Below are 144,179 nucleotides of genomic sequence, written 5' to 3' on the forward strand. Positions count from 1 at the left end.
AGCTCTGGAGCATGCACAGCGGAGCTGAGCTGGGCGACAGGTCGCATGCCCGCAGAGAGGGCTTCATGTGCCACCTGTAGCACGCGTGCCATAGGTTCACCATCACGGCACTAGAATATAAGCAATGAATATTAATAAATATCTCAGAATTCTAGAATGCTCTTTGCTCCAGAAAAATAGTATGTAAAAGAACTGATCTATTGTCCAGCATATGAAACACGCCCCATTTTCAGTCTCCTCACATCCCATTTTCAGTCCCCTTGTGCCCCATTTTTGGCCTCCACGCATCCCGTTTTTGGCTCGTTCCAGGCAGCAGGGATTGCTGCCAATCACCACCGCCTGAAACGGGCCAAAAACGGGATGCACAGAGGCCAAAAATGGGGCATGTGGAGACCAAAAATGGGACACAAGGGGGCTGAAAATGGGAGTGTGGAGGCCGCGATAAGCGGTGGTGATCTCGGCAGCTTGGAACAGCTGATCGGCAATATTCCGGGAGGCCGATCCAACTACCAATCAGCTGCTTGTTCTAAATCAGGCTGTGCTGAAGCTGACCAGGCTGTTTGCTGCAAGGATAGAAATTGCTGGGAGGCAGAGGCCAAAGGGTGGGGGCTGGCAGGTGGGTGGGGCTTCAGCAACGTTTGCTCTATAAGACACAGACATTTCGACCCACTTTTGGGGGGAGAAGTGTGTCTTATAGACCGAAAAATACAGTATATATACACACACATACACACACGTATACATACATACACACATATACATACAGTATATATGCGTGTGTGTTTATTATATATTACACACACACACACACACACACACACACACACAGATACAAGATGATACTTTGCATGATGTAATACCATTGCTAAATGGAATACCTATATTTTATTTGTCTTTCACAACAAGTGTTCCGTTTCTTTCATTATTCAAAAACTTTAAAGTGTATTCTAATTACAACATATTACATAAATCAGAAGCTTGATTTAATTTGGTTTAGTTTTATATTTTTTTCCAGGAAATCATTACCTGTATAACCCTTTTAAAAATCCTAGCATTTTTCCTGCAAGCATAGGGTCTCATGGTATATCTTTGACATATTCATCTTCCAGGTTAATCTTAATTAACATTTTATATATCAGGTAAACAGGTGATCATCTCCGGAACATAAATTGATATCCAATTCAAATTTAGCTCCTGCGAAAATGAAACTTTTTTTTATCAAGTTTAAATCTTTCAAAAATTTTATAATAATTAAACCAATCACAAACAAATCTTTCATTTACTAGTTGGGCTTTTGTTTTTATCTTAAATCACTCTTCAAACATCTTCAGATATCAAATATCTCTTATTATGTGTTAAGTAATGAATATATCATACTTTTGATTCAACTGAGTGTTGATCTATTGGTTGCAACAGGAATTGACCGATGCATTTGTTACCTGAGCCTATCATCATGGGGCTGAGAGACAGTGATTGGCCTAACATCCAACAGGCTTTTTATGCCTGAGGCAGGAATAGAACTCACAGTTTCCTGGTTTCTAGTCTAGACCACTAAGACCAACTGGTTCTCAAATTATTGTAATAACGTTTGTTTATGGTTAGGATTCGCAAGTGAATGATTTTAGATTAGGGATTTATTGGATTCCCTAGGATTTGTTTCACCATTTCTAGATGCAGCGGTTTGTGTGTGAAATGTTTCTGTGACTACATTGATGAGAGTGTGTATAGAAGCTTCATGCAGATAGGCTGATTTGCTCTTTAAGTGTAGTGTAGTCATTATTATTTTCTGCCTTGGAAAGTATTTGTGAGCAGCCTCCACATGAAAGAAATATAACGCAAGAAGTCCTCAAGAAAGGCTGGCATAACTGAATAAGAGTGGGAAGAAACATGCTGGTGTGTCTTTAAAGATAAGTGTATTTGTGTATGTTGACTAAAATTCCTTAGTTAGGAACTTTGTTTGTTTATCAGGCTTTTTACAACATGTTTTCAAAACTGTTCTCTGAAGGCAATATACTAATTAAGACAATAAAACAAATGCAGAGAGTAGCGTAATTGGAAGGAAAGTTGTATACTCAGAAACAAATATGCCTTTCAAAACCCATACAGAAAATAATTGGGTGCTAACAAGCAGAATATTCTTAGTGTATGTCAATATGCTACATTTATCTCTTGGTGAGTTTGGGCAGCAGTTCTTTTTGACTTGCAACCCTCTATTAGAATTACCTGCTTGCATAGAATAGTGTGAATGCTTTTGATAAACTGCATTGTTTGTCCTTATGGCATGCAGGCCAAAATGTACTAAAGGTTGATGCCCTTATTTATATCTTTGCTATCTTATTAAATAAGATAATTTGATAATCAAAACTGTGATGAATGAGTAAGGTCAATATCTGTGATCCATCTGGTGACAGTCATGGCATATGGAAGATTGTGATTTGGAATTTAAGATGAATAAAAGGTACATAGCATGAATTAACATATGAAATGAAAACAAGTAAAATAAATACATAGTGTGTTTCTGAAATCAAGAAAAGAAAGGAAGAATATAATATCTGTAGGTCTGCTGAGTTTTTCCATGCATAATGAAGGGAAATGGAACGAAGGTATAATTATGAATGAAAAGGCTAAAATACTTGTTAGATAATAAGAATTGGAATCACATAGGTTATTATAAAAGTGTAGGAAAAGAGGAATCTATTGGTTGCTAATAAATGCATGTTATATTCTAAGGAAGGGTGATAGTGGAAAAAACAAAGATGCATTTTAGGAAAGTATGTTAAATGATCTGAATTAATATGATCTGTGGGAAAAAGTTGTTCTATTAGATGAGATGAGGAGTAAATAAACTAGAAATCAAGAATGTTGTCCACTTAGAAAGTTTCTGCCTAGAAAAAGAACTGAGTTTTAGACTCTCAATATTTTTACATAGCAAAGAAATATATATATTGTTTTAAAGTCATTACGTTAATAATTTTGTTAAAACATTGAGAGAATTGGTGAAGGATATAATTGTGAATTTAGAGTTAGGTTATGAATGTTGGACAGACCATTTTTAGTAGTATTTGAAATGGACCTGGGGAAAATTGATTTCAAAGAAACATAATCAAAAGAAATGAATTAGAATAAAACAGCTACAAGAAGAGGTTAATCCAGTATGAAAAAGTTATAAAAGATACATTAATCTCCCAATAAAATGCAAGGGAAATGTATATAGGGAAAGAGCAGGTGGAAGTAACTGCTTGGAACAGATTGAAAAGGCTTATGCTGCAGAATGCCACGAATATCTGCATAGCAACAAAATGGGGAACATGAAAAAGAATGCTTAATAAAACAGTGAACTAAATGAGGATGTGGATGGAAACTTTTGTTGATTTTCAGAAAGTGATTGATAAAGTAAGTAGCCCTGAATTGGAGAATGCTTTGCATGAATCTGGAGTGGAAGATTGATTAAAATTAAAGTATGTGGGATAATAAATGGATATTTAGGGAATAGTTCAACATTGAACAGGGAGTAAAACAAGTTTGTATGAAATCCCCTTAGATACTTAATGTTTTTACAGATAAGTGAATAATGAATTTTGTTAGAGTTGTTTTGGTTGGAAATGTGAATGTACTTTTCTGTGCATATGACACCGTGGAGTTAAATGAGAACCCAGTTTGCAGGAAATATAGCAATAACACTTAGATTTATATACTGCTTCACAGTGCTTTAAAGCCCTCTCTAAGCGCTTTACAGAGTCAACATATTGCCCCCAACAATCTGGGTCCTCATTTTACCCCCTTGAAAGGTTGGAAGGCTGAGTCAACCTTGGGATAGCTTAAATATAAGATAGACCATATAATGCAATGAGGAACACGGAGCAAAATTAATGTAGTTGTGTTTGTCAGACAAGATAGAGAAAACAGTTGCAAGTTCTACATTTATGATGGGAAAACCAGAGCAAGTACACAAATTTGCATGACTTTGTCATTATTTAAAAGATTATTCTGTGATATAATGAGGTCACATGGTATGAGGCAGCTTCTGGGGGGAGAAACTTGAAGCGTAGACCAAGGAAAGTTTTTTAAAATATGCTATGTTCAGACTATTTAGGACTACTGTTCTTGAGATATTTTAAATTATACTTCCTGTATCCTTAACCATATTTATATTCTGAATTAAATTGTAGAGAGTATGAAACGAAATTGCTTACCCATGGTATAGGGATTGAAAAACACATTGTTTCATATTTGGGAATGAATTGTAATTGTGTTTTCTGAGGAAAGAAAACAAGACTGGACTTTTGCAAAACATAGAATAAGAACAGATGGACATTCTAATCATATCTCCTAAATGGATAGCTAGTTCTCACTTAACAGAGAGTTAGAAAGAAGATCAAAGGCAACAAAGACCACCAGCCTGAGTTGATAAATACAGGTAGCCAGCCACAAGATTCTGTAACCTGATCCCTTTTTCTTTGCAGTAAACTTGATTAACAAAACCTTATGAGAATCAAGCTTTTTTTTACTGTTTATTAGAGGACTTGACATTATTGTAATTAATCACCAATGTTACACCAATGTACTCTAATTAAACACCAATTAAACATCAAAAACAGCCCTAATGGCATAGTGGCTAGAATGCATTATTGCAGGCTAACTCTGGCCACAGCCTGGAGTTTGATCGCGAGGGGCTCAACGTTGACTTAGCCTTCCGAGATTGATAAAATAAGGACCCAGATTGTTGGAGGCAATATGCTGCCATTGTAAACTGCCAGAGAGAGCTGTAGAGCAGGGGTCCCCAACTCCTGGTCCGTGGACCGGCACTAGTCTGCAGCATGCCAGAAACCAGTCTGCGCAAACAAGCGAACCCTCATCAGCAGGATGCAGGCAGCATACGAAACCATGCCCCCTTCAGTCCATGGAAAAACCTCTCCATGGAACCCTGGTGCCCAAAAGGTTGGGGGCCGCTGCTGTAGGCACCATGAAGTGAGTATATAAGTCTAAGTGCTTTTGCTAGTGCTAGTGCTATGTTCCATTTTGGTGTGCCAATTTGTAAGTCAAATATTTTATATTAACTGCTGCTTCTTTATCATATCAAGAGCAGCCCAATGTATAAAAATAATAATAAATCAGCATTGAACAAATAATACAAAGATTTTCATTCTCTAGGTACTGTATATCCAATACAAGTTGACCTAATAAAACACTAGATATTTTCCTGATAGGGGACTCAAGACTCCAGGCATGGGGATTCACTCTGTCTTCCAACTCTATAGACTGAGTTCAAACTGAAGAGATGCCCCTCTGCTGACGCTCCCAGTTTCAACTCAGTCTAGGCAAGAGGAGTTTGAGAGAAGAGGTAGTACATGAACCTGAGTTTTGTCTTGCCATACTAAAGTCTAGGAATAAAATAATACCCTGTTTCCCCAAAAATAAGACATCCCCTGATAATAAGCCCAATCGGGCTTTTGAGCACATACGCTAAAATAAGCCTCCCCCGAAAATAAGCCCTCCCTGAAAATATTTAAACGCAGAGCTGGAAATCAGGTAAGACAGCAAGAGGAGCCCCATCTTGCTCCATGCGCTCCAAAATAATAAGACTTCCACAAAAATAAGGCCAAGAGTTTATTTTGGGGTTCAAAAAAATATAAGACATGGTTTTATTTTTGGGAAAACATGGTAGTTAAAACTTGTTTGCTGTGCTGTACCTACAAATTATCAATATGTTTGGTATTATGTTGTACACTTTTAGCTGCTGTCAAAAAATGATACATAAGCTTTTAGTATTTCCACTTTGAGTGGAAGGGATCACGTTAACTGAGGGAGAGAAGGGGATAGGATAGGGGAGGCTTCTGTGGGGTAACCCTGAGGGAGAGAAGGGAATAGGATAGGTTTCTGTCGGGCAAGGCTGAGAGAGAGAAAGGGATAGGATAGGGGAGGCCTCTGTGGGGCAAGGCTGAGGGAGAGAAGGGGATAGGATAGGGGAGGCTTCTGTGGGGTAATCCTGAGGGAGAGAAGGGGATAGGATAGGTTTCTGTGGGGCAAGGCTGAGGGAGAGAAGGGCATAGGATAGGGGAGGCTTCTGTGGGGTAAGCCGGAGGGAGAGAAGGGGATAGGATAGGTTTCTGTGGGGCAAGGCTGAGAGAGAGAAGGGGGATAGGATAGGGTAGGGTTCTGTGGGGCAAGGCTGAGGGAGAGAAGGGGAGAGGAGAGGCCAATCGTAACTACTCATTAATTTCAAACTGTAAATGTCAATTTATCAAGCCCCATCACAGTTTCGTAGCGAAACTTTTTGCATGTCTATAGTGTATTATATTGTCCCATATAGAGTTGAGATATTTTTAATTAATAACCAAATCAAGTGGTGAGTTTTGCTATATTCAACGTAGGTTCAAGATAAAATGAATCTACACCCTAATTTTTTTTAATATAACCTTAACCTATAAAAATGCAGAATATAAACTAGATATATAGCTTTTGATGAGAAGACAAATGCATTCTTTTCCATTATGATACATATTTCCATTAAAACTTAAACATTAATATTTAATAAATAATCAATAGACTTGTAATAACAATGAATTTAGTCTAATATCTGCATCCTTTCTGTTATATTTTCTAAACTATGCAAATATAATATGGCGTATAATTTTCTTTGTAACCTTAAATAATTATTAAATGTGTTAAAACCTTTAAAAGAGATAAGTATACAAAAATGTTTTTATATTTTTCCACATTGTTCTCTGATTTCTCTCCTTTAATATCTTGTGACTTCTTGGGTAATAGAAAGGATTCAAGAGTATTTAATTGAAAATTAGATATTAGTTAAATTCAGAACTGAAATGTCCAAGTTTCAATTTAATAAAGAAAAATATAAAGAAAGGAAAGCATAGCATTTGCTTATTTTTGAAACATTATTTAGTTTTCTTAATCGTAATAATGAAAGTAATACTAGTAATGAAATATTTACAAAATAAATTATAATTTAGAATACTTTAAAAAATTGAACTCCTTTATACTGATTTGCTCTCACAATTTTCCAGCTTTTCTTTTCCCTTACTTTAACTATTTTAGAAATCATAAACCCTGTACAGTTTAAAGTAGTGATTGTTGTTTTCTATCTTGTAGCACACTTCTGCTGATGGATATTCTGAATCTCATATCCAACCCACAAAATCAAGTAGTCGACAGAATATACCACGTTGCAGAAACTCAATCACCTCTGTAAATGAAGACCATCCTCACATTGGGAACTATCGCTTATTAAAAACAATAGGAAAAGGAAATTTTGCTAAAGTGAAGCTGGCTAGACATGTCCTTACAGGTAGAGAGGTAAGTTTCTTTAGGCTAGGCTTGATAACTATTATTTTATTTGCAAAATGTGTGTCAAATATTTTTATTGTTGAAAATAAAATCCGGCATGTAAATGTGTTTTTTCTTTTTGGCTGTCTGCGGTGTATATACTTGAACTTTGTTCCTGAGGTGTGGCAGCTTTGTTAGTACCATAAGACACATAACGCCAGCAGGTCTGTGGGCAGATTTTGGTCTGTCACAATATTTTTGTAAAACACTGTATGGAAATTTTTAAAGTATAGTGTGGGTGGAAGAGAAACAGTTCCCTTCTTGGCTTACTTATCCTTCTTTTTCCTGATGAGATTTCTAAATTCTAAATTAGAAGTACCGGTAGTCCCACTCAGGAGAAAAAGAAGTTGAAAACATTCAAGACAAAAACTTGTCCATATAAATGTGATCATCTTTTGCAGACTTCTGACAAGTAGTCAGTGAGTAAGCCATATTCACTTAAGTTAGTGTTACAACTTAAAATTACAGTGATTCATTTAACAGCTGTGGCAAGAAAGATCATAAAATGGGGCAAAACTCATTTAACAACTGTCTTGCTTAACAACATTAGTTTTGGGCTCAATTGTGGTTGTAAATCCAGGATTACCTGTAAATACGTTCTAGAGGTGTGCTTTCTCTGTTATCTCTCTCTACTGTGTTTCCCCGAAAATAAGACCCTGTGTTATATTTTTTTGAACCCTGAAATAAGTGCTTGGCCTTATTTCCAGGCGCTCAAAAGCCCGATTGGGCTTATTATCAAGGGATGTCTTATTTTGGGGAAAACGGGGTAGTAGTAGTAGTAGTAGTACCCTGTTTCCCTGAAAATAAGACCGAACCGGAAAATAAGTCCTAGCGTGATTGTTAAGGTTGCTCGTAATATAAGCCCTACCTGCAAAATAAGCCCCAGTTAAGATTGTCAGCCAGATGGGTGCATTTAGTACCGTATTTCCCCAAAAATAAGACCTAATCAGAAAATAAGCCCTAATGCATCTTTTGGAGCAAAAATTAATATAAGACCCAGTCTTATTTTCTGGGAAACATGGTATGTGGCTCACTATTGAAAGAATATACACTTTGATAGTGAAGAATTATATCTGAATGGGGTCAATTTCTGCCTAAAATAAACAATTCTTACATAGTGTAAAAAGTTTGTTTAATTGTTTAACTTTTAAAAAAGATATTTTTTGCCTTTCCATCCTTAGGTTGCTGTCAAAATTATAGACAAAACCCAGTTAAATCCTACCAGTCTACAAAAGGTAATGTTTCTGTCATAATACATTAGCATTTTGGATTCAAGAGTCCAATCTCTTATTTTTCTTTCTTTTCTTTCTTTGCTCATACAAGATAATTGGAAAACACAGAATAATAGTCTGTTTGAGATTAGGTTGAAAATGACAGCTACAATACATCCTGATTTAATATGGGAATAGATGATAATAACTATTTGATTTACTATAGGAGAAGGAGAGGCAATGCTGGGGGAGCGAAGTCAAAAGAGGACTCAGCCTAGAATTATTATGTGTCCACAAACACTCCAGCCCCACTGGAGTTCCATTAACACTTATCTAGCCCCAGTTTACTACTGACTTTTAATTAATTAGAGTCTTGTGTATAGGTTTGAGCAATAAATTCTCTGACCTGGAACTTAAGTATGATTCTAATTTGCTGTACTTGTTACTCACCTTCTAAAACTGAACTATTTTGGAGAATTCTCTCTGCTTCTGTTGAGTAACTTAACAGGCTGAGCTGAGGGTCAAGGTATGGCTTCAATCTTGTGAGGTGGGCTGCTTTGTTGATGTAGGCTGTGAATAATGTCAGTCTCAAAATGTCGATCTGGTTTACAACTTCTCTTATAATGAAAATACTTACTTTAGAAATGCAGTTATTATCAGAAATATTGTCTTTTCATCCTAGCAGTTAGCTATGCCACTATTCGGTTGGAAGTGAACTATCAAATCCAAACATAACCATGACAGGATTTTTCAGAATGTGGCTTGAAATAGCTTCTGACTAGTGAGCTGCTATATAGTGCCTTGCAACCATTTGGGTACATTTGTTTGACAATTTTTGTGGGCATGTCTGCCATGTCTGGTGATCATATGAAGAGCAATCATATAATAAAATTTACATGTTAATTTAATTTTTTTTTTAGTCATCTCACAAATCCCCTTGTTTTATCTAAATTAACCTTTTATTAAACTAGCATAAATAAATGCTTTACCTGGTCCTTGAACTGGTTGAGATAATATCAGTTACCTTTTTTTTTAAATAAAACTTAAAAATTCAAAGTTTCAATTATTCATTGACACCAAACTGTTTCCATGTTACCATGTTTTCCCCAAAATAAGACAGGGTCTTATTTTCTTTTGGGCTTCAAAATAAGCACTTGGGCTTATTTTCAGGGAGATCTTACTTTTTTAAAGTGCTACCGCTGGCCCAACTCTCTCCGTCATGCTGTCTGCTCCCCAGAAGCAGCAATGGAAAGGAAGGAGTCGGGGGGAGGGAAAGCAGCAATCCAGAAACAGCAATGGAAGGGAAAGAGACGGGGGGGGGGGGAGAAGGGAAAGAAGCGATCCCAGAAGCAGCAATGGAAGGGAAAGAGATGGGGGTGGAATAGACATGCAGGCTGGCGCTCAGCAGCCCAAAGGCGGTGGCGGGCAAGGCAACACAGGCAGCCACTCCCAAAGGGGCCCTGGCAGGCTGGTGGCGCTCAGAACGTTTTTGGAGGTTTTCAATCTGGGATGATTCAAGCCGGCCAGGCAGGAGCAGTCCCGCAGCGCTGCCGAGCGCAACGCTGCCAGGAGGGCAAAGAGGCCAGCAGCAGCATGGGCAGCCGCTTGGCCATTTAAAGACTTGTGGATTTCAACTCCCAGAACTTCCCACAGCCCCCCTCCCCATTAGCTCCTTCTCCTTTCTGGATTGGGGTAGCTCACACCCACATAGTCAGTTGGGGTTGGAAGTTCAATCACACCCCATGAGGGAGCCTCCATCAGCTGAGCCAGCACGGGCCGGGAGCTGCCTCTCATTCTGTCTCCCTCCAGAGGCCTCCCAGTGCAATGCTCTGCCACAGCTTTGGAACAAACCTCTGCCTTCCCTGAGGAGGATTGCAAGGCTGAAGGCTTCACCTTGCTCTGATCAGCAGGAAAATTCCCTCCCCCCCCCCACCACCACAGAATAAGAGGCAGCTCCCGGCTCATGCTGGCTCAGCTGATCCACGGGCCGCAATTAAGAGAAGGGAAGGGCTGCCTCCTGTGCTACCCATGCCCATCCCTTCACTAAGGCTTATTTTCGGGGGAGGGCTGATATTTACACCCTCCCCCGAGATCAGGCTTGGCCTTATTTTCAGGACATGTCGTATTTTGGGGGGAACACAGTAATATTCACACAATATTGATCTTGCTTTGCTGATTTGAGATACTGCTGCTTTACTATTGTATTGAAATGCCTCTACAAGGAATGATAATTTTGTCTAGCCTAAAAAAAGCATTTCTTCAAATCTTTCTTTTGATTTTCTTATTATTGTGTTTTTCATATGAATGGTATAATCAATCTGAAAAATTGATAAGATCAGTTCCCTGTTAAACCTCAGATAGTAGCTGAGTGTGGAAGGAAATTTTAGAAAGTCATGTACATTTGTATTAATTATAACTCAGACCTGAAAGGATATTGGCAGTAAAGCTAAGAGTCCATTGAAATCAATGTGAAAAGTTAGAGATCATTAAAGATAAATCCAATTGATTGCACTGAGAATAATACAACTCATTTAAGATGTTATCCTTTACTTGTATAGGAACAACTTGCTATTGCAACAGTATACAAAGTTTTAAACCAAACTCCTAAATATATATTCTTTTAATATTTATATAATTGATTAAAGTTATATAAAAATTATTCAGATACATGGGTTTTTTTAACAGCTGTTTCGAGAAGTACGAATAATGAAAATACTGAATCATCCGAATATAGGTAGGAATCTTAGATTTTTTCTTCTACATTCAATTTATTTTTTATACATTATATTTGATCTTTGGAAAACCTCTAAAAAAATAATTAATACTTAGTTTTATGAACATCATTATACACAATTTCTAGATTTTTAATAAATATTGCTTTTGGCTTTTAAAGAATTCATGCTTTCCTAAATAAAGCAAGCATAATAATTCTTCTGGAAAATAGCTACTTAATTGTAAGAATACAGTAGTAAGGATGCAGATTGTTTCATTGATTTCTGCACAGGCAGTGAATTTTCTAATTGGCTTTCCAGGTTTGCCATAGCAGAATCATAGTCTAAAAATCCAGTTTTGGAATTCCCTTAAATAATCAACCTTTTATGTCATTACATAGTAAAGTCTAGATTATTTCCTTGAAAGAAGCCCTATTTAAAAGGCATTTTTGTTATATGTATTTGAGTCAAACGCTTGCTTGTCTGTCCCAGCTTTTTGCTTTCAAATATGTCTTCTTGCCAATATAATTGGCAAAGTCTTAATATCCAGCATACCAATTTAGAAACAGATGAACTGTAAAAGCTTGGCCCTAGTCTATGTTCTGCCCCTTTTGGCCTTGAAAGTTTCTCTCTGCTTAGCACTGAAAAGAAACTGATTACACTACTGTAATTCAAATTCTCATTGTGAAAACGTCTATAATCAGGATTGTAATTCTGATCTGATTAGCATAGTAGTTAAAATAATACAGTAAGCGGTGTATCAGGAATTCCTGGTTCAAATTTTGCTTCTGTGAATTCACTAGCAACTTTAGGAAGCCATTTTCTCAGATTCAGTCTTCCCCACCCAGCCGTAAATACATGGCAAAGATAATAGATTCCTATAGTTCACCTTCTGGGATTGCTACAAGGATTACGAAATAATGCATGCAATGCGCTATGAATCTTTATAAGCACTATATGCTATTATTTATTATTAATTTATGAAAATGTGATAATAGTTTTATCAAAATAGACTTTAAAGATTTATTTTAGTGAAAATCGGTACCACTTCATAATGAAAGTGTGTAACTTTCCCTTTCTGGTTTAGTTTCTCCCATCTTTAAAGACCTACTATGTGATGACAATTCTTCTGGCTGGTGAGGGGTAGAACAATATTGTTCGAGAGACAAGTTATTGTTTCTGAATTGACCAGAGGGCTTGTTTCATATAAGGTACACACATTGTTGCATAGAGAACAGGCACCATTCTAATCCAATTTAGTTCTAGCAGAATAAGTGAATGGTTTTGATTTCAAGAACCACATCTGTAAAACCAAACTGATTTCAGCATGCATTTCTTCATATATGTGATATAGATAAGATAGATCAATTTAGAAATGAAGTATTTAGCTTTGTTTTAAGATATTCTTGGTTGTTTATGGTTAGGCAATTTATTACTATTTTTATCTTACAGTTAAACTATTTGAAGTTATTGAAACAGAGAAAACATTATATTTAATAATGGAATATGCTAGTGGAGGTAAGTTAATATTCTTTTCTACTTCTAATGTGTGGAATAGGTAATGCAGATGTTAGAAAGTGAGGATGGAGAATTGTGAAATTTTTTTTGAACTTATTTCCACTTCATGGGAACCATAGTTGAGTTGGAAGTTAGGGTTAGCTGGAAGTTACTATTTTTGGGGGCTATTGTTGATGGAAGCTGTTTTATGCTTTGTGTCTCTTAGAAACACAAGCTGAGCTACAACCTAATTTTCAATAGATAATGTAATGAATCCCATTTCAGGCTTTAACTGAGGCCTCCTCTGATATCAGAATTTTCACAAAAAAAATTTATTCCTACAGATGTTTAGTTTATGAGGAGGAAGAATACTATCCCTACCTTTTCCCTTAAATATATTAAAATATAATCTGAATATAAATTTTATTTTGTTATAGAAGCAGACACATGGTTTTCTCTATGATTCAATATAAAATGAAAAAAGTATTACGTTTTAAAGATAATTTAATTATTTGTAAAAGTACAGAAGACATTTTTCAGTCATATTATACATGTGATAATGTTAAATGTATTTTAGGAGAAGTATTTGACTACTTGGTTGCACATGGAAGAATGAAAGAGAAAGAGGCCCGTGCAAAATTTAGGCAGGTATGAAATAAATAAATAAAAACATACATATTTTCAAATAAAAATAAGCTTGGTTCTTAGTTCTAAAATGGAATTTCAGGTGGTAAAACTATTTTTTTTTACGAAAAAGAACATTTGGATCAGCTTATCTTTAAATTAAATATTACTGTGTTGCAGGTTTCAAAAATATCTAATAAACAAGAAATCTCTTTAAAAAATTGTACCATTTTCTATTATACTGTGAATCTTGAAAACCTTTGAAAATGAATAATTATAATTTAGTAAATTATATTTATAAAAGAAGTAGAAACAAAAAATGGTCAAGCCATGTTTGTTTGCATGCTTACATGCTATGGTATCAACTCCTTTTTCTACCCTCCTGTCCCCAGCTAACATCTGAACTTTACTCCTAACCCTCTTGAGTGGTAGATCCACTGTATTATTGCCATTGACTCTTTCTCTATTTTGTACCCACTACTAAACTCCTGCTTCTTCCAACCTCAATCTTCAGAGAATGTGTCACTAAATGATTCATCCTCAAAAATGCAATAAAATCAAATGTTTTATAAAAGGGAGCCCCTGAGTAACATTACAGATGGCAACAGAATGAGGACTTTCTCAAGCAGCCAGTTTGGCACAGGAAAAATCAAGTCAGGAATGGCTTCTAGGGGTCAGTGAATCTTGGCAGCTTCCTGCAAGTTGGCTCTCAGTATGCCTTTCCTAATCAACATTTTAACATAGTTCATAGTGACTTGGTAATTGTACGTATGGCTATCACATAATGTGGATGACATTAAGTGCCAGACAAGAATGGATGTGGATGTGGATGTAGATGTATTTATGTGGATAACAATAAATAATATTAACACTTGAATGGGAGGAGTGTATTTTTGGCCTTGAGATTTTTTGGGAAATCTCTTCCATCTTTGTCCTGACTTTGAGGTTGGTTGAAATACTTGCTTAAAGTACTCTACAAATTATGTTTTTCTGGTATTCGGTGTATCATGTCGCCTCCTTTAGGGAAGCTACAGTTGTACAAAAAGATCATTTTCCTCCTTCAGTGGCAATTCATTGCATTCCTATGCTTGAGTCTAGAGCAAAGAAGAGGTTTCAGCCCCTCTGTTGTTTAACTGCATTAAAGTATTAGCATAATGATTGAAATATTAAAATTACAGTTTTAATATAGAAAATATATTAATTGACAGAATTTGAATTTCAAAAACTAATAAGGCATAATAATTCTGGTTGAAGTAATGCATTCCAAAACTTAGGAACTAGCAAGAGCTAAGATAATTGAATCTGAATCATTATGATATAAAAAGCCACTGACTAAAACCTCTTCTCTGCCTAGAATTCGTTAACCATGATGGGTATCTGGATGAGGAATCATTGTACTGACCTGCAGCTTCTGTGTTGCCCAAGCCAGCTCTAAGGTTAATGTTAATTGTGATTTGATAAAGCAATCCAATATTAGAAAGCCACAATCGCAAAAGTTGATCATGACTGTAGCCATTAATTGATTAATAAGCCATTTTTATTTTTCCTACCAGCCTCCTCTCATAGTTGACATTATATGACAATATGTATAGACATATTGTAAGCATTGTATGAAGTTACTGGTGCAGATTAATTTGAATGCCTTACAACTATATAGATACAATTATTATTAGGATTGTCCTTATGTGTTATTTTACTAATAAAGACAATGATATTTCAGATTGTGTCTGCTGTGCAGTACTGTCATCAAAAGTGCATTGTTCATCGTGATCTCAAGGTATGTTGATTTTTCTCTTTAAGAATTGAAACTTTTATAGAACAAAATAAATTTGTGAACAACATTTTAGAGCTAGATTTAGATTTTCGAAATGGTCTTCATCTTCATCTTGATCTTACATCTTTGAAAAAACAATACTTATTATTTGAATGTATGCTTCTGTAGAGAAAAGCATATGTTATATGTAACAGATTTAATGTTGACTTTAAGGAAATGCTTTTTTTCTGTATTTATTATGTAATGGTTTTATAATGTCCCTTCCTTGCTTATAGTAGGTGTTTCATGCACTTTTTAATTATGGGCCCCAGCCTGTGTCTAGTTTTTCCATGTGCACTTTTGTTATATTAATTTTAATGCCTCCCAAGTCCCTCTTTCACTGTCACTGAAATAGCTTCTTTTAGTTAAAAGTCTTTCTCATGCCTATTGCTTCTTTAGGTCATTATTTAGAATGTGTGTGGAAAGTAACATGGTTAAGTGAATCTGGTTTCCCCATTGACTTTGCTTGTAAGAAGGTCACAAAAAATGACCTTATGACCCCAGGACACCCCAACTGTCATAAATGTGAATTAGTTGCCAAGATTTGAAGTTTGATCATGAGATCATGGGAATGCTGCAATGAGTGTGAAAAACGGTCAAAAGTAACTTTTTTCAGTGCCATTGTAACTTTGAACAGTTACTGAACAAACTTTAGAAAGTCAAGGACAACCTATATTCTTAATTTTTAAGCAAAAAAGCAATCTAATAAGTATCATGCACTAATTGAATAATTGAAATAATTAATTTAGAAAATATCACAGAAGAGTGCATATTTTTAATAGTAAAAGAAGCAAACCTTTCGTACTAATAGTTCTTACATGGTATAAATCTTTAAAAGAAGATTCAGATACATCTGTTTTTGTTATGTGTGTACATGTGTCCTTCAATCAGAAATAGGGAGAACAAAAATACTGATCTTTATCTATTTTTGTTTCTAAATACCGCACTATTTTATGTTTTTATTCAACTATATGCTGACTCTTAGAGAGTGCTGTAAAGCACTATGAAGCTGTATGTAAGTCTAAGTGCTATTGCTATTTCTCTACAATGCACAATAATAATTTTGAAAAAGGAAAGGCTATTAACTTTTCACAAATCTCACAGATGTCAGTTTGATATAAGGTTGCAATCAAGTTGGCAGCTTAGAAATACCAGAAAAGAGGAAAAACAGCACATAATTGAATATATTATTTGAAGTACGGACATTTGACACTCTAAATAGTTGTTCTACTATTGATGGTATAAAAACATTTTAAATGTACTTTCCCCCCCCCCCCCCTTTATAGGCAGAAAACCTTCTTCTTGATGGAGATATGAACATTAAAATTGCAGATTTTGGTTTTAGCAATGAATTTACTGTAGGAAACAAACTGGACACTTTTTGTGGAAGCCCTCCGTACGCTGCCCCAGAACTCTTTCAGGGAAAGAAATATGATGGCCCAGAAGTAGATGTTTGGAGTCTTGGAGTCATTCTTTACACTCTTGTCAGTGGATCATTGCCTTTTGATGGTCAGAACTTAAAGGTAGAAATAATATCTGAAATTACTAAAGTTTGGTTTTTGAATGTTTGCCTTAGTATTTGATTTATTTTCTTTGGCTTTCAAAAGGAATTGAGAGAACGAGTATTGCGTGGAAAGTACCGCATACCATTCTATATGTCCACAGACTGTGAAAATCTACTGAAAAAACTACTTGTGTTGAATCCAATTAAGAGAGGGAGCTTAGAAGTAAGTTCTCTGAATATTTTTTTGTTTATTAACCCAAGTCAGTGGAATAAGTCAAACCCCAGGGGGATTTATAACCGGTCCTGTAATTCTTCCTGAGACCCTAACCTAAATGTATTAGTCTTTTTGCCCAAAAGCCATGCCTAGCCTTTAAGTAATATTGGGGAGATTGTACTCCAAAACATGGATGGAATCAGCATAGTAATTAAATTAGATTTAATTAAACATAATTACAGTTTGCATTAATTAAATACTTCTATTATAACTATTCTTCATATAGTTAATAATTTCTTTGACTCACAATAAAAATTACAGTGAGTGGCAACTTTTGGAGAAGTTCTGACTCTTGAACGTATATGATGGCAATTTAGAAAGGCCTGTTTTAAAACAATGTACTATATGTCATCAGACTTAAAATGTTTTGGATAATAATTTTCATCCTGGAGAAGAGTTGTCTCTGATAGAATTGTTTAAGTTGTGAAATAGATTTATCAAGAGAGGTCCACTGACTTCTAATGGTCTTGTAAATATGAGTAGGATTGCAATATGTTAGTGAATTTGTTAGGCAATTTTAAAAAAAATTACAGTAAAGAACTTAAAAATATTTTACAAACAATATTACTTTTATTAAGGAAAATAATGTCTAGTAGTCATAGGTTACCCTTGTATCAGAGACAGCATGGCTCTCATATTAGTTACTAGAATACAGGTGCAAGAGAGAATTATTAATTTCTAATTATCAAATGCAAAATACCATTGTAAAGTATCACAAGTCTCTACCAAAGTAGTACATATTGCTTCATCCTTTTATCGATCAAAATATTGCCTTTTCCAGGATAAATTGCCTATTTTCAAAACAAATTAAGCTATTGCTTAATATCTTGAAGTTTTCTAATTTTTCAATATAATTTTGGAATTTTAAGAAACTTTATTCTTGCTCTACCAATGCATTGTTAATATTTCTGTTACAATTAAAAACTATTTTCAATTCAGAATAGCCTAAACAAGCAGTGGGTTGCAATTATTTTTTTGCTAGTTAGGAAATTTAAAAGCTGACTAATTTTAAGGAAAACAATGGGCCTATTGATAAGCCCAATCAGGCTTTTGAGCGCATGGCAATAAGGCCAAGCGCTTATTTCAGGGTTCAAAAAAATATAAGACAAGGTCTTATTTTCGGGGAAACATGGTAGCTGACATCACTTTTGGACCTAAAGAGTGATTTTCTCTTTTGAACAAAGAGAACTTGTCGAAGATAATGCCTTTATGTTTTTAAGTTAGATTATAGAATTAATCATTTTAATGCTACTTTTAAATTATATATTTAAATAACATGAAATAATTCAATGTATGGTAATTCCATTTTTCAATTTTGTTTATTTTCAAGCAAATTATGAAGGACCGGTGGATGAATGTTGGTCATGAAGAAGAAGAATTAAAGCCATACACTGAACCTGAACCAGATTTTAATGACACTAAACGAATAGGTAATAGTTTTAATCTAACTATTCATTGCTTTTAGGTATTACCTACAGTATTTCTGTGCTATCTGATTATATATTATATATCAGATGTGATTGGAGCTAATTCATATGTCTTGCTCGAGTCTCCAGAATACCATTTTTATTCCAAATTCTTCATTCTCCACTCACTTTTCATAGAAAACATGATTTGCATTTTCCTTTCTTATTACAGTGGCAAAGACATATTTGAAATATGATCTTGAATGGTAATTCAGGGGAGAAATACTTCTGTGTTCAGCTATACTTTGTGCTAAAAAAGAAATGTAAATTGGCTTTTGTGGCTAGGATTCATCATACAGAGGACACTAAATAATCATTGAATATCCTTTCATTTTTTTTTCTATCTTTTATAGTTCTTATTTCTATGAAGATTTAGATTTGGCAATAACATTTCATAAAACATGGGAGAAATTATGAATTGGCTGACTGGTTAGATATTTTTTGAAAATATTTGTGATCTGTGAAGTTCTGAAACTTGTTGCTGGACAACTAAATGTAAAGTACAAATATTTTAAATAAAATAGAAAATTATATATAATTAGTTTTGAGATATTCCCAGAATTGTTACTGGTTTGGACGAAAACAATACATTAGAAAATGCCCTTATGTTAGCCTAAATATTTCAGATAGTCTTATCAAAAATAAATTCTGTTTTTTTCCCCTAGATATAATGGTCACTATGGGTTTTGCAAGAGATGAAATTCATGACTCCTTAGTAAACCAAAAATATGATGAAGTAATGGCTACATATTTGCTTCTAGGGAGAAAACCACCTGAGGTAATTTACCATTATTTATTTTTATTTTTACCTTTATTTTAAATAGTTTTGTATTTCTAATTCGAGGAGATAGAACATATTATCTAGGTTTATACAAACCTTTGAAAGGGACACTTTATAAAATGTTTTAATACGAATAAAGTACCTCTTCTTGACATATGAAGGGAATTGTCTCACACAGCTGCTTCAAAGGTTGTTCCTGGCCCTGTAGATGTCTGGGTATGTGCATACATAGATAAATATTCTGCGTCATTTTCAAGAAAATAAAAGGTTTGTACATATAAATGTGCAGACAGCCAGGGATAGCCTTGGAAGTAGCTGCACAGCCTTTCAAACGATGTGGTTGGTGGAGTGCTTTGCATTACCCTAATCTCTCCATAGCATTTACTAACAAGCAAAACAACTCTTTGAAACTCATAGGGTGAGAATTTATACACTAGCCATTTTTTAAAAACTTTTGCCTAATCTATGCATGCAATAGATTGGGGGTGAGGGTGGACTCAAGTTGATAAACAGTGAATGCTTTGGGGGTTTCAATAAAGCCTAGGGTCATTATCATTGCTGCAACAATCATTAGGACTTTAAATGTTTTTCTGACTTTAATAATTAGTGTAAACTTTTGGGCTCTGATCTTGATATCTGATTATCAGAAGCATAAACATGATTGTGATACCTCGAGTTCAGTCTATTGAACACCATTAATATGCTACCATGGTGGGAAAATACTAGAAAGCATTTGCAGAGCTTCGTCTTGTTTTCTTAATCTACCCATGGTTCTCTATGGAGTCTTCTCTAACACCAGAATCCAAAGCATCAATACACTCCCAATCCTGCTTCTTCAAATCCAACTTTCACTTCTATAGAGTGTCACAGGGAATACCATGGTTAGTATAATTCTGATCTCTTTGGGTATACTTATAGCATTTGAATATCTTTTCCAAAGCTTTCATGGGTATTTTACTAAGTGCTAGTCTGTGGTGTATTTCTTGACTCCTTGTTCCTGTATTGTTGATGGTTAATCCTAAACGGGAGAATAACAGAATAACAGAGTTGGAAGGAATCTTGAAGGTCTCCTAGATCAATCCCCTGCTCAAGCAGGAAACCCTATACCATTTCAGACAAATGGTTGTCTAATCTCTTCTTAAAAACCTCCAGTGTTGGAGCACCCACAACTTCTAGAAGAAAGCTGTTCCACTGATTAATTGTTCTGTCAGGAAATTTCTCCTTAGTTCTAGGTTGGGTCTCTCCTTGATTAGTTTCCATCCAAAGAAGATATCCAGCACTTCAATACCTTCATTGACAATTCTGAAGCTGGTTGTTCTAGCTGTTATCATTAGTTTTATATTCAATTTTACTTCCATTTTTTCACTTTCTTTTTCAACTTTGCAGTTTGCAGAGCCTTTGCATTTTCAACCATCAGGATAGTGTCATCAGCATAGAGCAGGTTATCAATGTTTCTCCCTCCAGTTTTTCATCTTCTTCCAGTCCAGCTTTCCTTAATATATATTCAGCATATAAAATGAATAAATAAGGGGAAAGTGCAGCCTTGTTGTGGTCCTTTGCCAACCTGGAGCCAGTCTGTTTCGCTTAATTCTGTCCATACTATGGCTTCTCATGAGGACAATGAGATGTTCTGGAATTCTAGCTTGAACATCTGGAGATTTCTTTTTTTTTTTTCCATGTAGAGCTCTAATTTGCATTGGATGATCCTAAGCATTATTTTCCTAGCATTTCCTAGCAATTAAAGTTATTGTATGATATATCAACAAAGATTCTCAGTCATCCAGGTAGAATTATCTGGAAGTTGAGTCATGGCAATTATATTTATGATGGTTGAAATGTCCCAGAGTCATGTGATCACCTTTTGTAACTTTGCGACAAGCAAAGTCAATTTCACTTAACTGTGGCAAGAAAGGTCGTAAAATAGGACAAAACTCATTTAATAACTGTCTTGCTTAGGAACGGAAATTTTGAGTTCAGTTGTGGTTATAAGTAGAGAACTACCTGAATATGTAAACCAATGATAGACACATCCTTATGACTTCAACTCTTTTTTAAATTTAATATTAGATTCACCTTGAATAAAAGTTATTACTTGACCTTAAGTCCACCAATCTGGCCTCACCATTGTTTCTTTTCTGAAAAAAGCTTCCTGAGAGGTCACTCAAGAGGTACCTTCATAGAGAATCTTGATTTATATTTATCTCAATACCTTAGGATATAAACGTCTTTGGTTTCTATGCCCGTTATCTTCTCATCCTCTCTGATATCTCTATTCAAATTTTCTAGCACTAATGTAAACAACTAGGAGATAAAAGACATCCTTGTCTTGTACCCTTTTGAATTTCACATAGTTTACTTAAATCTCCATTAATGATAATGTTTCCATGCTGTGATAAGTATATCACTTTGACCCCCTGGGATAAATTTCTCTCAAAAATCCATGTCTGACTGATGTCTTCCAAGCAGCTGGACACTGTTCTCCAGATTTCTTAGCATAGCTTGTGTACAACCATTACTGTGTCTTCTGTTGCTTGCATTATTTCAGTGAAATTCAGTCAGTTCCTGTAGGTTTCCAACTCAATAATGACCAGAGTGCTTGTCTTATTTCATTTTCTAGCACTAGAAGTTCTTGTAAGTAGGGAATATCTTTTAAGGTATGTTGGATGTTGAAATCTCTACTGCACAGTGTTTCAGTATACACCTTTCATCTGTCTTTGAATCAGTTACTAACTCTTGAGCATCCTTGAGTAAACTAATTCAAGGTTGAAATAATTTTGGGGTCATCATTATTGTATACGTAACATTAAAAAGACCAGCCAGTGGCATAGCAATTTTTCATAATCTAGAGCAGTGATGGTGTATTAAAGATGACAAGCCATGATGTTTCAGGTGACACGGCAGCATTCACTAACACCAAACAACAATTATTCTTAAAAGCATCCCTGTTCATTATGCAAGAATAATGCACAGCCTCGCACAGCCTCTGGAATTCTTGCAAGAGAGCCATGCTGTCACATGGTCTCTGTAGCCTCTAAAAACTGGTGCAAGAAAGGAGTGTGCTTTTGTGCAATTTTTGAAGGCTACAGAGATTGTGCAATAATGGGGCGTGCTTTCATGTGGCCTTCAGAACCTCCTCAAGGTTTTCAGTCTTTAAGCAGTTTCAGAGAATGCTCTTCCGCAGCCTCTGAAAACTGTGTGAAAGGACATCCCATCCTTGTGCAATTTTCAGAGGCTCTGGAGGCCATGTGAGAGCACAGCCTTGGATAAGCAGCTGGGGCTGTCTACAGAAACAGAACACAGCCTGAAGATAAGCAGTGCATGACAGATCCTGGGGATCACGAACATGATTGGGCTGTATTTTTTATTTTTAAAAATGAAAATGTACAGAATTATTTTTCTTTTGTTTGGGCAGGGGTGGTGGTGACGATGATATGCCAGCAGACTCAGATTGGGCATTTTCTGGATTTTTGATGTGTCAACCATCATTGTTCTAAAATCTTCCTGGTTGTGTTGAACTGCAGTTCACACAGTTATGGGAGTAGTCGTCCACTTCTTTTGGAGGCTATCATGTCGTGCTTAATCTGCTTAATATCTTAGTATTTCATGGATTTTATCTGCTTCAGATAAACACTAAGAGAGTTGTGAGCATTTCATTTAAACCCAAATAATAAACTTCTACTCTGTTTGGAAGTTTTCTTCTATAGTGCAAAATGATTAAAAATAAAGGTGTTGGTGCTATTTGATTTCTTAAGGTGTTTTCTAGCACCACCACCACCACCACCCTTATGTGAATTGAATTGAGAAATAAAAGCAACATTTGCTTTTCTTTGTCACAAGCCAGCAATCTTAGGAAACAAGCTGGCAGAGGCTAGTAGTCTATAAACTGGATCAATGGATGCAAGCTTCTGCTTCATAAATCAGGGGCTTGTTTATTAAAGAGTGATCATTCACTACAAGCAAACATCTGTCTTTCTGTGATTGATCTTCGTTTCTTTTTCTTTTTTGAGAGGGGTGGAAGACATCCTTCTTGGAGTATAATTAGGAATGGAAAAGCTTTAAAGAATTTTCTCATCCTTTCTGTAACTGATGTTTATTATATATTTACAGTCTTTGTAAACTGCCTCAATGGTGAGACTCTGGATAGTTTACAGCAAGGCAAGAAACAAGAAAATAATAAAAACAGTAACATTAAACAACCCATATATTGCATATATTAAGGTGACCACCCATAGTCACAGCTAATTAGAGGCATCATACCACTAAAACATTTTAATTGCTTTTTGAAAAACAATTTATACATTTCTTTTTTATTGCATTTCAGAAAAGGTATTAAAAAAAACAAAAAAGGGGAGGGGAAAATGCAAAATTGGGAGTGCAGTTGATAAGAGAAAGAGCTACAAAAAGAGTAAATTTCAACTTCCTTCAGTACAGATACAAACAGAAAACACAGTGACCTTTTGAACTAAATTAAATCATAACGTACGATACTTCTAGAATCAATAAACATATCTAGTCATCAAATCTGAAAGCTAAAGTTTCATTTCTTTTCATTTCACATAAAAAGTCCAAGAATTGTTTCCAGGTAGCAATGAAAATAAAGTTTTTTTTCTCTAATGGAAGCAATCAATTTTGCCATCTTCAACTCCATTAGTTTCACCATCCATTCATCCATTGTGGGTAACTGTAGGTCTTTCCATCGCTGTGCATAAAGAATTGCTGCTGTTATTGCATATAAAAACAAAATTCCATGTTTTCTTTTCAAACTGTTTATCCATCAAACCTAAAAGAAAAGCCTCAGGCTTCATTTTTACATTCAGTGTAAGAATTCTTTGAATTAAAATACATGTCTTATTCCAATAATTCTTAGCTTTCTACATTTCCACAAAAGATGATAAAAAGTACTTTCATATTGTTTACATTTCCAACATACATTTGACACTCCTATATACATCTTTGGCAATTTATCAAGTATTAAGTGCCAACAATCCATCATCTTGTAAAAAGTCTTTTTCTAATTATAATTCACTGTAAATTTTAATCCTTTACTTCACCTATTTTCCCATTGATCCAACATTGTATTATAACCAAAACTTTTTTCCCCATTTAATCATAGCAATTAACACAATCAAATTATTCCTTCCACAACAGAATTTTGAGGACGATTGAATCTTCTCTAGAAAAAAACAAAAGCCTTTTGCCCATTGCTTTCCTTTGAAGTAACAGGTTCTTCACACTGCATTTTACTTTAAAAAAGAAAGAAAGAAAGAAATCTTGTTATAGAAAAAAAAAATCTGCAATCTCCAGCCAAAATTAAGGTCATTTGGTAATAAATGTTGTTCTAATGTGACTCTAGAAGTACTCCCTAATTGTGCTACTTAATTTAACTAAATTTAAGAAAGAAATAGTGTATGTTTTGAGAAAAGAGAGATGATCTTGGTTTCCGAATATGTTTTTTATCCTTACAGTGTGATGGGAGTGAGTCTCTATCCGGTACTACCCTGAGTCAAAGATCTCGACCTGGAAGTGACCTCAACAACAGCTCTATGCAATCTCCTGCTCACCTGAAGGTCCAACGGAGTATATCAGCCAATCAGAAACAGCGTCGGTTCAGTGAACATGGTGGGGATGGCATTCAACCAAGTAAAGTAGCAGGATATAATTTTAAGTTGTGTTCTCTTTCCTGGGGGCTTGGCAGCAACACCTTCCTGAACATTGCTTAACACATCATGGTGCTTTTATCATGTGAGCTGTCTGTATAAATATAATTTGGTTACTGGAGAGATGTAGTTTTCATTTGCATTTCTTTTTATGTCTGTAGCTATTTTAACACTGAAGAAAGCAAATTGGTCTGTATTCATAATTATTTCTCCTGGCATATACTTCTTGTTTGAGCTTTTTCCACAGATTTTCAATAATACTCAAACCAGGGGCATTACTAAACTTTTATCTTTCTTTTTATAAATGCTTTATGATTGGAATTAAATTTTGGATTTTGGTTGCTGAAATATCCATCTTTTTTCAGTATTGATCTCTGTAGTGATATGGACTAAGTTTTTACTTTCCCAGACTTGAATATTATTGAAAATTTCTAGGGAGATCTCAAATATGCAATATATGTAAAGAGACCTAGGCTGTCATTGAGCTAGAAGAGTTCTAAAAGGAACAAAAAAATTCCAAAAATAGCCCCTTTTCTTTCTGGTTATAGGAAACATTTGAAAACCATTATTCCTACCAAAGAAAATGTATCCAAATATATTCATTTGCCATATTCACTGTTCTTTTATTTTGAATCTGTAAGGGTTACTTTCTTACAAAAAAAAAGTAAGTACTTGTTCACATTTGCAAGAAGTTTCCATGTTTAACTTTGTATCTCAGAAGATGGTTGAAACGTAAAATTTAACAAGCAGTATCAAACTTTGGATGTGCAAATATTTTCTTTCTCAAACACACTTGCCATGGGAATTGCAGAAAAGAAAAAAAGAGAATGAAGATGATTAAGGGGTACAAGCATTGTGGCACTTATAAATTTGTGAAGCTGTTTGAATTTTTAATATTTCTACATAAATATGTCCTAAAACATTATCTGTTTTTTACACAAATCCTAAAACTAGATAAAGAGAACTTAATTAAACAAATGAGTCAAATCAAACCAGTGGTCTTCCGGGTGCGCTTCAAGGTTTTGGTTACTATCTTTAGAGCGCTCCATGGCTCAGGACCAGGGTACTTACGAGACCGCCTCCTGCCACCAATAGCCTCTCACCGACCAATTCGCTCCCATAGAGAGGGACTCCTCAGCGTGCCGTCGGCCAAACAATGTTGACTGACGGCCCCCAGGGGGAGAGCCTTTTCTGTGGGGGCACCTACCATCTGGAACGGGCTTCCCCCGGAGTTACGAAACATCCAAGATTTACGCATATTCCGCCGTGCCCTGAAAACATTTCTATTCCAACAAGCTGGTCTGGCCTAACTCTCCCTTTTTAATTGGCTTTTAAACTGGCTTTTAAATTGGGTTTTAAACCTCTTTAGATAAATTTGGAGGTTTTTTAATCTTTGAGCCTAAATTACTTAATCTGTTTCTTAATAGTTTTTAACTTCTATATGTATTTGTATTTATTATGGCTGTTCACCGCCCTGAGTCCTTCGGGAGTAGGGCGGTATACAAATATGAAAAATAAATAAATAAATAAATAAATAAATAAATAAATAAATAAATAAATAAATAAATAAATAAATCCATTAAACTTGTTTATTTATTTATTGAGGAAAATTATTCAAAGCTACATATTTGATCTTACTGCTCATATGTGGTAAAATGTGTAATATACACACATGCTTGAAATGGTACTAGAGGGTGCTAGTTTGGAAATTATTTCCCCTATCAGCTATGTTCATATTAGAGAAAATATATATATATGAAACAAGCAATTAGTGAGCTCAATCTTTAAAAACATTGGACCGGAATATGTTTGAATTTGCTGCCCTTTTCTATCTCATTTTCATTTCTGCAATTATGCAATGTACTTCTTGGATCTGTATTGTTCCATTGAATTTTGAAATTAAAATTGAACCCTAAATATAGCAAAGTATGTCTTACATTTGTGTATTAACTTAGAGAAAATGTATTTGAAAATAAATAAATGATAAAAAAGATAAATTCCTAAAAGTAAGTACAGTATCTTAGATTTTAAAACATGTTAGGAGTGAGTTTCTTTATGTTTGGGATCCTTGCAGAACTTTGAAAAATTTATTTTGTACATAAGTGTATCAAATTGATAATTAAAGAACTGCTGTTACTAATGTATTATTTTGGCATTTCTATGAAAATGGTTAGATGTAATTAAAAAATTCCCTTACTGTAAGTCTATAAATGGAGTAACAGCCATTAATATTTTGGGAAGTTTATGTATAAAGATTAGAGCTTCCCTCGGGGAAGGGGTGCTTCTATAAAAGTACTCAAGTCAGTAAAAAAAAAAAAAAATTAAAATTTGCTTTCAGGTAAAATCTGTGTGAAATAGAATAGCTCTTGTCTTATTTATATTAGTTTGCCGTACTTGTATTTCAGTAAATCTAAATACTTACCAAACTAACTGAAGGTGCCACATGATGTTTTCTTGGTTTCATAGTTGGCCCATCCATCCCTCCTGCTGTCTCATATTCGAAAAGAGCTCAGGCAAACAGTGTGGAGAGTGAATATAAAGAAGAATGGGATAAAGAAATGTCACGGAAATTGAGCAGCACAACAGTTGGGTCCAAAAGTGAAGTGACAGCAAGTCCATTGGTAGGCCCCGAAAGAAAAAAATCAACAGTTGTTCCAAGTGTAAGTGAATTTTTTTATTCATTTGTTCTATCAGATATCTCTGTAGCACAGGAGTGTCAAACTCATGGCCCTTGAGCTAGATGCGTCATGTGGTGATCACGCCCACGTCCAGTTTAGCGAAGGGGGAAAATGTTGCAATACGTCATGTGAAGACTTGTCATTGTGAGTTTGACACCCCTGCTGTAGCACATAACATAAGCATAGAGTCCCTTGGGAGTTGGGTAGCATAGAAATGCGACAAAAAAAATAATAAATAAATAACAAGTCTTTATAATTATTGTTTAATATTTTATGTGAATGGTTTGATGGGAGCATATAAAATTAAGCAAGACTTTGAAAATCCAAGTAGTAAGAATATCTGAGTAGCAAAAATAATTGTGTCAATTTGGATTATTGAGGGATTTAGAGGTGAATTTATATTTTGGCATCTCTCAACTAATCCTGAAAAGAAGACAGTATCCATGGAGGAAAAGTTCTATGGTTATCAGTTGGAATCTGATCTCTCATTGTCCTTGTTGCTCAAGATCTCACCTTCCCATCCTTCCAATTTTGCTTCCAGACAATTCTGCTGAATTTATTGCTTTTATTTATTTATCCTTTATTTTGAATCAAATGCCTTATTGCTTTGGAAGTGGGGGGAGAACCCTATTTATATAGCAGAATTGAAAGTTTATACTATCATTTCTTGATATTAAAATATCTGCATTGTGATTTATAACATCATCAGCCATTGTGCCAATTTATGCTTAAGTGTAAGTGTACTAAGTGTGAAATAATGCTATAGATTTCTTTTCAGAAATACTTATAGCTATGCTTTGTTTGTAGTAATGTGGAACAGTTGATAGCTATAGGAGGATATTGTGTACTGAAATGCTACAGCTGTGATTTAAACAGATGACTTAGAAGTGAGCAATCTTTACCTTGTGGGCTCCTTGGTGCTCTCTGAGCTTACTTTCCCCCCCCCCCCCAGACATTTCATTATCAAACTAGGTAACATCATAAATGCTAGAAGAGCTTTGTTTTCGTTTTATATATTAGTGCCGTGATGGCGAACCTATGGCACGCATGCCCGAAGTGGCACACGGAGCCATGTCGCCTGGCACACGTGGTGTCGCCCGTTCCTTTTCCGGGTTTCTGGTGCGCATACATGCACGACGATCAGCTGGCCGGTGCACATGCTCATGCAGGAAAATGGAAGACCAGCTCTTCTAGTTTCCGGCACTGCCGCATGCAAAAAAGACCAGCTGATCATTGCATGCGCATGCACATGCACGCCAGAAACCCGGAAGAGTAGCTGGCTGAAACTGGAGGTTCAGTAGCTGAAATCGGAAGTTCATTTTTGGGCACATGCATGCACCTTGGGCAGCTCCTCTTCCGGGTTGTAGCTCAAACGTGCTCATGCAAAGTGCGTGCGCGGGCTCCCTTATCAGCACCTGGTGCCGAAAAGGTTCGCCATCACTATACTAGTGGTTTGCCCTGTCAGTGTTGGTGAGAGTGGACTTTGTGGTTCCTTGATTAGGCTGTTGTTTACTGCTAGCTTGTTTTTCTGCATTGGTAGTTCCTTGATTAGGGTATTGTTTATTTCTTGATGGTTGGTCTAGTGTTAATCTCGTTGTTAACATTACATTACAGTTCTCATGCAGACCCCCACTAACATAATAAGAGCTGCACTCAGGCCTTTATGCCCAAGGATGGATATTGGGCCTTTTGGAGACCTTGTTCAGACCCATTTTTGAATTGGAGAATTTCCCCCTCCTCCCCAGCATAACTACCTAAACCCTGGCCATCAGATCAAGTCTTTGCTGTGGTTTATGCCATCATTTGTGCTGATGTTGCATTCTACTCTGAATGCAAACTATAGCTTATATGTAGAGACTAATTAAAAGTGTGAATAGTCATTGAGGCCTATTATTAGGAAATAATTGCAGCAGCTATTGCCAGAGACTATAAAGAATTTGTATTTCCCTTCAGGACTCTGTTCATCATTACTATCACTTTGCATTTGAAATCTTAATAATAAGAGCTTGTTCTTTTCATATAATGCCAAAGCTTTTGACTTCTTAAACAGAAGGGACATTTCTCTTGTCTATGAGCATGATAACATCCTATAAACTTAGACTTTTTCATCCTGCCATTATTTAACTTGTATTTATGTGTAAATCTGTCTCCACCTCTCCTCTAGAACAATATGTTTTCTGGAACTAGCATGACACGGAGGAATACCTATGTCTGTGAACGTTCTACAGATCGCTATTCTGCTATTCAGAATGGGAAAGACAACAGGTACTAAACCTCATCTCCCCATAATCAAAGATCTCCTAATTATTCACATTCAACATAATGCAGTATGCTTGGGAACAAATCATTTAAGCAGGTTCTGCAGGAAAATGGAAACTAAGAAAAGCCCAATTAGCCTCAAACAGCCTTCTTCTGATGTTACTTCCATTATTCCTGAACAGAACTAATATTAGAACCCATTTGGTCTGTGAATTTCTATGTACAACTGCTGCTACATGAGCATTATAAATACATAAGCCATACATCAATGATTAACACTGTAACTGTGGGCTGTAATTGCTGTTGGTCCCTTTGTTGTCCTTGCTGAATGCTGTCAACTGAATGCACAGGTCAGCGTGGCAAATGCCAGCAAAAATTAAATTGCTGCTTTTTCAAAACACTCCCCTTGATTTATTTACTAAGTTAGCTGGAATGCTAAACCTGCAAAGATTATTTGCACGCTTCTTGTCATTCCTCCATAGAAGCGTTGTATCCTCCCTTGTTCATTTCTTCTACATATGCCTTCCTTAATTATGTTTCTACTAATTGCCTCTATCTCTCCCCTCCACCCTTGAGTTTTCTAAACAGACCAAAGTGCAAAACCTCTTCTTGCTTTTCCTATTTAATGCTACCCTAATAGCTCCATGGGATTGACACATTTTTTCATTTAGTGGTTTGTGGAAATTGCAACTACTAGAAAGAACCTTCAAATAAGCAGACAAGGGAAAAAATAAAATAGAGAAAACACAGCAAGGAAGATAGGTGGGTCCTATGCCTTCTGAATGAGCCATGAATTCAGGCAGAGTATTATAACTTCTTGAAACTGGTGCAACCTTCGCTGATTAAATAAAAATAAAATATTAATCTTTCCTCCTTACCCTATGACAATTAGCCACATACTCCTTCCTTCAGTCCTAGGAAGGATTATATGTTGGCTTTTGAGTATAGTTAATTTCAGAAACAAACCAAAACAAAGATTTTATAGATACTTTTAGGGTATCTTTCCTCAACATAGTTATCTTTCAGATATTTTGGATTTACAACTTCCAGAATTACTAGCCGCCACTGTTAAAACCCTATATTAGCTGATAATTCTGGATGTTGTACAAAGTCATCTGGATAGAGGTAGAAGAAAAACGTAAATTTCTTAAATTCTGACATTATAAAAACATAGGTAGCAGAAATATCCCTCTGAACAAACAGTTCTTTTTGGGTGCTCTGAAATCAATTGATTTCATTTGCAATGAAGTCTAGATGTGGCTTCTTTCAGAATGACTAACAGATTAATTTAAAACACTGCTAGTAGCTTAGTAGTGGTCAGGATCTGTGAATGATGTGATAGACCTAAGCTGTGCCAAAGAGTGCAAAGCATTTATTCTGGTTGATCAAGGAAGTCAACCATAATTATTTTTCCTAATTAGACAGGCACATATATTAGTTAGGGTAGGGAATGATTCTCCTTTATTGGTGTACTTTTCTAAATCTACTAAGTGGATCTTAATATGCTTCTGCTTCTTCCATCACCAAATCTAAAAATACTATGTTTTTTCCTTGATAGATACATAAAGGATGTCACTAGTGAAAAGATTCATGGTTGGGGTTTTTTTTTGGTTTTTTTTTTGTTTTTGTGGAGGAGCAAGAAGAAGGTTATAAGCCATATTTGCTGTAGGGCAGCTGCCTTATTTCTGTAACTTGAACCAGTACAAACATTCGCTGCATTTCCTATTAGAAGCTGATGTTTATGTCTAGGCTTTAACCTTGTTTTTGAAGAAGAAGAAAAAGATATAACCTTCCTTTGGGAATTTTACATGTTACTACTTTGCTAGAGAATACCTTATTTCAAGATACTCCTCTAAACCTTTTTCTCCCTATAATAAAAGCCTAACAGAAATGTCTGCAAGTAGTACTCCTGCTGGCTCTGCGGTCTCTTCTGCCGTATCTGCACGACCTCGACATCAGAAGTCAATGTCAGCCTCTGGTCATCCTATAAAAGTTGCACTTCCAACTATCAAAGATGGCACTGAAGCTTATCGACCAAGGTATTTTTCAAAATATAATAATTATTTGCCTGGTCAGAAGTCTGTAAATAAGCATTATTAATTTTTTTAGAAATTTATTTATTTATTTATTTATTAGTTAGACTTCTATACTACTTCAAAGTGCTTTACAGCCCTCTCTAAGCGGTTTACAAAGTTAGCATATAGCATATTGCATATTAACATATTGCTCCCAACAATCTGGGTCCTCATTTTTCCAACCTCGAAAGGATGGAAGGCTGAGTCAACCTTGAGCCGGTGAGATTTGATCTGCTGGTCAGCTGAAGTAGCTGCAGTACTGCACTCTAACCACTGCGCCACCTCGGCTCATAATGATGCAGTAGGCAACACAATGTTGCTCTGAAATTTCTATTGCAGACCTACTTGGGGTTGAAGTGCCTAAGAGTGATCTCATGTGATGAGGGTGAAATGTTCTTGATCACTTGGTGGACAAAATGTGAAGATTGTTTTAAGGCAGAAGGTGATCCTACAGTATGGAAGAGTTTTCTGAGCTCAGAATGGAAAGCAGTTCATGAAATAAATGTGAAATGTGAAATCAGATGTAAAGTTATTGAAGGAAGTATACAGAGGACTCAGTAAACTGGAAAATGGAAATCTAAAGGGAGGATAAGAGAAGTAATTTTTTTCTGTGTGTGTTTTTAACATTACAACACTTCTGCTACTGGTTTTACTACTGTTTAATTACAAGAAGTTCTAAGAGACAAAACAAGCTAGGAAATACTATATTTTAAAGGATACATAAGAATTTGAATAATTTTCTGTTTTCAAATGCACTCCATGTTTGTGAAACCAATATTTTGCAAATATGACTGTACTTTTTCAAAAATATTTCTAAACTTAGTCTTTCAGTAGGTGTTATTTTTTTTAAAAAAACGCAATCTACATTTATTCAAAAGCATATAAGCTTTGTAATAAATTGAGAACACATGCCAATTTCAGCCTCAGCTTTAGTCCAGGGTAAGTTTGAGAGAGGTGCCAATCATAATGCAAGCATCCCTTGATTTGCTTCTTTCTTTTGCTTTTGCTTTTGCTTTTCAAACTTTCTTCTCCCTCTTCAGTAGCGCAACTCAGAGAGCACCTGCTGCTTCCCCATCTGCTCACAGTATTAGCACTGCCACTCCAGATAGAACCCGATTTCCTCGGGGGAGTTCAAGCCGAAGCACTTTCCATGGCGAGCAGCTACGGGAGAGGCGCAATGCCACTTACAATGGGCCCCCTGCTTCCCCATCGCACGAAACAGGGACATTTGCTCAAACTAGAAGGGGAACATCCACTGGCATTATAAGCAAGATAACTTCCAAATTTGTCCGCAGGTTAGTAAGAACCATTGTTTCCATTTCCAAGTTATTACAAACTGTGAAATAAGAGGCTAATTACTGTTAAAACTAAGCAGGTTTTATTCAAGTCAGTGCTTTGTTCTACAACTCCTTAGAAGCCCCATTGAAGCCCAAATGTTCTCAAGATTTGGGATGCAATAATTATGATTTTATTTGTTGATGCCATTACTAAAGAAACTTGGATATCTTGCATGACATGTAAAGTTTAGTATGGTATTGGCCAATGTATGTGAAAATGCTAATAGGCATGCTAGCATTTTAGACATTAAAAGCCAATTCTACCACAAGATTCCTACATGGATGTCATTTCAACAAGAGGAATTGTGGTGAGCATCTCTCTGTTTCGGCATGTCTACACTGCATGAATCTGGTATTCATGATTACTTATTTCAAAACTTAAGCTGATTTTCCAGATTCTTTGTATTTTAAGTAAAATTTTAAACATTGAAAATGTAGGCGTCATCTTTGTAAGCCTTATCTCTCATATACAGGACAAAATGCTTTACTGTCTGCTGCAGTACTTTAAGCACTAGCTAAAATGAACCTTTTCTCCTGAAAAGCAGACAATGTGAATTTAAATTAATGAATGCAGTCACTCAAAATTATAGGCCACAAAATACACTTTGTGAGTAGATTTTAAATCCCAAATCAATTATTATCTAGTTAAATGTTCCGAAAGTTAAAAGTAATTTCACTTTTTATTAATTGGTATTTTCAAAACAAGGTGTCACCTTGAGACAGTATTTTCTAAATGCATATATTATGAATCTTGTTTAAATGCCTTAAGTTGTAGAGGGAGTTCTACACTGACTGTTCTTTTCTACCACTTTTTTGTAGCTTTTGTAGCACTTTTCACTTCTGAAATACATTCTTTGATCACTTCAGTGCAGAACTTGGCCCATAGCATTTAACATTTATATTTCATACTTCACATTTAAGCTTCCTCAGGTATCTAGATATTTGTAACACAGATTCAAGGTCTTTGTTTTGAATTGTCATGATTGCAATTATTTGTTAACCCAGCCTTTTGATTTCTCATGTATAATAGATTGAGAAAGATCTTTCACTAACAAGTGTTCTTTAGTGATCAAATGGTTAGTGGCATCTGGAGTATCTGTTAGACATAGCATTAGATCACATGGCATATTTATGCTTTGATATCACAGAGAATAATTTATCTTAAAACACGCCCTAATTTATATATGGAACGTTCTGCATATATCAAACATGCAAAGTTTGTGACCTATTAAGCTGAAAGCGATCCAGTGGGTATCTATAGAAGCCCCCTGAATCATGTTAAAAATGGTGCCTGTCAAAATGCAATGATCTACTACCAATAGAAGGGAGCTAAAATAGACTAACTCAAATTAAAATTTCTGATTAATTTGCAGATAAACCAATTGTTTATTAATTTGGATAACTTCAGAACCAATCATCTTAAAGCTATGTATTATTTGCTGGAAAGTACAAGCGTATGCTACGTTTCATCTGATTAGTCACATGTTATGCAACTGTAACACAGACAATGTTAGTAACCGATGGAAGTTACAAAAGCATTGAAAAAAGTGATTTTTTCACACTGATGACCATTAGAGCATCCCCATGGTCATGTGATTTACATTCGGATACTTGACAACTGGTTCATATTTATGACAGCAGCAGGGTCTTGGGTTCTTGTGATCCCTTTTTGCAACTTTCTGAGAAGCAAAGTCAATGGGGAAGCCAGATTCATCCATGTTACTAACTTAACAACTGCAGTGATTCACTTAACAAATGTGGCAAGAAAAGCTGTAACAAATTTCTCACTTAGCAACATAAATTTTGGGCTCAATTGTGGTCGTAAGTCGAAGACTACCTGTACTTAGTGATAATGTTGAATGAAAATAATAATGAATTATACATTAACACATTTACATAAATGGATGATCTGTTCAGTATAATTGACTCATACAGCTATTGAGATAAAAATAGTTGTATTGGATATAAAATTAAAATTCACAATATATAACAATATAGACTCTTTAATCTTATGATATATATTGGTAAATATTGAGTAATTAGTTTTGAATAGAACAAAATTAATGAAACATTATTAGAATTGTTTTGCAAGCCCCAAGACAACTTCTGTCAGACCACTGCATTCAAAAAAGGGTACTTAATAAATGATATTATAGGAACTGTTGAAGCTGCAAGATATACATTTAATATGGAAATTTTCAGGTATTAGTACCCTAAATTTGCAGACAAATATATTCCTAATATAATTATCAAATGAACTGCAGTGTTGTGGTATGAAGTCATGACATAGCAAATGTTAGAGGCATAATTAAAAATAATCATTCCTAGGTCTTGAATGCTGTAGTGCTCTAAACAATGCTATGCTTTGTGAGAAATGGGTAGGATAGAACAAGAGTGTAGTCAAAACTTTGGTTTATGAGTATGTCAGCAGATGGTTATTTTTAGCCATTATGTAAGGCAGTATTTCTCAACTTTGACAACTTCAAAATATTTGGATGTCAATTTCTAGAATTCCCATGCTGGCTGGGGAATTTTAGGAATTGAAGTCCAGATATCTTAAAGCTATTTAATTAAGAAATACTGATGCAGTGCTTCCCAAACTTTTTTATTACCCAAAACCACTTCTCAGAAAGTCCTTCTTTAAATGACCCTGTTATGATCGGTAATGAGTTCGTTATTCAAAGAAAAAACACCCAATTTTGAGTAGTGTTCCCAGGTTTGGGAAGCATTGATGTAAGGGATAGGAGTGGGAATTAAGAAAATAAGTTGGCCACTATAGTAAAAAAAAATTGGAGTTGCATAGGAAAAGCTGTAGAAAAGTTTATTAAAATCTTAGTAAATGACAATTTTATGCTGAATATTTGTTCATCAGTAATTTAAATGTTGTTCTAGATGCAGGTTTTCTTGACTCATTTATTTTTAACCTTCATTTATTAAAACCTTAACCTTAACTTTGTTTTGAGGGATCCAAGTGAAGGCGAAACCAGTGGCAGAACTGACACCTCAAGGTGAGGAGCCACTATTAATACTTCGCTGCTGGGTCCCTTTGTGCTCAAAATCTCATGATTCTGACAGCTTTTAAATTAATATGTAAAATGGCAAAATCTCTAGGTAACTTGTATCTTTAAAATATTACATCTGAGTTCAGTTTCTTCTTCTTTAACTCCTATTTTAAATAATTTGTTATAAAAGCAGCAATTGTCTGCAGATTCTTATACAGCAGTTCCTAGTATGGGCTGCTTAATTCCTTCTAAGGCTTTCCAAGGTCAGAGTGTTGCTCTACATTGTCTTTCCAAGAACAAGCTAAGGGCCTAATCATCTAAATCAATAAGCACTCTGGCCATACTTGCTGCTTTTCTGCAAATACTAAGCAAAATTATTAATGTTCAGGCAAGTCATTTTTGGCTTAACACAAGCATAGACAGAGAAATAATCTGAACCAATATTATTTTTAATCATTAAATAAATATCTTTGAGCTAGTTTCCATAGACACAACTTGGACTTCTGGGTTTGATCAGGGATGCACAATTGAAGCTCCCCAAAGTTGCATGTTACCTCCAAAGATCGTGGTAGTGTGGTTTTCAAATGTAATCACATTGTAGAATTGTTAATGAGCCATAAAGTAATATTAAATACATGAAAAGTAATCATATTAACTATCAATTAACACAGTCACTGTAATGGTAATTGAATTAAAATAAAGATATTCCATCTTCTCCTTTTGCTAGCTACCATATTTCAGAATGCAATCCCCAAAAGCGAATGCGCCTTTTGGTCCCAGAAAATTGTGCACCCCTGGTTTATGCCAAGGGCCACATAGATATTGTTATATATAAGTAGCCTGTACTGCACAGAATGATGATTTGGGAGTGCAGCCTACACTCCAGCAGAATTGCATGCATTAATTTATCTTTCTTGTAGAGTAAGAGGCAAGACATGCACACTCTGTGTTGCCACCTCAATCGCACTGCATGCTGAACAGTCTGCATGAAATTGCTCTTAGAATCTGAGCAAGCACTCCTTTCTTAGTGACAGTGTGTTTGGTTGGAAGTTTTATTAAGAGTTGCTTTTTCATGTCAGGATATGCAGAGTATATGAATGCTATATACTTCCTAATGCTTCATGGAAGGTGGCCCTTGACATATTTAATATATAAACTTTCATGTTGCTAATCTCTGCCTTAAGCTGTTGAGTTCAGAATTCCTCCTGCTGTGGTCATTAACCTAATGCACTAAAGTGCATATAAGTGGCAATAACTCTTAGCCACATGAATAAGGCTAGAGTTCCTATTTGTATCTGTAAAAATAGTATAAGACAACTGGAATAATTCTAGCTTTAATCCTTGCATGTGCTACAGATTATGCTAACAGTGTTCAGTCTTGCAGGTTGTGTGTGCAGACATATCAGCACCACCAGAGATGAAAGAGCTCTTAACATGATAAACTTACCATAACTTCATAGAAAAATGCTGTCAAGTTCAGATGATGACTTGTTTGTGCTTAAGCAATACTCAGCAGAAGATAAAAATATCTTAAGAAACAAACAAGTGCTTCTGCATCCACCCTGGAATCTTCTCCTCTTTCTTTCTTCCGCGCAGGTCCTTGCCAAATGCATTTTCTCCAAAATTCTTTTGCTATTTGCTATGGGGGTGGCTTGTCATGTGCTTGGTGTTGAGGTGAGCTGCTTTCAAAAGGGCAGGAAGCTCCTTTGTTTATCCAAGGCATGTTAACCCAGTATCCAGTAGTCTATACAGACATGGTATATTGAGTAACAATTCTGATGTCAATTAACAGTTGTGTTTCTTTCATATCCCAATTGACAAAGTGCTCCAGAACATAAAATTCATAAAATGTCATGTTTTTTGGGAGGAGTGGGAGCTGCTCAGAGTTTGATATAAGATGGGCAGCTGTATAAATGTTTTAAATAAATCAATAGATGTGGTGTGTTAATTGATACCTAAAGTACTGAATATTGGAGAGAGATATTTTTTCCTGTCAATTATCCTACTGAATGCTTATTTTACAAATGCTTCTGATTTGTTTAGATGATGCAAAGTACACCATGCTGCTTAGAACAATGCACTTGTGCTAGTGTTATTTCTGGTGTTTTTTATAGCACAAAACAATTCCTTGTGGTTGTTTGATGCAGATTTTCCACCCCCAAAAGTAATGTAACAAGAATTACTTTCCTGCATAATTGGAGCAAACTATTTGTTTATTGTCAAAAAGAAAAATGGAAAGCATCCAAAATTATCTTTGCTTTTTTAGATCTACATTTTTAAATTGGCAAAATACACTCCCGTAATAAAGATATATACACATAAATTTCTAGAGAATAACAGGGTAGCTGCCTTTTCCTGCTGCTTTTTAAGCATGTTTTCTTTCTCTTCTGGTTTGTGTATTTTTGAAGCCCTATTGAGTTCAGATGGCCAGCTCTAAAGAAGGCTAAATTGGTGACAGCTGAGTAGTCTCCTTTGGAGTTACACTGATATTTTTAGCAGCAAGATTGTAATTGAAATATTTTGACCCAATGCTTTGTTTGGGTGTAAATATTATTTACCTTTTCAGAAGTACTTCTGGGGAACCAAAAGAAAGAGAAAAAGAAGATGGCAAAGATTCCAAGCCACGGTCTTTGAGGTTCACCTGGAGTATGAAAACAACAAGTTCCATGGACCCAAATGATATGATGAGAGAAATTCGAAAAGTATTAGATGCTAACAACTGTGACTACGAGCAAAAAGAAAGATTCCTGCTCTTCTGTGTTCATGGGGATGCGCGACAGGATAGCCTTGTTCAGTGGGAGATGGAAGTATGCAAATTGCCACGCCTTTCACTTAACGGAGTCCGCTTCAAGCGAATATCGGGAACTTCTATTGCCTTTAAAAACATTGCATCCAAAATAGCAAATGAGCTTAAGCTGTAGAGAGAAATAACATTTCTGGGATCAGGGAAGATTCAAGCTTATGTTTTGAATGTACTGGTTATGCCTAATACGACTGGCCTGTGAAACTCCCCATGTAGAGATTGTCCCTATTGCAATAAGGTTATACATAGTTATTCTGAATTGTAAAATTTAATTCTGTATGACCTACATTAAAAAAAAAAAAAACAGGTAAGTACATAGAGCATTCTTTTCATTTTATGTTCACAAAGTTGTATAGTAAAAAGGCTTAAATACAGACCTTGTATAATTGTTTAGACATCAGCACAGAAGTATGTTTACTTTGAGTTGAAAATTTCTTCCTAGTCTTTCCCCCACTCCCATTTTTGATGGTTTTTATAAATCTTACCTGTACCATGCATTTTTCTTTAAAAAAAACTGTCCATAGTTTTTTTAAAAATGCACAAAAATGGTTTTCAGAAGTGTAGCTTAATCAATTTTACTTTGTAACAAACACGTATAAATTTTTTAAAAGAAAGTTGGCGCGTAGTCTACACAGGATTCCTTGTGTTTCCTCTTTTCACTCTTACCATCCCTTAAGAAAGTGTTTAGTTCAGAAAAAAATGCAAACATGTTTACAGTGTTGGCACTTAACAGTGAAGAAAATGGAGTTCTGAAACACACTGGGGAATAAAGTAAAATGTTGGATTACTTTTATTTGCAATCTTAAACATCCTTAGATCCTTGGGTCCAATGATTCACTAGAGTAAAAATATGCATCATATTGTAGTATGAAATACTGTTTGCTACCTTCAGAAGACTACAATTCCCAATTTGTGAAAATATTACCTTCATACTGAGATTTTCATAGCACAAGAATTGTGAAATTATAATTAATGTTAAATGCCACCTCAGGAATTAACTGGTTTTTAGAATAATTCCCCCCAAAGAATACATGGATCTTCATATACTTTTAAGCCTACATTGTTTATTGCATTGTTTGATGTGATTGTATAAATTCTGTTCCCATGTATCTTTGAGTTTTGAATATTTTGCCCACTTTCTTGTATTTATTATAAATCATTATACCCGTGAAGTGCAGCTGTGTGCAGGCAGTTGCCTAGATAAGAAAATCCCTTCATAATTAGTGATTCAAACTGCAAAACCATTAGGACATGGTACATTTTTAATATTATCTTGTACTGAATTAATCATAGCAGTTGGTTGTGCAATGTTATTTAATGTTGTAATTTCTGTAACTTCAACATATGGCCCCATCTGCACACTCCTATAAAGATTAGAAAAATCACCCCAAATTATCACTTTATTTAAAAGCAAGAAGCAAAAAAAATGTGGTAAACTCTGTAACCTGAATTTAGAAGGCTGTAAGTGTAGCTAAATGTGCCATTTGAGAATGGCTTCTGACAGATGGACTTGAGATGCTGTACTGTACTGTGATGTAGCTCTTCTGTAACAGTTCTGCTCAGCAATGAACATGTACTGCCTTAGGAAACAGATGATGTTTTGGCAAGAAAGAACTGTGTTCCTTTTTATCTGGTATTCCTTTAAACTTTTTTTAAGGAAAGTCATCCTAATTCACATTCACTGGTGCACTCTATTAAAAACTTACTTGAACAGATCTCCATACTATCAGACATGTTGCCTTATTCTTGATCTAGCTGTACTGGATGTAATTCGCAAAAGAATTGTGAGAAAGGAGAAAGAAGATGTAATGGTTTCCATATGTTGCATCAGGAGAAGTTTAGCGTTTTGTGAATAATCTACATCCATCCACTGATTGCAAATGCTCCCATACCGCTTCAGTTATATGACCATGAGACTTGCAGAGTTATAAAATTTCCTTTTTATTTCAAAACAGCTAGATAAAATTAGCCTGAATGTATTACTTTTTATTTCTATAAGTAATTCAGTTTTGTAAATCCAGGTTCTTAATATTAATTAACTTCCTTTTTAAAAGATTTATTTAGCACATTTGTATACCATATTATCAAAGTGTACTCAGAAGTTTAATAACAGAAATTTTAAAAACTAGTTAATTTTTCAATGGTGAAAAATGAATTTGGAATAATCTACATCAGCTTTATGCCTTAGTATGGATTTGCGTATAGACGTTTTTGATAACCAAACTCACATTCCGTACAATCCACAGTCCCAATATTTTGGCTTCCATGCAAGGTAAAATTGTAATGTTATTTGGTTGGTTTTAACTTAGTACATTGTGGAAACCCTTGCCAGGAGAATAATTATAGTATACACACCAGAGTGAACGTTTTTTTTAGTTTGGTGAACCAAAACCAAGTTGTAATAGAGTTCTGCCTTAAAACTTCTGAAATGTATATGGGAGATTGTAGTTTAATTATGCAGATGCTATATTTTGCATCATGCAGAAGTCCTACAAAAAGTTCCCACTGGGTTTAAATGTAGGTGGAAACAACTTAGTCTAAATTTTTATATTATCACACCAAGTGTATAGTTGCTAATACCTCTTCCATATACGGCTTTCAGGCATTAATGAACACTCAGTGCAAACAACAGAGACCCGCATAGCCAAACAAAAGATTTGTACGGAGAGAGAATGTGGGTTTGAAATAGCCACTAATATAGTGATTATAAAAGGCTTCATTTTTTAAATGACATTTAACTAGATTTACCTCACTTTAGTTTTTGTGACTATGTACAGTTCCACAACATCTCAGTGTAGCTGCCTTGATTGCTACAAAATGATACAAAGCAACTGCTTGAATAATTATAGCTATAAAGCTGAATCAAAACATTTGGCTTAAAGAATTTGCCTGTTTTGGAAAACAAGACCACTGAGCCTTGGATAAAGAGTTTTAATTGCTTAGAAGCAGTGGTGAAATGTAAAATTCATTACTACCGGTTCTGTGGGTGTGGCTTGGGTAATGTGACTCAGTGGGTGTGGCCAATTTTTTTTTTAAACCATTTTTTCTACAACCTCTTCGGCCGAAGGTTGTTAAAAAAATGCTTTTAAAAGCCTCTGACGATCCCAACTGAGTTGCCTGATTGTCAGAGACTTTTTTTCTTTTAAAAACTTCTGACGATCCCAGCTGAGCTGTGCGATCATCAGAGGCTTTTTTTTTTACTTTTAAAAGCATTTTTTCGGCCTAAGAGGTAGAAAAAATGCTTTTAAAAATAAAAAAAAAAGCCTCTGATGATTGCGCGGCTCAGCTGGGCATGGGGGGGCAGGGATTTTTGCTATCGGTTCTCCGAACCACCCGCCACCATCACTACCGGATTGGGCAATCCGGTCCGAACCGAGAGCATTTCAACCCTGCTTAAAAGGTCTTCACAAATAGTTGAGGATTTTCTCTTCTAGTTGTTTCACACATCAGATAAGACCCTTTCTGCATCAGCAGCATATGGTAACCACTCTCATTTTGAGAGACAGGTCTACTTTCATATGATAATGTTTTTAGATAAATCTGTGCAAATTACAGGTGTTATTTTCCATGAGTAAGCAAGTGAAAGTGGAGGATGGACCCTAGGAAAAAGCACACATTTAAAAAGTTTATAAAATATATGAAGTTCCATTAATTCAGTGACCACTTAGATTTTCTGCTCTCACCCTGGTTATTCAGGTCTTCCAGTGATGCACCCATCACCACTGTATTTGAATGCATCCACCTTGGTGCTGGGTAGATGTTTTCTTTCTTCCAGCCTTATAAATTTGTCGAGGAAACCTGACCCTTTGCATAACCAGTTCAAAATATGACATATAAATAAATAAAAATAACTTGTCTAAAAATGATAATTTGAGCCTAATCATTTGCACCTTGAGAAAGAACACTGGCTTGATTTTTTTCAATATAGGTAGTCCTCAACTTTGTGCACAATTGAGCCCTAAATTTCCATTGCTAAGTAAGACAATTGTTAAGTCAACTTTGGCCCATTGTACGATCTTTTTTTGCTGCCCTGTTAAGTGAATCATGCAGTCATTAAGTGAATTTGACTTCCCCCATTAACTTTGCTTGTTGGAAACCCCTAGGCAGTTTGTAAATGGTGATCATGTGACAACCCCCCCTCCCCAGAACACTCAACTGTTGTAAATACATGCTGGTTGCCAAATGACCAGATTTTGATCACATGACTACAGGGATGCTGCAACATGCAATGGCCATAAGAGTGAAGACCTTTTGTAAAACACTTTTCTCAGTGTTGTCATAACTTTGGCCACTGAACAAATAATGGTAAGTTGAGGGCTACAGGTATCCTGGGTCCCATCAAATGGTACACTCAAGGCTGTACAGAAGGAACTTGCAGTTCACCTGCAGATGCCAGATGCCTACTGTTCTTTTAAACTATATTAAGTCAAGAGATCAGGTCTGTATTTTCATTCAACCTCAGAATATGCAGTATGTAGACATTTTCTTGTAATGAGCATCAGAAACAACTTTTTCTGATTATTGCTTGGGGGGAAATGTGTAATTTTTTATATTTTAGTACTTGGAAATTCTAATGCAGTTGGACATTGAGGCATGAGATAATACTTGATCTACTATATTGAATTCCTATAATAACTGAAAAAAATCAGAAGTTTGCAAATCAACTTCTGCAAGAAGGATATTTAACTAAAGAAACAATCAGCATACAATATAAGTTAGAACTCTAAAACCAGGGAAGTTTGTTCATAGCACAGTATTATGAATTTCTTATAGATACTGTGCATTGATATATCGCAAACTCTGAATTTTGTTATTGCTGGATGACTATTGGGAATTCAGACAGGCAACATGATTATAAATCTCTGCAGTCTGCATGGAAAGCACACTGTAGAAATTTGAAAAAGAATGGTGGTATTCTAAGACTTTCTCTCTTTTTTTTTTTTTACCCCTCAGTTCTTTTATGAGAGCTAAATTAAGCTTGAGTGTTGATTATATGAATTCAATTAACCAGCCTCTTGGTTTGTTTGTTATGTAAATAGAAAGTGGTGGGAATGGCTGCTCAGGCTTCCCTAGCCTGCCTGTTGCATAATAAATAGAATGTGGATTAATTGCAGGTCTAGTTTAGCCATTGTACAATTACTAACCCCCTGTTAACAGAACCTCCTGTTTCATAAATATACTTTCTTTTCTCTTTGTAATTAAGTTAAATTTTGTCAGGACAAAATTGTCAAAATCAAGTCAAGCACTGTTTACAAAGGGTTATTGACTTGTAAAAGATAATTGGATTTCTTGATATTTTCAGAAGAGGAGCACTTAACAGGAGTAAACAATCTACAACCTGGATGAGAATATTTTAAAACCTTTATTTGAACTATCATCAAATCCATATAACATGGACAAATGACTAGGAAGCGAAGCGCAGTCCAAAAACATGAAAGTCTCAGCAGGTGGTAGCACATTCCTCAATATAGAAGTTAAATGGTCATGTTTAGCACTTGGATAACAAAGCACCAAAAACAGTAAACACGTAGGTTAAACTGGACAGGTGAATATAATGTTTATTGAACAAAAGCAATGAACTACTTTATTGTTTTTGTTCAATAAATTTTCCAATAAAGCAAGTATCAGGAGCTTATCTGGTACTTAAATCAAACTTAGGAAATAAAAAAAATGAGTACTTCCATATCAGAAAATCAAGAGGACATATTAAAAGTCGCTCATGAGGTTCTTCATATTTTAAATATTAATTGGATTTTACTTTGTTTTGATGAGATCAATAAGGCTACTTATTAGAGGCAAGAAGACATCAAAATACATACAATTTATATGCACCACAGATACTTAGAAAAGATAAAGCTAATAGTGAGGGGAAATGACAAGGAAATAGTAATCGTGGCACTGTATTTCTTTACTTGGCTCCATAGCCACCTTGACTGAAAAAGGACCTTCAAAGCAGCAGCTTCTGCAGAATAAGCCATTAAAGGTTTCTAAAGTCTCATTGTAAATCGATGTAACTTTGTAAGCTTTGTGAATTGGGGCTTTCATAATCACCTAGGAAGGTTTACCTGCTGTCCCCAGACATAAGAACTTCACTTCTCTTGTTTCTGAACTGCACTGAGAAACTGGCTTCTTTATTTTCAAGTAAGCCTTTATTTATAATTGCCGATAGTCTAAAATGGATTCTTAACTTTTAATAACCTAATCTTATTAATTCTAGTTTAACTTGTTCTATTAGAAAGTTGAAACCACCAGATTACATAGTCAAAAGTTCAAAAGCAACGGGGAGGGTGGGGTGAGGGAGAAGGAGGGAAATTAGAACCACAACTCTTCCTACTCCAGAGCAAATCTCTTTAGTATCCGATGAAAAAAGAGGTTTCAGCTACCGGACATTCTGCCTTTTTTTCAAAAAAAGGCCCGGCCTTTCCTTCCTGGCCTGATCATACAAGTCCCAGCGCTGGATTCCTGCGCACGGTCCGGCGCTGGAAGCCCAGGGGAGCCGCCAAGGCTGCGCTGGCTGGCAGTGTCAACAGTGCAACGCGAGGCTGGACGTTGAACTCTGGAGAGGCGCTGGCAAAATCCCTGCCAAGAACAGGGAAGGGCCCTCCTCATCCGCCTCTCCCCGTCTCCTGCGGCGGGACCAGACAGAGGCCCGCACTCACTTGTCTCCTGGAGCTCCACCTGTTGTCGGGCTCAGTTGCGAAGGGAACTTCTGCGGCCTGTTTCGAGGGGTACCAGGAGGGAAGGCTCCGAAAGCGTCCCCGCCTTTCTCCCTCGGCGCGATGCCCGTGGCGGGCGCTTTGAGGGCCAAATTCCGGCGGCGGCGCAGCCCCGCGGAGGACAAGCTCTCCATCCTCGAGCGGGAGGAGGAACGGCGGGAAGTGGAGGCCCCGACGGCTCCCGAAAACCAGCCTGAGGAAGAGGAGTTGGCCGGCTGCGCCTCCAAAACGGTGGCTTTTGCCGCCCTCCCGGACAACTACCAGCCCCTCGCTTGGGATGGCGAGCAGCCGACCCCTGCAAGGAAAACTGAGCGCGCAAGTAAGGCGCGCAAGAGGAGACTTAAGAAATACGGCAAGGTAAGATTGAACACGCGGGACGTCGGGTGCTCGGGGAGCCTTCTCGTTGGCCCTCCCAGCTGAGGCGGATGAACAGAACAGAACAGAATAACAGAGTTGGAAGGGACCTTGGAGGTCTTCTAGTCCAACCCCCTGCTCAGGCAGGAAACCCTACACCACTTTAGACAAATGGTTATCCAACATCTTAAAAACTTCCAATGTTGGAACATTCAAAACTTCTGGAGGCAAGTTGTTCCACTGATTAATTGTTCTAATTGTCAGAAAATTTCTCTTTAGTTCTAGGTTGCTTCTCTCCTTGGTTAGTTTCCATCCCTCTTGACTCCCTCTTCTTTGTGGCAGCCCCTGAGATATTGGAACACTGCTGTCAGGTCATCTGATCCAATCTGAAATCCAATCTGAAAGTTGTATCATGGAAACAGGGCTTTGTGTGTGTGTGTGTGTGTGTGTGTGTGTGTGTGTTCAAAACGTTTTGCTTCTCCAAGTAGCTGAATAAGCAGTGAAACATTTCAAGCCAACACAAAAAGAAGCTCAGTTGCCATGACTTTTTTTTAATTTGATTTATATGCCTCCCTTCTCTGGAGACTCAGGGCGGCTTACAGTGCCTTCATACTTTTTATATATGAAACTTACATACTTTACATATATTTTATACAAAGTCAGCTTATTGCCCCCACAAACTGGGTCCTCAATTTAGCTACCTTAGAAAGGATGGAAGGCTGAGTCAACCTTGAGCCTGGTGGGATTCGATTTTGTTGAGTTGTCTGGGACTTGACTTCCAGACAACTCTACTTGGATGACTGAGGATCTTCATCAACACGCTACCCAATCCAGGCTTCGGGGTCGAGCACATTGAAGAGAAAAAGGGGCAAATAACTCAACGAAACTTTGCAGGATTTGTAGTGCTTACAGGAGTTGGTTTAGAGACAGATCCTCCCCTTTCCGTTATCAGAGTTTAAAGGTGAAATTGAATTCAGGGACTAGTTACTTTCCCCTTTAGAGGAGTGCAAGGATTTTACGAGGACTTTCCTATTCCTGGAGGAGAGGAAGATTTGGGACTGTGCCCCTTAGGTATCGGAAGAGTAGTCACTGGATAGGCTGGACAACAAGCCCCCTCTTCATCTTCGGATTTGAGGCAAATGAGCGGAGCCTCCCAGGGAGCGGTGACTGACGCTGTCTTGGACTGGCTGCCCTTTGAAAGAAGCCTTCTGAGGAAGCGCTCTGTGTGTGTGTAAGGTGTGGCAGGTCGAAGTTTCTGTTCACTTTCCAAGCGGATGTTCCACAGGGGAGTTCAAGTGAAAGAAGGCTTTCCTTCCTTTTGTTTGTTACTTTGTTAAGGAAAAAATTGTGAAGTTAAATAGCTTTTGAAAACTCATTGGATGCTGAAATTTAATTTTTTTTCTTCCTTTCAGAATTGTTAACTGGCAGCATTTTCCACATTAAGCTGGTCATCTTGTAATGCCACTGAGCCAGCCTCTCCCAAGGGCAAACTCCTGGCAGATCTGCAATATATATAATAATGGATAATTCGCTCAGTTGTAGCAAACATTTTAATAACCATTGTAGGAAAGAGTGGTCACTGGATGGCTTGGATTGCAGTTGTCATGTCTTGAGTCGGTTCCTTCCTATTTTTGGCACATGCAAAAAGAAAAGGGTGATGGTTAGATTTGGATCACTACCAACATGGATGAAGGCTTACTTACCTCTAACATTTTTACCCCTCTTTCTCCTCCCCTGCCTTGTGTGTTTGCAGGATGATAACAAGTGAAATGATGAGGGATTTTTTAGATGTATATTTTTAAAACCATTCAAGATTATAATTATTTCAGAAATAAGGAGAAAAGGTTGGCATCAAATTAAATCCTCAGTCCTGTTTACTGCAGTGATCTCTAGAAATTCTTGACATTTTTATGGTCTTCCCATCATAACTATGCCTTCCTTGATTCAGTGATGCAAGTCTTGTGAAAGCCACTATATAGCACTTAGCTTTCTTCTCTGACTCCTTGTTGCTGCCCCCTAGAGTCTTCTGTTATTGGACACTGCTTCATTCACCTTAATAGTGAGTATAGGTTAGTCCTCACTTAGCTACCACGACTGGGGCCAGCAATTCTATTGCTAAGTGATGCAGTTGCAAAGTGAAACCTCAAGGGACTGCAGTTGATGACATCACTTCCCACTTGGTTACTAAGCGAGCCACCAGAGATCATTAAGCAAGGCATCACATGACAAGGACATGTAATTTTACTGCTAGCTTTTCCATTGATTCTGCTTGTTGGAAGCCAGCTGTGAAGTGCACAAATGGCAATCATGTAACTGTGAAGATGTTGTAATAATCATAAATGCGAGGAGTGATCTAAAGTTATTTTTTCATCACCTTTGTAACTTTGAACAGTCACTCAACAGGGCAGTCACTAAGTGAAGTCTACTTGTAAAAGGCTTCAGACCAAAGGAATATAGGGTACCAGACAGCCACTGCAAGACCTGGCTGATCATTTCCTGCTTCTTACCCTTCCACCCAGGAAAGAAAAGCAGATTTCACTGTATCTATCAGTGGCTCCCTTTCTTTCCATTATTTCCTCTGCCTTTCCTTTCCTTTCTCGGTTGTTTGCCCACATAGATGCCTTCAATCCCCTTCCCACATTATTTCTTTTGACACTTATGTGGACTCCTCCCCCACCCCCACCCCAATATATTATATTTATACTGCAGTTTTAAAGGGAAGGGAAGTTTGGCAGTCCTGTGAGCAGAGGGAGGAAAGCAAAAGAAGCCGGCTTCACTCAGCCTGGGCCAGAAATGGAAAGGACGCCACTGGGGGATATAAGGGTTGAAAGGAGCATGAGCTTCTAGGACTGAGGATTGTTCATTGACTTAAAGCCATTACTGGATCAACTAGAAGATTATAAAATGAAAAGGAGACTGCTGACTGGGAGAGGACATAGCAATCTGGCAGCCACTGGGACCACTGGAGTATGCCAAGCACTGCTGCTAATCATGACTGGGGCTCCTGCTAGAACAGGACTAAGTGTTGGCTACCATCTGCTCTGAAGGGCTTAAGAAAGGTCAGGTTGGAAAATTGAATTGAAGCAGCAGAACATGCCCAGAGAATGCATTTTCAAAAGGCTGGGAATAGGAGAAAAACTTCATCCAATCCTGTAGGCAGGAAGGGGTGAGTGGCTTGTACAGTACTCTTAATGGGCCAGGCATAAAGTGCAGGTCTGCCCTGAGAGTGTACATGACAGAAAGTTACGTTTTGCTCAGGAGGATGTGAGCATGAGCCTGATGTCTGGCATGCAATTTGCATTCACAACACACACAGACAAACAGACAACTATATTCCCAATACAGAGAGAGAGAGAGAGAAACAAAGTCTTCAGAAGACTCCACCGATATAATAAAGTGGGTTGTAGCCTATGAAAATTTGTGCCATAATAAATGAAAACCAAAGGTATCAAAGAATTGTTTACTCCTGCATTAAAACCTTTGCAATTCAGATGCTTTGGAAGACTAGTCATGTGAATTACAGATGTAGATTTAATTAGGAATGAAAGCATTATCAGAAGGTGTTGTAAATACTGTATATATGAAAATAAAAATGCATTAGATGCTAATGCATATTATGCTTCAGTTAATGGTGATTATGGAAGAACCAGAGATGAATGGAGAGAAAAATCATGCAACATGGAAGAAAAAAGTTAAATAAGTGAAAATACAGGTAGAATAACCATAGGTAAATCAAGAATGAAAAAGAATTACAAAATAAATTATTATTCCAAAAGAATTTAAGGATACTAGACCCAGGAAGAGATGTCTATTTAGATTGTATGTTCCTGAGATATGGGAACCTAATTTTCTTTTTGCAGTGAACTACACAAAGTGTATTGAGTTATAGCGACAGTAAAGTCTAAATAAATATGCAGTTTTATTTATCTGAATCTGCATATGAGATGTTTTAGATACTCTGTGGAGCTCTGCAACAGAATGAGGATGATCTCTGAAAAACAAAGAGTTTGTTATATCCAGCGTGGGAGTTGGCTGGTATTTTTTTTTCTCTTCAAAAGAAACTATTTTGATCAGTGTGAAAGTGAAGTTGATGTTTACCTAGAGATCTATAGAGGGATGTGTCATTTTTGTATGGAAAAGATTCTAAGCAAATCCATATGACAGCAGATGTTTTTTTATCTTTCTGTTGCTTTTTTCTTGGCATCTTAATTTTGTCAGTGCTTCAGTTAACAGAAACTGTGCATCTTCCTCCCACAATAGCAGCAAAACAGAAAACATTTCTTTTCAGAACAGCTTCTAGATGGCAACTTAGAGAATGCATCAGCATTAACTTATTACTGCTTGAGAAGCTATTTCACATTTTATTCCTGTTGTTTAATTATTTTTTCCATTCATATGGCTCCTTGTATCCAAGAAATTTAGGGCAGTTTATTCCTATCTTGTTATCCCTTACAAGCCTTTGAAGGCTTAAGGTCTACAAAGCAGGCTGAGAGATAATGAAGACTTGAGATCACCCACTTAACGTCTTGGCTGGGGCTAGAAATTTGAGTCCGGGTCTAGTGATGATCCATGTGTAATATAGCAAATGTTATTGAAGTCTAATATCCTTCAGGTCTAGTCAGCATAACCAATGGTAAGAAATGATATGAATTGTGCTCCAACACTATCTAAAAGACCACATGTTTTCTCATCCTGATTGTCATTCAGTGAAATAAAAAGAAGTAATGAGAATAATTTTAAGGCATCTTTGGGTAACGTGGTATCTTTCAGATAGCTATTCAGCTCAGCCTGTCTCAGCTACTATGGCCAAGATTTTGAGGGTTTACAGAGCACCTGGCTGAAAAAGGCTTCATAACAGATACAGGTTGTCCATGATCATTGCAATTTGTGAAGGACAGTTTTTGATAACTGGGGGCTGCGTTAGCATTTTCTGGAGAGTACAGTTGACAAGGCAATGATGGCAAGTGGGTGACCCAGAGTTTTCCAATTTTTTTTAAATTTTGGTTTAGGGAAGCAGATGTTCTTGGGTGTTTCTTTGCTGTTCAGCTATATTAAACTACTACAGATTTTCTGAATTGTTCTTTGAGGAATTTGCCTGCCTCAGAGTTCTGCTTTCTATGGGTGCATTACTTGGAATGTTGACATTTTCTGCTTGAAACTCATGCCACAGCTTGTGATTTCAGAAGCCCTGGGGGCTGCAAAATAAGTGGGGCTGGGGATTCATGCAGCTCTGATTGCCCACTCTATTGTAGTGATCAGCTGAATTCAACATTTTGACTCACATAGTGAAGATAGTAGGCTTCTTGTATGCAGATCATCTGATTTAGCAATTGTAACCACCAAAAGAAAAATGATTTGAGTTCTGTGGTTTTGTATGCTCATGCTCTTGATAAAATATTCATGTCCTGCTTCAAAACTTTGGCTGTACTCTGTATGGAAGTAACCACAAAAGAAAAGCATGCCATTTCTTTGAACACTACTTTGCTCCTTGCTGAGATCAGGGCTTCATTGTTCGGGCTGTGATCAAGCATTTCCTGTGGCACAAAATTGCTTCTAAAACTGAAGTTTCAGTCACTTTCTTGCGCTAGATTGAAGAAAGTGGCAATTGTGCCTTACATGTGATCAACTATAATATAGATCAATGAAGTTTTCAGATTCCTCTATTCTGAACAGAAGAAAAGATAGTGACAAGTTGAACCATTTGGAAATGGTTCAACCATTTCTGCCTATATTTTAGAATTCCTTGAAAGACAGTTTATCATAGTTGAGTTTGTACAATGGAGAAAACCCAACCATCTCCTTCTCCATTCAACATTCACCTTTGTTCCTTTCCAGTCCTTATCTGATCCAACTCTGATTCCCCCAAATTAAAACCATATTGTTTCAAATCTTTATCATATCTTGATTGTATCTGCACTCGTGTATACCAATCAATCTCAATCCCTTGTTTTTCTAAATCTTGTTTCTGTTTTAGTTCTCCCTTCTCTATTAAAATATCCTTATATCTAACAATATTGTCCATGTTTATCATATTTGGATGTGTCAACGCTTCTATTGTTGAAAGCCACATTGATATTTCCATATAATGTTTCTCTTTCACTCTCTCCCATACTGTTAACAAGCCGTTTCTTACACAGTGTCTCTGCAAGTATCCATGTATCCTATTTTTCCTGTACCATAAGAAAGCACCTTTGTTTACCAATAGCAAGGATCATAGACAGCTTGATCTGCCATTATCATAACCATTATTTTAAATCCTCCAAGCTATTGATAGGATACTGGGCAGCTGACATATTTGCTACCCAAGTTCCTGCTCTTTTAATCTTTCTATTTGGAGACGGCAAATACCCTCGACCTTTGCTTCCCCCTTTTACCTGTTGTGTGGGATGAAAACTATCAAGGCAGAAGGGTTTCTACAATTTCTTAACATATGATCCTAAGACACCTGAGAATTTTTCAAGTTCCTATTAGGAGTCTGCCAAATCAAAATTATTTGTCATCTTATGTTGAAGAATAATACAATAATAAAATCCCACTAAACAATCATGAGAAGAAGTAGCAGTGAATGATTCATTTTAGATACAGTAAATAACGATAAATAAAATCCATACAGACAAAAACTCTTTTGGTCCACCATCATTTTTAAAAGTGAGAAAGAGTCCTGAGAGAAAAAAAGTTTAACACTAGGATATTGTGTTAGGATTGAGGAATGTTAACTAATGGTCAAGAAGTAGTTCACACAATACAAGTAGATTAATTAATCTGGAGATGGAGTTAGCCCTCAAAAGATTGTTTGTGTGTGATTAAATTTTAACTCCCCTTGGATTAATTAAGCAAGTTATTTGTACTGTTTAAAGTTCTGCACAGCATGTTTAGATTCCCCTGACTCCCATAATGTGCAAATGGGACTCCTATTTTAAAGAGGTATGGAGATATTTGCATACAGTACTCTAATCCAAAGGCAGGCAAATTTCTGCATGTAGGCTGTACTTTGTATTGTAGATCCACCAATCAGAATCTACAGAAAGAAATCTATTTAGTTTAGAATTCATTCTCAGTGCAGGGTTTTGTGCTATGTATCAGAATTGAATGTTATTCCCTATCCTTCCTCTTGAATGTCTAGTTCGTACTCCTAGCTTTATTAATTACAGCAATATCAGAATGAAGTTGTGTTGTTTCTGTTAGGACCTACAATTGGCACTTAACCAGGAGTTTTTCAATAATCTCTGGGTATTGCAAAATATTCAGAATATTGCTGAACTACATTAACTAGTTTAATTTGAACAATAATGGGAGTGTTGGAGAGAATAGCTCTCTATCCCTACTTTAGAATGAGAGAGCTAAGCAAAGTTTAATTGAATAACAGAAAAAGTTGGAAGGGACCTTGGTGGTCCTCTGGTCCAACGCCCTACACAAGCAGGAGATCCTGTACCATTCTGGACAAAGGGCTATCCAATTGCTTCTTCAAAACCTGCAGTGATTGAGTACCCACAATTTCTGAAGGTAACCCATTCCATTGGTTAATTGTTCTCACTGTCAGGAAATTCCTCCTTAGTTCTAGGTTTGTTCTATAACTGGATCCTATTCAGCAAATTCATTCACAGAAACTATTTATATTACCTGTAATCAAGTACTTGAATTTCCTATATTCATTCTTGTAACCAAGAACAGTCCATAAGCTAATAACTAAGTCACAGTATAGGAGATGGTTCATGATGTACTTGCAATTACTTGTGGCCACTTTCTTGAACCTGACTACCAGGCTGTTTGATCTTGTACCTTTTAGGCCAAAGGCAATGGCTTGGATTCCATTTCAAGTATCTCCTGGATTTCTCCATTGTGGTATCTGCACCATTGGCTGGAGCCATTTGATGTATCATAACATGATTTTATTGGAGGAAATGGGATGTTTTGTGAATGTTTCAGGTGTTATGTATTTTCACATCCATCTTACTTTAAAAGAAAGATCCAGACATTATCTCCTGGGCCTTCTGAATTACAGCACCCATAATCCCTTGCTGTTGACTTAGCGACAGGAATTGAAATCTCCATGTTAAGGTTATTTCTTTTTGAAAAATAACAATGGCAGTTTTGTCTAAATAGTTTTTGGTTTTCTGTTGTGGAAATTTTATTCTTTTATATCTAATATATCACACTTTTTATATGATATATATTCTGTCATCTTGCTACCTATTACTTTACTATGGTGTCCCCCTTTTTTCTATCATTGCAGCAGTCCTGATATTATTATGTTGACCCATGACTACCTTAGATTTTTTTAAAAGGGGTAAACCTATCTCAATATTTTTCTTCCTTTTTGTTCCTTTACTCTTAAATTTCCCTCCCCGCTTTTCTATTGTTTTTCTCATACATTCTTAGCATTCCTGGGTCCTTCCACTACTATCTAACAGAGTAAGATAGAAGTCAGACACACCTTTACATGACCACAAAAATGCTTTCTTGTTTGAATCCTTGCTATTTAAGCATTGCAAGGATTGTTAAATACCATGAGTACAGGGGATGTCTAGCACTGTCCTTGATCGTCGCCAATATCTCAATTTCCTGACCACTGAAGCCTATCAGGACATTTCCTGTACTATAGTTTTATGATACCCTCTCTTTTGTATTGTCCTGATGACCTTAAGGCTTGTCTGTGTACAAGAAATATATAGAAAGCTTCTGTCAAAATGCTGTAAAAGAACTAACACTACAACAAGGCAAAACAGACATTCTCCATTGAGAGTAGAGACAGCAGCCAGCGTGGGTAGTGCCCATCCAATCAGCTTCAAGGACTGAGCCTGTCAATTTTTCTTAGTCCCGCCCTGTTGCCGGGCATGCCCAGTTTTTGGCTCAGTCCTTCAGCGCTGGCTGGTGTGTGGGACTGCTCTCTGGCTAAAATTTCCCCTTTTATCCCTTTCGTGCTGGTTTTCTCTAAAAATTTTGGACTTGGACTGTTTGACTGTGATCTGGCTTTCGATTTGGACATTGGTTGATTATTCCTGCTGACTTGGACGGTTTGGCATCGAGTTTGTGAGTTACCCAACCCTTCCCTTTACTTCGATCTCCCCTGGTTCAGGGGTGTGGGGATTCCCTGCCCTCGTTCCTCACAAGGAGGTTTTAGGATCGTTGATCTTCGAGGGACATTCTACTGTTGCGCTCTCCTCGCCCTCTGCATTTGACCACTTTCGCTTCTATTACTGTCGGCGGTTGCGGCGGGCGCTTTATAGCGGCGCCGGCCATTTTGGACTGCAAGTTTTTCCCGCCGTTTGAGAGAGCGCGAGTATTTGCAGCCGGCCTTTCCTCATTAACAATTCTTGCCGACTGAGGCCTTTTCGCCCCGGAACGCCTCCTTTACAGCCGCTCGCCACAGGCTAATTATATTTAAATGAGAAGCGTGGTGGGCTGAGTGGCTATTCTGTGGAGCCTTGCGCCCCCTCCTCTGCGCGGCTGTGCCGGTTGCTGCTGCTTCAAAATTGTCCCGCAGGCTCTCTCCTTATTAAGCGAGGTTGTTGCCTGAGTAGCTGAGGAGCTTCGCGCCCCCTCTTTCTGTGTGGCAGTAGCCCGAATCCGTGGGCGTTTTAAAATTGTGCCCTGTGGAGCTTCGCGCCCCCCCCCCTACTCTATTACAGCAATTGTGGGCCTCTACGCTTTCATCGTTAACTGTTAGTGGAGCTTCGCGCCCCCCCCCCCTTTTTGCCTTAATTGCTTGTTACGGCCACAGGACTGTGGTCTTAATTACCTGATTGTTTAGCTGATTGATTGCCCGCCTTCACCAACGTTTCAAATCTGCTTCGGGCATTCCCCACCACACCTTACAATTGTGGAGTTCTTACGCTCCCAGTTTCATCTGTCTGGCATTTGATTGATTAAAATTAATTGATAATTTATTCAACACTGCCTCCTGCGGAGTTCCTCTCGCTCCCTTCTATTTGATCACAATCTATTTACGGAGGCACAGTCTGGTGCGTGGGGTTTTTACAGTCAGTCTTATTGTCTGTCATGCCTAAGGCCCTTTCTAAGTCTAAGCACGGCCGGAAGGCCAGTGCAGGCGAAATTGGCCAATCAGACTCCACGTCTGTTACCCAACAATCTGCCATGGAAGATTCCAGGTCTCATTCCAAAACTTCTCAAAGCTCACGTTCTCACCACAAGTCTTCCACGGGTGGCTTGCCATCTTCTTCTTCTAAAGCAGAAAAACGTAGAGACAAAGTTTTGACCAGACTATGTGACAAGGCTTCCGCTCAGTTGCCTCCTTCCTCTCCTCAACAACCTGCTTCTTCTAATCCACCTCCAGTCACTGTGTCCCATTCACCTTCTCCTGACCATCTGTCTCTGCAAGATTGCCCAGTTACTTTTTCCGAAGAAAATTTGTGGGGCTCTGGATCAGTTTCTCAGCAACCGGTTCCCGATCCAGCAACATCACAGGAGGCTCGTTCCTCTGAATCTGTGCCTGCCCGCTCTTTGGATCCGTTCGTTCCTCCAGATCAGCTACAGCAGATGATTGAGGCGGCGGTTCAAAGATCCTTGGCCGCCCGTTCGGGCCTTTCCAGTCGACATGGATCGGTTAGAGAGTCTTCCCCCTTTTCAGCGGACCACAGTGACGAAGGCTGCTCCCATTCAGTTCGCTCCGCTTCTCCTACTTCTTCTCACTACAGTCATCCTTCAGCCTTCATTGACGACGGAGATCCTGATTCTGACCTGTCGGAGGATGAGAACCTTCCCCCGGATCAGCCGACCTTCACGGGTCTCTTTCCTCAAGCCTTGTTCAAATCTTTGCTCTTCAAGGCTGTTAATACGGCCCGTTTATCCTCTCCAAATGCGGATCCGGTACCCCCTTCGTCTTCCTCTGGATCTTTGGACCCGATGTTCGCGGAGCCAGCTAGGCCTATAACATCCGTCCCTACCCCTCCTCTCTTTCTGGACGTTGTAAAACGTCAGTGGGAATCTCCAGCATCTGCTCCCCTACCTTCGGCTAATGACAAACGAAACTTTCAAGTATCCTCGGACCTGGAGGCCCTTCTCCAAATTCCTTCGGTGGATACCCCAGTGGCAGCTCTTCTTCCTAATTCCAATGTTCCGGGCGAGCCGGATGAAGGTCTCCGTCCTGATGAGCGCAGATCTGACCAAGTCCTTCAAAAGGCCTTTCAAAGCTCCTCCTGGGCGATTAAAGCTACCACTACAGCATCCTTCTTTAATCGAACAACGTTGCTTTGGTTGCGTCAGTTACAAGAAAAGTTAGCCCCCGGAGATATTCGTATCAAGCAAGACCTGAATAAAATCGTAGCTGCCGTTCAATTTTCAGCCGACTCAACTCTGAATGCTGCCAGGTTCTCCGCAAAATCTTTGGCTTCGGCAGTCACGGCTCGTCGTTTGTTATACCTCCGTCATTGGCAGGCAGATGCTAGACATAAGTGGCGATTGGCTTCTGTTCCCTTTAAGGGTACGAAGCTTTTCGGGGACGCCTTAGAGCCTTTCCTCACAGAAACCAGGGACAAAAAGAAGGTCTTAGCTGCTGTTTTTCGGAGAGGAGCACCCCGTTTCTCGCCTTACCCTCCTCGTTCTTACTCCAGAGGTGCGGATGGGGGGTCCTCTTCCTCTTCTCCCTTTCCCACATTTAGAAGAGATGGGTCTTTCAGCAGGCAGCGGGGTTCTTCCGATAGATCTTTCAGAGGGCGTCCCTTTAACTTTAAGCGGCCCTTTCGAGGAGGAGGAGGTCGTTTCGTCCGTCGCCGTCGCTGATTGCCCTTTGGATCCTCCCATTGGCGGTAGATTGGGTCTCTTTGCTACTGTCTGGGAAAAATCCACCTCGGACAAGTGGGTCCACGCCACCTTAAGATCTGGGTTGGCCATTGAGTTTATTGCCCCCCCCCCGCGCACCTTTGTTTGTTGCCCGATTTCCCGTAATCCCGCCAGGAGATCCCTCATGGATTCTTCTGTTCAGCATCTTCTATCTATCAGGGCAATTCAACCTGTACCTCCTGGTCAGGAAGGATCGGGATTCTATTCAAGGGTGTTTCTGGTCCCCAAATCCTCGGGGGGGTGGCGTCCTATCCTGGACCTCAAACGTTTAAACAGATACGTTGTGTATCGAAGATTCAAAATGCAGTCATTGAAGTCTATTCTAGACGGTGTGCGGAGGGGCGATCTCCTCTCTTCCATAGACCTAACAGAGGCTTACCTTCATATTCCTATCCTCCCATCCCATAGACAGTTTTTGAGATTTTGTTATAACGGAACTCACTACCAATATAGGGCCCTACCATTTGGCCTATCTTCTGCCCCCCGCACCTTTACGAAGGTGCTGGCTGCCTTGGCGGCTCGACTCCGTCTCTGTTCAGTCCGCCTCATGTGTTATTTAGATGATATCCTCCTGTTGTCCCCTTCTGTGCAACAGGCTGCCCGGGATATTCGCCTGACGGTTGAGACACTAGCGGCTCACGGCTTCTCTGTTAACTTGGAGAAGAGCCACCTTTCCCCCTCCACTAGATTAGTACACTTGGGTGCCCTGATTGACTCCCTTCAGGGCAAAGTTTTTCTTTCTCCCGATAGGCAAGCTAGTCTGAGGCAGTTAACTTACCAGGTTGAAGGGAGTCGGGTGGTCTCCCCCTATGTCTTATCTCAACTCTTAGGTAAGATGATATCTGCGATAGCTATTGTTCCCTGGGCTCAACTCCATGCCAGGGAACTCCAATGGTTTCTTTTACCTTTGCAGAAGGCTGGCAGAGGAACTTCATTGAAGCCGATTCCACTCCCTCCGGCGGTACGAAGATCCCTCCGGTGGTGGCGCTCCCCCGCTCTATCGGCGGGGTGTTCCTTCCTCGAACCCTCGAGGGTAGTGGTGACGACAGATGCCAGTCTCCTGGGTTGGGGGGCCCATTGTCAAGGTCAACTGGCTCAAGGGACTTGGACAACCTCGGAAGCTCGTCATCCCATCAATTGGCTGGAATTGAAGGCGGTTTTTCTCGCTCTAAGGTCATTCCGTCACCTGGTCTCCGGAGCCCACGTCCTCGTCCTCACGGACAACGTCGCAGCAAAGGCTCACTTGAACAAACTGGGGGGCACCAGATCGAAGTCTCTTCTGACTCTGGCAGTCACGCTGGGTGTATGGTCAGAGCGCCACCTGTGTTCTCTTCGGGCGGAACACATATCCGGGGTACAGAATGTTCAAGCGGACTGGTTGAGTCGCCAGCGGATAGACAATGCGGAATGGCATCTCCTTCCATTCCTCTTCCAGGAGCTGTCTCTTCGCTTCGGCCGTCCAGTAATCGACCTGTTCGCAACTCACGAGAACGCTCAACTTCCGCTGTTTTTTTCTCGGTACCCACATCCTCGAGCGGCCGGTGTCGATGCTCTTCGAACTCCATGGCCGTCGGGCCTTCTGTACGCATTTCCTCCGACGACCCTCCTCCCCAGGGTCATCCGCAAGATTCTATCCGAGCGAGCGGAAGTGATCCTTGTTGCACCTCATTGGCCTCGGAGACCCTGGTTTGCGGACCTCGTGTCCCTATCGGTGACCCCATCGTGGCGCATTCCTCTCTCGGACAATATGCTTTCGCAGGGCGCTCTGAAGCACCCAGACCCGGCCTGGCTCAATCTAACCGCTTGGAGATTGAGCGGTGCACTTTGAGGGAGGTTCAAGTCCCGGCAGATGTTGTACATACCTTATTATCCTCCCGACGACCTTCTACAGAACGCATTTACTCTGCCACCTGGAGGAGTTTCTATAACTGGTGTAATCAAGTCGGTGTCATGCCTCTACAACCGTCTATTGTACATATTCTGATGTTTTTGCAGAAGGGCCTTTCCCAAGGGCTCTCCCCTAATACTCTCCGCCGACACATTGCAGCCTTATCTTCAGTACTCACCTGCGGCTCCTTGTCGTCTCTCGCTCAACACCCTTTGATCCGTCGGTTCCTTCGGGGAGCAAAGAACTTGTGCCCTCCTGTTCTGCATCGCTACCCTACCTGGGACCTTCCTCTGGTCTTACAATCGCTTACGAGTCCTCCATACGAGCCTCTTCAGACTACTAGCCTCAGGCTTCTCACATGCAAGGTTGCCTTCCTGGTGGCCATTACTTCAGCTCGCCGCATTTCTGAGCTCGCCGCCTTGTCTACTCGTCCGGATCTTTGCGTTTTCCACACTGACCGGGTGGTGCTCCGTTTGGACCCGACCTTCATGCCAAAGATCAACTCCGTGTTCCACCGTGCCCAGGAGCTTATCCTGCCTAATTTCTGCCCCCGGCCTACTCACCCTCGGGAGCGTCGTTGGCACTCCCTTGATGTCCGACGGGCACTGCGGGTTTACCTGAAGAGGACGGCTCCCTTCCGTCGTTCGGAGTCTCTCTTTGTATCCTTCTTACCTACTTCTCAAGGCAGTAAGGTCTCGTCTTCAACCATCGGTCGCTGGATTCGCCAGACTATCGCCACGGCCTATGATGTTAGATCCCTTCCGCGACCTTCAGGATTGACAGCTCATTCCACCCGCAGCGCAGCTACGACGGCAGCTTGGGCGACGCAGGCTTCGTTGCTGGAAATTTGTAGGGCTGCCACGTGGTCTTCTCCTAGCCCCTTCATCAGACACTACAAACTCGATCAGTTTCCGTCAGCCGAAGCCTCGTTTGGTCGCCGGGTTCTGCAAAGAGTTGTTGCCGGAGAGAACAATGCGGTCCAGCGTGATCCCCCCCTATCATCGGGACAGTGAACTTGGGTATGTCCCACGCTGGCTGCTGTCTCCACTCTCAATGGAGAAGGATCGTTTGTCTTACCTGATACGTTCCTTCTCGTTGAGTGGAGACAGCAGCCAGACCCTTCCCCCTTTTTCTGCACGCTGAACTCAAAAGAACTTTTCTGCCTTTCTGTCTTGTTTTCCTTTGTCCCACACATCGAGTCTGTCTTCCAGTCTTCGCCAAAACTGGGCATGCCCGGCAACAGGGCGGGACTAAGAAAAATTGACAGGCTCAGTCCTTGAAGCTGATTGGATGGGCACTACCCACGCTGGCTGCTGTCTCCACTCAACGAGAAGGAACGTATCAGGTAAGACAAACGATCCTTCTCGTCTTATAAATCTCCCAATTGCAGAAATTTTTAAAAAAGCAAGTGCCACTGCCTTTTGTTCCATTGGTATGTACTGCTGATTTTCTTAACACTACCTTCCTAAAGAATCTCCTCACACTATGGCAGTATTCACACCACAAATTGAGCAACCAATTTTTATGTAGCCTAGTGTTACAGGAAAAGCCAGCCTGTTGTTATTGATTGATTTATAGTTCAGTGTTCTGGCAAAACTCACAAAATTGTGTCAACCAAGTTAAACATGATAAATATGCTTTTGCAAAGACATTTACCATTCGGAAGAGGTTGTATCCTAACATTAACTCCATATTAGTCTATCACCAATTCTTGCCCTTTGTTCCTGAGCCCTATCCACTCCTTTACTCAGGGAGTAGAATCAAGGGAGGGAGAGGTTGTGGATTTTCCTTTATTGGAATTTGCCATGGCTCCTTCCCTGCCATCACAGTCCAACAGCAGCAATACTAAGTGTCAGGAGGAAAATCAGGGGGTTCCTTCCTTGGCTGGTGGTTAATTTTGCCCTCGTACTAGCTTTGATTCGTCTATTTACCTGTTTGTTTTAAGAAAATCATGCCTTTAAAGGCATAATAAAACAATATGTTAATATTTGCATAGATTAAAAGTAGATGACTGACAGAATGTTTAACAATTCCTTTTTTAAAAGCTTCAGAAGGAAAGGGAAATATCATTTTGATCTGTTCAGGTTCTAATCAAACCAGCCTGTAAATTGGTACCGATCGTTTTATCTGGAATGGAAAAAGGAAAGTACTCATCCTCCCTCCTTCCAGCTATATTAATATAGCAATGTGATATTTTGGAATGGGGAATCAATGCTTTGCGTGTGTGTGTGTGGCATCTGGATGTGTATATTAAAACAACTTTGTATTGCTGCTTTCCCCCCTTCTAGCTACTTCATTGGATCAATGAAGTTAGGGGAGGCATAACAAAAGGGTCAGACTAATGAAAGCATCACAGCAAGCCTCACCACTTTTCCACATGTCACAATATTGTACGCATGACCAGAGCTTGCAATGTAAAACTATTTCATCATTCTAACAAAAGCACCAGGATCTTGTGGCTGCTATTGGCTGTGATAAAATCGATAGCCTTTCAAAACCATTTCAAAATGCAAAACACCACAATATTCACTTATAAGGAACATCATGCCTATTTGGGGGGGGGCTTGCATTGAAATTTTCTGGGGGGAAATCCGATAGAAATTGGCATTTATTCCTCTATGGGTTTTTAAATCTGTCTTTCATTACCCTTTTTTATGATTTTGTTGATTTACTGCTTGGTTTACATTATGGGTAATTTGCCCTGAAACCATTTGAATTGAAAAGGAGGCATAGAAGAAAAAGAAAGAAAAATCTTTTAAGATTTTTAAAGATATGAAATGCATAACAGTGACACTTCATGAGAATTGTGTTGATTGAACTGGAATGTTTGGACTGTAGAAATATTTGTTAATAATTGTTAGTTTTTGGGGGGTGAATTGTTTCCTCATGCTAATAATGTTCTTTCACTACTTTCAGAATGTGGGCAAAGTATTGCAGAAAGGATGCAGCTATTTGATCCTTGGCCTGCAAGGTTTGGCCAGAGCCTACACTTCACCACTTGGCATGGCTGTTTGGACGGGTACATCAGTGCGATAGATCTTACTACTTTTTGAGGGGGACAAGGATGGCGAAGACAACAACAACAGCAACACAACTGAGGAGAGCAGCAATTTCTTCTTTGTTTATATATGCTTCATCTTCTGTAAATGCCCCAATTTGTCAAAGGGGGAATAAGGAAAATGGATCCAGTTGTGCGTTTTTTGTAAAACGTTTAGCTGTTTTCACATTTACATGATTCTCAAAGTGCTTTAATACCAATCAATTAAAATGAACACGTAATGCCAAAGGTACAAAACTAATTAACTGGGTCAGATTTAAACATATAATACTCTTGGAAAAATTAATCAGTCCATTCAAAAAATGGTGAAAAAAATAAAAGATAAAGGATGGTAGGAGAGAGAGAAGGCAAATGGAGAGAAGTTAAAGAAACAGAAGAGAAGTAATTGCTTTTTTGGCAAGACCACATTGCCATCAAAATGCTGGTCAGTGATCTGAGATATAAACACTACAGCCTTCTCCAAAATGCCATGCTAGGAAAGGTTGTAATAGCATAGCATTTGTATGTTCAGCCAGAGGAGTATTGTGAGAAGCAGACCAACTGAGAAGAGTTGAAGAAGAATGGGCACTCCAAAAGAGAAATGAATTGCTCCCCCAAAAAACATTAAGACAGATATGGTTCATGAATTTTTCATATAGTACCCAATATAGGCTTAAACTCTCCTTATGAAGTGCAGAAAATTACAGTTTCACTGTCTGGAATGAACTGTCACCCATGTATTTTTTTTTAAAAATCAAATAGGGTAGTGATGAAGAAGACTGAGGAAAGACTGTGTAGCAGACTGAGGGAGCAAATCAGGAGAATAGTACCGAAAGATCAGAATGTGGGGCCCTTCAGTGTGTGTATCTGGTCTATAGTCCCCTCAACTCTAGCAGTTTCAGAGTCCACATGAATTGAGCAGAGATACTGTAGACTGTAGGTTCGGTTTTCACCATTCAGCAGAGATTCTGGGCAATCTGCTTCTTTATAGGGGACATAGACGGGGGCATTTTTTCTAAAGCAGCTTCTATCCTCAGTGCTTTAATGTAGTGGTGAAAGGTATGCTTACTCTTCTAGGTGACTCGTGCATTTGTTCTTTCTCATTTGTATTTCTGTAAGATGCTCTACTTGAGCATTCTGGGAGTTGAAGTCCCCCCACCCCCATCTTAAAGTTGCCAAAGTTGAGAGACACTTAGACACTATTCCACTATTGGAATAGATTGCATTTCTCTAGAACCTTCTAGTGATACAAGAGTCTCAACAGGCCAACACTGAATCACCAGTCCAAAGTAATTATGCTGCTTGGGAATCTACTTGCAGAGGATCTAAGGCTTAGTTTCTAAGCAAAGCTCCTCTCTGCAGACTTCAATTCTCCCAAAATTTCCAAGGAAATGTCAAATGTATATGCATGCCATGGATAGCTCTGCTTCATTGTTCAAGCTCTGGAGTTGCTGCAGCAGCAGCCCAAATCTCCTGAATAGGATTATATGTTGCCTGCCTATGTAGGACAGACATTTGTATTAACAATATTTAATAAAATCTATCTTTCTGGGATGGTCCAGAAACCAAAAATAAGTAATCAGATGTATATCGCACTGGAAAAGTATGAAGCTGGGCTAACAGCCTGGATGGAATAGCTCTCTCATCTATGAAGAGGAAAGATTCCAGTCTGTCTATTACCAAATGATATGTTTCTGCTTAAATAACATTTATTTCCATGCTTTTTTTTTTTTTTGCTTGCCTCTGCTTTCAGTATATGTTTCAGAATTTATTTTGTATAACTGTTTTAAGGATGTATTTTGTTTCAGGTTGTTAATAAACATATCTGTTAACATAACAAAATAATTTACAAAGAAAAATTAAAGACATTTAACCAATTAATTTGAATACATGGCTTTGTTGAATGGTATTAGTCTACTTTCCTTCCCTCTTCCTCATCTTTAGTCAAAAAGATTCCCAGAGTTATTGACATAAAATCCATAAGAAATGAGGCAGTCTCCCTTCCTCAAGCTTACAATCTCAAGAGTCCCACCCAAAAGAAAGCAGGACAAAAAAAGAACAAGTACATTTATGCCATTATCAATACAGTCTATTTTGATCAATACATTCTGTTTAAAATGATCAGTTGCAATGGAATATACAGATGCATTCCAAATGTTGCATGGATAATCAAACAATTATCTAGGGATATTCTGTTCATTTACAGCCATGAAATCCACATATCTCAGAGGTGTTCTCCATTTCCTGATGGATGAGGAAAGGAGGAGATGGGCTTGACTTGGGAATATCCCAAACAGATAGAAATAGAAAGTGGGGAAACCAGAGTATCACTTGGGGGGCAGGTGGTGGGATTAGCCTAGAAAGGGTAAGAAGGTTAAGGAGAACAGCAAAAGAGAGAGGCCTGCAGGATGACCCAACCAAGGGCAGAAGAGACAGAAGATAAAAGATAAAGGGTGTGGAGAGCTGTGTGTGGATAGAGTTAGAAGGAATTAATCTTGAATGAAAAGGAGATTGGGTTATATTTTACAGTTCCAAGGATTGATGATGGGTATCTTCGAACAGTCATCATTAAAGTCATTCAGGTTTTGAAAGCATTAACCTGGCTGGAATAAGCAGATTTCAATTGAAAGGCTGAACAGGAAGCCATGCCTGGGTAACAGTTTTAGCAGACTGACAACATTAATTTTGTACGGCAAAACCATCAGAGTCTACTGCTGTAATAGTTTCTCATAGAAGCTTTCATAGATGTTGTTTGTTCATTCATCAGATGGCTGGAGTATAGTTCTGGGAAAGGCATATTGCATATAAACAGAGTTGGGGAAGAGAGCGAAAGGAATGAAAAATAGCAAAGGAAAAGTGAGAGACTGTCAGCCCTTTGAGGTAATCCAGATCAGGAAACAGATTCCTCAAGCATACTAGAACTAAACTTTATTGAGGTAGAATCTTGCAAATCTGATTGGGGTTTTCCTCCTTTCCTTATTATACCCCAGTGAATCAGGGAAGAGCCAGTTCAAGTCTTTTCCTAATATTTTTCTCAATTTCCAGGGTTTAAGGAATGCTTCTGCCCTTTTTGTTTTTTGTAACGGTTTCTGAATATTTCTTTCAAGGCCATCTTCATGACAAAATTATCATGAATAATGATAATTATCCACAGTATTGCTAAGTATTCTTGTTCAGATGATCTGATTAATCCACCTAGCATAATGGGAACCTGTTTAATTCGTGATCAATTGTGTTCACAAAGTCCTTGTGATGTCACACTGCAAAATCTGGCCCTTCATATTTGGATCCTGATGCCAGCCCAAAGTACATAAGCCACAAACGAAGTGCATAAGCCACATCGCTTGTATTGCAAGGCATTAATTTTTTTTATTATTTATTTATATGCCGCCCTTCTCCAGAGACTCAGGGCGGCTTACAAGGCGTTAAGCAATAACCTTCATACTTTTGTATATTTTATACAAAGTCAGCTTATTGCCCCCACAAACCGGGTCATTTTACCTACCTTAGAAAGGCTGAGTCAACCTTGAACCTGGTGAGAATTGAACTCGCAGTAATTGCAGGCAGGTGGAAGCTAAATACTACCTTTAACAGTAGCATTAGTCTGCTGCGCCACTCACCCATTCCCCCTTATGGATGCCTTTGTTTGCTTTATAAATTTTCTAGGTTATATGTCTGAGAAATAAGACGTATTAAAGATACTTTTTTTTCCAAGTAGAAATCAATGGTGAAACCTTAAGTTAAATTGTAGCTGGACTTAGATGGAATGTGCACTAGATACAAAGCCAAATTCAGCATTTTACTGTATATCTGGATAACGAGATGCAACTATTTCTATTATGAAAACTCAAATTTCTACACTGCTCTTCAGCACCCTCTACTGTGAAAAATTCAAATTTATTGGGGATGAGAAAATCTTTAAGAAATATTACAGACTAAACTGTTACATCAACAAATGTCTGCACTTTCCAATTCCTTCGGCAGAGTTTACAAAAAATACACCCCAAACAAAATCAATTAAAATATACATTTTTAAAATAGTTTGAAAATTTTTATTTTAAGCTTCTTGTTGACGAGGATTGCTTTGATGATAGTCAGCAATATTTTCAAAAATAGAGCTCCTACCAACGGGGAGAAAACAGGATTGTGGATATCCATGTTACTGCCCCTTTCGTTATCTAAAAGATAAGGGAAACCTAAGTTAATTCATCAAAACTTTCTGGGTTTCTACAGAAACAATTAAAAGCAGAGTGCTTTTAAAAAGAGAGTGCTGTTGTGATTTTTTTTTAATTGAGACTATACCTCCAGAATTGTTTTCCCACCCTCATTTACAGAACTGGTAAATGGCATTATCCCCATGCTAGATTAAAGTCTAGGACTACTGTCAAATCTTCCGCTACCTTCCAGTCCCTTCATAGCCATTTGCCTGCCATTTGAGATATCCGTAACTTCTCCTCCCTTTGTGCTGAGAACTGTTTTTATTAGTTGGAGTATCTGGATGCCACAGCCTCCTCCTCATGCCCTAACTAAATTATTCTCCAAGCCCCTACTGCAAGAGCTTTGCCAGCTATGCCATGCTGAGTCCACCTGAAAAGAAAGGCTACGTAGAGCATAACAAAATTAGGATAATACATGGTGCAGGTACAGCCAGTGAAGGCCACCTCTAGCTTCACATCATTCCCTCTATAATTTTGCACAACCAATTATGCTGAAAATGGGTAATACTTGCTAAAATGATTTCCCAAGAACTGCAAGTGAAACCAATTATTTTTGCAGAGCTGTTTTCTTCTCCATGTATTTATTATTAATGGTTCTATTTTTAATTCTATGATTGGCCAATTACTTGCAGAATAACTGCACTGAGTTCAGCTAAAATGTATGAGTCACTTGAGCTTTTCCCCTGGAGATGATAAATGGAAGTACAAATATTTTTATCATCTCCTTTCTTTCCATAAAATAAGATTTATATTGTCCTGTTCCACTACTTGTTTATTGGGGGGGGGGGGCATTTGTTCATTGTCATTTTCTCTAATTTATTTGCACAGGACTTTCCTCTGCCCAAATTCCTTGAAAGACATAACAAACCTTTCCAAAAATTATACTACTCCTTAGGAGGGAGGGAGGGGGTATAATTTCTAAGAAATAGTTCTAAGCAGCAAAATGTTTTCAGAAAAAAAAAAAAAAACCAAGAAAGTCCAGTTGCCTTCTAGAAAAACACCTTTGAGAAAACCATGACCTGGATAATTGAGAATCTCCATAGATGGTTGCCCTTTTCTTAATGATCAAATTGAAAGACCAAAAGAAGCATCTGGAAAAATGGGTTTGGAGGTTTCCAATTCCTAATCTGCAGTTTAATGATTATTATTAAATTTTTATTATAATAAACTTCTTGCATAGATTTGCATCAAGCACAAATGCAAGGAATCCCCTTGAACTTTGCACTAAGGCAAAGGAAAGGAAGAGAAAGGCAGGATTATTTCTTGCTGTTTAGCAAACAACTGTGATAAATTTCAGTGGATATTGCATATTGAAATTTCTATAGCAAAAGTGTAATCACTTTCTGAACTTCCGTGATGGGTTGATAGTTTGGAGGAATCAATGCCAGCTGCTAAACCAGTTACTTTTTTTTTTAAAGGAACTGAAGAAAGTGAATTTCAGGTTTTGGAATAATGTGCTTGAGTAGTCTTAAAGAATATTAAATTAGCATGTTTGAGCTTAAGCAGAAGTTAACATAATAAAATGTTTCATGTACTTTTTTTTTTTCTTCAAAAAGCAAAATGGAGCAAATAATAGTGATGGGACTCAATAGTTGGGTTATCATACATAAAGTGAACCACTGGGGGAATCAAACACCATAAGTTTTTCAATCAAATTTCTTAAGTCATTTGTTTCTGGTTCCTGGTTGTGTGCCTAATTCAGACCTTTGGATGAGGTTTGAATGATTCTAATTAAAACCTGTGGCCAAATACCATATAAACCATTGGCTCAAACTAATCTTGAATCCAAGTGTCTGGCTCTTTTGACTCTTCAAAACAAATTCCAGATTCCTTGGTGGAGACTACTTGGTGTCACCCCAAGGTATACTGGATCTATTCATTCCTGTGGGGACTTGTTCAGGCCAAAGCATTTTTTAAACATTGTGCCAATTAGTTTGCTGCTTAGTGGTTCATGTATTTTATATTTGGGAATCACTCCTCCTACCTGTATCATCTCTTTGCCTCCCCCATTTCAGATGGAATAGGTGATCCAGAGAAATTCCTACCCCAATTCATATTTTAAAGAAATAGGCAAGGTGTTCATCAAATGCTTTTATTTCAAGGACCAATACTTTCCCCATGTCCTCCTTTCAGGAGAAAAGTGATTCAGGCAAATCCCTATATCTAGCTGCCTTTTGCCTTCATGCTTGCTATCATATCATGCACTTTCTTGTTCAGGGCTCCTCCATGGACCCCCTTTTTGCCCATGAGAAAGATAAGAGCTTTGGAAGATTTCCCAATGCAGATGGACCTACTATCACCACCTTTGGTTCTGGTGTCCATGACAGCATCTTTTTCTACTAGCAAGTTGTCACGGATCACACTGCACTTTTTTCCAGCAATGGTGATCCCAGTTTGTAGGAAAGATTTTCTATCCTGCCCAGTGATCAGCCCAACTTCCTGAGGAGAAATGGCTGCCAACAGACCTCCTGGTTTAGATGCCCATACAGACTTATTGTCAGAATGTCCAACAATTGCTACATCTTCAATATTCTTGTCTTTCAGGACTGTATTGATGTAAGCTTTCCAGTCTCCCATGCTGCTTCAGCTCTTGTGGCTTCTTTAACAAGCACTTCTCCTTTGGGTCTCAGGATGTGGGATATTTTTTTCCGATTAATCCTAAAAACAAAATCTAGTTGTATTTTTAAAAATCCACCTGCTTTCCCCCAGGGTATCCCAGCTGTGCTCCTATAATTTCAAGTGATGTCATTAAACCTTCCAAAATATCATTTTGGGGCAACAAAATTACTTCCATATTTTTTCCTCATAAACAGGTTTTAATTTCTCGAGAACCTCAAATGGTTGATTTTGCTCTTTTTAAAAAATCAAAATTAATTAGCAAGAAGCACCCCCATCCCAAGAGAACATTTTGCCCCTGCTTACTATAAAAGTGTAGCTCCTGAAGGATCCCTTCTTTAAAAAATACAGCATCCCACCCACTCTTAAAAACATCTCTCTATCCATAAAGTTATATATACTATCTTCATCAAACCAGATTGCAAACGATTTACAGGAATGTAATAGAATCACTGCAAACTGTTTTCCTTCACAATTTCCAATAAGGCATAAAATATCAAGCACAAAGTTTAAAAGTCGAATTATTAAAACAATTCCATCACAGCAATGCCTGTAGATAAAACAGGTGAAAGAGCTGTATTGTCATAAAGGTGATAATCATGGAATTAAATTAGAAACATCCTGGATAAAATCCCCACTCAACTATGAAATGTGCAGCTTAGGTTGTCTTGCAGGCTTATAAAGCTTGAACAGATGAAAAAGTTAATTCCTAAAAGAAAGATGAAATGTAGATACAATAAATCAGGGCTCCGTTCCTTTTTTTATGTCTCCCAGAGCCCATCTGGTAACCAGCACAACAGTAGAAAGTAAGCTGCTCATATTTTTATTTAGTACTATCATACAATTCCAACTATAAGTCCTGTAGACCAGCTGGGAAGTTACCAAAATAGTTATTTCTGTATAGAAATAGTGGGTGAATCAGCATAGCTACTAAAAGTATTTTCTATGTCACAACCATCATCAGTTGGAGTCCTAAAAATAACTATAACGAGAAAGTCAATTCCGGTTCAAAACTGTGAATCTTTTCATCTGGGGATGCCTCATAAAGAACTAGCCAGTTATTGTCTCCCCAAACAAAGGAAAAACTTACTTGAAATACTTCTAAAGGTAACATTAGCTTGAGGAGTTCCACCAGTTGGGATGAAAGGACTAGAAAAAGATGCTTTTTGGAAAGCTGAAACCTCAAATTCCAGCTCAGGAGACTGGGCTCATGGAGAGCTGGAAATAATCTTCTGGGCACTTGAAATCTCAAGTGTCAAAAAGACAAGGAGAGATAATACCCACCTAGCTAGCCAAAGGCATTCTGAGCTCACAAGGCAATTATTGTTGTATTTATGCTTCAATTGTTGCTAAGGCCTCCTTTGTGATGTCACAAGAATCTTCCCCACTGCAGGCAACCCTTTATGACCTCATATCACCAAGGAAAGCAGGTGTCTCCTTCCTTCTTTCCAGCTGTCTAGAAAGGAACAAAAATATTTCTATTTTGCGTTTCATTTTCCCAGGATACATACAGTACTGTAGGAATGGAGAAACAGGCTTCAGGATTTCAAATGGCTGACTCAAGTCTTGGATGTAATCTCCGTAGCATTAAATTATTATTGAACTGTAATTTTTAATGCAGAATAGTTAAATCATTTTAACAAATGGAAACAATCCTATTTATTGAATGTATCTGCATTTATGTTAATTACATTTTACATTTATTGATTTTTAATTAGGTAGATTTTAAAATATTTTAATGGAAGCTGATCAAAACTTAATTGTAAGACAAATATCACCAATAATGGAAGGTTAAATTTATGAAAGATTGTAGCTAAACAAGGCAGTTCATTTTCTTAGGTTATTTAAAATCATGCTGCAATTGTGCAAGGTAACATTATGCAACATGAAATTATTCCTATGAATATATATTTTGAAATAAATCCTATTGAAATCAACTGGTTTTAAATAAACACTAATCCAAGGATAAATTCCATTAATTAAAAAACAAACAAACAAACATTTGTGTGTGCTTGACCCCAAAAGCTCTTGGTGGCCAAAATAAATGAAATGAAACAAAACAAAACAAAATAAAATAAAATTACATAAGGAAGGAAGGAAAGACCCACATTCACACACACACACACATGCAAGTCTTGGCGTATTCAGGTCTTTTCCTGTGTAAGATAGAGAGTATCTCGGTGACGTTTCAATGAGGTCCCACTCGTCATCTTCAGGCTGGTGTCTTCGGCTTTGTGCTTGTGTGAGGAAAGCGTGATCGGAGCTGCCGTCTCTCTATAAATACTGGTGGGGAGGTGTGGGGTGCTGGCTTTGTTGCTGTGAGTGGGTTGGTTGCCTGTGTTGTTACATCTTGATGAGTTACATCTTGATGATTTATCAGGTGAACCTGATAAAAAGCCCCCCTGGCCACAGCCATCATATGCTCTTCTAAAGACAGCTGTGTATCCAGGAGGATAATTAACACATGACACCATCACCAATCATCCTCTAGATTCAAACCAAAACCCATCCCATAGACGAAATATAACCACTATCCAGAAGCCAGACCACGGCGGCATCACCAGCTGCTGCACCCCCCCCTCCAATCCCCACACAAAGCAAACTGACACATGCCATGAACACATGGCAAGACCTCAAACTCAGAGCCAAACCAAAGCCCGGAATGTGGCTTCACAGCCATCTGCTCAGGACATTACATCAACTACCCAGCCCATTGTCCAGGTCGTTAAAACACAAAAGATTAATAGGCTCACATCAAGGACCTCACCCACACAGGATGTTACGAAACAGCCGACTAATCTGCAAACATCAACTCCATCAACTAATCAAGATGTAACAACATAGGCAACCGTCGCCGAGATCCTCTCAATCTTACACGGGAAAAGACCCGAATACGCCAAGACTTGCATACCTCTACCTGTGAAAATCTACGAAAACATACATACATACATACATACATATATATATATATATATATATATATATATATATATATATATGCATATTCTTTCTAGCCAGGTTTTACCTACGTAAACTAAGTTGTTTTGCAGCTCTGGTTGTGTGAAATCTCATTCACACCAGAGCTGCAAAACAACTTAGTTTACGTAGGTAAAACCTGGCTAGAAAGAATATGCACATAAAAGCCTACGAAAAAGAAAAAGACATATATATATGTGTGATCGCAGCTGTTGCTCCTAGAAGCACGAAGCCGAAAACACCAGCCTGAAGATGACGAATGAGACTTCATCGAAACGTCGCCAAGACACTTACAATTTTACGCGGGAGAAAACCCAAATAACCAAAGACCTACATACAAACACCCGTGAAAACCTCAGAAAACATATATATATATATGTGTGTGTGTGTGTGTGTGTGTGTGTGTGTGTGTGTGTGTGTGTATGTAAGTTTTCACGGGTATATATGTGTGTACAGTTAATATTTCAGGTTTCTTCCCGTGTAATTGTGAACATATCCCTAAAAGGGTAGAAGCGACGTTTATGTCATAAGCCTGATGATGGCAGATGAGATTCTGTCGAAATGTCGCTTCTACCCTTTTAGGGATATGTTCACAATTACACGGGAAGAAACCCGAAATATTAATTGTACAGACACACACACACACACACATATATATATATATATATATAAATTTTGTGAATCCTTTGGAATTTTCAATGTTTTTGCATAAATATGACCTCAACTGTGATGACGCAAGTCCTAAAATTAGATAAAAAGAACCCAACTGAGCAAATGAATAAAAAATATGATACTTGTTCATTTATTCATTGAGGAAAATGTTCCCAGACTACCTGTTTGTGGCAAAAGGGTAAATAGCTGTTTCCTCATGAATGCAGCTGAGCTTCTTACACGCTCTGTAAGACCATGTCCTGGAATTGGCTTGTGCAACTAGATTGTCTAGAGATTAGAACTAAATTCTGGCTGCAATCCTGTTTTGCTTGCATATGCCTAATAAACATCATGTTTCCCTGAACTTGCTTGTGACTCACAGGAGCATATAGTTCAAAAGGCCCTGCTTTAACCTAATCTGGTTAATTTTGCCTTCCAGTTAAATGTTAATCTTGTAAATTGATTAACTCAAACATAAAAAGGAGAAAGAGAAGAAATGGAGTTTTGTGCTAACCTGAACTGCTGCAGAAATAATATTAAGCAACGCAGCATTGCTGTTTCTTATTACAATACCATCATTTGTGCCTGTTTCTTGCAATCAGCTGTTGTTGAGAAAGGGAAAATGAATTCTGGGTCGAAAAGGAGAATGGATCCAATATGGATAGCAACATGAGCAGTTTTTTCCCAGAGCACAAGAACAGTTTTTTCCCAAACGCCATCACTCTGCTAAACAAATAATTCCCTCAATAATGTCAAACTAGTTACTAAGTCTGCATTACTATTAATCTTCTCATTGTTCCTATCACCCATCTCTTCCCACTTATGACTGTATGACTGTAACTTGTTGCTGGTAACCTTAAGATTTATATTGACTGTTTCCTAATATGATTTGATTGCTTATTTGTTCCCTATGACTATCATTAAGTATTGTACCTTATGATTCTTGATGAATGTATCTTTTCTTTTATGTACACGGAGAGCGTATGCCCCAAGACAAATTCCTTGTGTGTCCAATCACACTTGGCCAATAAAGAATTCTATTCTATTCTATTCTATTCTATTCTATTCTATTCTATTCTATTCTATTCTATTCTATTCTATTCTATTCTAACATTTGATTACTGAGCCACAAAAGAGATTAACAATCCAGAAAGCAAGGTTATGTTTTTGTTTTGTTTGTTTTTTTGCATCTGTCCAGAATGCTTTAGACCAGTTGTGGAGAAAATACCTAGATTAGATGTCATATAACTGTTTACCTCAGAAAATGCTCATGGGGCCTGGCTCTGATCTAGGTTGCTTTTATGGCTATTTTTGAGATTCCCCAGGTGCACATTGCCTGAACATATCTGATTACCGATATGAAGGCAGCTGGAGGCTCCAAACCAACCCGTCAAGTTTTCATGCAGAAGAAGGAAGTTGGAAGAGACCTTGAAGGTCATTTTCACGAGTTTCATTGAACTCATTAGAAATTCAGCCATCCATTTGCAGTCAACTGTTTTCATTTTAAATTCTGGTGCACAATACTGTGTTTAACGCGGTCCTAGCCTGCCTTCTAATAACTCCAGGCATTCTGAGGTTGGTTTTAAGTACCACATGCCTTAAAACCCCAAGTGTGCTCAGGACCCGGCCAGCCAAAGCGCAACAAGAGCCCCAGGCGCTAAATAAGCCCAGCCTCTCTGCCCGCCCTATAGGCTTGTTCGGGCGAGCTCCAGCCCTGCTCTCCGGCCTCTGGAGTGTTGAAGGGACGGGTGGCTCCGCCTGTCCCAAAACGCTCTCAAAATCTTCCGCCCCCGCTACGGCGCTGTTTCTGCACGGTTCTGCTGGCGGCGTCGCCATGACGGGCTCCCGTTGGTTTTCGCTGACGAACTTCGGGCTGAGCCCGCTCTCCGCCTCCGCCACTCTGGCTGTGCTGGTTACGCTGGGAATGGCCGCGGCTTGGTACTGGCGATGGAGGGACCGGCGAAGGCCGTTGCGGTTGAAGCAGGTGGGCACGGTGTCCGGCCTTTTCATCTACCCGATCAAGTCTTGCAAGGGCGTAGCCGTGCAGCAGGCCGAAGTAACGAAATTGGGGCTCCGGGACGGAGACATGCGCGACAGGTAAGGGTGCGGAGGTCCGGTGGGGATGATGGGGCACGAGTCCACGTCTGTCGTTTTGGCTGGGAAAGGAGCAGCTCTTACTGCCTAACGCGGCGCTGTTTCAAGCAAGCTCCTGACATTACCAACCCTTGGTGTAACTGCTCTGAATTTCGGATCACGTTCTCAGAACTGGCTGCATTAGGCAACATATGAAGTCACAGCCCCTGGTTTAGAAAGCTCAGAGCCTGGATTTTTAGTAAGGTATTAATCCAAAATCAAGCCATCAGGTTTGAAGTGACCGACATATTTCTCTCCTTTTCTTGGTGTGCGTTTGTGCATTAATTAATGGTTCTTCCAGGCAGGGTTTTTATTTGTTGGGATAAAATTGGCAATTTTAGACAAACCTCTTTCCTTGGTGACCTCTCAATATTTTCCTGCCCCTTCATATTTTCCTTTCCTTACCGGGTAAACAAAAATCAATTAAAATGAACCCTCAAACTTTGTATATTGCGATTTCCTAAAACGATACATGACTTTGTGCAACACCCCTCCCCCCCAAAGAAAACTAGTGATTTCAACGGGGATATGGCTGCTAAGCAAGAAAAAAAAATGAGATAGTTGCATTTTAAGATTAAAGTTTACTATAGTGGTCCCTAATGTTTGTGCCACTAAATAAACCAGGCTGCTGGTTTATTTTGGCAAGGCTGAAGCTGGTTTGCATAGGTAAAGTGAGAACATGTTTTGACAGCACTTCCAGTTCGTGTGCACAAGCACCAGCTATTTGAAAACAAACAGACAACACCACCTACCCGGGCCATTTTGACTGACTCTTTGAAATGCCTTTCAATTGTTTGGAAGAACTTAAAAATATGTAATAATAGAAATACTTGAGAAGTGTATAAGTTGAAACTAGTTATGTTTGATATTGATAAATTACATGTGGCTGAGACATAGTGATCATCTCAGAAAAGCTTTAGATGAAAGAACATTGAATCAGAATTAAAATAGTATTAGAATAATAGTTTTTACTATTGCAGTGAATGCTTCTGTACTTCAAATTAAGAGTAACTATAAGGGAATTATCTTCAGTTATGTGATGGGAATCTATACATAGCTTGTTGTAGACTAATGAATTGTAGATTTTTTGCAGAAAGCAAGGGGTTGGGTTTAATAGCTTAAATGCCCCATTTTTATGATTCAAGTGTGGGTTTTTTGATTCTGATATGGTGAATAAGGATACTCCATAATATACCTTACCCATTTGATCAGGATTAAATTATGATAGCTCAATGGCTTCAAACATTGCAGATGTCTATGCATGTACAGATACAGATTTTTTTAAAAATAGCATGTAAATGCACATACAAAAATCAAAATTACTTCTGGAAAGTTGCATTCAATTTCCTCTCATTCCTTTCCCCTCTTGATGTTAAGCCTCTTGCAATTAACAAAACAAAGATAATAGAAAAATACGGGTTGTCTTGTAGAAATTCGACCAAGTTTATTGTTTTCAATCCAAACAAGGATAAGGATCTAATTTTTGAATGCTTAATTGCAATGCCAGCTTCTTATGTTTGTCCATGATTTTCTTTCCCCTTTTCTTACTTACTCTGATACAAATGCTCTACTAGATGGATTTTCTTCTTTTTCATTTTGCTGTCATCCATTTCCTGGCAGACAGTTACTCTCTGGATAAGCTTCCAAAAGATCTAGTTAAGAGCCTTTTTTCTCTTAAAAGCAAAAGTGTGCAATTTACACTTTTTAAGTGTATTTTTAGACATTTTTGAGGGTTGAGAGGTCAAAGTGACATTGTGGGTAGAGCTAGATCTTGGTTGTTCCTTTTTTTCATCATCATCTCCCTCAGAACTGTAGAACATTGCTGAAAAGCGACCCATAAGTCATGACTGGAAAGAACCAGAAAATCCTACTAGGTTACTAGTGCCAGTCTTATCTTAAGATATGTTCTATTCTCACCAATCTAATATGTCTCTAATATGGTAAGCAATTGCGTGTATACTGTTTTTTCATAGAGTTCAGAATAAATCAAAGTAACCTGAGTCTTCTGGTTTGATGTCGTGGCGAGATCGGATGTGAAGAGTGGGGCTCTGTGAACTTGCGCCGAATCCTCCTTGTTGGAGGACTCCCATCCAAGGGCCTAAAGTCACCCTGTAGGGGTGACAAAGAAAAGAGGGGCACCCTGCAGGTCATGGAGAGCGGCGGCTCTCCAGCTGGACCCAGGGATTCCCCCCCATCTAACGACAAAAAGGAGAGGAAGCCATTATGGCTGCCATGAAGCTGGGGCAGCCGAAGAAACAAAGAATGTGCTGGAGCCGTGTAGATGAACAGTGATTGGAACTGAGTGAAGTGATTATTTTTTTACCAAAATCTAACACTAAAGAAAATAAACCCTGGAAAAGAGACTCTTTAAAATGCTTGTCAAAGCGGTGAATAATTACAGAGAGAAAAATTATAGACCCAAAAGAAAAGGAACTAAAGGGAGACCGCAAAATCTTTAAAATATAGAAATATTGGATTTTTAAACTTTATGGGCAATATTTTGGTAAGGCATTTTAAATGCTGGAATTATTTGTCTGACTATTGACTATTTGCAAAAAACTGAAATAAATATCTGTTAGATTTTGTGCAACGTTGAAATTTAAACTGAAGGCACCATCTACTGCTGAATGGAATATATACTCAACTCCTACAACCTTGGGAAGTACTAATAAGACAAAGGAAAAAAAAGTGGAAATAACACCTGGAGGACTGTTATGCTATGTATGTTCTATATCTGTCTACTTCATGGTTATTGGGGGTTTAACTGTGAGATTATGGAAGACATCTAAAGAAAGTGACTTTTAAATGCCAGGATCTATGACTGAATTTACAAGTGGATTTAAGGAGACATTTGGAAATCTTCCTGGATTACCTAAATGGAACTAACTGACTAACTGTGGGACACAAAGAACTAAAACTATTGCATTCCCCTAAGAAGCAACGCTAGGATTGAGTAAACGATTTCTAAGATGGCTTTCTGAGGTCATAAACAATTGAGACTTTGGGGCAGTGACAGACTACTGACAGGCTATTGAGCAATATTTGGACCTATCAAAATAAGACAATTTGTTGCATCAGGGGAAGATGAGTGGATTTCAAAAAGAAACGGTGATGATGCTCCAAAGCATTTATGATATGTTGATAAAGAACCACAGAGAGATAAAAGACTTAATGTATGACATTGTGGGGAAATCAGAAAATGTTCAACAAGGGACAATGAATAAAGAGCATAAAACACAGGAAATAGAGGAAATAATAGAAAGACCAGAGGAAAAGACAGAACAGATAAATCAACAAATAAAAAAAGAAGAAGGAAAAGACAATAAAGACTTATGAATCAAATAAGGGACAATATATATTAAGAGATCAAAAAATGGGATTGGATAAAAAGAAATATTATTTGAACAGAAGATAGAGGCTTGGGCAGACGCTCCGGAGGTACGGCAGCAAAAGATAGTAGAAATGGAAGAAATATTTGGGTTAAATAGGAAAGATGTAGACAGAGACAAAGTCTCAAGGGAGGAGTTTGGGAGGCAAGTCAAAAAACGAATAAGAATTGAAATAGTAAAGCAGGCAAGAGATGATGGTTAGAAAGGGAATGCTGTTTAATATAAGATTGGCTTTATTGAGAGCTAGAATAGAGGCAGAAACAAGATCAAGGGGAAATATTATTATACATATTTTTATATAATATACTAAAAATAATAGCTAGATGTAAAGATTAGATGTTGAAAGATGGTATCACTATGTACGTTTAAATAATATTGTGATTGTTATTAGAATGGCGCACAAAAACACTGAACAACTAAACAATGAAGGAACACACTCTAATACAAATATGTATAATAACACCACAATTACCTAAGTATGATTAATGTAACAAGTATTAATATTATTATTTGTATTTAAATGAATGATATCCAGATGTCTCACTGTTCATATAATGATATTGATGTATATCCATAAATAAATAAATAAAGTCACCTGAGTCCTTAAAGTAGAACTTTTTCATTCATTCATTGGAAATAGAATGGAATTAATGCTAAATTAGTACTCTACTGTCTACTGTTCACATTTTAGCATGTTACCTTTTGAAAGGTTGGATTGATTTTCAGTATTTAGAATATTTTGATATGTTTTTAACGTAGATGTTGGCTTGTGATAAAGGAAGATGGACATATGGTGACTGCTCGACAAGAGCCTCGACTAGTATTGGTCTCTATCACCTGTCAAAATGGCTATTTGACTCTGAGTGCTCCAGAAATGAACGACACTCATATTCCAGTCAGATTGTCAACCAAAAATCCAGTACGGGATTGCAGGTACTTTTTCTTTTAAGTTTTTTCAACTTCTCGAACAACAGGGAAAAAGTGACTTACATTTAGAAAAAGTACAAAATTAAAACTCTTCACAGTTCTGCATTTCTAAACCAGTCTAATATCTCCATGATTGCTTCTAGAAAATGCTTAAACTAGAAATGCTAGTCACATATATCTTGAACTTCATTTAATTTCACCCTTATATTAGTCTTGGGCCAACTGACTTTAATAAACCAGTTTAGGATCTATATCCCTCATGGGGATACCAACAACAAGATTGATTCAAAGATCCAACATACAGGTAATTAATCTATTCTTTTAATGTACTTCTCAAGTTAACGCAGATTGCTTAGAGATATTCAAGCTGATTAATGCATTCTTAAAGTAAACATTTAAGAGAAAAATCCACATTCTAATTGGAGGTATTAAGAATGCATAGAAAATCAACATAGAATAACAGAAACAAATCTTTTAATCAAACTTAACTATTTTTGTCCATTCATAACCTTTCTCCACATAACATTCCTATTGCTATGGTGCCTGAGTGAATGTAATTTATCATTGGAGAAGTAGGACACATTGCTCCTGGCTTTAGTTCTTTACATTTCAGAACCAAGATGGATGAGCTTCCCTCTATTACCAGCAGAACTGCTGTAGATTTTCTGGCATAGTGTCTTTCTTTCCCACCCCACCAACAGTTTATCTTATTTAACTTATATTTGAATCTTACAAGGGTGTAGTTTCCACCCCCTTCTCCAACCCTCATTCATATATACATGCATCATTCGTACTAGTAAGAAACATAATGTTACTTTACTTAAAGATTGTTCGGAGAATGCTTCTGGTGAGGCATGAGAACTAATGCTTGTGAGGGAATTATGGCTGAAATAGGTAGCTGCAAGTGAGGTCCAAATTGCCAAAACTTTCTCTGGAAGAAACAGATCTGGAGATTGCCCATATGTACTTCAGACAGTTGGTTTTTGTGAGTAGACAATAGAAACCATAGTTTGTATTTATTGTCTTTATTTTTTGTAATTTCTTTTAAATACAGCAAGGAGGCAATTTCAGAATTGTTTCTGTAAAACTTTTATAAATGCTAAGGCTTTGTGAAATCAAGTTAGACTTTGAAGTTAATTAGTAAGAGCTCCTGTGTGGGAAAATCTGTCTTGTTTACATATCAGTTGCACAATAGTTGATAGTAGAACACAAGATGGCTAATTTAAAGAAAACGTTTGGTTTATGGCCTGTGAAGTGCTTGGACTTTTTCACTCTTTACTGGAACCAAAAGTTGAACAAAATCCTTCTGGAGATAACCTGAAATGATTTCTAAGGTGGATTTAACAATAACCGTTTAAAGAAATAGAAATACTGGATTTATAAATGCTACCCTTTTAAATTGAAACAATGCAAAATGCAGCCATAGGAGGTTGGCAAGACTGTTCTGAGACCATCATGCCTGGGAATGTTAAATGAAGATTGTTCAATTCTGTCAGCATAGTTCAAAAGAGACAAGAGATCAATTGGAGCAAGTTCAGAGGAAGGCCAACAAAATGATGAAGAGTCTGAGAAGTAAGTTCTTTGAGGATTAGTCTTTAAATATCTGAAAGTTTGTCAAATATTTGAAAATTAGAAGAGAGAGTGGATTTATATCTGCTGTTCCAGAATAAATAAGTTAAAACAACCAGGATGAGAACCAGTGGATTAAAACAATAAGGAAGGAGGTTTAGATTAGACATTGGGAGAAACTTTCTGACTATATGAACTGCCAGCCAATGGAAATGTAGCTATTCCTTTGTTAGAGGTCTTCTAATAGAAACTGGGTGGTCATCCTTCAGAGAATCTTTAGTTTAGTGCACTGAGCAGGCAGTTAGACTAATTTACATCTATGATCACTTTCAATTCTATAATTCTATTAAATGTAATTGTAGTATCTAGCAGAGATCTTATCAATGCCTTTCACAATTCTTTTAGGCTATTTGGCTTTGATGTTCAAGGCAGAGATTGTGGAGAAGATGCCGCTCAATGGATTACAACCTACTTAAAGTCAGAACCATATCGCTTGGTTTGTTTTGAACCAAATATGGTTCCAAGGAATTCAAAAGATTTAATGGAACCTTTTCGTCCCACTGATAAGGTGAGCTTTGGTCAGTGGTACATGTTACAGTATAAGTGGATCTGTTTTTCAACCCATATTCTTTTTTATCATGTACTCAAAACAATCTGAGTGTATTTAACTGTGTAATTATTAGTCAATATTCATTTATTTATGCACATGCAAACACAGCTAATCTCCAAACTGTACACAGAATTGGACCTATAGTAATTAGTATTTGAATGAAAGATTACCAGGCAGAACCAGGGCAATAGAGAGGACTGCATAGTCAAAAACATCCCATAAGAAGGTGATACTAGACTATTTCCATAATGCTGTCAAGAAAAGGGCAATTGAGTTTCACTTAAATATGTCATTACTTTTTCTTAATGTACACTTATATGTTCTCTGCATACGAATGGTGATTGATACTAAAAGACAAATATAATGGAATAAATGTTTTAAAAAGTACCACTGTGTGAGAGATCCCTTTTCAAGGAGAGCAGCCTTTGTAATCAGTTTCCAAGTGGTGGGTGGCTGGGTTCTTTGTTGTAAAACCTGAATAGAGTTGATTATCATGTGACATATCTACCTTTTCTTTAGCAAATGGCTGTGGTCAGATGGCTGTGGTCAGATACTTTAATACATCATTTAATGAAGCTACCTGATATCACAAATAGTCCTTGGTTAGCAATGGCAATTGGGATTGGAATTGCCATTGCTAAACAATGCAGTTATAAACCACAATGTGATAGGACTATGCTGCTTAGTGATTGTCGTTAAGCAAGGACCTCACATAACAGCAACATCTGACTTCCTGCCAGCTTCTCCATTTGATTTTGCTTATGGGAAGCTTGCAGGAAACATTGGAAATTGAAATCATGTGACCATGGCTCACTGCTACATAATGTTGAGCCACATGCCAAATGCCTGGACCATGGAGATGCTGCAGTAGCAGGAACTGCAAGGACTGATCTTAACTACCATTTATTCAAAGCTGTCATAACCTTGAATGATTGATGAACAAGTGGTTGTTAAACAAGGACACCACCCCTCCACATACAGACAGTTATTTTGAGGCTGCTTCCTTTTGTGCTACAAACCGACCCTCTCTCTGTATTTTGTGTAAATGTTTTGACATTGTTCATATACGGAATATGCTTCTCTAGATTGCCTATTCTGACTGTAGTCCTGTCATGCTCCTCTCGGAAGCTTCTTTGGAAGAGCTTAATTCCAGAATGGAGAAGAAAGTTCAAATACATAACTTCAGGCCCAGCATTTTGGTCACTGGTTGTGGTCCCCATGAGGAGGTAAGGTAGGACATAACTTTTTAGTTTACATATAGAATAATTTTGCACTTACATATGCATGTAACTGTTTAATAAAACATTTTTAAACTTGTATTTCTCACAAGAGTCAGCCAGGAAGTTGGCTGGAAGTCTAGAAAATGAACATATTGCAGACATTAAATTGGGGAAAAGTTTATGTTATCTAAAAGTTTTCTTTGCAGTGAAAGGAAGCTTTCTTTCCTTTAGTATATTCCTAAATTTATTGAAGGGGGAGGGTGTCTAGTGTGGGTAGAAATAATAATGCTAACGGTGCTGAATATAATATTTTAAAAAACATTTTCTTCAACAAAAAGTTATGATGTCAGTTATTTCCCCTGGCAAGTGGAAATATCAATCTGCTCTTTATTTGGTCACAATGGATTTCTAGGTTCAAGGTGAAATCATTCCTAAAAATCAGTAGTAAAAGCATAAAATGCATGATGAAGCTAGGCAATAAGATGTCTAATTTACTTACACTGAATAATAGGACTTAAAAATACATGGTTTTGGAGAAAACCAAAGAACCTGGGAAGCAAGCTACAGTTCCAGGACTCTAAAGCTTTAGATTAGGTTAAAGGTTAGTTTTCGTAAGTAAAATTCATTCCAAAAATAATAGTCATTCTAATATGTAGCAAAAAGTAGTATCTGGAGAAATTACAGTATTGATGATTCCTATATCAACCAGGCATATTCGCCATACTATGTTTTCTTTCAGTCACACACATATTCACAGATAGATAATTTCAAAATTTTCTTCTTTGCAGAAGTCTTCTGATCCAGCATGATTTTTTTCTGGTTCCTCTCTTTTCCCAATGCCCTTCATCAAAATCACCTCTGGAAGGTTAGGATAGCGGGCCCCAAGCTTTCTGGCTTGGCAGCCCAATTTGGGGTGGGGAGAGGGGATGGTTTTGTGTGAGTGGCAGGCACTCACACAATGCGAGCCCAAGCACCTGCCACTCACGCAAGTGGAGCTGCGTGTACCCATCCATCACTTGCACAGTCCAGTTTCAAACAGGCCACTGTCCAGTAGTGGGCCATGGCCCAGGGGTTGAGGAGACTTCCTGAAAATTGGGGAGCTAGTGCAGGGGATTGAAAAAGGTAGGAATTGTCCCCATACTTTCTGCAGGTGGGAATGTTCCAAATAAAATGGCCTCAAATAGGCAAGCAAATACCATTTACAAAATGAAATTTCAGGTTGTGCAAGTAGCAAAGCTTGACTAATGTTTTTCAGATACAATTGTAAGTAGTTATAATGTACAGATATTAAGTTACGACCAGGTGTATCACTTTATTTTCAGACTGTATATAAAATTGATTTTCTATAAAATTGAATAATTAAAACTCTTCGTCTATGAAATGCATCACTCAGAAGTATTATTCTTTCCTTTTATTGGTCTCTTTTATGACATTTACATTCATGTCAGAAAACTCATAATAATGCAAAATTCATATGAGCAAGTTGAATTTCCTTGGACTTAACAATTATATTTTTGTAGGACACCTGGAATGATATTATAATTGGAAGCGTACAAATGAGAGGGACAGTGGCCTGTCCCAGGTATGAATTTTTTGTTATTGTATTTCATGGCTGAAAATAATGTAAGGCTGTTGTTACCTCATTCAGCTTTCTCATTGTAGGTGTATTCTTACAACAGTTGATCCAGATACTGGCATCATAGACAGAAAAGAACCTCTTAATACTTTGAAAAGGTAATAAAATATTTTGGCATCTTCAATACAATTGATGAAAGCCAGTTTGGTGTAGTTTAAGTATTAGGCTAGAAACTGGGAGTCTGTAAATTCTAGTCCTATTTTAGGCACAAAGCAGTTGGGTGATCTTGGTCCAGTCACACACTCTCAGCCCTAGAATGGAGGCAGTGGCAAACCAGTTCCAACAATGTTGCCAAAAAACAACAACCCTACAGGGATTTCTCTAGGCAGTTATCAGGAACCAAGATTGATTTGAAGGTAGACACACACACACACACACACACACACACACACACACATTATGTGCATGATTGTGGTTTTTTCAAATGTGGTGGCAAGTATCTTTGCACATTTGGGAGGGCTAAAATTTTATTGAGAACAACCTTCCACAAACTGGTACCCTCCAAATGAGATGAGACTATAGTTTCCTGGCTGGCAATTATGTTCCCAATGTGCCTGGAGAAAGCAGTTTGGAGAAACTGGAGCAAATGCAATAGCAAAATTTCCTTGTTTTGTGAATTTTTGCTACCGCAGAGTCCATTAATAAAATTAGGCATTTCATGAATGAAGGCGAATATACGTGTCCCAGGATAGGTAGGTAGATCATCTTCAATGTTTCAGTTGTCTTGCTTAGCTTTTGTCTTTAATGTTCTTAATCCTAATAATTGTAATGAATATTATTCAATTTAAAAAATGAAAATACAATTTCAAGTACAGTGCAACTTTTAAGGATGTATGTTATACTAAAGCCCCACTGAGTTCAGTTTAACAATAGTCCAAACAATTATGTTTAGATTTCAGCTTTAATTTTAGGCTTTCAAAATAGTTGTTACTATGTGATTGTAAGATTTTGTAACAATCTGGAATTTTTGGCATGTAGGAAACTTATGCTTGTTAGCTTCTTATAATAAAATGTTATCTGCTTATTTTAACTATTTTATGAGTAATTCATTATGACCTTATTTTTTCTAATAGTTACCGCTTGTGTGAGCCTTCTGAAAAGCATATATACAAATCAAGCCCTCTGTTTGGATGGTACTTTGGAGTTGATAAAACAGGAACACTTAAGGTTGGAGATCAGGTTTACAAGATCATGTGGTGATAGAAATTTCCAAATGGAAATGCATTTTGACATCTTTTAAATATCTTTTTTGAAGCTGATATCTTTCTAATGAAAATTGTCTATCTTTAATCTAGGAATACTTTCTGTAACTTTTTAAATGCAGTTGTATTGGTGATAAATAAATGATTTTCTGCTTTCTAGAATTGAGTCAGAAATGTTGTAGTTTAACTCTGTATAGTAATTAATACATAATGATTATGGAAAACTTATGAGAGGTAAAACGAAGCATGAGCCATCAATGTGACGTGCTGCAAAGAAGACAAATGCAATTTTAGACTACATCAAGCTAATGTATAATTTCCAAATCATGGGATATATAATCAATCCACTCTGGTTTTTCTCTGGCTCAGTGCTTTGACTGAGCAGCACCCTTTAAGGTTTCAGAGAAGTTTAAACAGATTCAGAGAAGGTTAGCAAAGATGATCAAGGGATGAGAATCTAAGATTTTTGAAGAGAGATTGACGAAGGTGGGTGTGATCACCTTAAGAAAATATAGTTGAGGGGGATATAATAACCCTGTTCATATACCTGAAAGGATGTCACATGGATGAAGGTAAATCTCTCTTATTACTGGATTTAATTAAATAGTAATTGATTTAAGTTATAGGAGGGTAGGTTCCCATTAAGTGTCATAAACACATTCCTAGGTGGCTCTATTGTTATTGACATCTGCCTTCTCTTAACCGTTAATCGTGGTTTTTAAATTTTTCTCAGTAATTATTTTTATATATTACTGTTTTATAGTTTTACTGTTATTATTTATTAACAAAAAATTGTTTTTTTTTTTTTTTTGTGAGATGGGTAGCTATATAAATTTGATGACTGAAGGAAGGAAGGAAGGAATCAAGGAATCAATACTAGTTTGACAGTGGAACCAGTGAAATGAGAGATGATGGGGCTCTCATCTGCTTGATGTGTTCATGCAGAGTGCCGTCTGTCTGATATGGTTTAATTTGGATTCCAGCACCAGCAAGGATTTGAACTTAATAGCCTAAATGGTTTCTTTAATTCTGTAATTCTAAGTTCCAAATTCTTCATTGTCAGTCCATATTTTTATATATCTTATTCTAAGTATTACTTGGAACTAAGTTGCATTGATTTCAATATGACTTTGTTATAATATGATAATGTCACATTTGCATCAGCCTCATGTTTCCTAATCCCTTTTATATTACTCACAAAGATATATAAAATATGTATCATTAAGCTTTCTTTACTTTATATCATAATTTGTATCTGATTTATTTTTAAGAGATCAAATTATTAACATTTGTAATATATGCTCTTGCTTGTAAGAATATTATCAAGTTACTGAATGTAAACTTTGCAAGTAATAGGGGAATTATTACTTGATTTTTAAAAATAAAAATATAAAATGTACAAGCATTTTTCCATGTAATTATCTGAAGTTATTGAAATAATATATTTGCAAAAGTATTAATAACCTTATTTTGTATAATAGTCTGATTTAAGGTGATTAGTAAGCTTCAATTATATGTATCATAGAATTATGCATTTGATACAAGAACGTAGTTCCTTTTTAGTGCGTATTCTTCCTTTATTCTGCAGTATATGTTCTTGGTATTACTATCAAGAAAAGGTACTATGGAATTTAAAGGTGAAAAAAAGGATTCTCAAATTCTGCTGTGCTGTGTTCCAATAAAATGATAAATGATAAATAACATGAAACTTTTTCATATATAAAACTATTTTACTGAGGTTAGCCACAGCTAGAACCTACTCACAAAACATCTTCTAAGCTGTTTTAACAAGGCAGGAGGGGCATGGATCTAAAGAGCAGGTGGCTAAGCTCCCAGTCCCAAGAACCCTGTCCATTTCTCAGGTCCAAGAACTTCAAGCTGTTCATGTCAACTACATTCAGCTACCTAATGTTTAGGTAACATTACATATCAACAGGGCCGGATTTAGATGAAAAGAGGCCCTAGGCTATTCCACTTATGAGGCCCTTTCACCTATAGTGAAAGTGTAATTTTAATTTTGCTAACAATTTGAATGTAGGCCCCTCTTGATCTTTAGGCCCTAGGCTGAAGCCTAGTTAGCCTATAGGAAAATCCGGCCCTGCATATCAATAATTTGGATTCTCAATTAACAAAATGGCATTATGTGAATTCAAAAGTAACCATCCCTTTTCTTTCTCCTTTTTCCATTTTGTTCATCCATTCATGCAGTCTTCTTACCTTCTCAGTTAACAATCTTCCATATGCAATGATCATTACCAAACGGGCTATAGATACTTATCTCTATCGCCCATCTGGGCTTTGGTCAATTGAAACTTTCACACAACCTTTTTAGTGAGATGGGACATCAGCCTTAGTTGTGCCCAAGCTGCATGCAGCACTCCCTGACAAAGGGAAGGAGAATGTCAGTTCTGAAACATAGAGGCCAAGTACACTGTAAGTGCAATAAAACCCGAGTTTTATTTCAAGTATGCTCACATTATTCTATGGAAATTGGAATGCCAAGACTATCTTGCAAGGCAACTTACTATTGGCTCATATGTTCCCAACTAATATACTAAGGATTCAACATGTTTTCCAACCTTTGTCCATTTTTAAGATATAATTTTGAATGATTAACTTTTCCTAACACTGTTTTAGAAACTGTGCCCAAGTAAATAGATCTTAAAGTTACCCAGACATCTGACACAAACAGGATATGTCATCATTTTTGTCTTCATGCTCACTACCTGTCAGCCTTCACTTTAAAATCTAATATTGTTTGGCTTTTTGTATATTTTTTAAAAATTCTGGACAGTAGTAGTCATTCAACACACAAAAATTTGTGTGTTGGCACTTAGTAAATTGTCTGCTTTTTCTCTCCTCCATGGTCAGCCTTGACAGTCTACATTTACATTATTTCCTGATTCCAGCAATCAAGTTCAATCCAGCCTTTTCAAATCTGTGATCACTGTAGTCTGTGGATCACATGACTCATACGCCACATTGTCATAGATTCTATATTATTGCTAGTATAAATTCTTGAAAATAAAGATTTGTTGGGAAAATACGATTGAAAAATCAACCTTTTCTGATGCTGGAAAAAGTAATCACATGCATGTAGGCCAACGATTTTTTTTGGGAGGGGGGGTAGATTTTCACTGTAATTTTTGTCACACCACAAGAACCATACCCCACCCCATGGTTCTTTTTTCCCGAATCAATACATTTTCAGTTTCCTTATTCTGCAAATTTAGTCTCCAATGACCGTTCTTTAATGTGTCCAAAGCTTTCTGAAAAGACTGCCTGCCCACAAGTGTAGGGCTGTCTTTATTTTGCTTTGTTTGCTTGATTTTGTCTTTGCCTGGAACTGAGATGACCATCTGCCTAGAAAGGGTAGTGGTTGTAAGGCTGGTTCTGTCCAGAGTTTCCAATGGAGGAGAAGAGCCGGGTAGATATGATCAACGAGAAGCTCTTCTCTTGGGCAATGAGCAGAAGTGAGCCCCTCCTTTTCCGCCTTCCACTGCTATTACAAAAAGAAGGAAGGTCGACGGCCACCCTGCAAGAGTCATCGACCCAGAACCACTGCCAGCGAGCAGGCCCGTTTCTCCCTCGCAGACGCCCCTATGGCTGGCTCCGTCGCCCTTTTCCCCTTCTCGGGGCTGCCGCTGCCTCCGTTTCTGCTCGCCTGGATTTGCACCGCCGCCGCTCTCCTCTCAGGGGTCGTGGCGGCCTGGCGTTGGCAGCGGAGCCGTCGAAGCCGTCGCCCGCGGCTGAAACTGGTGGGGACGGTGGCTGAGCTCTTCATCTACCCGGTCAAATCCTGCCGGGGGGTGGCTGTGAAGCGAGCCGAGATGACCTCGCTGGGCCTCGGGAGCGAGAAACTGCGGGACCGGTAAGCCGGCCGCGGCCTCCCTTTCCAAAGGCCCGCTTCTTGCAGGGTTGTCCTTTGGGGCTGAAGTTCATCAACTCCCGATCCCGCTAGCCTGTAGGAATGAGTCCCCGGGCAATCTCGGAGGGATTGTCTATGGAGATTCTCAGTCATCCAGGGCATGGTTGTCCCAAAGGCGCTTTTTCAAGAGGCAACTGGGTTTTTTGGTTTTCTTCAGCTGAAGAAGCTTCTTGGATGAGAAGCGAAACGTCTTCGAAGAAAAACCAGAAAGTCCAGTTTCTTCTTGAAAAAGCACCTTTGGGAGTGGAGGGGGGGGTTTGTTCTGGACTGTTTGCTCGTTTATCCAAGTTAATGGAAACGGCGAATTGTGTAATCTTAAGCATTTGTGCGCTCGCAAATCAGTAACTCCCATCAGTCCCACCTCCACTTATCAAGACCTTCCTAAGTGATTGCCACTACTCCAAGGGAGGGAGAGAAGATCTAGTTTTTTTAACAAACCGAAGTAATGTACTATATTAGGAAAGTTTCTTGCTAGCTTAGGAATATGGAAGGATAGCCCTAACACAAGGATAGCCCTAAACCTGGTGATTTTAAGGGTGGACTTCAACTCCCAGATTCCCAGCCAGAATTTTGGGAGTTGAAGTCCACCCATCTTAAAGTTGGGCAAAATATAAATAAATAATAAACATAGGGCAAAGAAAAGAAAATTGCGCTAGGAAACGGATACAGTATTTGGAAGAAATCCTGATTGCTGTTCTAAGTATCTTTACAATGCAATTCAAACCCTTCCCTCTTTTACTTTCTTGCCCCTGATTTCTAGAGGGATGTCTTAACTCCTCTTCAGAAGGAATCCCTAATTGCATTGGCTGGTAGGCAATCTCTCCTTCCTTTCAATAGGAAGAGTATCTTGCTTGCCCATCATTTCTCTTAATAATGTTATGCTGCCTTGGTTGTTATGGAAATGCTAGCTGCAAAACCCAAGAGTGAGAATATATCTTTTACTGGACCTTTTATGTATAGAAATAGAATAGAATAGAATAGAATAGAATAGAATAGAATAGAATAGAATAGAATAGAATAGAATAGAATAGAATAGAATAGAATAATTTCTTATTGGCCAAGTGTGATTGGACACACAAGGAATTTGTCTTGGTTAAGCAAACTAGCAAAAGCATTGCTTCAGGAATTTTTCCCAACCCCTTTACAATCAGCGATCACAGGAAGCATTTGCATTTTCTTCCTTATAGTTAAGTAAGGTATTCTCCCTCTGCTTCAGTGTCTTCATGGGGCATTTCTGTTTGCATGCGCTGGAAAGCACGGATGGGCTGCATATGCTCTGTTTAGAGTAATGTGGCTAGCTTTGAATGGAGCAGCATTTTTACCAATTGCATCTCTTGGATTTTTCCCTGGAATGTTTTTCTACACACAGCTTCTACTGTATCTGTTTTTTGTTTTTTTTTAATAGTTCTTTTAGCCAACTTTTCCCACCATAGCACATTTGATGGATAGTTCACTTGATGGATAGTAGACAGATACATGAAGAGCCACAGAATTACAAAATTCCACTACAATGTTCCACTGGATTAGAAAGAGTTCATTATATTGAGAACAACATGGTACCAAATCCAATCCAACTCAACTCAACCTTCCTATTTGCTAAAAATTGGAAAGCAGAAATGATACCTACGGATGAAAAATTATTAGGAAAATGTTGGAATGTGCCGAAATGAGTAAACTGACATTAGAAATAAGAGAGCAGGAAGAAAAACAATATTATTTGATATGGGATTTATTTTATCATTGGCTAGATAATAAAAAATGGTGATATAAAAGTAAATGCTGAAATATTTCAAATGATGATACAACCGATATATTTTATATAAAAATAAGTTGTGGATATGTAGTGATATTGTGAAGAGAGGAGAGGGCACTAAGGATGCAAACCGACCGATGTACTGTCTGTACTTGATTGAATGAATGATGTTTGTATGTTATTTTTCTTTTTTGTTTTAAAATAAAAAAATGATTTGGAAAAAAAAACTCAATCTTCCTGGGGCGGGGGGGGGGGGAATGATAAAATTCCCTGAGGCCATGGTCTCTTCTCTTTCTTTTCTACTACATGTAGTAGTGTATTATTAGCAAGGTTTACAATAGATTTGTTGTTTTAATTCTTTGTCTAGAGCAGTGTTACTCAACCACAGCAACTTTAATACATGTGGACTCTCTGAATTCCCCAGTTGGGTCCAACGTACCGCTGAGTCTAGTTGATTTCAAAGGCTGCGGTATATTTCTCTTGCTTATTAATTTCATATGTAGGTGTTTTTAAACAATATATGCTCTTTCTTATGTAGATTTTGGACTGTGATAAAAGAAGATGGACAAATGGTATCTGCTAAGAACATTCCTCGCATGGTTCTAATTAGTGTATCCTGTGAAGATGACTATTTAATCCTGAATGCCCCAGGAATGAAGACACTGCGAATTCCTGTTGAACTCCCACAGACAAATTCAATCTGGAATTGCACGTATTAAAAGTTTTATTTTTTTCTTGCTTTCTGATTAACAAGTTTTTCAATTTTATTCTTCCCATTTACTTGTTTCCATATATTTTCCCAGTCACTCAGACTTGTATGGAGCATAATAAGCAAAAATGGGGAAAAAATGGAATAACAAAATAAAAATGCTGGTTGCCCAACAATCATACGTGGGCCCAAGAGCCTTTCAGGCCTTCTAAATAAAAAGGCAGTCTTGGACAACTGAATTTGGAGGGGTGGTAGTAACAATACCACAGAATGTGGAAACTACAATATTTGGGGTGTAGGCTCTAGTAGCTTTTTTTTTTTATCCCTCCAGAGACTATAATTTTGTTGTAATCTGCTGAATAATACAGGTACAGTAGTCCAGTATTGCGCAGTGGAAAATAGGTGTGGAAGGCAGTAGGCAGATCAGGAGATAGATGTAACCCTTAAACTTAAAAACCTCTTTCTTCAAATAACCCCACACCACCCAAACTCAGAAATGGCATCCAGTCCCACCTGCTTGCTGACATTCTGTCATTACACTGCAGCCCTCATTAATCTCTCAGTTTTTAAAAGTGCATCTTCCAGCTAATATTGCAGATTCATAATTTTTTTAAAAATGCTACAAGAATACAAAAGGGAAAAACTATATTTCAATACTATACAGAATAATGCATTATATTTTATATCGAATGTATTTCAGCAAGCTATTAAAATTCTGCAATTGTTATGACTAATAATTTATGCTAATCATTCATAATTTATTAATTTCAATGACTTTTATTCCCTTTTACAATGTATTTGATAAGATTTCTGCCCTTAACTGATCCACTACTAAATTCATGTAGTAAAATGCTTTTGAAATGTCCCTTTGTTGTTCCTACTTTTCCAATTTATATTTTTAATCATGCATGTTAATTTCCACAGTCTCCATATTCCAATATTTTGAAGAGTTTGTGTTGGCTTATAAAGTCAACTCACATTGTTTTTTGTTTCTCAGTGCTAATTATTTTGGTATGATAGGAAGATACTCAGAGCTAAAATAATTATTTCTATCTCTGATTTTTATTAATACTCATGAATGCATTCCCCCCCCACCCCCAGTAAATGTCTTTATACTTTTACTGGATCATAGTCTGAATGTGGCTTTCTTTCTATCCTTTTTTCCTGATAATTTAGGTAGTTATTAAATTAAATTATTAAAATTCCAATGGTGTTAGATTTGTGGAGCAATCTTAGATGTTCGTGGGTGGTATGGTACTTAAGCTGCTTTATATGCAAGCAGAACACAGAAAGACAAAGCATGGAAGGACATGAAATACTGAAATATGTATTGAGTGTCTAGCTTCCAAGAAATTGCAGAAATGTCTCTTATGGTCTATTAGACGATATGGACTCCAAACTCAAGGCAGGGACTGTGGCGATGAAGCAGCTGAATGGATCAGTACTTTCCTGAATGTAGAGCCTTATCGGTTGATCCATTATGAGACAAATATGGTGACAAGAAAGCCAGGAGATTTCTTGCCTGCTTTTCTACCAAAAGATGAGGTAAGAATACCTCAAAAATATATTTTTAATATTTGCATTAGTTTTAAACTCCATAACTTTTTGTATCAAAGAATACTTCTATAGTAATGGCTGAAATGCCTCAGCTCCTCTTCTCCCCCTCCTCCCTCCTTCTCCTCTTCCTCCTTCTCCAGTAATTCAAGGTTGCTTACATACAAGCTTCTGTGAGACAGATTGGGTTGAGACTGGATGGCTCAAAGTCGTCCAATAATTTTCTGAGACTGACTTCAACCTTGATCTCCCAGTCCTATTCTAATCCCTATAGTATATGGTATCCTTAGAATTATGTTCCACTGAAATAATTATGATTTGTATTTAGCTAAATGTATTGGGATTATTAAATAGTATGGAAGTTTCAGTGTATTTTGTCAACTTCCTGGAAATGTATGATAACGCTGTGACTTCCAGAATGCTTGCTCTGGAATCAGAATAAATCATATAACCATTTTATGTACACCTCTTTCTTTATGGTATTACAAAAAACATGTATAATCAGAGAAAAAGTTATATCTGCAGAATTTGTACCATCTTTGTGCCAAAAACTGTAATCAAGGAGGAGAAATGGAGCCAAGATTGTTCTTCTTCATTGTCCCTGTTTATTGAGGCTTCTTAATAAATATTGTATATCTTTTAACTATTTTCTTCAGCATATGTTGAATAACTCGGGAATTAATTCACTGAATTATCATGCCTGTTGCTAACAGAATAGATTCTTATATATTTGAGTTTTTAATAAGTTTAAATGATTAGTTAAGCACTGAATGTATAAAGATAAGCCACAGAAATTAAATGATTCATATTATTCTTAGTAATTGGAAGAAAATGTCTTGTTTTAATATAAAACACTTCATTGAGATTTCATTTTAAAGTTGCAAAGTCTGGAGGAATTTATCTTACCCTCACATTATTCCATACTAAGCAACAGCCAAAATATAGGGTTTTAAAAAGATATCGTTTTAATTTATTTCACTATGATGGTAAACATGTTTTACTAATTCAGCCAGGAAGATTGTATAGCAAAGGGATTATTTTCATGGTGAAGAATGATTGAAGAATTGATATGAATTGCAACATTGAAAGCAGAAGGGAAAAAAAAGCCATTTCACATCCTATTGATTTTAAGCTCATAATTTTCATTTCTACTTTAAATATACTTAGTTGATAACCATGATTAGAAAAGATCTTTAGTTATTTCCCTTTGCACGCATTTTTAAAACTTTTAATAATAAATGGGTAGTATTTTACTACTAAATACATACGTAAATACATAAATAAAGATCACTTCATGAGATCTGACTTCATGTGTGTTGCATGCTATGATTTATGATTTAGCATAAATCATAAAATCTATCAGTTAGGATTACAGTATTCAACCAATCATAATTAAATATATCATGGCTTAATGCAATCTATGAATGTTCACAATCAAAACATGAAATAGATATGTCTTGTTTTAATTAAAAGCATTTTCTGAAATTAAAGTGTGGTTTTATCAAATTGCAGTAAGCTCTTTGGAATGAAATGGTCACAACTGAAGATTGCATTTTGTTATGTCAACCAATGATGGCACTTTGACACTAATCCCAATCTTTATGATTATCAATGGTAGACATTTTTTGTATTTGTTTTAAAAGGTTGCCTATGCTGAAGCCAGTCCACTCTTGCTGATTTCTGAAGCTTCCTTGGATGATCTAAATACAAGGTTAGAAAAGAAAGCTTCAATAACTATCTTCCGGCCGAATATTGTTATTAAAGGCTGTAGTCCTTATGAAGAAGTAAGTATTATTATTATTTTATTCTATTTATTTGTATCCCATCTTTATTATTTTTATAAACAAAGCGGTGATCATATCCAACACATATCCTCCTCCTATTTTATTGACAACAACAGCTCTGTAAAATGGATTGCGCTGAGAGAAAATGACTGGTCCAAAGTCACTCACTGGCTTTCATGGCTAAGGCAGATTTGAACTCACAGTCTCCGGCTTTCGAGCCCACTGTCATAACTACTAGATCAAACTTGCTCTTACAGGTCTATCTTAACTGGATGTTTGAATTGCTATTTTTCTCCATCTGAGTTCTAATTTATGTGATTGCAGACATGTCTCAAAAGAGTTTTATTGAGATGTTAAACCTAATTAATAGCTTTTTAAATATGATCTTGTGAGAATATTGGTTTAAAAAGAAAACTGTACAGAAATGTTGCTCTATAACTGATACATACTATTGGAAAATAGTCAAATAATGCAATTGCAAAGTATCTAATAGGACTCAATTTCTTTGATATAGGATTCTTGGGTTGATATATTAATTGGAACTGTTAAGTTGAAAGGAAAAATGTCATGTCCAAGGTAAGAGAGTTTAATGATGGTATTTTGATCTCATGTTCCAAAACACTAAAAATAATTTCATTTTTAGAGACATTCCTATTATTAAATGAAATTAAAATGTGACAACATCTTTGTCTGTAGGTGCATTTTCACAGCAGTGGATCCAGATACTGGGATCATAGGTGAAAAGGAGGCCCTAAAAGCCCTGAAAAGGTAGCAGATAATGTTTATGAATGCTCCTTCTTTAGATGTTTGGATGTCTCTATACCAGTTCACAATGTTACTCAGCATAAAGTAGCAATTTACAAACAGAAACCTGCACCACATATATGATAAGGAACGTTCTTACTGTTTTAACATCTTCAAATACCTTAGCAATTTAAGCTCTCTTTCCAATAAATATTTTGTAGCTCACACATACAATGTTAGGCAGACAGATTCACATGGTATACATTTAAATCAGTTAATCTGTCAAGATCCAATTTTTCATAGGTCAATTAAATTAGTTTCTTCAAAGCAATTCCCCATTCATTATAATTTAAAATACTTTATTCTATTAATTAACTGAAACCACTTAAGGTTTTTTTTCTTCATTTCCTTTACTACCGTAGTTCCTTGTCTTCTTCTCTTTCTGATTTTGAAGCGGGCTTCTGCATCTATTAGACTTATAATTCTGAAACAGCTGAGCAGGCAGTTAAAGTTCCAATATTTCTAATAATTTATGCAAAACTGTAAATCCAGTTTTATTTAGAGAAACTAAGTAATTGCTTCCTCTGTGCAATGTCTCTAGCTTAATTCCATTTTAAATGGCTATGACACTAATGCCTCTAAACCATGACAGAATATGTTGCATGAAAACATTCCATTCTAATAGATGATTGTGCTATCATAATCACTGTTGATAATCTGTCTATTGTCTAGAGTACTATTGATAATAGAGTACTATTGATAATCTGTCTATTGTCTAGAGTACACTATTATCTCCAGTACTGCAAAATTGAAGTTCACTATTCATCTATATCCTGGAATGTATAGGATCTATTTTATTCCAAAATAATTTCTAATTCTGTTTTTCCATTTCTTTTCTTTATTTTCAGTTATCGCAAGTGTGATCCTTCTGAAGAACATGACTATAAATCTAATCCTCCTTTTGGATGGCTATATGGAGTTGAGGAAACAGGAGTACTTGAAGTTGGGGATCCTGTGTACAAGATAATCTCATGATGGGTGGCACCTGTGCAGTGGAGTGTAATTTCTCTGTATATGGATTCTGTACTCATTTCTTAAGATCATTTTTTTTCTTCCTTCTTATTCGGGTACTTATCCATTGTAGGCAGTTGCATGTGGTCACTAAGGGTCATCACCAGTTTGTTGGCAAATCATTACTGTCATCATGACTGAGAATCTACATCAACACATCATCATTGCAATTGAAACAAATTTGAATGAAGGGCAAACTGAATGAATAACAAATAAGAGTTAGAACCTTTTTCAGTCAGTATTCTTAATGCAATACAGGTGTGGTCATGTTTTGCTGACTGAAGACTATTGAGGTAGTGATAGTGAAAGTAAAACTTTCCATATTAGAATACAGTGCTATTTTTAGAAACATGGATGAAACGGATGTATATCTATTTCTGGGATATCCTTGGGTTTACTTATTTCCCAAAAAAGCTAAATATAAGGATATAATGAAAGTATGTGGTATTTTATTGTATAGCCAAACAAGTGAAAATCCTTTTCAGCATGCTTGGATCATTTATTGCTAAATGCCTAATGACTGACCATTTGTAAAAACAAGTATACAGATGTTGAGCTGCCTAGAATTAACATCGGTAAATTTGAAAACTCTTTACTAGAGGAATTTCCATAAATCTGAAGTGATTTATGTCTGATTTTTTTTAAATCTCAAAAACCTGGCATTTTAACAGGTGTGCAGACTTTATATACTGTACGTCTATGTTACTATGATTAAACTTGTAGGTATCCCTGTAAGCCGCCTTGAGTCGCTATATGCAAATAGGCAGCAATATAATTTTTCTAATACATAAATATGGAAATTTTACAAACAGTGCTATTAGATCAAGCTTTATTGGATTTTATTTTTTAAAGGTATATTTTGTCCCAGAAAGATTAAAAAAACTAAAGCTAGACATTGAAAAATCACAAATTAACTGGTTAATTTCTGTAAATTAACTACTAAAAAATATGGCCATGGAGATATTTCACATTTACAAAATCCTTAAGCAATGCTTCATGTATAATTATGCAAAGATATTTTGTATTTCAGAAGTGAAGAGTACCTTTATGGATGCAATCTATCTATCTATCTATCTATCTATCTATCTATCTATCTATCTATCTATATATAAACCCGAAAACCACTCACGCTGTAATCACAAAATCTCCAGAACCATAAAGCCTACAAACTTGAAATTTGCCATTATGTTCCTCTTGGCTTCTAGGTGCTCACTAAGAAAGGATTTTTTGAAATGACCATCAGAGCATTAGTATTTCCTGTATTATGATTAACACGCCCTGATGCTAAGGAGTTCTACTCCCCCTCCCCACCTGAAAAGAAATCTGTTCCAAATGCAAAACACAAGCAGAGGACAGGAGTTTTACTTTCAGTTTTACTTTCACAGCAGGAAGCACCTTTAATACAGAACACTTGAGCTAAGCCATGGCCAGGCTCCTTCCTGTCTCCTTGCTCTCACAGCAAATACTGTTTCACTTTCCAAACAGCCCTCTGATGCTAACGAGTTCTACTCCCCCTCCCCATCTGAAAAGAAATCTGTTGCAAGCTCTGATACTAAGGAGTTCTACTCTCACTCCCCACCTGAAAAGTAATCTGTTCCAAATGCAAAACACAGAAGACAGGAGTTTCACTTTCAGTTTTACTTTCACAGCAGCAACCAGGGGATAGGACAGGGGAGGCTTCTGTGGGGCAAGGCTGAGGGAGAGAAGGGGATAGGATAGGGGAGGCTTCTGTGGGGCAAGGCTGAGGGAGAGAAGGTGATAGGATAGGGGAGGCTTCTGTGGGGCAAGGCTGAGGGAGAGAAGGGGATAGGATAGGGGAGGCTTCTGTGGGGCAAGGCTGAGGGAGAGAAGGGGATAGGATAGGGGAGGCTTCTGTGGGGCAAGGCTGAGGGAGAGAAGGGGATAGGATAGGAGACGTTTCTGTGGGGTAAGTCTGAGGGAGAGGCCAATCATAACTACTCATTAATTTTCAAGCTGTAAGTGTTGATTTATCAAGCCCGATCACATAGTTTCATAGCAAAGCACAGGTATTCAGCTAATAAATAAATAAATTCCAAGCACTTTTACTCAAGCTCATGTTTGTTAAATCTTTGTCCATTAAGAAATATAGAAGATTTTGCTGCCTCCCAAAATGTGAAGCCCTCAGAGTTGGTCCTGTGGGCTTCCCTAAAGATACCAGTGCTAGCATAAAATACATCTAACTCAAACATTGCAGCATCAGTTGGGAAGCTGCCTTTGGTGCTTGAATCAAGAAAGATGTCTTCACTTCCTGCTAAATTGATCTGTAAAAAGAGTTCTGGTGAGAATTCAGCAATCACAGAATGAGGACAGATTTCTAGTAACCAGTACAAAAACCTTTCGATGAACGCTATCCTTCACAGAAAAAGAAAATAGAAAAAATGGCTTCTGACTTTGCTTGATGCAGATACAAGTAAAAATATTTAATTTATGACTTATTAATTTATGGAAAATTCTATTTTTGATTTTTTAAAAACGTACTGATCATTGCAGATAGATTTCATTTATACAGAGTGGTAATATTGCCACCTTGTGGCAAAGTGTGTAAAAAGCATCTTTGAAATATTGAAATATTCTACTTTTCAATTAATAGAAATGGAATAGAAGTGAATGAATAGAAATCTAATCAAGCACAGGAACACTGGGCTGAGGGCTGGGTGGGAAGGAACATGGGAGGTACTGATGCATTTTGTTAAAAAATTTTTTGTATTGTAGTCCATAACCATGTGGAAACATGGTACACCTCAATATCTTAATTGCTGCAAGGAGGTTTAGTTGCATTAAGTCTTTAAGAAGCTTTAAGAATAAGAAACCATTTACAAATATTATGTTATTGTGCAAGTATGGAGACTTCTGGTGTTCTATATGTCCGTATCATAAGCAATTGTAGGCAAATCTGCCTTTGTGTCCCCTCCCCACTCCTCATTTTTGTTAGGATACCTGGAACAAGATTATAATTGGTGGTTTTAAAATAAGTGGTGGCAAGTGGCAGGTAAATTTGGGACGGGAAGGAGAATAACAACTCCTTACTTGTTCAGGGGCCTCTGTGGAAGTGCAATTAAAGCCACACACCTGGTTTTCATGTGCCACGCAGGGCTTTGTATGCTTGAGATGTCTTCTTGACTTTTTATAAGTACCCTTTCCCCCAGATGTTCCTGTGGTTGATCATATTTCCTGCAAAATATTTCTTTACAACTTCAGGTACATGCTGATAAGCATTGACCCAAATAATATTGACCCTAGATAATAAAAAGGACCATTGGAAATTCTAAAAAAGTGAAATGACACTTTTTAAACCACTTCTATGCCAAAAAATAGTGTGAATCTATGTGATTCTGCATCAGAAACTATGATTACAGTTCTTTCCATGCTTACTTAAAAATGTAGGGTTTCCACAACTGTGGCTGGAGTTTCTGCAGTGCCTAACCAATCACTAGGCATTCTTCTCTGAGAATTGCTAGATGTGATTTTGTTTAGCTATGTAATTTGGTTACTTCTTGGTCTTAGCTGATTTGCAGCAGGACAAAATGTTTTATAGTCGGGCCTGCAAAGTGAAGTGGTAGCCTTTGTACATTGGACATTATTTGGTTGAGGGTTTGGACACACTAAATGGGCAGCTACAATGCTAATGTTTTCCCAGAAAGTATCTATACCATCCAGATAAACTCAGGAAGGAGTCTTATTCTTTGGAAGTGGCAGAATACTAGTTTAGGGTGACATTTGTTTCAGAGTTGATGTTGGATTGTCCCTGCTTGTGCTCTACAGTTAGATTGTCCCTGCTTGTGATCTAGCTAGATACATTAATTTAGGGCAGGATACTCCAAAGTGGTCAGTACCAACTGTTAAGGATATTGTTGTTGTGTTACCAACCAGCAGAGTGCAGAGCACAGAGAAACGTTGCTGAGAGCAATGAATAAGAGATGCAAACTGGTTTATCAAAAGTTTACTTTATAGTGAAAAAACAATCTCATAGTCTTTAAATCAATCCAAGTCTTTGCCAGTTAAATCAGTCCAGTGATACAAAATCTTCTTACCACACAAACAGTAGTTGGTTAGAATAACAAACTCACTCTGGTTCACAAACCACGATGGTAGCAGATCCATCCAACGATGATAGCACAATGGTTGCAACTCCACACACTATGGTATCTTATCATCAACTGAATACGTTACAGTACCTTTCTTAAATACGTTTACAACCAGTGATTATCTAATTACAGCATGACTCAGCATTACAATGAATCAGCAGTAAAACTTTAAAGTCACACAATACATATTCATATTAAAGTCACAGAACACATATATTGCCTGGACAACTTGTTAGGCTCAAACCATATCCTAACACCAACCACCAAGAGTTGATGTAGCTATTCTTTGTCATCGTTATTCATAGTACTGTGAGTTAAAGAAATATTTATTAAATTATTTTCATGTAGGAAATGTTTGAGGGTCAAAGAACGATCTGAAACTTCATGAAGAGAGTCTATGCACTGAAGAGTTTGGGGACCTCTGATCTAGGCCCACCTAACATTTGTGGTTTGACTCCTATGCAGAACTACTTGGAGCTATTGTGGCTATTTTGTGAAATCACTAAAATTCAGCACTACAAAAGTTCACTTAATCCATTTAATACATTTTAACTACAGACATATTTATCTCTGGAGGACTAGGAAGACTGCATGCATTCAAAGAAACCCAGATAGATGGCAAAAGCTGTATCGGTTCTTGTGTGACCGTGAAAGGCTTACTTGTACCTTCTATCAAATCAATATTGTTGATATATTGTGTTCAGTATTGTTGATGTATTAGTTTCATTCATTTAAGATACTCAGGGCCTTTCCTCAGTACTCAATTCAATGGTTATCTGCCCATCCTTGAGTCAGTTATGAAACCATTCTGGCACTCTAACTTTGACTGTCCCAGTGCCAATCTTTCTGTTTTCTCTATTGTCTCTGCTGCAAATCACTGCATTGTCCTGATTTGTAAGTGTACTATTTCTTATAGATACGGTGATTTGTTTTCTCTTCTGGCTTTGTTGCCATCCCTTTTCAGCATGTCATCATCAAGGGGGAAAATACCTGTCAAGCTCTGGAGCAGAAATGGCAAAGGCTGGTTGGTCTGTCCTTCCTCCCAAGTTTCATCTGGACATCTTCCAAGTGTCAATAATGTAGCAAAGAAATCACATGAGAATAAACTAGGAGAAAAATAGTTAAGAATGGAGGGAAGCAGACTTGCCATAATTATGCAACTAGCTGGATCCTGTCAAACTTAATTTGACTAGTTGTTCAGAAAACGAATTTCTGGTTTGAAAGAGAGCTGGAACATGACAGAAACTGACAAATGTAAAGAAACTGGCAAATAAACAACCCCCCCTCCCTTATTATTTTCTGAACTTCGCAATGACTATAAGCAGGGATGCTGCATCTAAAGAAAAACATACATTTCAGAGTTCTTGTAAAGCAGAAAAGTGCAAAAATGTCTCTTGTTTTTCTCAAATAGAATAGCAGCAGTCTAGTTATATTCAAATGTTGTTAAAAGGAATAGTACTTATACAGCCAATGTTCTCTAACTAAAAAGTGGGACCTTCCTGTCTTCTCCTCTACCTTTTTAGAACTTGTCAGAGAAGCCAATTTTGAAAATTGAGTGTAGCTGTTGTGGGCAGATCTGAAAGAAACTCAAGAAGCTGAATCCTAATAAAGAAGGTTGGTAGAGAAGTTGTTGTGTCAAAGCTGGGAAGCTACCAGAACGGAGGGGGATGAGCTTTAAAGTATGATTTTCTTATGTTAAGCCAACAGCAGCACATTATGTCTTCAAGGTATGAAGAATCTGTATTGCTTGGAGATGCATTATCTTGGAGGTGAAGTCAATTGACCTGTTATGGGATGGAATCAAAGGTATTGGATAGCACAGGCATGTTGGACCACTAGATGGCAGCAAAGAGATATAGAAAGCTACAGTAGAACCTCTGGTCACGAATGCTGACCACAACCAAATTGTGTTCCAACCAAAAAATTCACAATTTTTTTTTCGCGGCCAATTTCCCTTTCCATGCCATTTTTTTTGTAAGTGCCAAATTTCCAAAATTAGATTCGGGTCACAACCAAATCCGATTGCGACCAAAATTATGAGACAAATTATGGTTGTGACCAGAGGTTCTACTGTATACTGTAATACTTTGCGGCTATCTAGTGATCAGTGGCATTTTTTTGCCATCTGCCCATCTTTTTTGGAAGAGCTGATTTGGTGTATAGATTGTCCTTGCTTTCCAATTGCCTTGTTTAGCAACCATTAAAAGTTACAACGAAGGAAACCAAATCAGCCCCTCCCCCAGCTTTGTGACTAATCTTCTCATTTATGATGATTCTAGCATCCCATGGTCATGTGATCATCATTTCCATGCTTCCCAACTGGCTTGTGCAGAGTTAATGCAAAATGTCAAAGTCAAATTGCAAGGTTGTGGTCATGTGATGCCTTGCTTAACAATCACGCTGACGTGCTTAATGATTGAATGAAAGTGACATAAGTTCATTGTGGTCATATTATTTTATGCTTAGCGAGTGCAGTGCCGAGTGATGAAGTTGCCAGTCCCAATTGTGGTTGTTAAGGGAGGACTACCTGTGATGGTTAAAGGTGCTGGATTAGAAGCCAGGAATCCATGAGTTTTAATCCTGTTTTAAGCATGAACTGGGTGACTTTGAGCCAGTTGCTCTCTCTCTCTCAGTTTAGGAAACAAGTGGCAATTTTCACTTCAGGAAAAGGTCTCTAAGAAAACAACATGGACTTGTTCCTATAATAATCCAGACATCAGTATTAACTTGAAGGACCATATCGATAACAAACAAATAAATGTTTGTTTATAATCTAAGCAAATGCTTGCTCAGATTATGGATAACGGAACTTTTTCTTGGATAGCCAAGAAAGTTCAAGGGCTGCTGTTATGCTGGATTTACGGTACATTTATTACTTGCAACATTGCCAAGTGATGAACAGCATTCTTAGCAAAGTGGAATATCAATAGCCCTTTTCAGCATAATAATAGGAAAGCGAACAAGTTCCCATCTCTGATTAAAAATAACTATGTATGCAATAATTCATTACATTTCCATATTTCTCTACAGTAGGACTTAAGAATCAGCATGTCTTATCAATTAATTCAGTAAACGTTTGTGTATGTTTTAAAATCTATGTTTCTTCTAGTGGATTAATTGAATAAGCAGTGTAAAAGAATACATTAAATATAGTTGTAACAGCAAGTGGTAGCTTTGTTTATTCTACTGCAAGTTAATTTACTCTTCTTTTCACCAACTCAAGAAGGCAGTGGTATCAGAGTTTTGGTAATATACAGATCTATTTAGTTTTATTAGTTACTTAATCAACAGTTTTAAAATCCCATTAAGCAACTAATAACTCTTTGATTGCTTGACAAGTCTAACGATAACACAGAAGATCCCACAAGCTCCCTTCCTGTCATCTGTTCTCTAACATTAGAGCATCCATCCTCATTTTGTGTAATAAAGTTTGAGGATCTTAACAGAGCAGAGTCAATGTCCAGGTTTTTACAGAGCCTTTAAGCCATTATAAATGTAAACTTTTCAGGGGGGGCACCATAAATTTGGGTGGAGTCTTCCATAACCATCCCAATAGCTCTTCTGGCAAATGCAGAGTGCTTTCCATGCCTGTGTGGGAAGAGTTTAGCACGACAGGATACTAAATCTCAGCTGGGTAAATGGTCAAAAGAAAATAATTCTTCTACCACTCTATCTCCAAGATGTCCAAATAGCAAAAAATATTCCGACCCCTACAACCTCAGCACTTATTTGACAACAGTGTTGCTGCCACGAAAATAAATTAAAATGTAGCCAAGATAATTTAAGAGCATTTTTATTGCTTTCTGCTCTAATTCTACCCACCCAGGAGAGTCAAATCAGACACTACCTTTAAAGAGTTTTGATTTTAGTTTACCATGTTGTATGAATCTAGCCATTTTGATATCTAAACCTAAATATGGCTTAGTATATTTGTAAATTCAGGCAGATATGACTTGCACAAATACTGTAGTTAAACAAACTATTGATAAACAGATTAGATGAACTATTAGAACCAACACATTGCTTTCTCCTTGTATCTCTGTGAGTTTCTCAGTCTCAAAAATATTTACTAGGTCTAATCTGTTTGGATCAATGTACAACTAACTTGAAGTCTGTGAACCCAACAATTAATCAGTGGAACAACTTGCCTCCAGAAGTAGTGAATGCTCCAACGCTGGAAGTTTTTAAAAAGATATTGGATAACCATTTGTTTGAAGGGGTGTAGGGTTTCCTGCCTAGGCAGGGGTTGGACTAGAAGACCTCCAAGGTCCCTTCCAATTCTGTTATTCTGTATTCTGTAACACAATTTTTTATTATTTTCCTTTGATATCTAAAGCATTATTGAGCTGGTTGAGATCATGATGTGGTTCATATTTGCTAACTTGCTTGCTTGCTTAACTATGGATTATTGAATAAACTACAATTGGGTTCATTTACTAGGCCACAAGCCATATTTGTCAAGCCACAATGATTGGGATCACATAACACATTAGGCCAAACTGCAACAACTATATTATGGCTGAGTGTTGGGAAGAACCCAGCCCTTAAATTTATTTTCTCTGATACTGTATCCCACATGCATATCCTTCCAGACACAATCTTTTTAACTGGAGTTGCCAACATTTGAAATAAGTATTCAAAAATAAATGCATATAATTCCTGATGTATAATCCTTTTGGGAAGAATAGTGGTATGCATCTGTCTGTATGAATGCATTAGTATTTTCATATGTTTATACAGTATATGTAGATATCTTTTCCCCCCTAATATTTTCAGTAATAAGCACCCTTCATTCATTGCAATTGTAGTATGTATGATCTAGTTTTGAAGTACATTTACAAAATAGCTCCATTTTTTTTCAAACTTTTTTTGGAGTTGATAAGTTTAGAATGTTTAAGTCTGTAAAACCCTGTGCATAAAATACCAGCATATTACAGTAGAGAGGACAGAACATCCACCATAGGTGGGGATGATTATTATTTTTTAAAGTGTGCATGGTACAGTCGTGTGAATTTACAGTATTGTGGAACACACTCCTGTAAGTGCTCAGTTGCTTGGAAAAATGTTAACGTATAGATTCTGTATAAATCATTTCAGAACATAATTCGGCTTCTTTTAATTTTATAATAGAATATTTTATATCTTGATGTTACACAAGTTATATAGTATTAGAATTTCTTAGTACAGTATGGAAATGAAAAGTTGATTTTCAAGACAGCTGAAAGTAATAGGAAAAGGCTACAGAAAGGACTAACTTATTTACTGTGCCAAAGGGCTAGAAGTTGTATCTTGATCCATTCAGAAATATACTGTATATATTTTGATACGGTAGTTTATGTTTATATATTCCGAATATATTTATTCTGAAATCAGTATTACTGAGGGCAATATGATTTATCCATTAGAACATGAGGTTCAGTATGAATTTCCACATTTCTAGGAGTAAGAACCATCTTCCTAGAAGTAAATTTCATATGGTATTTCTGAATCGCAATATAAAAGAAACCTCTGAATGCCATCAGGTTGTGTGCTAAGTGTAGCATTTCCTCTAATTCCATGTAGCTGCTGGAATCTATGTTGTTAAGTCTTCAGAGGTAGAAAAACAAGAGAGATTCACAAACGAGATGAAACAGTTGCACCCCCAATATGTATCTTAGTGCATTAATAGGCAACCTCAACTTGCATTACACGAAACTCACAGTTCCCCTTCCAGTCATAATAATTAAATATTAAGCATATTTTCCTATCATTTTGAATTGGGAAACATATGGGAACTGTAGCTTAAATCCTCAAAGAAGCACCTCATTATTTTAAAAATGTAAAAGCACATTTTTTTTTTTTAAAAAAAAGGAAAGCCATGCATTTCCCACAATGGTTCCAACTGTTTTGCAGCCCATAACCTCCTAAACTGTGAATCTCATGGCTCTCTAAAGTATGTGCCAACTCCTATCCAATGGCAACTAAGTGTTTGAAAAGTTTAAGATAGGAAAGACATTTTGTAGCATCATTTAAGGTCTAGCTGCAAAATGTCGAGTCTATATGTGAAGTTGCTTTCCCTTTTTGCCCTTAACTTTAGATGTTGCATACACTCCATTTGTGAGACAGGATAAAAACATTGGAGCATCATTCAATCCCATCCTTTCTTGCGCCTTGCACTGGTGGCTCATTTGAAATGTTAGATTGAATAAAACTGTCATATTAGCCTCTGAACACATGCTCTGAGAGCTTCCTATGACAGTCTCCGGGATCTTCTTTCTTGCCTTGAGCTCTGCTTAGCATCACTTAAGAAAGCTTTTGGTAAACAACAGACTAATTGATCGTTTAGCTTTCACATAGCTACCGCCATGCTGTACTCACATCTGTGTACCATTTCTGTCATCCTTATGCCATAACACTGGAGAAATGATGGCTGTTTCTTGCAGATTCTTCTGTGGGCTCGGTTGCCAAGACCAAAGCTGTAATGGTTTGTTATTATGACCTTTTGTTATTCCATTAGTGCTCAATTGCTTGGAAAAAAAAAAGTGGTGTGCTGCATACTTTAGGAAAGTTTTCACCCTTTCCACTGACCTGACATCACAGTTTATATTACAAAATGTATTAATGACAAAGTCGTGTTTTCATGTCAGGAGGACCAACTTTAACAGCTATAATCTGCCCTTAGTCATCATAAATATAAATGTATTGGTAAAACAGATCTTGTTAATGTAGCCAAGATAAATGCTAGGCTATATTTCAAACCAAGTGAAGCACACAACATTTGGGTCTGTATGCTTATGTGTTTGTGTGAGAGAGAGAATGTTTGAGTCAGCTGAAGCACATTGTTGTCAGAAGGCTGTTAATATGACTTCCCTCCTCTTCACTCTGTATTGTTTGTTTTTCTTTTTCTTTTCCTGGAACAGTAATTATCTCCTTCATAGTTATTAAAGAAGGATACAAATCAGGAGTGAAATGCTCCTGGTTCGGACCAGTTCGGCCAAAACGGTAGCAATGGCAGCCAGTGGTTTGGAGAACCGGTAGCGATTGTGGCGCGAGGCTCCGCCCAGTTGTTGTTACTTCCTAGTTTTAACCAGGAAGTAACCTGTTTTTACCCTCTGCGCATGCGCAGAAGGGTTTGTGCATGCGCAGAGGGTCTGCGCGAGCATGTGATGCACACGCACTTCCAAACTGGTTGGGAAGATAAGTAGTTTTCACTCCTGATTGGCCTTTAAATAAACAGAGCTAAAACTAATTTACAACAACACAAGTTGTTATATCTCACCTCACCTTTTGTTCTTTTCATGCAAAGCATCTTCACTCCCATTACACTCATGCATAGTTTCATATATTTGGGTACAATGCACTTGTTCTTTAAATGTCTTATCTGTCTTTGAGATTCACATCAACTCCATTTAAGTTTGACTTTTTCAGTCTCTTCTTTCTTCATGATCCACTCACTCCTCCTTTATATGTTTGTTTTGCTGAAACATAATTAATTCTTTCTATTATTAAATAGAACATAATACACTTCTTTATGCTGGTTACTGTACTCACTTTTCTTTCTATTTACAGTCATTAAACCTTCATTCATTCTTGACCTTCCCTTTGTTTTACCGCACACATTCTTTAAGTACCCCATTCCGATTGCATTCAACTTATTTTTATGTTTCTCCTAACAAACCAGCTCTCACTTCCTTATAATAAAGAGAATATGATTACAATTATACAGAACCTTTGACAAGTGTTTCATTTTTGTAACAGACCACATGCTACCCCCAGTATTTGCACATCTTAAAATTTCTCCACTTCTCATTCTTAGTACACATTCTGCCAAAGTACAAATTAATGGATTTGCTTTAGATTTTTGCCAGTTAGACTGTAATTATTCACTCCACTTTCCTTGTCAAACACAGCTTACATTGATCTGGGATACATTAATTTTCAGATCCGTGCTTTATTGCATCATCTTTCACTGCAAACGATTGGGGTTTTCAGCCAACAGCATGTCATATTTGGTCATATGTTGCCCTTCAGCTAACATATCCCTGATATCAACCCCCAAATATTTTATATACATTTATCCATAAGAACATGAAATCAAGTGGATGTCACATATCCTTGTCTGACTCTCTGTTCAAAGTTAAACCTTTTGCAATTCCATTTCTTCTCACATTTTACAGCATCATATACCAGTACCATGCTAATTGCATTCACTAGCCAACTTTCAACTTCATAATCCAAACCTATTTTTATCATATGCTCTTTTAAAACAAATATGCAATAAATCTTCTTTCTCACATTTCTATATTTCTCAGTGATCTGCTGAAGAGCTGAAATCTTATCCACAGTCCTTCCCTGGCATAAAGCTATGTTGTATTTCTCACATTTTGCATAATGCCAACTCTTGTACTCTTTTAATCAGAAATTTGCCATGTACTTCTCAAGCAATTAAGCCTCCTGTAGTTTCACTGATTTTTTTCTTTATTTAGGAGATCAATAATGCCATCCCTTGAATCCTGAATCCAAGATAGATTTTATAAAATAAACAGGCCTTAACGTTTTTTCAGTTATCCCTTCTATTCCCATAGACTTCCCTTTCATCATTTTTGATTAACACTGACATTTATTTCAATTCTTCTCTTTGACATATTTCTATTAGTCCTATACAATTTCATAAACTATTTCTTCCATATTCCCTAAAGTTTCAATTGATTGCTTTGTTTCAGTGATGAAATCCCCCCTCCCCAGTTCTATCTGGCTCGCCGAACTGATATCACCAGCAGCAGGAGGCTTCGCCCTCCTGCCGGGACATCATTACGTCCCATTTTTTTTTACCATCTGTGATGCACAGAAGAGGTGTGCACGTGCTCCCATTCCCGAACCGGTAGCGAAGGTAAGTGGATTTCACTGCTGCTTTGTTTCCTCTTAATTTCATTCATGCAAAATGTTGCACAAATTTTCCCCAAACTGATATGAGATTCTTCCATTTTCATACTTATTAGAGTATAATATGAAGCTATCACCAACCTACAACCACCTGATTAAATTGATTATGTACTATCAAGTCAGTGTCAATTCTTAGCAGCCACATAAACTTTCTCCATCATATGACTATTTAGATGACACAATTCATGTTTTCTGACATACAATATATTTTAGCATTCTCTTTTATAATCAAACCTACATTTATACTTCCATACAACAGGTCTATTTTTCTTCCTTTTTTCATTAGCTAATTTGTTCTCAATCTTCTACCATTTACGCCTTTTAATACAAAGTTGTAGTATTCTATATGCGATGGTCATCACTAAATAAGCTCCTTATATTGTTTGCTATTACCCATCATGACTTTAGTCAAGCAAGGCCAAATTTTCACACAATCCTATTTAGTAAGATAGAAACACTGTACACTAGTTTACCAGCTTCAGTCATATTATATCAGTTGCAGCATTTAATGCTAAGGTCAGTTGTAACAATAACCTTATACATCAGATGTATATACAGGTACTAAATTTGGGTGTGGTAAAAATGATGACCATTCTCTTGGAGTTATTACAACTACTGGAGGAAGCCATCATAAGGACTTTGTTTCAAGAGGTTTCCTCAATGTAGAAGAAAATGTACAAATCACCCATTAGTAAGCCTAGAAGGCTGAGATTGGTTCAAGAGTCAACAGAGCGTAATGCTGTAGCAAATAAAAGAAAATTTTACAAATGGCCCTTTTATTCACTGAGAATGACAAAGGACATATTTAGAGGTTTAGTTTTTAGACCTTAATCCTTTTGGAAAACAATATGCCTCTCAGGAATCCTGGAAGTAAAATAATGGGACTCTGTGTTATTTAACTGCTCTATTATTTAACTACAGTTACTTAAGTCCCTGGAGGGAAGGATGTAATAAATCTTTAAGTATTTGTTCTGGTTTATGGCTGAAGGGAAACTGTATAACTCTAAATCAGCTGTTGTAAATATTTGCAATGGCATATTTTCCTACAAGGGAGGGGGGTCTTGGGTGTTGGTATAATGTTTGGGTAGCTGGGCTTCCAGGGCCCAAAGTCATTTAACATTTGCACCAACTTGTCACTTGATATTTGCAAGGTGGTGGCTGGGCACAGATTTGTGTGGTAGGAACAATAGGTAGTCTCCCTCTATTACCAACAGAAGATATGCATAAGCCAGGATTGTGAGATAGCAACTGAACACAAGTTGGAATCTGAAAGAAAAAAAGCTGAGCAACATAATTGGACACAATCAGTCAGCGGACAATGGTAGTTCTTGTCAAGTTGCTATGACAGCTAGATATTGTCCAGAAAGAAAAGTGTGTATGTTGTGCGCACGATGCTTCTGAAGGCATCTGCTGATCAAATAGAGAGAACCTTTATGTGGAACTTTCCTTTTGCATTTATATTCTCTGAGGAGGTGAGGAAGATTGTTTAGGGAAGAATGCAACAAGAGAAATTGTCTTACTTTTGTGGTGATGGTGGTTTTTGGGCATAGTATAAAGAGTTGTGATTTAATTTTCACTAACTAGTTTATGCCATCGTGGAAACTGCCTCAACATTGTCCTGACAAGTATGCAAACATTGGCCTTCTTGCTTCATGTTGTTTGTTTTCTATACTCTAAATATAGATCTATACAGTGGTGGGATTCAAGTAATTTAACAACCGGTTCTCTGCCTTAATGATTTCTTCCAACAACCAGTTCACCAAACTGCTCAGAAAGTTAACAACCGGTTCTCCCGAAGTGGTGCGAACTGGCTGAATCCCACCACTGGATCTATATATTTTCTCTTGTAATGAGACCCCCACTTGTAATTACAAGAATCTTTGTTTAATCACCCCAGGCTCTCCTTTTTTACCAGTTGATCTCACTAGCATGTTTTCTATTCCCATTTCTTTGTGTGCATCTGTAGAGAAATGTTGATTACGGGCTGTGCTCTGTACACCAAAATTTAACCAAGTAACAGAGCTGGAAGGGAACTTAGAGCGGGGGTGAAATCCAGCAGGTTCTGACAGGTTCTGGAGAACCGGTAGCGGGAAATTTTGAGCAGTTCGGAGAACCGGCAAATACCACCTCTGGCTGGCCCCAGAATGGGGTGGGAATGGAGATTTTGCAATATCCTTCCCCCAGGAGTGGGGTGAGAATGGAGATTTTGCAGTATCCTTCTCCTGCCACGCCCACCAAACCACACCGCGCCCACCAAGCCACGCCCACAGAGCCGGTAGTAAAAAAAACGTAGATTTCACCACTGCCTTGGAGGTCTTCTAGTCTAACCTCTTGCTCCTGCAGGAAACCCTGTAACATTTCAGACTGTCCACTTGTCCAATCTCTTCTTAAAAATCTCCACTGTTGGAGCACCCACAATGTCTGGAGGCAAGTCGACCCGCTGTTTAATTATTCTTACTGTCAGGAATTTTTTTCCTTAGTTCTCAGTTTGTTCTCTTCTTGATTAGTATCTATTTGTTGCTCCTTCTTCTGCAGTACTGCATTTATTTCAGGATTTTGCTTTTATATCCCAAATACATACTGATAACTTGTGGGGAGGGAAGATCTGAATAGACGAAAGGAGCTAATTTAAACAAATGACTCAAGATGTTGCTACTGAAAGCCTGAAGGAAGACAGCATGATGTGAGAAGGGGCAAGGCAATCCTTGCTGCGTCCATGGTGGTTTTTAACACTTTTACCTATTTACCTATTCTCCACTGAGGTCACTCATCTATATGGGTGGAGGAGAATAAATGGGAGGAAAGCTCAATTCCACCCGAACGTCTTTCTTAGTTTCCACTTTAATTTAAAGTAATTAAATTAAATCAAATCAAATCAAATCAAACACATTCATCTCTAACACAGCAATAGCCTATGTAGCTCATACATGAGAGAATGAACCACTGAAATCAGTGGGATTCACAGTATTGCATAGGCTTAACCATAGATTTGTGTGATTTCTTTTTCTCTCTATAAGTACGTAATTACTCTTAACTTCTGTTAAAGAAAGCAATTTGTGTGTGAGAGGATGATTTGGATATGTAGATACAAACAGAGGATCAATTTGTTTTACAAATGAAGTGTCTTATTTTACAGGCAAATAATATTAATCAATAGTCATTAACTGAATTCATAATATGTTTTTGCCTTGTCCTGCCTTATTTTAGACTGTGTCCTGTTTAACTGATATACATACAGTATACATACAATAGTTGAGCAATTACTGGACAAAAATATTTTTTAGGATTGTTTTCAGAACTGGCAATCAGCTGACAAGGAAGAAAGTTTGAGCAGGATACAGGGTTTCTGTATATATTTATAACCCCATAGTTTTTAAAATGGCAAAGGTATTTTTGTTGCTAAGGTTTTTTTTTAAAGCCTATTTGAATTACAGTGTATTTCCCTTGTTTAGTTGCAGAGGGCAGCCGAGCCCTACAGAATCTCCTGACATCGGGCAGAAATAATGTCTTCAGATGCTTGTGCTTTTCGTAAAAAATCAGATACAGGTTCCAGGTCTTCTTTAAAAGGCACCTCAATGGGACAAGATTATTTTAAGATTCTAAAACTGAGAATCAAAGTGAAATCTCACTTCATACTGAGCAGATTTTGTAGGGAAAATGTTCAGCAATATTGGTTGAATCCTCTATTTCAGTATTTCTCAACCTCAGCAATATTGGGGTGGGCTCCAACTCCCAGAATTCCCTAATCCGTATGAATTCTGGTAGTTGAAGTGCATTCATCTTAAAGTTTCTGACTGTGAGAAACACTCCTCTAGTTCATTCACTAAAATCAGGATTTAAACAGATCTGGTGTAAAACACTGGTCAATCATCAAAAGATGGCATCAAGCTAAAGTTCCCTACCATATATATTTTTGTTGTTGTCTTGTGTCATCTGATATTTTGAAGCCCAGATATAGTAAATTGGCTTGGAATCCTACAGGAGAAGAGGACAAGTTTTCTTGTCCTCTTCTCCTGTAGGAGAATTTTTTGTTGATTGCTTTTTGCAGCACTGCAAGTTTTTCTCTAAGATTGGAATGGATGCCATTTGAAATAAGTTCATCTTGGGCACTGCATTCATTGTTGTGGTACCATAATATGCTTTCAGTCCCAGCCAAGTAAATTTTGTTTTTCCACCTTTCAAGATCCTGTTTTATTCTTTCCATATGATCCCAAAAAAGATTTTTCAGACATGAACACGTTAGCTTTGGCAGATGTTTGGAGGCTAAAAATCCCCAAAGCAAGGGATTAAATGTTCTTTTCAGCAAGACATCATGGATATTCAAGAATTGATATGTGTTGGGTTTCTAAGGGTCTTATAGCATCTATCAGGGAAGTGAAGGTTCTCCAATGACATATGAAGATCATTATCCAATTTTAATATCATGGTTTCAAGGAGAAAAATTGCTTTTCAAATGTAGAATGAATGAATAGCTATTAATCCAAGAAAGCATATTAAGATACTCTACAAAAATCTAAAGAAGAACTAAAATGTTTTTAAAATATAAATGCAATGCAGGGATGTCAGAGACAACTAGATTAGAGACAAGTAAAACTTATATGAAAGGAATTATTATAAGGATTACAAAAATCAGGAAAAAATAGATTGAAACCACAATTGTAAGAAAAGAAGAAAAATATTAACAAAGCTAATCCAAATGACAGATATTGAAAGAACTAAAGAAATAACTATTAGTCTTATTAGAAATGGAAGAGCTTTAAAATTATGTCAAACAAAATAATTTTGAAAATGCAAATGTGCCAGGGAAACATCTGGTGTATCAAATCAAGAAAGAAAAGGATAGGAAAAAATTAAAGTGTGGGTGGAAACTATATATCAATAGCAAACAGCAAAGAATACAGCAAATGGAACACTTTTCATAAGCTTTATTTAATACCTACGGGCATCAGGCAAGGGTGCCTGCTGTTTCCCTTTACTATTTGTACTATTAGAAGTCTTGGCAGACAGATAAATAACTGGGATCAAACTTCAAGGAAGAGAATATAAAATGAAATGCTATGCAGATGATGCTGTACTAATTATGCAGCCAGATAGCTCTAGAAGGCCATTAATGAGAATAATCAAAGATTATAGTCCATTCTCTGGTTACAAAATTAATGGAAGAGGGAAAAACGATAACAACAAGTTGCTTCGCTTCTGAAGAAGAAGATATTGTGCAAAAGAGAGTGGTTGTGAGATAACAACAACAACAAAACTTTATTTGAAAGGATGTAACAAAGAACATTTTTCAAAACGATGATAATAATAAGTCATAGAAAGAAATAAGTAATTGGTAATTTGATATTGGCTGTAGAATCACAGCATGGGTAACACTTACCATAGTTGACTACGGCTGATATCCAGAGAGTCAAGAGGGTCTGCATTGGGAGACCATCAAGAACTAACAAAGTTATAGGGTAGGTGGGAAGGTAGGTTAGGAAGAAAGCAATTGCAAACTATTTCCAAATGCTGCCAAGAAAACCACATGCATTTGGTTTAATTTACACATCCATTTAATCACTGAATTGATATTTATTCTGGAGAATCTTACTTTACAAGACAATGAATTCTATTGAGCTGCAAAAATGTGGATGATCAATAGATGGCCATAGCGGAATACAGAAGGCACCCATTCCTTGCTGCTATCTAGAGGTCATCCAAATGTTTGAAGCACTGTGGTAGCCCTAGCTTCTGGCAACTTTCATGCTATACTTAAAAGAATAAGGATATATGAATCCAACTTGCTGAGACTAATATCTGAGAAATATTTATTTAATAGCCAATTTCAGGGCAAAACCTGCAGAATATCTAGAAAACAGTTTACCATTTTCTAAATCAGCAATTACTTAAGTAGCTATTCGTTTTATTTTAATATGAAAAATAAAGGCTCTAGGACTTTTTCCTGAAGTAGAGACACAGTGGAAGAAAAACAAGTTGTCTAATTTTTCCCCAGTCTGCAATTTGCATGAGACTCCATTTTCATAGAAATTATGCAATTATAGATTGCATAATGGATAGATTCATATCCATAGATGTGGTTAAAAAAAGTCAAAATGCTGGACATGACAATATGATGCAAGCTCTGCCTATTTTTTAAATGTAGGTAGTTGGTGCATCACTGCCTGGCAAATCTTTTAACTCATAGCCGTACAACCTGAAGCCCCAGATCTTTCCACAGACAAAAAAAAAAAAAAGTTTTGGCTGCAGCATTTCAAGAGCTCCAGAATTTACCAAATGCTAATCTGAAGGTGAGACAGAGGACTAGTCTAGGGAAGTGTGGCAAACCTTTTCAACACTAAGTGCTGAAACGGGAGCGTGCACGCCAGGGGTGGGTTCTACTTACCTTTACTATCGGTTTGCATCGTGCATGCGTGCAGATCACCTATGATGATGTCTGGGTCAGTGGGCAGAGCCTCTCGCCGGTTTTACTACCGGTTCTTGTGAACCGGTCTAAACCGAGGGCAACCCACCACTGGTGCCCGCGCACGGGAATGAGCACTGGAAACTGGAAGAGCAGTTCCCCGGCCTGCATGTGCTTGCTGGGAAGCTGAGCTTCTGCTTTTCAATGTGCGCATGCATGCCGGTCACCTGGTCTTTCGGTTTCTGGTGTGCATGCACGTGTGAAGACCAGCTGGCTGGCGCACATGTGCACGCTGGAAACCAGAAGAGCAACAGGCGATGGCTGGCATGCCCGGAGAGATGGCTCTGCGTGCCACTTTTGGCAACCGTGCCATAGGTTCGCCATCACTGGTCTAGGGAGCATACAGGTATTCCTCAACTTACAACAGTTTGTTTAGTGACTGTTCAAAGTTAAAACGGCACTGAAAAATGTGACATATGACCGTTTTTCACAGGTACGACCTTTGCAGCATCCCCATGATCACATGATCAAAATTCAGATGCTTGGCAACTGTCTCTTATTTATGACCGTTGCAGTGTCCTGGGGCCATGTGATCGTTTTTTTTTTGTGACCTTCTGACAAGCAAAAGTCAATGGGGAAGCTAGATTCTCCTAACAATTGTGTCACTAATTTAACAACTGCACCAATTCACTTAAGAATTGTGGCAAGAAAGGTCATAAAATGGAGCAAAATTCACTTATCAAATGTCTCATCTCTAACAACAGAAATGTTGGGCTTAATTGTGGTTGTGAGGACTACCTGGATTTAATTTTAATTAAATTTAAATGTATTACAAATGAAGTTTTTGTTTTTGTCCTGACCTACCCATAGCTTTTTCAAATGAGGCACTTTCACTTTTTTCCCACTTAGTGTCCATCAATTTATTGAACTTCAGTGCCAATAATTCCCAACCAGTTATGTTGATGATGTGAATAACACTGTAATTATTCTACTTTGCCTCCAAAATGCCTCCTTGTTGGCATTGATGAAATCAGTTTCATCACAAAAAAAATCAAATTGGTCGTATATTTTCCTGTGGTTCCATTCTCATAGGAAGCCTGTTAAAGGTCTGTAGCTAAAAGTGACATAAATGATGTTTGATTTAATGGCCAAAAATGACTAAAAGGAAAAATAGGCATGATATATATTGATTCTTCTATGAATTATTCTGTAAATTGATTGCTATCTATGCTTAACATATATGAACTTAACAGTACTATGTTCTATAATTCTATAATCAGTTCTATAATTTATCAATGATTGCTTTCATTAATGCCCTATCATTCAAAAATAAGCAGATATATTTAAGCAATAAACTAAGTTTATAACAGAAAGTCAGTAAATTATCTTACAATCTGTTCTTCCAAAATTCTAATAATTGAGGAACAATCGCCCTTTAATTAGTCACTTAAACTTAATAAGGAGTTGGAAAGATTCCCTGTAATCTTATTTACATTGAAGAAGTCAAAGGAACTGCTATTCAGCAAAGTCAGTCTGTCTAGCTAATCTCTGTGAGGACAAGGCCAACACAATAGCTCTATCTTGTTTATCTCATTGTACTTTTTCCTCCATGCTTAGCCATCTGGCAGCCAAAATGTTATTTGCAAAGAAAATAAAGTCTCCTTACTATGGCTTGGCTTTTATGTGTTTAGAAGGAGAATCCTGCTGGCTTTGTGAAAAATAAATGGGAGGAAGTTCCTCAGTGCTGGCCTCTCTTAACCTGCTGTCCTTCATGTGTGTTAGAATAACTACTTGAATTCCCAACCAACATGCTGGGAAGTTTGAGAACTGGAGTCCCAACACAAGGGCCCAAATGAAGACAGTCGCCTCTTACAAAACAAACATTTGGGAATTACAAGGCGTGTTATATCTTTAGTAAAATGGTTTCTTTCAGTTTTAGAACTGACTGGTTAAAAACTCATTTGGACATAGCAAAGAGTGTTACTGCTTTTGTTGGGAATTCCAGTCCCACCACCTTTGGTCTGAGGAGAGGGCAAGGGCCAGACTGGGGAAGGTTGCTGGATTAATTTTAAAGTGTGAGCTAAGATACCCAAAACAATAAAGAACCATGACTTGCAGTATATATTGCAGTTTTTCAGACACATAATTTTAAATACTGCAATAACAGCATACCTTCTTTATTTTCATTATATTTTCATTATAAATGCATAGAAATTGAAATATTAAAGAAATCTATTTTCTAACTGTAAGGTAAAGGTAAAGGTTCCACTCGCACATATGTGCTAGTTGTTCCCAACTCTAGGGGGCAGTGCTCATCTCCGTTTCAAAGCTGAAGAGCCAGCACTGTCCGAAGATGTCTCCGTGGTCATGTGGCTGGCATGACTAAATGCCGAAGGCGCACGGAACGCTGTTACCTTCCCACCAAAGGTGGTCCCTATTTTTCTACTTGCATTTTTTACGTGCTTTGGAACTGCTAGGTTGGCAGAAGCTGGGACAAGTAACGGGAGCTCATTCCATTACGCGGCACTAGGGATTCAAACCACTAAACTGCTGACCTTTCGATCGACAAGCTCAGCATCTTAGCCACTGAGCCACCGCGTACCTGTGTAGTGCATGGTTAATTTGAATTTCTGTGCACTGCCATTTTATTCCATTTCTTTTAAGTTTTGTGTACTTGCTGATTATTACTTGAGTATATACCTAACTCTAAAACTCTAGTTGTAGCATGCCTCTTAATAAATGTCATGACGTCTGTACTCTCAAAAAACAAACAAAATCTTCTAGATGTATTCCGCATGCCATGTACCTCAGTTATTTCCATATTTAGCCAACATCCCATATATGTTTACCCATAGTAATATCCTTGACATTTGTAGATAATTTGTGTCCATCAAAAATAGATCATCTATAGCTTTGCTCTTTAAAAAAGAAGTTATATTGTCATTATTATTATGCAGCACAGCATTTAAGTGAAGGTTTGTATGGAATCATTCTTTACTATGTTTGTTTTTAATGATGATGACTGTATAAGAAAAGAGAACTATAGCTGTTCTTCATCATGCACATGGTTCCTATTTTGATTTCTAAATTTTGCTTTAAATCTTTCTTTGTTCATGATTTCATTAGAAAATTTTGACTGCTTAAAAAACCTCAAAACTTAAAAGTGGATGAATTGTTGTTCTCTGAGGGAATTAACATTTTTGGATCCATGTCAACATTCCAATTCAGAATTAAAATTCTGTCCACTTGGAATGGCTAAAGGACATAATATTATGTATATTATGTGCTGAACCTCAGCTTCCTATAACCTAACACAGAGGGCAGCAGAAAACCGATTTAGGGAGTTGCATATTTGATCGACTAGGATGCTCATGAATAAATGAATGCTTTTCAGATCATGAGATGTTATTATACACCACTTATGCAGACTCCCTTTCATCTAAGAAGCTCAAAATCATGTATGTAGACATTGTTTATATGACTCTATCCTACAACAACTGGAAGAGGCTGTTTAGGTTCAAAGAGCAATCTAACCTGGGTCTTTCTAAGGTCTGAGATATCTTGGGATAGAAAGTTTGATGCTATCTACTTCCCCCCACCACCACTGCATTTAATGCCCCCCCTTTTTAAATTTATGCTATGTCAATTGAAATCCAGTAAATGAGAAACTGTGGAGAAATTCCAATTATTTGGGATTATTACCTTCAGAAATTCCAATTAGTTTCACTGCTAATGAATGAAATCTTCCTATCCAGAATTTATTTCAAATAATGAGCATAAGCTTTATGGCGCTTGTCTGTATTTGAGATAATGGGTCAATTACTTTGTTCCATTAATAAAAAAAGAGTTCTGTCTTCAATCCTTGGAAGAAAGAATTGCTCTGCATCATGTCATTTTACTGAGGAGATAGGTTGGGCTTAAGGAAATATCGAACAGTAGCATTTTGTGCCAGGTGAGCTGAAGTTCTTGCCTCTGACAGCAGAGTCGTATCTGGATCTGTCTGACACATGAAATAGTGCTGTGCTGGGGTTCTAGTAGACAATTCTTATGATTCTCAAAATTAAGGAAGACATAACTCCTCCTCCCAGACACCTGCCATCTTTGGAGAGACTCTGATTTTGTGCAGATTGGTCAACTGCTCCATATTATCTTCATGTTTAGCATGGAAAAAAATAGTGCCTCTGATTATCTCTGTCCTTTTGTGATCACAGCCCTGAGGCATGTTTTAGTGCTTTAAATGTGGGGATAGCCAAGAGATTAGGCATGTTCTGTCCCAGATACTTTCTGCTTTTATTAATATTTGCTATAAAATATCATTTATAGAATGAAACCATACCATGTGAGTCCAAAATAGATCTTTGGGGAGTTGTCAAGGCTGAGAAAGTGCTTATTCCCACCATTGCTGCAGTCCAAAATATTCTACAAGAACTACCATCTGGAAGAGAAGATAAATGTAATCGCATTGCATTGAAAGGAAACATTTAAAAGTCCAATGTAGAGCCTGTGACATTCCTCCTCTGAATATTAGTAGCTCCTGAAAAAGCAATGGTAAGTTATGTATGTCGAAAGCAGCACAGACGGCTTTTTTTTATTCAGTGAACACTCCCCCAGTTAGATCTTTGAATGTTTGGAAAATTTTCTTTACTCTCTGTTATATTCTTAGTTCTGTACTTCAGACCCTTTCACTGATTTCTGGAAGGGTCCACACAGTTTTTACTAGCTGTTGCCCACCAGGTAGCTCTGATAAAAGGAGATCTTGGAGAGAAACTGATTAAGGAAAGCTCCTTGCACTAAAATAATAGTTTAGATAACACTGCATCATCCATAGGAAGAGCCTTGCTGTATGAGATCAAATAACCATCTAGCACAGGGGTGAAATGCTCCCAGCTCGGACCGGATCGCCCGATCCAGTAGTGATGGCTGTGGGTGGTTCGGAGAACCGGTAGCAAAAATCCCTCCCCCCCCCAATGCCCAGCTGAGCTGCGTGATCATCAGAGGCTTTTTAAAAAAAATTTAAAAGCATTTTTTTTACAACCTGTTTGGCTGAAAAAATGCTTTTAAAAGTAAAAAAAAAAGCCTTTGATGATCGCATGGCTCAGCTGGGCAGCTCAGCTTGGGGAGGGGTGCAGGGATTTCGCCAAAGAGGTTGTAGAAAAAATGCTTTTAAAAGGCTCTGACGATCCCAGCTGAGTTGCCTGATTGTCAGAGGCTTTTAAAAGCATTTTTTACAACCTCTTCAGCCAAAGAGGTTGTAGAAAAAATGGTTTTAAAAGTAAAAAAAAAAAAAAAAAAAAAGTTGGCCACGCCCACTCAGTCACATTGGCCCACCACCCCCAAGCCATGCCCACAAACCGGTAGTAACAAATTTTATATTTCACCACTGATATAGCATCTTATTTCCATCAGTGAACAGGCAGAAGCCTACAATCTATCGTCCCAGAGATGCTTTTTCAAGAGGCAACTGGACTTTCTGGTTTTTCTTTGAAGACATTTTACTTCCCATCCAAGAAGCTTCTTCAGTCTCTTGAAAAAGCATCTTTGGGACAACCGTGACCTGGATGACTGAAAATCTCCACAGACATCTACAATCTATCATTCTAATGATACTGTCCTCAAGGGTGGCAAACCAAAGGCTCTTTAGACATTGTTAGACTACGATGCCTATTTTCCCTGGTAAGAAACAGTTGCAGCTGACTATAAAATATCCCATCCCAACTTCGATATTTTATCTAGGAATAAATCCCCCTGGATGCAATGGGATGTATTTTTAGGATGCATAAGAAGGAGTGATGCCTTTTGACTAAAATTGACCAAGGGCTAGAGTTAAGGTTAGCAGCATTAATGGAATAATCAGCTGGATTCCATTTTTATTCTAATTTTTGATCCAGTGATCTAAAAGATGACAATGATACACCTGGAGTAGAACAGCATGCTCATTTATTTAGGAGTAAACACCATTTCATTACAAAAAAATCCAAATTATAAATGATTTAAGGTGGAAAGAACTTGTCAAGAACTGACACATTTGGAAAATAAGATGGTTAGTTGGAAAAGTAGCCACCATCTCTCTCTCTCTTTTTTTTTTTTACCTCTGTTAAATAGATTTTGTTGACTTCTGTGGATTTTCTTTCCAAAAATGTGCAAAGCTGGTCTGAGCAGAAATGACAGGAAAGGGGGGGAACCCCCCTATTTGTCCACTCTATTAATACTGCTCTCTAACATCCAAGCAAAATACAAAAATTGTTTTGATAGGTTTTTTCCCCCTTTAAAACCTAGTAGGAGTCAGCTTTGGCTTGATTCAGAAGAGAAGAGAATGAGAACTTTCCAGAATAAGAATGCCATTGCTATGATGGCCTTCTGGTGGCCATTAAAATAATTCCCGAGAAGGTGGCTCTCCAGAGCAAGATCGAACAATCTCCAAAACTGATGCTTTCTGTGAGGGAAGAGATGGCCAAGGCAACATGGCTGAACAGTACACAATGCAGCTCAATGACATTTGCAATAAGCTTTTAAATCCAAAAGCTGTGAGAAACATGTCCTCAGATATGAGTTACACAGCAGAGTTTTTATTATTTCCCCCTTGCCAAAGACAATAATTACACTCCCCCCCTTTTTTTTTCCAAAATAAACACCACACTGGAATGTGCTGCAGCAAATGGTTAGGGCTTTATTATATTTCATGTTGCTTTCTAAACAATTTTCAACCCGGCTGGCACTCTGTCAAACAGAAGGCGACCAACAATAGCAAAACCCCATTAAAGCTGAGAAAGTTCCTTCCTGAGGTGAACATGGCCAGAAATAGCAACCTTGGCTTAGCCTCTCTATTTGGCACAGGGGACTAATAATGCATGTCCTGTTAATGGAAATTATCTCATTTCATCCCAAGTGCAGCTCTAGAGAAAGCTGGGCTGACGCACGAACAATCAATATAAGAGCATTCTTCTCAAAACAATAGACCCTTGGTGGGATTGTGGTGAACAGAGTCACCCTGCAGAACAAACAGAAGGTATAAAAATAGGCTTCCACCACACAAGCACAACAGACTGTTTTTCCTTCAATGGGAAGAATGGGTTTTGATTTGGCTGCTTGGCATACTTCATCAGATGTACAAAATAAGGACATCAAGAATGGCAGGGGGCGGGGACGACGACATCCAAACCAGAGCTTGGATTTTCATCTAAAATCCTAAAACTACCAATAATCTTTCACATGGGACTCTTTTACATCCATCATTGCAGTTCCCACTGGTCAAGCACAATCATTTTAAACCAAGAATTAATATGTCAGGACAGATTGAAAAGAATTTAAGATGCCTGCGTGGGCTGAAAGAAGGATTAAATAAAGTGAATGTTTTAAGCACATTAAAAGAACTCAACCATCCCACAGCACATCCCATCCCACTCCATCACAAAACATATTTGAATTAAGGCTAAAAAAAATTGCAGTGGAAGGATGAATTGACGAAGACCACCACCTGATTTTTCTCCTCATTCCTGGAAGCCTTTGTGAGAGTTGCTCTGAAAAATTCCTGTGGCAACTCTCCAAATCAAAGCAAGTACAGCTGTGAAAACTACAGATATGGTGTGGTGGTCACTGCAGCAGTCCACTAAATGTACTTATTTATTCGGTTGACCAGCAGACACATGAAATCTTAAGGAAGTGTGGACGGAGGCTCTGGCAAAATGGTTACTATTGCTGTAAAAACCCAACGACCACTAGATGGCAGCAAAGAGCTAGATAAATTCTAAATCTAATTCTGGTCCTCCTAACTATGGGAGACTTGCCTACTCTCAAAATAGCTGCCATGGTAAGTGGGTATGTTCATTTTGTGATTGCCATTGTTTGTGGTTGTTTGTTACAACTTCCCTCTCTGTGTGCAATAAGTAATTTTGGGAATATTTAAGAGGGCATTTTTTTCTAAAAGAAATAATTCTAACCCAGGAATTTTGTTTAAGAACTAGAACTTTTCAGGACCACATGAAATGTATCTCAGGGCACCTTAGGAAATAACTCTTATAGCACCTTTGAGAAATTCTGGCAAACTGATGATGTCCTAGATGACTGGAGGACAAGTGCGTAAGGGTCTCTCCTGAATTCAGTACTCCTCAATAGTTTCATTAGTAATATGCATGAAAAAAAATGGAAGGAATATTTATCATATTTGCACATTGTACAATTTGGGGTGAGATAGCTAATGTCCTAGAACTCTAATTGGCTAGTTGGAAAAATGGCCTGGAAATAACCGAATAAATTCAATAGAAACAAATCAAGTGTATTATTTCCCTTAAGAAACAAAGATCGACTACATAGGTATAAGATGAGGAACACCTGACTTAGTAAGAGTCCTTGTGAAAAATGATCTTGGAATAACAGTTGATTGCAAACTGAACATAAGCCGTCTGTTGACTGCAGGGAAGGCAAGTGCAATTTTAGGCTCATCAACAGATGTATAATTCTAAAATACTGGAAGCAATAATTCCATTCCAGTCTGTATTAGCTGGATCCACCCACCTTAAGCACTGTGTCCAGTATAGACATTAACTGTAAGAAGGATTCAGACAAATTACAAGAGGTTCAGGGAAGGACACTAGAAATTAAGCCTTGTGGACAGACGGAAAGAAAGAGGTGCAAAGTAGGCAATATAACATACAAAAGCATTGCTCTGTGACACATGGAAATGGGTTAGGGAGATTTCAGACTGAAAGACTGAGGAGCTCTTTCAATAACTGCTTTTTGCTGACTTTGCCTAATATAGCAGAGCCAGCCACAGGTCCCTTGGATCTATTGCTGCTGTGGTTTGAGCGTTGAAATGAAGTTGTCCCTTTTTGTGTAATTCAACTCCAACCCAATATTTTTTGCTTACCTAAATCAATGGATTATATAGAGTGGAATAGAATAAAATTTTATTATCACTTTAAATGTACACTAATCAGCATACATTAAAATGAAATTTTGTTGCATTCAGCTCTCAAAAGATAACCATTATGCATATGCCCACATACACACACATATATGACACAGAGAAACATCACAGTCTAGTTCAAATGTATACATATAAATGGCAGGAAAAAAGAATCCTGTGAATTTACAAGACGGATGGCTTAAAGAACAAAACAGATATGTCTGCTCTTTGCCTTCCAGGAATTCAGAGCTTCAACTTCCCCAGCATTAACACATGCAGGAGATGCCTTTAAAAAGGTGAACTCAGTGTCAAGAGCCATCTACATAAAATGCTGAAAATGTCCTCCTCTTGTATTATTCCCAGACTATGGAATACAATCTTTTGGACACTGCTTTTGGACTCCACTCTATTGGTGCTTAGATAATCTATGAAGATGCATCTTTTTTTTTTTTGCCAAGCTTTTAACTCTTGAATTTACTATCCATCTTATCCATACTATCTAAGTTTTAACTTTCTAGGTTCTGTTCTTTTTAAAAAAAATCTGTTTTGTATATTTTAAAACTGCTTTAAAATAATAATAATAATAATAATAATAATAATAATAATAATAATAATAAATAAACATTTAAAAGATTAAATAGATGGAAAACCAAAGCTTTGCATGGACAGCACTTGAAAAACATTGAAGGAAAATGTGATGACAAGTTGACATGGGCATGGCTTAAGATGGGAACCATCAAGAAAGAAACAGAAGGTTTAATATTTGCTGCTCAAGAACAAGCACTACAAACTAATGCCATGAAAGCGAAGATACAAAAATCCACCGACAATCCAAACTGCCGACTTTGCAACAACAAAATCGAAACTGTTTCACATTTAATATGTGAATGTAGCAAAATCGCACAAACTGATTACAAAGCTAGACACGACCGAGTTGCTAAATTAATCCACTGGTCATTATGTAAAAAATACGACTTACCTGTCTCAAAAAAATCATGGGAACATAAAGTGGAAAAAGTTATAGAAAATGAGAAGGTGAAGATCTTGTGGAACTTTCAGAATACAGATGGATCTGTCATTTGGAACACAACATACCAGATATCACAGTTGTCGAAAACTGAAATGTATAATTTATTGACTTCGCGGTGTCAGGTTCCGTAAAGACTGGAAAAATAAACCAGGAGATGCCAGAGTAGAAGGAAAAGAACTGGGAAAAAAATCATGAAATATCGCAACCTGGCCATTGAAACTACGCAATTATGGATGAAACATGTAACAGTGATACCCATAGTCATCGGGGCACTTGGTACCATGTCCAAGAATTTTACGATACATCAACAAATTGCAACTTCCTGCAATAACACCAGTGGAACTGCAAAAAACCGTACTACTTGGAACATCGTACATCTTAAGAAGGTACTTGGTTGATACCTAGGACGCTGGCAGCAATCCGTATCAACCATTAGCACCAGTCAATGGTATTTGTGATGTATTTTTGAATGTTTAGTTGACTGAGTTTCATGTTTAATGAATAAAGTAAATAATAATAATAATAAATATTGCAAAAAACAAAAACAAATCACCAGTTGCTTGCCACTGGCTTCGAGGAACATGATTTTCCTGGAGGCTCAAGACCATAGAAATAATGCTGGGTGGGTTGGGAGCGGGGAGTCCGCCTGTCCAATGACTGTAGGTTGCCCATGATTGATGAAGTATTTTGAGCAGCTTTTAAATTTCTCAAGCATGTCCATCTACTATCTGTAATATTAACTTTATACACATTTTCTAATCCAGGGCCCTCATGTGGGGTCAGTGTATGTCAAAAGAATCAAGACATTGAAGCCCCTGTTCTAATCTTGGTCCTTCCTGGGCTGTCCATGGGACTTTCCATTATTCTTAGAGGAACGTGACTTACTCCACGTAAGGACCCTTTCCAATCCTTTACTACCAATATAGACAAAGGCACAATTATTTAAAAGGAGGACAACTCAGCAAACAACTTCCTGCTTTGTGAGGTGAATCAGCTCTGTGTAGAATGTACTTAGAGCTTTTGCTCACTTTTGCTCTGTGAAAAAAAGCCCTCAGTACCTTCCACACAGAGCTTAAAATAGGAAGGTACTGAAGAGTAAAGACCACTAAGTTGCAACTACAGTTACTTTTTCCCCTGAATGTATGCCATCCTTACCGGCAGTCTGTCAATATCTCAGAGTCTTCTGATGTCTATAAAAAGATCCTCTAAATTCTTTATTCATGTAGGTACCTATTTGGGTTTCTGTGTTAACTATCTTAATATCCAGTCATGATGGAAACATCCTCTGTAAATTCTCTTCTGGGGAAAAACATCTGTCTTCTAATCAAAGATCTTAGAAGATCTTTATCTGAGGAAGATGAGGGATATATTTATTCTCTGTCCATCTTTTCCCCAACCATGGCTTCTTTTTAGAATGGCAAGCTGTAATGTATCCACTGGGCCAGCAGATGACGCCAGAACATACTTCTTCCAGCACAGGAATTGTGGTTGTGAATACAGTATGTGAATGTTAAAGCACTTCTTTTTAGTTTAGGAAATCTGAAAAGGAGAAATAATATAGATTTGTATTGGGCAGGCAGAATTTTCTTATACTTATTCCATACTTGAATTTTGGCATACCTAATAGAACATGTGGACAGTAATTGCAGGAGAAATGAACAATACAGTGTATTGAATTAATTCCATTTATTGAATTGACTTTATTGAATGAATGGCCCCGAATGTAATGACAGTTTTATACAGGAATTAGATTGGGGATGGAAATATCAATCAATCAGGATCTACAGGTAGATTATTTCTGTGTAGTAAATCAGCAAGGTTTCTGCCGTTCTATTGTCTAAGAATTCAGATGAGTTTGCAATGCACAGAAAACACTCACAGAGAGAGGAAAACCAGAAACAGATTTTTTTCAGTGGTGAAAATATCCTACACTTACAAATACTTGGGCTAAGCTTCTATTTATACACTAAGCAGAGGCAGCAAGGGATGTGCACTGCCTTTAAGTCATCCTGCTCCAGTAGGGTTTTCCTTGAATTCAACTGTGATACAATAAATTGGGATTGAGCCTTCCAGACTAGAGACTGCACCTCATACAGATATTCCTTTTAGCCATGTTGTTACCAGAAACCTCAGCGATGGCTCTGTTCACAGGGTATTATTTGAAAGAATGTTGAGTAATGGAGTAGGCCTTAGAGTTTTTGAAAATGCAGAAATTACACTGTATACTGTAATTTCTCTGATTTTATTCTTAGATTTCCTAAAGGACTAAAGTAGCTCAGTAAGCAGTTACCATAATTCATAAATGGAACCAAAGAGCAAAGGGTTAAATTATTTTTGTCAAGTACCGCCCTGATAAAGATTTTGTTGAATCTTCTTATAAACTTCCTTGTTGTCCTAATGGAAAATCCCTTTAACTGCCAGGTATGGCAGTTGTCTGATTTCTCTGCTCCAAAAGTCCCCACCGCTTTATCCCACAAACACAATATGGTATTCCATACTTATACACAATTGAAAAGATGCCATTTCTTCAGCTCAGATTCAGTCGGTACCTTAAGCCTGTTGTTGGTAAGAGTTTGGGTAAAAGATAACCAAGATGATAGCCATGTCAAGTTCAAATAGGGTGTGTCTGAAAGCTTGAGTAAAATATAGTGCGGGTTAACAATGCGATTGTGTACATTCCCACCAATGTTTTTCCTCCCTAAACCACATGACAGGGCAAAGAAAAAAACTAATTTTAATCAGCAGCAAAGACCAATAATTCAAAGCCATCATCCTAAACTTCTACTTGTTCAAACTACTGTATATTTAAATTTGGTGATTGATCTCAGATTAAGCCTGCTTGAAACCGAGGGTGTGGGTGTTTAGTTATTTAGTGATAATTTCTCCAATTTTCATGATTTCATTCTCTGCATGTTTTCTCAGAACTCATTGATTCGTATGAATACGTACAGAAGTTAAAATCTTGAAGTTCCAGTAGTAAACAAGGAAGAAAATGGACTATAGATAGAATTATTGTAAGAAATCCAGTCAACCATTAGAAGCCAATCAAGAGATAGAGAAAACCCTCTGTGCTGTGTCTAGTGGTTATGTTGATTGCGCCACCCAGATCCTGCAGCCCTGGCCAAGAGGCATATAAGGCCTACTTCACAATATATTAAAACATACTTTGCTTAAGCTTGGCTTGTTAAATAGTTTTTTTTATATCAACGCAACATACTAAGCCATAGATTGAGATTTTACAAAGCATAGAAGATAAAAACCAATCGTGTTGCTCTGTTTGTACTCAACAACACACTAAGCCAACACACTAATGTCTTACTCAAATAACTAAACTTTTTGGATTCATGCAAATCATAAACTTGGGCTGATTTTTTTTTATAATGCACTATACCTTAATAAGGCTGGCATCTGGTTCAATGTTTCATGTGCTCCTAGCTTGAGTTAGTGCCATGTGTGAATGTAGTTTGTGTGACTCCAGATCTTTGCTCAGTCTAACTTCCCTCATGGGAGATTTTAGCCAGAGAACAGATGATGTATTTTGCCTTGATAAGCAAGCAGAATAGAAAAAAATAAAATACTTTGGGACAATGTCTTGGACATTCAACTTCCTTTCAGCCCATTATAAACCCATGCTAAGTATCAGGCTACACACTGGCTTTTCTCCTGCAGCGTGAGGAAAGATGGCAAGGCCAAGTTAACCACAAGAACTTAACCAAAGACCGACTGGGTAGCTTTCTTGATGTTTCACTGAGGCTTGTGCAATGAAGATGAAAGTGAACAAGAATGATCGCAACCAAGTTTATTCTAGCCACACGGTATAGCATGAGCTGCATACAGCCACTTCAAAGAAGTGTTTTAAAACAGCAGTGAAACTAAACAACAATCAAACCAAAAAAAGAAGAACAGCACGGTCCTTGATGCAAGAATTCAGCTTAATAACACTGGAAACAGGAAATGGCCCTGGTATTATCAGAACAAAAGTATTTAACATCCTCCAGAGATTTGTGGGATTGAGCTAGATGGACCCATTCCCAGTACATAGAGCTGCACTTCTGGGCCTACTTCTTATAAAGAGCCTTCTGCTGATTTTTGGCACAATTGGTTTCTGGTGACTTGCTAGAGGTTGCTAATCCTGTTCTCAGGATTTGTGCCTGATGAATAAGAGCTCAAAAGATGCTTTCTCTGTTGCTCTTTAATGAATCTTCCTACAAATAAAAATTAGCAACTTGACCCTGAGGTCTTGCTCAAAACTACCCTTGCTGAATAAACTGTCCCTTCCCCATGAGAGTCAATGTTTATGAATGTTAATTGTTCCCTTCTTCAAGAAGCTTCAGACCCAAAAATGCAGTGGATTGAATGGCTTTGGTACTGTGACTCCTTAGCAGGCTTGTTATTTAGCATGAGAAAAGATTGGGTGAGTAATTCATACAAACATCCCCAATCTGTTGCTTTCCAATAGGAAAAGACTATTATCTCCCATTATGCCCCAAGAGCAGTCTGTGTGAAGTGAAAATAATAGGCAATGTAGCCTACCTACCATACTATATACTCCTAAAGCTTTGCCTCGGACTTATCTTTTTCTCTCTGAACCATCTCCCTCTGCAAGGCAAAGATGTGTCTAAAAACCATTTCCTCATGAGTGATTTATAACATTTTATACTATCATCTAACCATGTCTGTGCTGATAAAACAGTTAAAGATAGCCTTCATATCACCACACCAACATCTGGGTGATATTGTAAGGCAGCCATGTGGAAATGGTCTAAAGGAAGTGGGCTTCTAAAGCCATTTCCTTGTAAATGATTTAGGACATCATCTTACCATCCATGCTATTTTCCACCACTGAGTTAGAATGCTACCTGCTATTTTGAGTTAGCAGGAAGTTTGATGCTCCCATTGCTCTGTCTCTTCAGAGTAGTGGAAGCCTTACTAGGTTTCATCCTGAGATATCCAAAAGATGGAGAATCTAAAACATGGGGCTGAATTTCCTATGTTCCCAAAAATGAATTAGATTGTGTTAAGCCTCCAATCGAAAGGAGGATCTTACAGTTTAGAGACTGGTAACTTAATTGTATAACATAAATTATATGAGCCATTTTTAATATGTAAGAGATTCAGCTTCTGTCTTGCTTATAAAGACTGAACACTAAAAAACAGGTAAGGAAGATGAAGCTCTGTATGTCTTCCTTAACTACAGTCCAGCTGTTTCTAATAGTTTGGCAAATGGGGATTAAGGATTTGAGTTCTGGGAATTTTCATAGCTTCCCCACTTCTTGCTATGCTCCCTTGACTGAGAGAAACCCAGTTACACTCAAGACTTTCCCCATTGCTATACTGAATGCTCCCCACATATCTTTAAGTCTGCAGAGAGCAATCACACCATAAGATTCCCTATTGTCACTACTTATCCTACCTCTATACTCCCTGCTAATAATAACTTGACTTCTGGTCAAGACAATGAAAAAAGTACAACATCTGGACTGCAATAATCCAAATGACCATTATACGATAGCAAAGAGCTACAGTACTAACCTGCAGGTACAGAGATCAGTTTTATATCTATTAAATTTATATTCTATTAAAAAGAGAATCCTTTTGGTGGTTAAGCCAATGCCATCAGGCTAGAAATGAGGAGACTGGGCGTTCTAGTCCTGTTTAGGCACAAAGCCAGCTAAGTAACTTTGAGCCAGTCATTGTTTTTCAGCTCAAGGAAGGAGGCAATGACAAACTGCAGGAACTAATCCAAGCAGTCATCAGGAGACAAAAACTGACTCCAAGGCACAATCAATTGATCTATCAATTTATTAAGTGGTTTCCCTATTTCCACCTATTTATGATCCAGATAAGCTTTCATAATATCCTTTTCAGCCATTCTTATCCTCAGTTTATGAGTAATGGCAGACTTAAATCACTCTTAAAGGTAACTGTGGTAAAGCCATAGTTTTGCCCTTGAGTTTTCCTTGGACAGTGTATATGTCCTCAAAGGGAAATTTTGACAGGCTTGGACTAGGAAAAGTGATAATAAAGAGGTCAGCAACTGAGAAAGCAATTTTCATGCTGGGATAGTTTTGTGTTGATTCTACATGGCTGGAGAGCATCTCTTTTGGAGGGAGAAAAGGTTTTTAAGTTAACACCATCTAACATCACTTGCAAAGTGTAAAACCTATTACACTTCTATCAACTCAGTCTAAGGCAATGGCATCCATAGCAACAATGCCAAAATGGTATATGCAAAGCTATCATCAGAATCTACATCCCAATGTCTGGAACAAACATTCAAATTGTTGTATTTGTGTGATAATGTGATAACGTATGTGTTTTCATTTGCTTCCTCCAATCCTCCTGCCGATACCTAGGTGTCCACAGGTGAAGCAAGCAGAGGGTATCGGTGGGGAAATAAAAAACATGTGCATGATAATCATGCTTCATGATTTCAGACTTGTCTCACATGTAAGTTTGCAAATGTCAAGCAGAATTTGCATGACAACAGCATGTGGACATCTATTACTGTTTGCTGCACACATGCCTTTTGAACAATTACTGGAGCTGCCATATTTGAGCTGTCAAAATCCAGATGACCACCAAGATGGGAGGAAATAGTATTTGTTCCCAAATGAAAAGATCAATGCAGTGCATGAAGGGTGGGGACTGCAGACTTTGGGTATTATTAGTACTGAAGAATGAACCTCCCCTGAAAACAGTGGAATGATTCACATACACTGTAATTATGTGCAGAATTATTTATTTCTAACCCTATTATATGCTATTATATTACCTTACGTTTCACTTTACTGTTCAGACGACATGCAAGGCAACTCACAGTAAAATCTAAGGATGAAAGAAAGCTAAACTGGTAATTACTTATTATCAAAAGAAACCATCCTTTAAACTCATCCCTGAAGTATTCTGAACCCACAAGGACATAGTAAGAAAGAAAATACAAATGATATTGAAGACAGACGTATGCACTATAGCGCCCAATTAGGAGCCTTTGATGGCTGTCTCTACATTAGTGGCAATTCTGCCTTGGAAGCCAGCTACGTTTGGGAAGCAACCATTTCTGCTCCAAAAGCTGTTGGGAGACATTCGAGTTTTCTTTCTCTCTTCCCGCCATGATCTAACCCGAATGGGAGTAATAATCACCCCGCGATCCTTTTTCCCAGCTGCCCCTTTGCAGGTAGGCTTAAGACTACCGCTTCCATCATCCTCGGCCTCTTTTCCTTGTAGAAAAAAGAATCGGGTGTCTGGCACGGCTTAAAACCGCCTTCCTCTCACTCTTGCACCTTCTTCTCGGTTTCCCGCCTAGCGGCTCCTTCCAAGAAGATCGCGGCTCCTCCGCGTTTTTCTGCGAAGCTCCGGGACGGCCAGATTGCACAGGGCAATCGGTCCCGGAGGCTCGGTTCGCCGCGGCGTCAGTGAATGGGTTCCCTCGCCTTTATTCTCGCAGCGCTAAAACGCTGGGACGGATTTGCGTCACCCTCGCGATTTGCCTTGCGAGATAAAGTTGCACAAATATTGGGAAGGGAAATGCTCCGACTCGTAAAAAAAAAAGAAAAAAAAGCCCTCCCTTCCTCTTTCACTCAGGATTTAGAACCAGCAGAAAAAAGGATTTCTGCTGGTTCTAAATTCCTCAAGGGCTTCTATTTTGGGCGCCCAATGTGGCAGGCGCATCCGCTCATTTAAGCCGCCTCGGAGCCGATTGAAAACAGGAGATGACCCGAGGCCCGAGCAAAGCCGGGCCCTTCCTGCCCTGACCTGTTTCTTCGCGTCAGGCGGGGCCGAGGCGATCCTCCTTCGCAGCGCAGTTTTCCTAGGCTTGTAGCCGGCGGGGGCTTCGGGGGGCTGGAAGGAGGCAGCGCTTTTGTCTCCCACTCTGGGTGGGGCGGCGGCTTGTGTGCACTCGCCGTTGCGGTCTTTGCAGTCCCTGACGCGGAGGGATCCACCGTCCTGAAATAACGGAGGGCGAAGCCGGCTTTAGCCGTTTTTATTATCAGAATGAAAAATCTTGACCCAAGGGGCTATTTCATAAATTGGATCGTATTTTCAGTGGCGTCTCTCTCTTCCAGCCGCCGTGGCCTTTCGCTCTTTAAAGCAAGCAAATAACATAAACACCTTGTTCTTGGAAGCTGCTGCTTGAGAACAGGGCACGCTTTTGGGAAACTTACCGGCTCCAAAAAGCCCTGACAAATAAACGTCAGAATATAAACTAAACCCCGCGGAAGAAACTATTGGAGTGACTGGGAGTTTCCGTTTATTCAATAACCAATTGGGGTGGTCAAAAAGGTCAAGATGGCGGCCACGAAGCCCTGATCGGAACTCCGCCTGTTTTGGGTTTTTTTTCCCCATCTGCGTCTTGACTTGTTTAAAAGAGCCCCCTGAAAGTGAAAGCCGAAGGAGTTGCTCCCAAAAGGGACCCACTTTCGAGTTCCAATCTTGGTCCGGTTGAAGTATTTCTATTATTTATGGAAGTTTTCGATGCATTTTTGGATTTTACCCTACTCAGGAGGCTATTAGGAGTAGAGCAGGCTATAAATATTGAGAAGGGAAGGGAAGGAAAATTGGATGGTTAGGCAATGTTTTAAATCCCAGGCTATGCCGGCTGGCAGCAGTTCGGCAGTTCCAGTCTCATCGGGTTCAAGGTTCACTCAGCCTTCTGTCTTTCCGAGGTCGGTAAAATGAGGACCCAGATTGTTGGGGGCAATATGCTGACTCTGTAAACAGCTTAGAGAGGGGTGCAATTGCTGCATAACTCCTTGGCCTAATTGCTTCACATTCATTAGATGACCTAACTTGTTGAAATCTAATCCACTTTCGCATCTGTGAGATGGTATTACAGTAGAACATTTGGTGTTGTTTCAGCCTTGATGGATGACCTGTCTAACCCTGATTTAATCTAGGGAAGATGTTACCTGGACCTCACCTACCAGCTATGATCTCTTCCTCAACATTTCCCCGCCCTGAGACCCTCAGACATCTCTTAACTCCTGTTGGCTTGGGATAGTGGGACACCAGCCTTCATTTATCAAATTTGTATAGCCAACCATCCCACCAAAGGCTACTTTGGTGCATAAAAATAGATAAAACGGCCAATATAAAAACAAGAGATAAAAATATTTAAAACCACAGTAATATCATAAAAACAAAAATACATACCATTGATGAAGGGAGGATGAAAATCCCCCTCTTCAGCAATGGAGCCTCCTAGACAAGTCTTGGGGTTCCCTGGGAGCCCCAATCCTGATAACTAGATTTTGAGGGCCTTATCATCATCCTAACATCTTTAGACCTCATAACTTGGTAAGAGCTGTATGAATGTCTCTAAGATTTGATTAAGTAAACACACATGCACATACACCAAAAATAGATGCTTCCCCAGTGTGCGCTTCCAATTAGCTAGGAGAATGTAGAGGAATCTTCGAGATCTGAGCACCAGATGCTGGGAGACTTTGTGGCCTGCTTGTGAACTTCCTAGACATTAATGTGCTGGACTGCTATAAGAAGCAAAACTTCCCAAAGGAAATGGGCCTTCATGCTGATCCAAAAGCGCAATCAATATATATGTATGAGATTTGAGAGGTGGAATTTGATGGAGTGTCTTAAGGTCACCACACATCAGGCAGGTCCACTGCAGTGATGTGACTGAAGGGGAGCAAACTGCAAGGAAGACATTAAATAGTGATGCCTCGTGGTCTTGCTGAAGGGAAATGTAGCTCTTGTGCCAAAAAAGCAAACAAGTCAACATCAAAAGCAAATTGTCTCTTCCCTTCTCTGCTAAATGCCAAAATGTGATCAGGCAATTTGCTTCTCCACTACAGTCATTCATGTCATAACAATTACAGTCTTGATTCACAACCACAAAACCACCAATTGCATTTATTTATTACATTTCTACTCCGCCCTTTCCTTCAGTTTACTCAAGCAAAAAGGCATAGTTTCTCCTCTTTTTTAAGTGCTGAGTACCACGCCTAGGAATGGGTTTTAAGTGTGTCCGTAGCAGAAATAGCAGAAAAGTAATTGGGATCTATTTAAATGCTGGGTGCTTGGCAGGAATTTTGGCTTCCATAGGACAACTAAATGGCTTTTGAACAATTCAGATTGCTGAAAGAGAATTCTCAGGAGAAAAGCAGGAGAGGGTTTTTATGCTCACACCAACAATAAATTTCTGTATTCAACATATGCTCAGTGGCACACTATTCCTTAATAGTTAGAATATGTTTTGCCTTAGCTAGAATGTTTGCATCTGGCATCTGTTAGTGCACTTAAAGATGTTTTTTTGAGGAGAGCAATCATATGAGATCCCCAGTTTTGGTGTTGCTATTTCTCATCTTAGAGTTGTTTAATTCCAAGGTGATATATACTGTACTATTTGCTTGGGTAGTGAATGTAATTTGAGCACCACAAAACTTTCCAACAGAGGAAAGGAAATCTCTGTGTCCTTCATATGTTTGTATGTGTTATTTCTAAAAAAAAGTATAAGACCTCCTCAGTCAGATGCAGAGGAGGTCTTACACTTTTAGATATTAAAGAGAAAGCTTTACTAAGTTCAGTGGGACATATTACTAACAAAGATATCAGATGCCTAAAACAAGCACAACTGAACTCAGTGGGAATATACTTTCAGAATATAGTTGTCTTAGATTGTCCGTGAGGTCAAACTAATCAAGTTTTTTACTTTTATCAGTGGGCAGTCGAGATTCTTCTAAATGATTCCAACTTGATCTCTGTTGTTTATCTTCATCTGAGGACCAGAGAAACACTTGACGCACATGAAAGTTTTATTTAACTGAAGTGACAGCAGAGGGAAAGAACTTTTATAAATTTGCTATCAAAATTAATGAAAAATGAGATGTCTGCTTCTAAAGCTTTTGGTAGTGAATTCCCGAAGTTTAATTATGCACCTCATGAGAAAGGAAAAATATCTCTTGTCATATAAAGCTGGAGAAAAATCTTTCAATTGGGTGTTGCTTTCTTGCTCTACTCTGGAGAAGAGAGGTGAATTGCAGTAATGCAATAATCGTGAGCTGTAAGAGTCCACTGAGATAATTTTTTTAAAAAAACCTTTGCATCTACCGGTACAGATAGTTTCACCTCACAAAGAATTGCCTGGGTAACAATCTCTTGCTGTCCCATAAGGCATGAGGTCCATCCTTAGGTCCAACTCTTTATTGTAACTTATTTGGGAGAGGACTTCCTATGGGTTATTTTTAGATATCCTTAAACATGTAAATGCTGAGCTGATTGAGAGTCTCTCCCCCCCCCTTCCTGTATTTCTTTCTTTCTTTCTGATGGTTCCTTATCCAGAAATGCTCAGGCTACCCTTCCCACCCCTCATAATGCAAACTGGGCAGTTGCAAATCACTTTCCCTGACAAAAAAATGATCTTAGAAACCATTCAAAGGGGAAACCAATGGCTGAGGAGTGAAGGATCTGTTCTGGCTAGTGGGGAGGAGACAAGGGGGTAGTTTTGTCTGGCAAGCTAGAATGTGGAATCTGTTTTGAAAAAAAGGAGAAGCAAAGCTATATTTTCAATCCTACCTTTTCAGAGGGTGTTTAATTTCGCCTGTTTGGGTGGCAGGACTCCTTCCAGACAAAACAATAGTATCAGTCCACACCAAGCAGATTAATTACTGCTTTAAGTAATTAAGCAGCTACCCACTTGACTTTCTATGTGCATCATTTCCCTTGCCATTTGAAACTTGACATCTCAAAATTCACTCTTTGCTTAGACAGATGCCTCTGCTAGCTTTGCTTCTCTGAGAATGATGCTGCCCATTTGGCACCTCTGGGAAAGCCCCTCTTCATTAAAAAAAGAGCTGTGAAGGAGAAGCTGGGGCAAGCCTGGCAGTGCACAGTTGGACATATAGTACTGGCCTGTTCAGAAAGCTGGTGGGTGCCTGTCACTGAGGCACCTCAAAAAACTTTTTTTTTAAAAAATAGATAATGGTTATACTTCTGTGTATGTAATTGTAAATAAAATCCATCTGTTGCTTATAGGGTCATAGTCTGCTTTGAAAACATTGTTTTGAAATCATTGCAGAAAAAGCCACATTTTTAAATTTGCCCTTAAAACTGAAGTTTCAGCTGGACGTTTTTCTGCCCATCTGGACCAGAAGGAAATATCCCTGGCTTCATGGCCATTTACTTTCATAATAAATAGCTTTGCTCATACTTCTTCAAACCTATGCCTTTTTGAAAGTGAGGCTGGTTAATTCAGCAAGGGCTGTCTTTCAGATTCCTAGAAAACCATCATAGTGTACATTGATAAATCATTTTCTTTATTATGTTTATGTCCAAACTTGGGAAGATGGATTTTTGCTTTTTTTTTTCTCCCAGAACAAGTTTTCTTTTTAGCATGTTCCCTCTGCCACTGTCAGTTTAGCTCTTTGGAAAAAAAGCAGAAGTCACAAGGGCAATCTTTTCCTTCTGCCATCAAATGTATTGAACAGAGATGTCCAAAGTCACCAGAAGTTGAGCTAAAGTGGGCTGGAAGATTTTTGATTAGTCAATGGTGGAGATAAATCCCTGTGACTCTTCTTTCCAGAAAAAGTGAATGTATATTATACAATAATTATTCTGGGATCTGAAGTTTCACCCAATATCTGTAGGACGGCATTCAAAGATTTATCCAGTTTATAACATGTGCCAATATGAAAATAACAAGTTGATTTTTATGGTGTCACAAGGATGGCTGAGGCAGGGTTTTTTTCTAGTGATTGCTGCAAAGTGGAAAATGAAATAAAATTGATGGCTTCCTGCCCATAATTTTGGACAGGACATTAGGCATACTTGTGAAAAGAGTTTAATTGTATGGAAGACTGATCTACATATTTTTCCTCCGAAATGTTCTTCACTGAATTCAATGGGACGTTCCCAGTGAAGATTTGTGCCCCTGCAGTTGCTAGCCTTAAGCGATTGTAAGCTTAGGAATTTTATAGCAATCTCACCACTATCAAACTGGGAATGATTTTAAGATTAGGATATTTTTAAAAGTTCTGAACATTAGTTGTAGATTTTTTGAAAGGGTTGGTTTCACTCTGACTTGGGGTTCCCCTGAAGGAGCCCACTCCACTAACCAAAGAGTTTTCCTCCCTGCTGTTCAAGTAATTCTCTTTATGTAAAATTCATTAGGATTGGAGGGGCTGATAAAGATTGCAAAACAAAGCACAGTCATTTAACTGCTAATTGTGAAGGGTATTTACATCTCTTTGGTGTTCTTAAAAAAGAGTCTTCGATATAGAGATAGTTTGATATTAGGAACACAGAATGTTTAGACTTTAAAAAAATGCCTAATGACCAGGGCAAGGCTTGCTTTATGCTTGTAATTCTATAGGCTAAATACAAAGTCTTTTATTTGAGTAAATGTCATTTATTTCCACCTGGTCTTTAGGGCATTTATTTAGACAAATCTTGTTGAAATTAACAAGCAGAAGTAGCATGTTCATGTTCAGAAATACGAATTGGATATCTAGTTATGAGGCCACTGTCATACCCCTATACATGTTTTTTGTATAATTACATGGACTGTATATATGTTTATTTATGTCATGTTCTCATCATATGCCAAATTAATAATAATACAATTTAGAAATGATAAATGTGGGAAAGAGCAAAGTTGCAAACATTTTTGTCTCCATCGTCCACACATTCAGTTCTGGACTGTAAGATTTCAACCCGATGTTTAAAATAAACATGTAACAAAAATGATTCTATGATTAACATAAATTCGGCACTGTTTCCAGTTTAGAGAAGCATCCTGTTTTTCTGATATTTCTATCTCTGTAGCAATCCTGTCTTTGTATGAGGCAATATTCCTGTTTGATGGGAATCAGGACTCGAAATATTTTAAAGAAGGAATAGTAGGTTTTGTGGGGAGAAAAAAAGATTTAAAACTCAAAGGCAATAATTTAGACTAACTGTACAAAATTGTGCAAAATTTGTGTTGCAGAGAATATAAATGGGGGAGCAGTCTTATATTGTTGGAGCATTGAACTGGCATTAAGAAAGGCATGTTTCCTCTGAAGATCAGCACTGATTACTTTTCTGTTCCAGAGGTTCAAATTGAGGGTGGATAACCATCTAACCTATAACTGTGATAGCTCTGCGTTTTAATATATGATATCAAACACTTCTGGACCTCATGGGATTTATTTCTAAGGGAATCTATTTTTTCTTCCTGATTTTTATCACCATTCCCTAGCACTTGTTTCTGTGACTGGATCAGATTCCAAAAATCTCTTTCACTTCTGAAAAAGAAGTCCAGATCCAGGGGGTTTGTTTGTGCTATCTTTGTAGGTTCAGGCCTTGTTGCCATCCATTCACACATTTCGAAATAAAACAATCGGATGTGTTGTTTGCGCCGGCCTAAAAAGGAATTGCCTTTCGAAACAGCCTAGCCACAGATCCAGGGAGCTCACTGCGGTGCACTTTATCCATTGAAATAGCAACTCGATCCTTCAGCGACCCACGGAAGTTTCGGGCACTAGTCAGTCCCAGCCTACCTGTTGGGTAGAATGAAAGGAGCTGCGTAAAAGATTCATCCTCCCCACACCCCAGATCCTCCATATTCAGGAATGGAGGGGAATGACACCGCCTCAGTTTTTTTTTAACACTCCTAACTCCGTTAGAAAGGACTTGGTAATTCATTTGGAAAGGGAATGCCCGCTCTTTGCATCGCCCGCGAAGAATTCTCCGAAGAGAAACCTAAGCTGCCTCTGGCGCTGCCTCTGATTCTGAAGCTCAAATGGGGACGGATCGTGAAGAATAAAGAGAGCTACATGCTCCGAATCGGGCATATCTACACCGCTTCCTTGGGCAGAGAGGACCGGCGAGACCAATTAGCAAGAACCCTGCAGTTTCGAGGAAGACCCAGTTCAGGGAAACGGAGAGCTCCGAAAAGCCGATTTTCGCTGGGTCGAGAACCGTCACAAACTCGAGGGCACGGCGGAGGCGTGGCTTGCTGCTCCCCCTTCTTCCTTCCTTCCTTTCTTGGCCATCCCTCTGCTGCTCTGATTGGCCGCTTCCCGTCCAATCAAATCCCAGAAGAAACTTTCTCTTTTTCTTTTTTTCTCTCCGAAGTAGAAAAAAAAAAAGAGAGAGAGTCTGGGAAGCTGATTTTGCCGAAGGGTCGTGGGCGGGTGGATACTTTTTATTCCCCCCCCCCTCTTCCTTTTTCCAGAGAGGGGAGTTTCTGGTGTGTGTGTGTGTGTGTGTGTTTGGATGCGGGTGCGCGCGCGAGATTGGGTTTTTTTTTTTTTGTGGGGGGGGGGGGTTGTTGTTATTTTGTTTGTCGCGCCTGGCTTTCGCAGCGCGTGGCTGGAGCTCTGCGTGGCCTCGTTTCGCCTCCAACGATGCGGCCGGGCCAAGAGACATTTCGGCGTTGAACTCTCCGGGCTGACCAGAGGAAAGGAGGCAGTTTATTGCTCGCTGGTTTGCTGGCTGGCGGCGGGTCAGTCGGAGCGCGCAGTTATCGAGTCTGTGGGTCCATCTGGCCAGTGAAAGGAGCGGAGAAAGGAGCCGCCGGATCGGCAGGATGTACACTGCCGGACTCGCTCCCTTTTATGCTTCCAACTTCAGTCTGTGGTCAGCGGCATATTGTACCCCGGCCGGCCCCGGCGCTGGCGCCTGTTTCTCCTTGGATCCCTCGGGGCTCAAGAAACCGTCTTTCTGCATCGCGGACATCTTACACGCTGCCGCAGGAGAAGCCTCTGTGGACGGCCTGCCCGGAGGAACCGCGGCTAATCTGGCTTCCCATTTAGGTGGAATCCATGCCCATGCACAGTACCACGGCGCCGCTTCCCCGCTCAGACCAACACCCATGGTGGCTCCGGACACTTCGGTCGCCTTCGCCTCTAGGCTGTCACCTCTCTCGGCTACCTACCACAACTCTCATCCTCAGCACCAGCGCTCTCCCACAGGCGGCTCCGGCGGGGGTGCACGAACCCCGGGCGGAGGGCAAAGCCGCCAGACCCACTCCGGCTCTGCAGCCGCTCCCTCTAGCAAAGACTTGAAATTTGGGATTGATCGCATTTTGTCTGCCGAGTTCGACCCGAAACTGAAGGAGAGCAACACCCTGAGAGGTTAGCTTTTTGCTTTCTTCTCCCTTCTGGAGAATGTTAAATTGTATGTGGAACAGAACGTGTGTGTGTGTGTGTGTGTGTTAAACAGAGAAGCAGCGCCCCTTAGAATTTGAGCATAATAATCTTCTCCGGTTCTTGCAGGTTCCTTTCAACAGTCCTTTAGAATGGTCGGTACTGTCTCTTTATTTGAAGGAAGATTATATGTAATCTTCCCAGTTCAACTGGAAGGTCAACCCTGTGTGGTCCAACTATGAGGTTGCGGACCCTTGCTTACAACCTGCAGGAAGGGTGGGTTGAACTGGGGAAAAGAGTCTACAGAAGGGCCCGTTTTGCTAATCTTCCTTCAGTTACTAATGCCCAAACCTTTTAGATTAGCTCGAAAAGATTGAAAAGAACAAATAACAAAAACAAATCTTTGACTATAATCAAGTGTAACTTGTAAAAGCCCAGCCCTTGCTAGAATTGGGGGAAGGAACCCAACACAGCTCTGCTGCAGCTGCAATATTTCTGTTGTTGCTCAATGGAACAAACAGTTGAGCAATTGGATTGCTTAAAAATTCAGAAATCTTTGGAAGAAATTCAGGCCAGAGTCTCCTTCCAGAATGTATTTACTTGGAAGTAAGTCTCATTGATATGGATACTGCGGTTCTAAACTAATTGAGTGGCTTTTCTCTAGGATCGCAGGGTATCTGAATTGTCGGTACATGTAGTCTTTTTTTCTGACTCCCAAAATTGTGAATAAGTCCTCCATGAGGTAAATGGGGTTTATTTCTCAGCAAGCATTTGTAGCTTTGCACTGCCCATCAATGAATGTATTAATCTGGGTGTTGGAGATAAGAGCAACCGACCTGTCTCCATGAGCAAAGTCACCCCATTATTGCTTATGATGGGCATATTTATGACCCAAAGGAAAATGATCTTTGATTGCACTTAATGTTAAATATCCTTGTGGATTATGAGAAATGCAAACAGCCCAAGAAAGCTTTATTTTCCAGGAGATAGCTAGACAGACAGACAGACAGATAGGATAGCTGTGATTTAATTGTAAAATCACATTAAAGCTGCAAAAATCCTGAGTTTGAATTTTTGGGTTGTATGGCTTAAGCTCCCACATGGTGAAAGCTGGTTTTTTGGATTGAAGCCCAACCCGTTGCTGAGCATCCTTGGGCCTGGAGGTTGTTTTTACCTATCAGGTAAATCAATCTGCTGGTCCCTTTGCAAGCA

General features: G+C 37.9%; 6 protein-coding genes across 14 annotated transcripts in view; 5 read left to right on the forward strand and 1 right to left on the reverse strand.

The window, feature by feature from the left end:
* Nucleotides 1-362: 362 nt before the first annotated feature.
* MARK1 (microtubule affinity regulating kinase 1) lies at nucleotides 363-39,395 on the forward strand. Of its 7 annotated transcripts, XM_070949145.1 has the most exons (19): nucleotides 363-391; nucleotides 7,152-7,314; nucleotides 8,526-8,579; nucleotides 11,241-11,289; nucleotides 12,719-12,784; nucleotides 13,341-13,411; nucleotides 15,108-15,164; nucleotides 16,487-16,723; nucleotides 16,808-16,927; nucleotides 18,309-18,408; nucleotides 19,110-19,222; nucleotides 24,706-24,844; nucleotides 26,179-26,181; nucleotides 27,349-27,542; nucleotides 29,725-29,825; nucleotides 31,700-31,858; nucleotides 32,935-33,189; nucleotides 36,168-36,239; nucleotides 38,800-39,395. In XM_070949145.1, exons 1-19 carry the CDS (start codon nucleotides 378-380, stop codon nucleotides 39,152-39,154), a joined length of 2,322 nt encoding a protein of 773 aa, XP_070805246.1. In that variant the 5' UTR covers nucleotides 363-377; the 3' UTR covers nucleotides 39,155-39,395. The 7 variants fall into 7 exon arrangements, with proteins under 7 accessions (XP_070805246.1, XP_070805237.1, XP_070805238.1 ...); XM_070949136.1 differs by lacking the exons at nucleotides 363-391; nucleotides 7,152-7,314; nucleotides 8,526-8,579; nucleotides 26,179-26,181 and having other exon boundaries at nucleotides 11,247-11,289; nucleotides 24,691-24,844; nucleotides 36,195-36,239; XM_070949137.1 differs by lacking the exons at nucleotides 363-391; nucleotides 7,152-7,314; nucleotides 8,526-8,579; nucleotides 26,179-26,181 and having other exon boundaries at nucleotides 11,247-11,289; nucleotides 24,691-24,844; nucleotides 32,938-33,189; nucleotides 36,195-36,239.
* A 6,380-nt stretch (nucleotides 39,396-45,775) lies between these two features.
* On the forward strand, nucleotides 45,776-64,690 carry CUNH1orf115 (chromosome unknown C1orf115 homolog). Its single transcript, XM_070949168.1, has 2 exons — nucleotides 45,776-46,109; nucleotides 62,710-64,690. Exons 1-2 carry the CDS (start codon nucleotides 45,816-45,818, stop codon nucleotides 62,827-62,829), a joined length of 414 nt encoding a protein of 137 aa, XP_070805269.1. The 5' UTR covers nucleotides 45,776-45,815; the 3' UTR covers nucleotides 62,830-64,690.
* Nucleotides 64,691-69,210: 4,520 nt separating this feature from the next.
* On the reverse strand, nucleotides 69,211-69,624 carry PFN3 (profilin 3). The gene has a single exon (XM_070949177.1). The coding sequence runs from the start codon at nucleotides 69,622-69,624 to the stop codon at nucleotides 69,211-69,213; it is 414 nt and encodes a 137-aa protein (XP_070805278.1).
* Nucleotides 69,625-75,034: 5,410 nt separating this feature from the next.
* On the forward strand, nucleotides 75,035-87,329 carry LOC139320749 (mitochondrial amidoxime reducing component 2-like). Of its 2 annotated transcripts, XM_070949188.1 has the most exons (8): nucleotides 75,035-75,387; nucleotides 79,572-79,745; nucleotides 81,714-81,876; nucleotides 83,004-83,144; nucleotides 84,659-84,720; nucleotides 84,801-84,872; nucleotides 85,848-85,941; nucleotides 86,793-87,329. In XM_070949188.1, exons 1-8 carry the CDS (start codon nucleotides 75,125-75,127, stop codon nucleotides 86,859-86,861), a joined length of 1,038 nt encoding a protein of 345 aa, XP_070805289.1. In that variant the 5' UTR covers nucleotides 75,035-75,124; the 3' UTR covers nucleotides 86,862-87,329. The 2 variants fall into 2 exon arrangements, with proteins under 2 accessions (XP_070805289.1, XP_070805297.1); XM_070949196.1 differs by having other exon boundaries at nucleotides 85,848-87,329.
* A 2,161-nt stretch (nucleotides 87,330-89,490) lies between these two features.
* LOC139320763 (mitochondrial amidoxime reducing component 2-like) lies at nucleotides 89,491-98,735 on the forward strand. Its single transcript, XM_070949208.1, has 7 exons — nucleotides 89,491-89,847; nucleotides 92,196-92,369; nucleotides 93,749-93,911; nucleotides 95,564-95,704; nucleotides 96,219-96,280; nucleotides 96,401-96,472; nucleotides 97,357-98,735. Exons 1-7 carry the CDS (start codon nucleotides 89,579-89,581, stop codon nucleotides 97,481-97,483), a joined length of 1,008 nt encoding a protein of 335 aa, XP_070805309.1. The 5' UTR covers nucleotides 89,491-89,578; the 3' UTR covers nucleotides 97,484-98,735.
* A 43,550-nt stretch (nucleotides 98,736-142,285) lies between these two features.
* HLX (H2.0 like homeobox) overlaps nucleotides 142,286-144,179 on the forward strand; it is an 8,868-nt gene continuing 6,974 nt past the window's right edge. Inside the window, exon 1 of one of the 2 annotated variants that reach the window (XM_070949220.1) lies at nucleotides 142,286-142,955. In XM_070949220.1, the coding sequence (XP_070805321.1) occupies nucleotides 142,409-142,955 (547 nt within the window). In that variant the 5' untranslated portion in view covers nucleotides 142,286-142,408. The remainder of the gene's footprint in view (nucleotides 142,956-144,179) is intronic. The other variant, XM_070949224.1, reaches the window with a different exon arrangement.

This window comes from Pituophis catenifer, unplaced genomic scaffold (genome assembly GCF_029215685.1).
Source record: "Pituophis catenifer annectens isolate HBS135680 unplaced genomic scaffold, rPitCat1.0.hap2 SCAF_1, whole genome shotgun sequence".
Lineage (NCBI taxonomy): Eukaryota > Metazoa > Chordata > Lepidosauria > Squamata > Colubridae > Pituophis > Pituophis catenifer.

Bases quoted from the DNA above. Each gene is read 5' to 3' on its own strand.
- MARK1 (XM_070949145.1), top strand. The intron at 7,315-8,525 runs GTAAGTTTCTTT...TTCCATCCTTAG, and splicing joins ATGTCCTTACAGGTAGAGAG to GTTGCTGTCAAAATTATAGA. The intron at 12,785-13,340 runs GTAAGTTAATAT...AATGTATTTTAG, and splicing joins AATGGAATATGCTAGTGGAG to GAGAAGTATTTGACTACTTG.
- LOC139320763 (XM_070949208.1), top strand. From the start codon at position 89,579: ATGGCTGGCTCCGTCGCCCTTTTCCCCTTCTCGGGGCTGCCGCTGCCT. The intron at 89,848-92,195 runs GTAAGCCGGCCG...TTTCTTATGTAG, and splicing joins AGCGAGAAACTGCGGGACCG to ATTTTGGACTGTGATAAAAG. The intron at 92,370-93,748 runs GTATTAAAAGTT...ATGGTCTATTAG, and splicing joins AATTCAATCTGGAATTGCAC to ACGATATGGACTCCAAACTC.
- LOC139320749 (XM_070949188.1), top strand. From the start codon at position 75,125: ATGACGGGCTCCCGTTGGTTTTCGCTGACGAACTTCGGGCTGAGCCCG. The intron at 75,388-79,571 runs GTAAGGGTGCGG...TTTTTAACGTAG, and splicing joins GACGGAGACATGCGCGACAG to ATGTTGGCTTGTGATAAAGG. The intron at 85,942-86,792 runs GTTGGAGATCAG...TTTTTTTGTGAG, and splicing joins ATAAAACAGGAACACTTAAG to ATGGGTAGCTATATAAATTT.
- PFN3 (XM_070949177.1), bottom strand. From the start codon at position 69,624: ATGGGAGACTGGAAAGCTTACATCAATACAGTCCTGAAAGACAAGAAT.
- CUNH1orf115 (XM_070949168.1), top strand. From the start codon at position 45,816: ATGCCCGTGGCGGGCGCTTTGAGGGCCAAATTCCGGCGGCGGCGCAGC. The intron at 46,110-62,709 runs GTAAGATTGAAC...CACTACTTTCAG, and splicing joins GACTTAAGAAATACGGCAAG to AATGTGGGCAAAGTATTGCA.